Below are 143326 nucleotides of genomic sequence, written 5' to 3'. Positions count from 1 at the left end.
CGCAGCACACACCAGCACATGTGAGAACTGTGGAGAGGGTGTGAACCCGGTAGGAGTGCTGCACTGAGCTACCCTGCTGGGCCTCTGCTCCCACTGGCTAGCATGATCTAGGGCAGTCCAAGCCAGTCAGGGCTGTAACACCAGAGTAAGAGGAGGATGTCTGGGTTTTGCCACAACATCAGCTGGCAAGTGCTGGGTCTGCAGACAATCCTGTCAAACTAGACTGCAAAACCACCTGGAGAGTATAAGATCCATGACCGGGAGTGGGCCCAGTAGGGAAACTGGGCACCTCTCTGATGGGATACAGCTCCCACTGGTGAGCATGAGAATCAGGACTGGGAACGAGCCTGACTGGACAGGTGGTGGCACCCACTGGCATGAGTGTGAGCTGGATAGTGGGATCAGTTGGGATGAGCTAGGCTTTGACGTCCATTGATATGTATGAGAGTTAATGGGATGTGGGACAAACTAGACCAGTCTGCTGCAGATACTGCTAAGCACAGCAACCAGGGCTTGGGGTGGGCCTGGTGGGGGCTTTTGGGAGTCGCTCTGACTAGGCAGCATCTCCCACTGATGTATGGGAGGGCTGAGTGTGGTGGGCAGGGTTGGCTTGGTCGCAACATTCTTTGGTTGATGTAAGAGACAGGGCTGGAGTCAGAATTAACCCAGCAATTGCAACTACTGGTGTGTCCATGGGCTGATATGGGTGACAGACTGAGCCAGACCCTCGTACTGGCAAGCACACACGAGTCAGGTCTGGGATCACTTCAGATGAGTTTTCTTCGGGGTTTCCCCTAACTGAATCACTGGACTAGAGCTCCAAACATGGGGAAAATTGCAGGATTTGTGGTCTGACTGTGGAGTGCATGTATCAGAACTGAGCTTCCTCAGTGGCTTAGACAGAGCAGTGGACGGCATACTAGATGCACATGGAGGATATGGCAGTCTATTGGAGCTGGCAGAGGACATCTGGTACCATAGCAGAGGAAGAAGGGCAGAACAAATTGGTTAACTGTGCCAGCCAAGTGTTGACAGTGAATAACAGGGTGAATGGAGACTCTAAGGTGGAATATGTCAGCCAGTAGACCTTGGAAGGATTTCCTCATCCTCAGATTGGCGAGATCAACAGCATTTCAGTACTATTAAAACCGCTTAAGCAGAACCCTCAGAACATGCTCCACATTGGGCACCTTAGGATGGCATCGGGTGGCTGTTCCCCATCCCCAGGTAGAGAGGTGGTTGGGAGGCTGGGTCTCCCTTCTCCCCTTATCATCTCCCCTTTCCCCAGATACAGGAAGAAGAAAAAAAGTTGGAAACCATGGCCTTACCCACTTTCCCCTAATCCTAAACCCTCCCACACTAACTAACTATGTAAACATCATCAAAAATAAAACAAAACAAAAAAGTTTTTTTTTTTTTTAAATTACTTTTCTTGGAAAGTCAGATTTATAGAGAGAAGCAGAGACAGAGAAAAATCTTCCATCCACTGGTTCACTCCCCAAGTGGCTGAAGCTGAGCTGACCAGAAGTTAAGAGCCAGGAGCTTCTTCTGTGTTCCATGTGTAGGTGCAGGGTCCCAAGGCTTTGGGCCATCCTTGACTGCTTTCCCGGGCCATGGGTGGGAGCTGGATAGGAAGTGTAACAGCTGGGATACAAACTGGTGCCCACGTGGGTTCCTGACGCAAGCAAGGTGAGGACTTCAGCCACTAAGGTTTTATGCCAGGCCACAAAATAAAAAGTTTGTAATTTTGATTGCTTTACCAGTTTTTGTTGTTGTTGTACTTTCAGTGTCCTAAGAATGTATTGCCTCCCTCAGTATTTTTAAAATGAGATTTATTAGTTTATTTGAAAGTGTTACAGAAAATGAGAGCTTTCTTCTGTGGTTCACTCTCATATCGTCAAGGCTGGACTTGGAATTCTGAGTCTCCAGTGTGGGTGCCAGGGACCCAGGCATTTGGGTCGTCTTTTTGTTTCCTCAGTATGGCAGTGGGGAGCTGGATCACGGTGGAGCTGCGGCTCAAAGCAGCCACTCCCATGGGATACCGGCACTGCTGGCAGTGGTTCAACCTGATGTGCTGCAGCGGTGGCCTTGTCTAAATCTCAAGTTTACAAAATTTGTCTTCTCTCATTACTTGTAGGAATTTTTTAGTCTTGTATCTGGAGTTTAGATTTGTCATCCATTTTGAGTGAGAGTTTATGCAACGTTTTTTTGTTATTGTTGTTTAGTTCTGTTTGGCTGTGGATACCCAGATGTTCTGCCCTGTCTGTTGCACTCTGTTCTCCATTCACTTGCTGTTGAGCCTAAGTCAGAAATGAGTTGACCATCACTCTGTGGATCTATTTCTCGGGCTTATTGATCAGTGGGAACTACCTTTTTTTTTTTTTTTGCCAATCCCACATTGTCTCAATTACTATAGTTTATGATAAGCTTTAAAATTGGATAGTTTGAACCATTCAACTTTGTTTCTTCAGTTGTTTAGCTGTTCTGCTTCCTATGGCTTTTTATGTCAATTTTAGCCAGCCTGTCTTTATCCACAGTAATTCTGGTTTAGATTATGATTGGAACTTCATTAAATTTGTAGACTGTATGAGAGTCTTGACTGTGTTTCACCTCAATTCCTGCAGGCAGTATGTCTTTTCCTTTATTCAGGTCACCTTTGATTTCTTTCGTCAGTATTTTGTAATTTCCGTACGCTTGAGTATTTTGTGCTAGGGTAGCTGTTCTAAATGATTTTGTTCTTTCAATTTCTCTTTCCAGTTGTTGATTACCAACATATTGAAGTATGGCTGATTTCATGGTTTGTTGGCCTACAGCCCTGTTACCGTTCTCACGGTTGTTTGTGACTCTGCAAAGTTGACAACCGTCCTGACTATGAACAGCAAGTTTCTTTCCTCCTTTTGTGATGAGTATGCATTTTGCTAATTTTCCCTGCTTGATGACCCTCGCCAGGAAGTCCAGGGCAGTGCTGGACAGCAGCTGCAACTGTTGGCCTCTTTGCCTTGCTCCTGTTGTTAGCGAGGAAGTGTCTATCTCTTGCTGTTACATGTGGTCTTAGCTGTGCTTTTTCTTTTTTTAAATGCTCTATTATATCAAGATAAAGAAGTTCCTTCTCATTCCTAGTTTTCTGAGTTTTCGTTATAAATGAGAATTGTCACGTGTTCTGCATTTTTCAATTAGGCTATGCTCTTTTGCTTTTTTTCAGTCTGTCTTTACTATGGTGGATGTTATTGATGGGTTCTGAGTGTTGACCAACCTTGAATTCCTGGGATAACCCCTCAACTTGACCAGTATTTTTGGTATTCTTTTTGTGTTACCGGGTTTTATTTGCTCATAATATGTCGAAGCTGATCCCATCTGTGTTCATGAGGAATATTGGTCTGTGGTTTTCTTGGATTGTCTCAGGTTTTAGTATCAGAGTGGTGCACACTCAGAGTCAGCTATGACATTTTATACTTTCTTCTTTCTGAAAGAGATTGTATAGAATGTTTCTTAAATATTTAGTAGAATTCAATATTGAGACAAAATAGATTTCTAGTAAGAAGAACATTTTTATGATCAGGATAATAATATGGGAAACTTTCTGAAATATTGTTAAAAACTTAGAATGTATAGAAATTAATAATAGTATATTTACTTTCCAGTTCACATAATCATTGCCATGGGGATATTTTTCATTTTTTTTCTGCATATATACTTGTGTGTGTATGTTTTAATTTTGTACTGTATATACAAGTGTGCATTTTTGTAGTTGTTTTTGCTTGCACATTTCGTTTGGATCTTAGGTTTAAATTTAAGTGGAAGTCCATAATTAACAGTAGCACCTTGCCTTACCAGTAGCAAATTTATAAAATGCTGAGTTGGAAATCCAGTTATGGAGAAGCTTTGTTTTGGATCTGCACAAACTCGAATGAGTCTGGATGCACAAAGCAGTGCATTCGTTGTTTCCCCTGCAGAGGGTTTAGGTGGCATTTGGGAGTGTACACACAATTGTCATGGTTTAGAACTCTACTGCAGTTGGACCGAATTGGACTGAATTGAAGCTGTCCTGTTTGGTACAGAATTCAGTAGTTGTAGCTGAATCTAGTTCAATTCGAGATTTCTTGTGAGTATGAAATATACACTAGATTTCAAAGACTTAATATAAAAATGCAAAAATTATTGATCATATATTTAAATGAGATTTTAGATATTCTGCGTTAAGTGTAGTAACAGATATATTTGATTTCACCTGGGTTTGTTGGTATTTTTTAACATTTTCTTCTTTAGTGACTGCTGGAATATCTCAAAGTATGTGTGTGAGCCCCGTTATGTTCCTCTTGGACGGCACTGACCTGAAAACTCTCCAGGATCTCAGAATTCTTCAGAAAGTGAAGTTTTGGACCTAGGCTGCCACTTTATATTGCGTATCACAAACTCTTAAGGCAGGAAGTGTAGTGAGGATTCATATCAGATTGAAATCGGAACTTTGAAGCCATGAGAATGTAAATTTACATTTTAAGAATTTAAGTTTATTTGGATGTAATTTTGTTGTCTGTAATTAGAAATGCCTTGAACCAAGTCACATGAATTTGAGTCACATTTTCTCAGTAGGTTTGTAAGCCTGGAGATAGAGATCACAGTCTGCTTTCTTTTATTTTTAATTTATTTTGTAAGACAGAGTTACAGAGAAGGAGAGGCAGAGAGAGAGAAATCTTCCCACTGATTCAGTCCCCAAATAGCCACAATGGGCTGTAACAGCCAAGCCTGAGCCAAGCCGCAGCGAGAAGCTTCATGCTGGTCTCCCTCGTGACTCAGGAGTCCAGGCACGCAGGCCATCATCCTCTGCTACCTCATCAGGTGCGTTAGCAGGCAGCTGGGGTAGCCAGGACTGGAACCAGTACTCATGTGGGATGCCAGCATTGCAGGCGATTGCTTCACATACTAGACCCCAGCACAAGACCCCATGGTCTGCTTCTTGCAAGTTCCTGCTGGGTTTTCAACAAGACATCCCTAGTTGAAGTGAGGAAGTAAGGCCCCCCACCCTCTCCCCATCCCCTCCGCAGCAGGAATTTCTGGGCAGGACACTTATGACTATGCTGCTTGGTTAACATGTTGAAAAAATTTTGTCTTAGAAAAAGAATTTCATGTTGGTATGGTGTATTTTGGCTTCTCTGGAGAGGCAGAGCCAGTAGGGGAACAGTAGAGCCGTGAGAAGGAATTTACTAGGGAAATGAGCTCATTTGATGATTATGGAGGCCCATCTGCAGGCTGGAATTTGGGATGCTCCTAGCGTGGCTTAGAGTTCAGAGGCCTCAGAACCAGGGAAGCCTGTAGTGTGGTATGTCTTGGTTGGCTTGAGTGTCCTTGGTACAGGTCTCAGAGTCCAGGAGGTAGAAATTGTTGACCTCCAGTGTCCAGGGGGCAGAAGAAGGGCATCACATCTCTGGAAAAGAGCAAGAATCCCTCCGCACACCCCCCTTTCACTGCTCTTCCGTTTTGTTCCACCCAGTCCCCCATCCGATTGGGTGCTGCCTACCCACGTTGAGGACAGATCTTCTGCACTCCATTCATTGGCTCATGGGCATTTGACCTCTGGAGACCCTCACAGACACAGCTGGGGCAGGCCAATCATTTAACTCAAGCAAAATGCCCTGAATTTGCCTGTTTGAAACTGCAGATTGACAGGCTTGGTGCCCACTGGGGCAATGAGACTAAATAACACTTTACCAGCCATCTGAGCAGCCTAATCCAGCCATGTTGATCGCCAAGTCAGATCGAAGTTCTCTGAATATCACCAAAGGTTTTAATCATAGTGCTAAAGAAAAGAGCAATTCAGGAGATGGGGAAAAGTTCATGGCAGTACAAGGCATAGGGAATGTTAGAAGTAAATTAAGTCTTGAGCCTTGAATCAGTCAGAGCCCAAAACCCACACCAGTTGCACAAATGCAGAAGTTTCCATGATAAGAATTGCAATTCAGGTAAAAGGTAGTTAAGTACTGACAGCAATAACAGAGAACTCTGCGATGTTCAGTCTTGGCAGAGCCTTGACATTAAGCTAGACAAGGAAGGAATCCTGTGGTCTGATGATGGAGTTCAAGAGAAAAACACAGGGCAGGCAAGGTGGGTTTACAGGGAGAGATAATAAATTACCCACTGGATTTTCAGACATTGGGTATGGTGCGTTGGGAGTGTGGCCGGAATGTGAGGCTGGTGCTGAAGCTGGTCTGTGCTCTTGGCTCCTCAGGACATGAAGAATGAGCAGGAGGGTCCAGGAGAACCTGGTTTCAGTTAAGACAGGAGCAAGATTGGGCTGATTCACCGTGGAAGAAAGGCCAGTACTGTCCTAAGTGGACAGTAGAATCATGCAAGTTCCTTCCATCTCCGTGGAGCAGGGAACAGGGGAAGAGAAGCAGGTTCGGGTATGAGATGATCTTAATTTTGCTTTTTATTTTTTGACCTTTCTTTTTAGGGAGGAGCTCAGAAATCATCCTCAGAGGTGATCGTGATGATAGAGACCAGTAAATATATACAGTCAGAATAAAGAATAAGCCAAGAACTGATCCTGTGGAACAGTTGTATTTAAATGGCCATAGGAAAGTGTCCAGGTCATAGAGAGAAAAGAAGGGGGACAGTAGCACATCAAGCGGTTGGCAGGATTAAAGGAGAGATGAAGGTTTTTCTTCTTTCTTTTTTCTTGACAAGTGGGGCATTTTGTAGGTCATGGCACAGATCGAGTGCAAAGGAAGAGACTGAATACCAGGGCTCGGGGCAAGAAAGCTGTTTGAGATGCTGAAATAAGTTCTGGATGAAACAGTAAGGAAAAAAGGATATCAATGAGAGAAAGAGAAACAAAGGAACTGTGTCGCCTTTAGGTTCAACCTTATGAAATAGCTGTTTTTACCTTTAAAAAACGTATGTTAGCAGAGTTTAACCGTATCTTGTGGAAAAGAGGAGAGATGAAAAAGAAATCTGAACATGCACGGGGGCCTGGGTTACAGCTGAGGGAGTGTGGTTTCTCAGGTAGGGCTCTTTTACTGGCATGAGGTGAGGGCAAGACAGTGGAAAAGTCTGGGATGTGCAGAAGTGGCTGGAGTCAGGTGAAGGTGTGTTGGAATGTGTTGGTCTGCTGGATCCGGCAGAGAAGGCTTGAGAGGCCTGGGCTGCAGGTGGGATAGGAGGGAGAGGCCCGAGGCCTAGGGAAGGTGGGCATGAGTCTCTTCTGGTGAGTAAGTCAGCACTGGGCCTGAGACGGAGTGGTGATGGAGGAGGAAGTCTGGTGTTGAGAAGCCTGCCTCTGTCCGGGAGAAGGTGAGTGGGTCCTGAGCAAGCTCAGAGAATAGAGGGGAGAAGTGATTGTTTTGTGAACAGCTTTTAGTTGTTGAGTTTGAGTGGTCCCAGGCTAAGTAGTTCTTTTTTTGTGTGTACCATCTGTTAGAGTTCAGAGGGACGGCCCTAAGAAACAAATAGAAGCCAAAGGGCATTTAATTTTTATTGGTGAGTAATGTAACTATCTCATTCTTTCAAACCACTTCTCTTTTTATACCTGTTTCTTGATTATAATGATGAATGGACGCTAGATTTAATCTCTGATTAAGACCAGTTCTTTTCTTTTTTCCCCCCTACCCTTATCTGAAGTAATTTTTACCACCTTTGTAAAGACTGGGCATAATTATGTATGTCAAAGGAATGGGAGCAGGAGGACAGTTTAAAATTAATTAGCTTGGGGCCCGGCACGGTGGCGCAAGCGGTTAAGGTCCTCGCCTTGCACGCCCGGGATCCCATATGGGCGCCGGTTCTAATCCCGGCAGCCCCGCTTCCCTTCCAGCTCCCTGCTTGTGGCCTGGGAAAGCAGTCGAGGACGGCCCAAAGCTTTGGGACCCTGCACCCGCGTGGGAGACCTGGAAGAGGCTCCTGGCTTCGGATCGGCATAGCATCGGCCCGTTGCGCTCACTTGGGGAGTGAATCATCGGACGGAAGATCTTCCTCTCTGTCTCTCCTCTCTGTATATCCGCCTTTCCAATGAAAAAATAATAAAAATAAATCTTTAAAATTAATTAGCTCAATGATTTGAAAATCTGCTCTAAGTTGCTGTTATTTTCAGTATCTTAGAAGAAAAGAATCTGCTATTCAAGACTTTTTTTTTCTGTCTATAAATAAAAATGTTTTGAAATACTACATAGCACTGACTAGAGGGTATGGTGGGTACCTCTTCCTCTGTGTAGGAAGCAAAGACTGGAGAGCAAGAGCAGTCACACTGGACACAGATTTAGGACATGAGGAGGAATCTTATTAGCCCAGCTTAGTGACAGCAGCTCCGCCTACACTCCAGGAGCCACTGCACTGTGTGGCCGAAGTCAGGTTTTTAAGCAAGTGCCTATCCAATCAACTCAGGTAGTACATTACAGATCATCCAATGAACTAGCAGGCATAGACTGTGGTTAGCTATGCTCAAAACTGAGTTATGAAACTAAAATGGAGACACATCTGCCCACTGGTACTGGGGGGCTATCACCTGGTTACATCTCATCACGTGGCAAGCAATCAAAAATGCACAGCGCGTGGAAACTAACATGTGTTAAGAAGGTACTCAATTTTTTTGTGTTGAGGGATGTGCACACTCCAACAATTTGGTACAATTTTTTGTTTGTTTACTTAATAAACATGTAAAAGCTGAGCGTTAAAGGTAAATGAAAAATCTCATACTATTGACAACTATACATTGAAATGTGGGTGTGTTTCGTAACACTTAAATTATGTATTATTTTTGACTCAGTGATTCTTTTGGAAATCCATTATACCAGATAGATTATGGGTTCAGGTGTCAGACACAAAGAAGCATACTAATCATTGTCTGTAATGGTAAAAATTGAAAAAGGCTTAGAAGTGCTGTGAGGTCCAGTCCTGACAAGCAGAGTAATCAGATCTCCCAGTCCCCTCAGAGTGGGCCCAGTGTGTACCTGGCTGCCCTTTCAGAAGTGTCCTGGTTCGAATGACACTTTACAAATGGTTTACTGTGTTACGTATTTTCATCTCTCCTGGGGCAGTTGGTGCTCTGCACGCACAGGGAGCTGTGAACATCAGCACACTTGCATATAGCTAATGGTCTAGTACTGTCGATCTTGCTGTTTGCAACATACGTTTCTGAAAAGTGGTATGTATGAGATGCACAATCTTAGTTTCTTTTCGCCAGTTGCTTTATTTTTTAACAGATGTGTTCCTGTAGAAGACCAAATGCTTCTCTTTTAAATGATCATAAATGATTTTAGGAAATAATCAGAAATTGTTTAACAAGAATGAGCACCAAATGGCTTCTGCTTTTGTACGTCGTGAGCAGCATCCTTTCATGTGCCACCTGCGAGAAAAAGTATTTAAATGAACACTTAGCGTGTTTGTGATTCCTGAGTTTAAACAGGCAGTGTTGAGCTTATCTGTTCAGGAGAGAGTAGGTGGATAATACACAAATCATTTGTTCATCTTTAGAGTATGTAATTGGGCTTATGTTGAAACAGGGTAAAATCGCAACTTCTGAGTTCATCTAGAGAGGTCACGTGTGTGATTCTGGGGGTTTTAGGTTGCTTTCTAACTTCTGCTCGCTGGATCAGGGATGGTCACTGCTTTCTTTTTTTTTTAATCCCTGGGAGTATCCATTTAATAGAGGAATTTAAGTGCTAGACAAACCTCAGCTGCTGTAGTTAAGGGAGATAATTGGGAGCTGTGTTTTAAAGCTTGTTCACGGATTTCTAGGTAGCTGTTAAAATGAGAGCAAATGGTGGTACGTAACAGGTGACTTTGAACATCTTTGCTTAATTATGACTACTTTTTGGTGGCACTTTTACAGATCTACTGATGTTGTAGTAAGTGCAGCATTCGTTGGTGACAGGTTCATTGGAGATGTTAGTTATTTTATTTGTCACTCGTTACATAATGTGACTCCTGTACTTGATCCTTTTTAGCGTACATATTGTGTATGCATCATAAAATCAGTCATGAAGGTTTTTCACACATAAAAGAAATGAAAAGTGAAAATAATGACCATATCCTAAAATGCCCTGATAGTATCCATATTTCCAATTAAAGAAATGGCACAATTACTGCTTTAATTTTTTTTTAATTTGTGAATTCTTCATCTGTTGGTTCACTCCCCAAATGCTGGCTGTAACAGCCAGCGCTGGATCAGACTGAAGCCTGGAGCTTTCCCAGGTTCATTAGCAGGGATGCTATCGTGGAAGTGGAGCAGCTGGGACTCAAACCGATACACACAGGGATCCTGGTGTCACTGGTAGCGGCCTTACCCACTATGTCACCACGTTGGCCCCACCATGTTTGTATTCTGGAACTGTACTTTGGGATAGGGTTGCGGGCACAGACTCTCTATCTGAGGGTAAATGCGGGTATCCTTCCGCTGGGTGCTGTGCCTCTTCCTCTTGAGTGCATTCCCATAAGCCTGTTTTCTTATACTTTGCATACAGAATGTGTTAAACATTTGGAACCTTGCCAATTTGCTCGGTGAGAAATAGTTATCTGAATGTGTTTTTCATTTGAATTTTTCTTTATTGTGAGACTGAGCATCCTTTAAAAGCATTAAGGATCATTTGCATTTCATTTTAGTAATTCTGCCTCTGGGTGCGAATGTTGTGCAGCAGTGTGGAGAGTCTTATTTTCCTACCAGAAAGGCATTTACGATTGTCTGCGATTCTTCCAGAACGTGGTTGCATTGTGGATGCCTTAGGATTGCTGGCCTAACCTACTGATAATGTGAGGATTAGCGTCTTTCCTAGAATTTAGAGTTTACCCATCTTTTCTCCTTTCCCCCAAGGTTGTTTCACCTCCAAAGTGTATTAAGAGATTAAGAACGCAGTGAATGAATGCATTTGATGACTTAATATGAAACCTTCCCAATGTGAGATGAACAGCTTTTGAATTCAGTTTACTTGCATCCATAAATATACGGTTGTATAGAAGAATTCTAGAATCTGATCTACAGTCCTGGCGAGAATGGCAGGATTTTTCTGAAGCGTCTGTTCATTTTGTGTGGAGAGCTTGTGCACACACAGCATTCTTTGCAGAAAGTCATACAGGTATTACTAGGAGTGTTTGTGTTATTCTCTTTTGCATGTATTTAAGTTGCTAAATCACCTTTGTGATTTCATGAATAGTACTTCTGTTAGCAAGACTGCTGACAACAAACACTTTGAAGTAATTATCTATGTGCTGTTTTTTTTTCCATGTTCGAGAGTTATTGCATCTTTACTCAGAATTCTTTTGGCTGAACGTGGTAACAATTTCTAGACCTGTGGTGGAGTACTGGGATAACAATTTGCTTGTTTTCTATTTGTGGGAAGTAATTTATTAGTGATAGAATAACATGAGTTCTGTAGAACATAGTTGATCACTGAAGGCTAATGAAAAAGAAACTTTGGAATAAGCTGGGTGATTACTCTTACAAAGCCTGCTGTTCTTTTAAGATGTGGGCCTCTGAGTGTTCTCATTCTCTACTTCTCATATTTACTATCTGTTAGATTCGCCACTTGCCAAATGTTAGATTCGCCATTGGCCAAAATGTTAGATTCGCCGCTCGCCAGGGAAAGAATAACTCGGCCAAATATATGAAAAGAATTTAGATGGCCTTTATTTCAGGGAGCCATGGTCACGGGCTTCCCTTCCCTGTGCAGCAGAAAGAAGAGCGGAAGAGGCAGGGAAGGGGCTTTTTAAACTCTCCTCCACACGGAAGCCGAGATGGGGGGGGGGGTGCAGGTCGCTTCGACCCTTATTGGTGGGGGGATATGGGTCTGTGCCCCTCATTGGTGCAACGGTGGTCTCACTGCCTAACGGGCCTGCCAGAATTCTGCCATCTGTTCCGGGTTTGGTTGGAGGCAAACTCCGCCCTTCTCCAGTTACCATGGTAGCCATCACTATCTGTGTGTTTTGCTGAGTTCTATCAGGGTTCTCAGCTTATACCTGCACCATTTTTATTCATCCCAATCCACTTTGTTTCCTTCCCTATCTGCTTAGATCCCATAGACAACTCCTTGCTGGTATTTCCAACCCTGTCACTTGTGTCAGTGGTAACGCAGTGCCTAGGAAAATGTGGTTTGCAAAATTATTTGAGACTCAGGGACACATATCAGAGAGAACGAATTTCCATCCTTTGCTTCACTGCTCCGAATGCCCCCAATTGGTTTGTCCTGTAGGGCTAAGCAGGTGGGAATCCTGAGAACTCAAGTTAAGTCTTCCACATGAGTGGCAGATGCCCAGTTATCTAAGACAGCCCCACTACCTCTCAGGGTGTGCGTTAGCAGGTAGCTGGAGTTGGGAGCCAGAGATTGAACCTAAATACTCTGATGTTAGGTCCTCACCACCAGGCCAAATGCCTGCCCCCCAAAATTCAAGGTTAGTAGTCTCTTTTTCCTTCCTTTCTACTTTATAACGCTATGTTCTTGCATTCAGATATCTTTAAATACAGTCACCAGCCTCAGCTGGGCTCTCCATATAGCCTAGTAATCCCAATGTTCTTCGTAGTGTTCTCTGAGGTTCCTACCCTGCCTGTTTCAGGTGTTTGGCCCTCTGCACACACTGCACCGCTACCCCTGTTGCCAACAGGTGGGCTCATGTCACACTTCAGAGGCTCATCTCTGCATGCCAGGGGCCGTGGTTCCCCTAAGGAGCCCCAGCCTGCCCCTGATTGTCTCTTTCCTTCTTGTAGTAACAGCAGAGTATTCTTCCTTCAGTCCAGGTTAATCCTTCTGCCTGTCTTCTGATCTAAGAATTTTATGCTCAACACCCCACCTGTAGACATTGCTTTAGTTGCATCATACACATTTTTTGAAATGCTGTGTTTTCTTCGTTATTAAGCTCAAATTACTTCCCAGTTTTTCCTTGAATCTCTCTGTGGGTTATCGACGCATAGGTTGTTCAATTTCTGCATATTTTAATGTTTCCCCACCTACCTGTTGCTGATTTCCAGTTTAATTCCACTGTGTTATAAAACATTCTTAGTGGAATTTCAGCCTCGTCACATACACACAGGTGGTCACCCAGAGGCTCAAGGGTGACAAACTCTGGCACTCTGCTGGCAGCCCCTCCTCACCAGCGTCTGCCCTGTGAACAGTAGCCTCCGTGGCGTCCTTGGCTCTCAACTCTGCCATCTCAACTCTCTGAGGGTTAGGAGCCTTGTCTGGTTTCCCGTTTGTTTTTCTGAGGCCTAGACGTGATGGACAGGCTACCAATGGAAGAACTTTAGGACTTGCTTCATTCCCTTCCTTTCCCTTGAGAGGCGACAGTCCTGTCTGCCTGTCATCCAGTGACTGACAAAGCATTGTCCTATCATTTTGTCCAGTTTTACAGTTGTCTAAGGCCAGCACACATGCCATTCCTTTGGATGTATCCTGCTCCTTGCTGCTGCTGCCCCCTCACTTTCAGGTTCCCCAGCATGCTGCAGGCCTGTCCTGCTTGATTGGCTAATTGGCCTCTGTCTGCACCTGGGACACAGACTGCCTTGAGTCTCTCTACTGTTCCGTGATTGTGTGTGTGTGTGTGTGTGTGTGTGTGTGTGTGTGTGCACACATGCACACTGGGATTGCATTGATGTGTCTCTTCCACCCCAAGTGCTCTCAGGGCAGCTTCTCAGTAGCTTGTGGTCTTAAGTACTCTCTACCTAGCACCGCTGTGTGCCAGGCAAGATTCTGGCCGAAAGTGTATTGTGGGAATAGGGGTGGGTCAGGATAGAGCAAGAAACAATAAGCAGTGAGATACAAATATTTTCCTATGCATAGTAGATTGCTAGTACTTTTTTGGAAAGAGTTTAATACATAACTTTAAAGTTCCCTTCAAGTCTAGAGATCATTGCCATTGCTGTTACTGACTTAAACTCTCAAAGCTCAGCTCTCTGGAAAAGCAGTGTAGACTCATTGATGTCATGGCAGGGTTATTGTTCATAGCCTTTTCATCTGCTTAGCTCTCAGTTTACCTTAGCTCAACACAACTGTGTATTCAAGGGCTGTTAGCAACAGCAGTAGGAAGTGATCATTCATTTCAAAAATAGGAAAATAAAACTGTAAAATTGAATCACAGTGTGGTAGGATATTGTTCTTACTGAGGAAGGGTGCGTTGTGTTCATTGGTCTTCATCAAGATCAAGACTTCAATGCTAAAATTTTAAGAATTTCTCTTCACAGTAGAATATTTAGTAGACTATTTCAAATGCTTTTCTTAGAATGCCGTCACTCTATTGATTTCTAATCTGACATGAAAATGTGATGCTAGATTTGTTTTACAACTTCTGGGCACTCCAAAAAGGTTAAGAAAGTGGCCCATGTGCCGAGACTTCTGCTCGCAGGAGAGATGCAGTGGAGTTCCTGGTTTCAGCTTGACTCCATCCTGGTTGGCTGTCAGCAAGCATTTGGAGAGTGAACCAATGGACAGACCATCTCACTTTCCCTCCCTCTCCGTTAGTTTTTCAGTACTATTCATGACTAAGTGTGCTCAAACTCCAAAGTCACTGTGATATTCCCCAAGGTTGCCTGTAGCCAAGGCTCCAGAAAAGGTTTATTCATTGCATTTGCATGTGTGGTATTAGTTTCTTTTCATCTAGACTAGTCGTCTTAACTTTTGATTGTTTTTATCACATAGAATTTTTTTTTTAAGTTTGGAGTGGTTGTCTTACAGAATGTTTAACCTTCTGAAAAAGTGTCACTTTTCCATGCTTAGACTGAAGTTAGACATGCTGGGAAGGAATATCATACACTACTTAGTGTGCCCCTTTGGGACATAAAGTTAGCTCCTGCTCTGTAGTCCCTCTACCACGATGCTGGGCTAGATCTCTTAAACTAACTTGTTGGTGACTCCCACATCAGCCCATGGTGAACATGCGGTTCTCTGTAGCCCTGGTTAAGGAAGGAATTTGTGGCTGACACTTGGATTGTGTGACCATTCTTTCTCCCTGAGTATCCAGTAGCTAGTGAATCTGTTATTACTGCAACTTCGAATTACACGCTTCTGGAAACCTAGCTTCTGAGTGAGTAAGTGTTGAGAGCTGTTGGTGCTTCAGGTGCTTGGATTTTTACAGTTCACTTGGTAGACCATTGTTTTATATTTGACAGCCAGAAGAGAGCTTTGTTTTGATCCCACACACATCTGTCACAATTCATACTGATCTTTTACTTCCTACCGAATTAATGTAACCAAATTTTCCCTTTGGATAACGTCACTGTTTAAAAGCGTATTGATGAAGGATAACACGATCCAGTGCAGTGCTGTCTAACAGAAATAAAGAACAAGCCAAACAAGTAACTTAAAAGTTTCGAGATACCACACTGGTTAGAAGTAGGTAGAATTAGCTTTAGTACTATATTTTATGTAAATAATTATATTCAAAACATTTCAATAAATGCTCAGTGTAAAAATTATCACTGAGATATTCTATGGATATGAAATCCTCTGAAGTCTGCTGTATGTCTTATACTACATCTGGATTAGTTCTGCTTCACGTTCCTGGTGGCCATGTGTCACATGGTAAACGCACTGGGTGGTGTGGACCCAGCAGCTACATTTGGTTGTGAGCACAGGAACCAAGATTCATGGGCCTCAGATCTGCCTTCACCACCAGCCTTGTGACTCTGGGAAAATTACTCTGCTTGGGGTTTAAGTTTCTTATTAACAAATGGAGATAGCAATTTTTACCACTAGCTTTGGAGAACTGAAAGAGTTCATTTAGTTGGAGCACCTAAACAGTGTGTGGCACACAGTAAATTCCTGGTAAGAGGTTTTACATTGTGCCCTCTAATTCCTATTCCAGCCTGGAAGTGTCCTTGTGTTGGGTTAGGGCAGCTGGCACTATATCTTTGGTTCTTTGGCTTTGTTTTTAGGTATTTCTTTATGTATTTGAGAGGCAGTAGTAAAAAGAGAGCTCCTTTATGACCCACTGGCTTGTTCTCTGGGAGCCTACAGGGACTAGGGATGGACCAGGCAGACATCCGTGGCTCCCTCCAGGCTCCTGTATGTGAGCCATTACCTCCTGCCTCCTAGGGCAGTGGGAGAAAACTGGAGTTGATGGTGGAGCTCTACTTGAAGAGATGTGGACTTACCAGCCTGGGCCTTAGCCACCAGACTAAATGCCTGCCCAGGCTCTTTGAATCGTACTGTTGTTGCCCTCAGTTCCATTTAAAACTCTTCTATGGCAACTTCATAAACCGGTAAGATGTGAACTGTCTCTTCTAGGATAGTTTGAAGTTCAGATGTTCCCTCATTTACCATAATTCATTTAGATGCATGAGAAATTCAACACTCTGCAAATGGCAGTGAGCTAATGGAGCAACTGATATAATTTAGGAAAAGAGCCTACAAATGAGCTCAGAAGGTGGAAAGTTGTTGCAGTGTACTGGGTTGTGGCTTCTCCCTTCCATGGAAGGCTATGTCCTTGTAGCAGGAGGTGAAGACCAATAATGATGGAGTAGAAGCGATCCAGTTCAGAGTTATTTAGAGTGCATTCCAAATGAGCTTGACTTTCCATTTTTATATTAGGTCAGAATTACTCCAGATGATTGGAAGAGTTTAAACGAAGGAGATGTCCTACTTAAAGCTGGCTTGGCAGTTTGCTGTGATAAAACATTTGGCACTCACAATACTAGTACAGCACCATTGCTTACCAGAAAAGCAGAATCCTGCTTAACCATCAAAAGAAGTGTTGCTTGAAATCTTTTTATCATCTACCGAATCAGGAGAGAATTTGCTAAGATGGTGTTGCCGGAATGAGACATGCAAAGGACAGACTGTGAATCCCTCCCATCTAGACACAGATCAGCTTGACAGGGGTACAGTTGATGAAGGAGGGAATTTTAGACATAAAAAAATTAAATAGCATAGCAGAAATATGTTCAAAATTGATATTATTTCTGTATTCACTTTTCTGTAGTTGTTTTCCACTGTGACTTTTTGTCAGCGTGAGGAGAAAGAATGAAACTAAAGAAAAGGGAAACAATTTTATTATGAAGAGTGTTTGCTCAATGAATTCAGATATTTACCTGTTGGAGGGATGGTTGGGAATATAAGTGCTATAAATTAGAATATATCAAAACAAATTCTTTATGGAAGTTGAACGTTCCTGTAGAAATCTCCCTGAACAAGAATTTTAGACCTGAGGCCCATGTTGTGTCTCAGCAGGGTAGGCTGTTGTCTGCTGCACCATCACATGTCAGTGCTGGTTCGTGCCCCAGCCTCTTCATTTCTGACCCAGCTCCCTGTTGGTGTACCTAGGACAACACTCAAAGGTGATGCTTTGGGCCCCTGCCATCCAATGGGAGACCCAGATGGAGGTCTTGGCTTCCGGCTTTGACCTGTCCTACTCCTGGCCATTGTAGCTATTTGGGGAGTGAGCCAGCAGAGAGAAGATCCATCCTTTCCTCCCTTTCTCTCTCTCTTTCTCTCTCTGTCTCTCTCTCTCTGCAAGTCTTGCTTTCAAATAAATAAATAACCTTGACCCAGTTTTGATTAGAGGTCTGTATACTATAAAGGTTTTCAAAATTGTTCATCAGACAATTAAAATAAGCGTTATTAGTTAATTACTTATTGTCCCTAGGAAAGGGGTTCTGCAAAGTTGGAGAACAGGGAAGGTGCTGGGTGGGAGGTGGAGGCAGGCTTTGGACAGCCTGCGGAACAGGGAAGCTGAGCTCTGGAGCCCGGAGCATGGATGGTTGTGCAGCCGAGCAAAGAGGGAAATAGCTCTGAAATGTTGCCTGCTCCTAACTGATAACAGAAATGTTTGTAGTTAAACTTCTTGAATGTTTGATTATTGTAACTTTCTAATATCTTATCATGTTAGTTATGAATTGAGGACTTGAAGTGAGAGAGCCTGAACTATGCAGAGATCCTGAACACAAAAGGAATCGGGAAGGATGGCATGTGGGCTTTAGAGACTGGATCCTGCATGGGAGAGCTGGATTCTTTCAACAGAGGTCCCAGCTTCTAGAATAGTCTTCATAGGGTGAAGAACATCTGTAGGAGGCTAAAGTGCTTTACGTACGTAGATGTCTCAAACACTCGCAAATGTTGAACCTCTTAGGGCACAAAACAGATTTTATTTGATTGATTTTCAGACACTGTATGTTACTCAGTGTACAGTGGGTGCTCGTGGTTTGTCGGTAGTAATGGGGGGAAGGGAGCTACAACTGAAAGAGGTTCCCTGTGGATATTTTCCTTTCATAGGATGCAATGCTATCACGAGGTGTGAAGTATTCTATCAAAAAGCGAGGAACACTCTATCAAAAAGTGAGAGCTATTCTATTAAGAAGTGAGAAATTTGCAGAGACTTGGAAACGTAGAAGACACCAGAAAGCATCATTAAGCCTGTTTCAAATTAATTTGTCCAGTGACTCTGGTCACAGTCAGCTAAAATTAAGCAAACAAGTACGCGGGGAATAGGGATCCTGGTGAGAAGATGGTTTCCATGCAAAGGCAGCGAAGCAGTGTGTGTCTGATAAGGCTTCTGCTGGAGCGAGCCAAAGTAGTCAAGGAGGATTGCCATGATCTTAATAAGGTGCTCCCCATTCCCAGTAAACAGTTTTGTACCACCAAGCTGATTTTTTTTTTTGGTGAAATTATTTATGTACCTTTGGTAGTGTCACCCCTGCTACAACCTGCACTCGGCCTCGCTCCCTGTAATCAATGGCTGTCATGTGGTGTGCACTTGGCTGCCATCCTCCTTCTCAGACAATGCCTACAGTACACCTATACATTTGCACTCATCTGCGATGTTGTTTTCCCCAGACCTCCTTGTAGAGAAGCCAAAATAATGCTCACTTGTGTTTGACTGGATGGTATTCCACTGCAGGCAGCAAGCAGCAGAGTCAGTACATGCAAGTCATCTTGCCACTTGTCTTTATAAATGAAATTCTGTTGAAACACAGGCTTTTCTTTGTGCTGACTGGTTTCACCTTCTACATTTTTTAGCCTATTATTTGTGACACATTTTTTCATTCAATCCATTTTTTGTCTCTTTTTATTTTTTATTTTTCAATTTTTTTTATTTTAGATGATGCTCATAATTGACCAGGGTGGGAAGGATTGAGGGTCAGAGAAAGATGGTATGATCATTGTTTCCAAGTTTTTCATTTCTTCTTCCTGCATCTGGGAGGAAGGAGGAGATCAGGGGAGAAGCCACAACTAGTGTCCAAATAGCCCTAGCACTTGAGGATGTGGAGCAGCCACCCACTATCGAGCCAGGGTCCTGGAGTGTACACGCTGAGGGTTCTGCCCAGGTGGTTTCTATACTTTTGAAATGTTGTCGATCTCACCGATCCAAAGATGAAGGAACACTTTAATGTCCGTTGGCTGACAGTCTACCTTAGGGTCTCCTTTCACCCAGGTACATATTTGAGCTGGGATAGTTGTCCTATCTGTTTTGTTGTCCTTCCTCTGCTATGGTAACAGATGTCTTCTGGGGGCCCCAGTGGGCTGCCATATCCTCCATGTATATCTGGGCCAGCCGTCCACTACTCTGTCTTTTCCACTGAGGAGGACCAGTTCTCACAGGTGAGTCCAAGGACCTGAGGCTGGAGATGATAATATTTTTTAAGATTTTTTTTTAATTTGGAAAGGCAGATTTACAGAGAGAAGGAGAGACAGAAAGAGGAAGATCTTCCATCTGTTGGCTCACCCCCCAATATCTGCAGTGGCTGGGGCTGAGCCAATCCAAAGCCAGATTCTGGAGCTTCTTCTAGGTCTCCCATGCAGTGCAAGGTCCCAAGGCTTTGGGCCATCTGCTGTTGCTTTCCCAGGCCATAGTCAGGGAGCTGGATTGGAAGTGAAATAGCTAAGACAGAAACCAGCACCCACAAGGGATCTTGGTGCTTGCAAAGGGAGGATTTGCTAATTGAGCCATTGTGCCAAACCACCCCCCCCTTCTATGTAACTTTTCAATATTAATTTTATTTATTTTATTAGTTTATTACACAGTTCCATAAGCTCTGGGATTATCCTTTCCTCCCTCCCCAAGTCCTCACACCCCACTGATTTCCCTTTTGTCATTTTAGTAGCATAGTCCAATGTAACTTTTTAAAATCTTTTTAGAATTTTAAAAACTTGTTCGTCATTAATTCCTGGTATATAAATTGAAACTAATTGGGCTGGTGCTGGACTGGAACTTGCAATCTCATGGAAAGTGGGAAGATGCTTATTGTGTCAAAAAATTTGAAATCGATGCATAGGTTTTTCATAACATGTATTTTCCATAAACTTAAAACAGTGATTTGTTTGAAAGAGATACAGACAGATGTATCCAGTAATGGTTTCTTTCCTTTGTGACTATAGTGTCCAGGATGGTCCAGGCCAAAGCCAAAAGCTGAACACTCAGTGTGGGGAGCCCATGTATGTGGCTTCCTAGAAAGTGCGTTGGCAGGAGCCTGAACTCAGGAGTGGAACCAGGACCAAAACCCAGTCAATCCTCAGTGGGATGTGGGCCACTTCAGTCAGTGTCTGCCCCAACATGTACATTTTGAAGACCCTGTACCTAATTGGGTTTTAAATTATTTGCACCAAAATGAGTATCTTAATCCCATTCTGATGAACTTTGAAAAAGACTCATTTGTCTATTTTTGTGAAAGGATGACAGGGAGAGGGAGAGATCTTACATCTGCTGGTTCACTCTCCAGATATACCCACCCTACAACCATGGCTCAGCTCGGCTAAGCTGAACTCAGAGTTGTGCACTGCATCCTGGTCTCCCAAATAAAATAAAATAAAATACATACTTGGACAGCAACCCAAGTATTTTATACCATCACCTGATGCCTCCCAGATACATCAGCAGGAAAATGGGTTGGAAGCCACGGTGGGGTTCACAAGCGGTGGCTCAACCCACAGTGCCGTAACACCCTCCTTGCCCTCATGCGTGTCATTCTTGCTCATTACAGAGCAAGATACCCCTCCCTGAGCAAGAAGAACAGACAGCACTTCTGAGAGACACTAAAGGCTGAACGGAGAGGAAGACAGGGGGCAGCTGTGCTACTTGGTGATGCGAGAAGGCAGAGCTGTGGGGACTGAGAGTAAGGGAGAGGCTGCAACGGGTAGAGACCAAGTCCCACCGTGACTGACAAACAAGTCCACTTGAGAGCTGCTTTGATTTATTTTATTATCTATCTATCTATCTATCTATCTATCTATCTATCTATCTATTTATTTATTTATTACAGTCTTGACATAATTAGGGTAAAAAGGTTCAAGCACTACAGGAAGATGGGCAAGACAATTAGTTCCGTATTGTTTCTTTAATATATCTGATGTAAAAGGGGATTTTAAGGGAGAAGCCCCACCCAGTCTCCCACCCATTACAGGTCCCTGATGTGGGGCATGCTCCAAGGGTCTTGCTCAAGTGGATAGTTCAACAGTTCTGAATTGCTGCCACTCTCACCACTCCAAGCTCAACGAGGTCATTGGAGAATCCATTGATTGACATAGTCCATTATAGAGTCTCCGTTTACCCAGTATTTTCATTGCCAACATATAGCTGAGGTGGTTGTTTGACTTGTTCTGTCTTCTCTCTTTTCTTGGTTAGGGTCCTGAGTCCCGAAGCTCGACTGGGGGGCTCCCCAAAGAAACTTTGTCTGAGGTGGGCCCTGTGCTTGCTAGTACATACGAGAGCTGCTTCGATTTTTATACAAAAGACGTTGGAGGGGTTTTCGGTAGAGAATGTCTCGAGTTGCAGCCCTCCTACTAGTGTAGTAAATCACAAAGATGACAGGAAGTAGATATGTTTGCGAAATTTTGAAATACCTTAATTTCAAAGGCATTTATGAATTTACCAGTGAAAATTTTTTTCTCAAGTTTTTGCATCCACATACATTTTCATTCAACTTGGTTGATATAGATGAGTCATTTTAAAGTGAAATAAAACCAAAAGCAAGGCAGAATGTTAAATGGTAAAGCATTTAAATTGGTGTAACTTTTTAATATTTTTTTCCAAACAACAAGAATTTCTTAGGTTTTAAAATGTAATTATTTATACAATATATAATACAGTATTTTCAGTTGTTATTTTGCATGTTTGGACAATCAGTCTAACTCATTTGGTCTCTGTTAAGTTTCCAAGTTGCTTAAATTCAGGTTGTGCAATGGAGATTTGAAAGCTACATTGGAAGAGTAGAAACATTTCTCTTACTTTAACTATCATTCTTTACCTCCCATTTGCTTACATTTTAATCTGTCTCACTACAGCACCATTATCAGTACAACTTGACATTCTTGTAATAATAAAAATTCACTGCACGTTATGTTTAGTAATGTGTAAAACTCATTTTTAACAGTTTTGTGATTTGTAAAGTGAGTTTCGTGATTATCAAATGGGACTGAGTTGTGAAACTCTTTTCTGAGGTCTCCTCCGCAAAGAGTGCTTAGTTGGATGTAATCTGTTTATTGTCATCATTATTGGAAAACATTTTAAATAGTTGGATATCACCGTCCTCGCTCTGGCAGTGTGTTTTACATATATAGAGAACAGTCCAGTAGCTTGTTTTATAATTAGAATAATATCATCCTTAAGTTCACAATATGAACAAATTATAAATATATGGGTACATTTGAAACAGTTTTGGTTTATTGGTTGAGCAGTCAGGTTCCCTGACTATTGACATAAAATAAGTTGGATAGCAGCTTGAGTGTTTACTTGGGAAAGAAAGAAAGAGAAAGAGAGAGAGAGAAGGAGAGAAAGAGAGAAAGGAAGGAAGGAAGGAAGGAAGGAAGGAAGGGAGGAAGGAAGGAAGGGAGGAAAGAGAAGGTCTGAGTTGGGAATCTTTCTGTGGCTGAAAATAGAAAGTTTAGGGCAGATGTTTTCTCAAGAAAGAAAGAAAGGAAAGGGAAGGAAAGGAAAAACTAAGTTAGTCTCTCTTCTGTCCATGTCAGAATGAAGATGAAATGTGAACTGTGAAACCATAAAGGCACCAGGGTGGAACGAGGTGAAATCTTTTGAAATTGGAATAAAGAAGATTGTTCTCAAGAAAATGAAATAACTAATTTTAACGTAGTTTAAATTTTGTTGTAACAGAAATTACAAAGCCTCATGGTTGTGGCCAAAGATTGCCTGGGTATCCATAGGATGAGGAAGCCATGACAAGTGCGCTGTGAGCTTGTAGAGGGAGTAGACGGCAGTAGACATGAAAGCATGGTTAGCAGAAGCATTTCCATACCCTCTTTACTGTAGAAAATTTCACTTTACAGTAATTTTAGGACCTCACAAATCTCACTGTGTAAGATTTGAAACAAAACTTCTCTTAGCTACTGCCATCATGTATCATCTTGCTTCTCAGGAGAGGGCTTTTTCTTGGGTCAGGTTTTGATTTTCTGCTAACAGCTGGGCACTCGTAAGTGCGAGGACTGGCGTTAAGCATCTTTGCCTTAGAATGAGACCGTGTAGAGGTAATTTTTGCATCCGTCCTGCGCGTGTCTTGCGGAAGTGGTAGAGGAAAGCATTGCTCAGGGCTTTGGTCTTGTCTCCGTAGGAGCCGGCGTGCGGATGTTCACCCCATTTCATTTTCTCGTGGAGCCGGAGGACACGCTGTCTGTCAGAGGCTCTTCTGTCACACTGAACTGCTCTGCGTATTCTGAACCGCCTCCAAAAATCGAATGGAAAAAAGACGGAACGTTTTTGAACTTAGTGTCTGATGACCGACGCCAGCTTCTCCCGGACGGATCTTTATTTATAAGCAACGTGGTGCATTCCAAGCACAATAAACCCGATGAAGGTTACTACCAGTGTGTGGCCACTGTCGAGAGCCTCGGAACCATTGTCAGCAGGACAGCCAAGCTCACGGTAGCAGGTGAGTTTTGTGAAGTGATTGGTTTGCATTTTCAGGTTTTTAATGGGTAAATCTCTAAGAAAGCAGTATTTTCCTGAAATTTTCATGTAATGGTTAACAACAAACACACTTATGGATAGAAGTCAGTTAGACATTTACTATGCAAGTAGGGCAATGCCAGGGCCTGCTCAGTGCTTTATGGAATTAAACTGACACTTTTCCACTTGCCTGAAGCTTTAAGTTTTGTTCCTTTCTTTTGTTTGTTGTTGGTTTTTTTTCCGCCCCATTTTTTTTCTACTTGGAAATGGCAGAGAAAATCATACAGGAAAACCGAATCACTTTCATGGTGAACTTTTACTCTCTAGCCTGTTTAATATTTCCGTGTCAAACTTGGAGTAAAGCCAGAATCCTAGTTATTTTGTGCCCTAACCCAAGGAAATGACATTTAATTAGCTTTTTTTTTCTTACATCCAGAGAATATTTATTAAGATGGAGAGCAGGAAGTTATCAAGAGAGAAAGAGACTCGCTGTCAGAGCTTTCTTACTTGAATAATGATTGCAAGTATAAGAGGAGTGGGAGGTGGTTGGATTCCTCAGTGAGCCGTGTCTGTTTTGAAGCAGGCACCAGCACTTCTCAAATAATCTTGGTCTCTCTCTTGCTCTTTGTCAAGGGTCGTATTACACAAAACTGATGTTTCCGTACGTCCTGTATTTGTGCTTACAGTGGTAAAATGCAGACAGAGTCCACAAAATGGGGACCGAATCAATGTAAGCTGTTGTCTCTTCTCTCTTTCCCACTCCAGGGTTTGGTTTTGTTTCTTGCTCACTCCGTGGGATTATTTGTTCATTCATTCAGAATGAGGGCTCTTTTTCATCTTGGAACTGAATGTTCGAGGTTGAATTAGGTTAGGATGTCAACCCTCTATAATCATAGATCAAGGGTGGAATAATAAAAGAGGAGGAGAACCCTACATTTTAGCCATTTCCCTTTTCTCCTTTCCCCCCGCCCCTCCTTCCCTACTCTTTTGTTGTGGCCAGGCTTTCTTGCAACATGTTTCATAAACATATTAGCATCCTGATATCCTCTGCAGTGTCATTTTGGCCAGCTTCTGGTTACCATGCATGTTCTCCTGCTGTCTCTTGTCCGGGCCTCATTTGTAACTCCTTCCTCCCAGCTGCCTCCTGCACCGTTGTCGGGTCCAGTGAGCTGGGTTTCCTAATTTGTTTATACCTGATCCACAGCCTTCTTGCCACACTGGCTTTGTGCCTGTTTTTGCCCCTGATTCTTTCCTTCCTGCAGTGCAGTCTTTGCAGGCTGGTCCCAGGGCATCAAGTCAGTCTCTGAACTCTTAAATAGCAAGAATGCTTGTTGTGTGTGCACATCTCCACATCTTTTTAAGACACGTTGTTTGTTGTTTGTTTGACAAAAATGAAAAGAGAGATCTCCCATACACTAGTTTATTTCCTAAATGCCCACACTGGCCACGGCTGGACTGCACTCATACACAGCCAGGAATTCAATTGAGTTCTCCCATGAGGGGAGCAGAATTACAATTATTCAAACCACCCTTGTCCCTCCCAGGCCCTGCATTAGCAGGAAGCTTACGTCAGGAGCTGAAGCCTGGCATCATACCCAGTTCTTCTAATGTGGGACATGGGGGTCTTAACCAGCATTGTCACCACAAAGCCAAGTGCTAGCTCTGCCAGTTTCATACCTGAATGTTGCCCCTTTCCCTGCCCCATAGCCTCGTCATGACTCCAGCACTGACAGTACTGAGTGATTTGAGTTCCCTTTTTTCCTTTTCCCTACCCACTGACCCTGGCTCGTGGCTTCTCTATTAACTCTGTCCTCCTCTACTGATGTCTCAATCTTTTTCCTTAGCTCTCGTGTCCTCTAGGAAACACTTTTTTGGGTTCATCTAAATGTTGGTAGTTTCAGTACCAGGAGGAATACTGTATGCTTACTGCAGACACAGTTCCGTTCACTCTTAGTATCTGAGCTGAGGGATAAGTGGAAGCACTTCTTAGTAATTGCTTATTAAATTACATGCATGTTACAAGCAATTCCGTAATAAACTGCTTTTTGCAAATCGTCACTCTATAGAAAACATTGCTAGAAGTAGGGTTACTGGATCACAGGGTACCTTTTATTGTTTGTTTGTAGTGGGTTATCATCTCAAAATGTTAACCATAGGGTTACCATATCACCCACCAGTTCAGTCCAGGTGTCTTCCCCAAGGGAAGTGAAAAGATTTATGTGTAATTCTTCACACCCATATCATTCCTGAGCATTAGGAAATGGAGAGAACTTGGTTTCCATCAAGGGTGAAGTGGACAATTAAAATGTAATTTATTCTTATAATGGAATATTTTCAGCAATTAGATTAGGAAATAAAACCCTGATGCACGAATGTACTACAACACAGGTGAATTGCAAAAACATTAACCTAAGTTAACGAACCACTAGAAACTATGTGTCATATGGTCTTATTCTTACCAGTATCCTGTGTAGGCAAATTTATAGGGAAAGAAGGTAGATGGGTGGTTTTCTAGAACTAAGTACTGGGGGCTGGGAGCAGAGGGCGCAGGGTTGTGGGGTTGGAGAACAGGGAACAGGAGTCACTGCAAGTGAGAACAGGGTTTCTGCGGGCGTGACTAAAAGGTTCTGAAATTAGGTTCTAGCAGTGATAGTTGCATAGCTCTCTTCATACACTAAGAAGCCCATTGTAGGCTTACTGTCTTTTAGTCTCTTTGTCATTTACTGGGAATTTGGATGGTTGGTTGGTTTGAGAGACTGAGATGACTCCCATCTTCTTCACCTCCCCAGATACCTGCAGCGGCACAGGCTGGGCCATGCTGAAGCCAAGAGCTAGGAATTCAATCCTAGTCTCCCATGAGGTTGGCAAGGCCCCAAGTCCTGGAGCCATCCCATGCTGCCTCTCATTAGTAGAAAGCTTTAGTTGAGAACAGAACTGGAACCTGAACCCAGGCACTCTGACATGCAACACAGTTGTCCCAAGCCCTAAATTATGCAACTTTCATGGTGAACTTTATGGTACATGTATTATGGTAAAAGCTTCTGCAAAGCTTTTCTGGCTGTAAGCAGTAGACACTTGGTTCTAGCCAGCTCAGACAAGCAAAGAGAATGTTGAAAGAATGCTAAGTGGAAAGCTCCTAGGATTAAAGATGTTTTTTGCTTTTTTTTTTTTTTTTTTCATTTCTCCACAGCAGGTGTTTTTTCTTTTCTTTTTTTCTTTTTTTTTTTTTTACCTGCTGGTGAAAGAATGAGGGAGCTTCAGGACAAACCTCAGCAGTCTCCTCGTGTCAGCTCTGTGTCTCGCTGGTACTTGCTTCTGCCTAGCCCTTCTCCAAAAGCTGTGGGCAACTGGCACTGTCCTGTGAGCATGGGAGGCCCTGAGATGCCAGCTGTCAGCTCCTCCAACTGCTACCCTTGCTCAGAAACCTCTTGTTTGCCAGTTTCCCACATGCTGTTGTGGGCTTACATGTTTAAGAATTACTCAGAGTCATGAGACCTCAGCAGGGGAAAATTTTTTTACTTTTTAAAAATAGAAGTAGTTCTTGGTTTGTTTTATTAACATTCCCTCTGTTCCCCACACTTTGTCAGTGTTTGTCTTTGCTCATTCCTTCTGATTCTCTGGTTTCTTAAAAAGAGATATGTGGTTAATTGCAATATTTACTTCTTTGCTTCAGAAGTCTCTTTGAAATTAAAAAAAAAAAAGCAAAAATTTTGTAGCAAGACTAGAAAACCTGTGTGTTAATTATATTTGTAATTATTTCTCAGTAATTATTTGCTAGTCTTTAAAGAAGCATGCTGTCCCTTTATAAAGGTGGTTTTTAAAAAATTATTCTCTTTTTAATAGTTTTCACATAGTTGAGAGGGATGTATGGCCACCTGGGTCTCTGATTAGGGTAGGGAGCATGAGATATGGAGAAAGCTGGGTGGGGACAAATGTTTCAGGGTTTTTTTTGGTTGTTGTTGTTGTTCACAGTGGGGAAAGGGGAAGGGCTGTGCCTTGCTGTCAGCACCCAGACAGGGGCGTGGTCATTTGATAACATCTTAGAGACCCAGATGTGGGGAAGAGTGTTCCAAGCATGTTACTTGAGTGGTTTTGATAGTTGTGAGATATCATCAGCTTCATTATACCAGGGTCCAAGGTTGAAAAAAATCTTTCCAAGGTTTATTGGTTGACAAAGTCCACTTTAGCGCATCCACAGACTCAGGAACATGCTGCAAAGCTTGGCCAAGACAACTGTCCAACCTGCTTTGTGTTCTATCCTGTCACAAGGCAGTCCATATCTCATGCTGGCCTAGAGGAGTTGACTGTCATAGCCCTCATGTACATCTGCTTACGCTCTCCACTGCACAGACATAAGCAACCGAGGAGCCCACTCCTGATACGTGCACTCCAAGGTCAGACCACATCCTGTGATTTCTCCCTGTGGCTGGGGCCTGAGTCTAGCAGACTAGTTGGAGAGTCCCCCAAGAAACCTCACCTGGGTTTCTTGTGTGCACCAGCCAGCAGGTGCAGGATCAGGATTGATCTGTTATCATTCCCCAGCCAACACACATTCTGATTGATAAAGCTGCCCTAGTCAGTTCTGCCCCAGCCCCATATCTCACATGAAACAGTGGGTGCTTCAGCCCACGACAGACCCAGTCTTCATGCATACCAGCAACTGCAAGCGCTGTAGCCTAATTGGAACAATGCCCTGATAATCCCCACCAGGCCTGCTCCAAGCCCCAATTTTTATGTTTTCCAGCCTTTGCTGCGGCCAAGCCCAGCCCAGCCTGTATCTTATCCAGCTCTCATGCACATCCATTGGTTTTGCAGTTTACCTCAGACTGACCCACTTCCAGGCATGCCAATAGGTGCTGCGGCTTTGAACAGCCCAGCCTGTCCCCACCCCTGGTTCTTGTGCTCAACAACAATAAGTATGTCTGGGCCCGTCACAATAGCCTGGAGGCTAAAGTCCTCACCTTGAATGCACAGAGATCTTATATGGGCACCGGTTCTAATTCCGGCAGCCCCACTTCCCATCCAACTCCCTGCTTGTGGCCTGGGAAAGCAGTCAAAGACAGCCCAGTCAAAGCCTTGGGATCCTGTACCTACGTGGGAGGCCTGGAGGAAGTTCCTGTCTCCTGGCTCCAGATCAGCACAGCACCGGCCATTGCTATCACTTGGGGAGTGAATCATCAGACAGAAGGTCTTCCTCTCTGTCTCTCTCCTCTTATATTTCTGACTTTGCAATAAAAATAAATATATAAAAACAATTGGTACATCCTAGCAGAGGAATGCCCATAGTTCCCCTGCCAAGCATGTCCCTAGTACCAGATATTACACCTACCAGGGAATACTACAGTCCAGACTGAAATGGCTCACACCCAGTCATGGCACTCACAAGCTGGTGCTTTGGTCTAGCCCAGCTGGCCCACATTATTCTGACTCTCGTGCCAGCAGGTACAAAAGCCTATGCCATCCTGACCCACCCCCAGACCTGACCATTCCCAGACACACTCTCATGCTTACCAATAGAAGCAGCAGCCCAGCAAGAGGGTTCCTGAAGTTCCCCTCCAGGCCCTTTCCAGTAAGGGTTTGCCATGTGCCAGTTGGTCAGCAATAGCCAGCTCCCAGTCTTGGAGTAACCCACAGGTACTACAGCCTGACTAAGCCCTGCCTGCTCTAAGTCCCAGCTCTGGCTAGTAGATACAGCAGCCTAGCCCAGCTTGTCTGACCCCCAGCCTTCATATGAATTGGCAGGTGTTGTGGTCCAGCTAAGCCTAGCCTTCGCCCTCTCCTGGCTCTCACTTGTGCCAGTGTGTGCTGTGGATTGACCCTACCAGGTCTACCCCCAGACCCAGCTCACACATATGTCAAAGGTGCTGCGGCCCAGCCTAGACTAGTCTGCTCTGCTTCCAGCCCCAGCTCTATTTTTTTCCCCAGCACTGGTCTCACACTCACCAGCAAGAGTGCCTAGCAGGGGAATTCCTCAAGTTTCCCTACCAGGCCTACTCTCAGCAACTTATCTCACATGTGCTGGTGAATAGTAATCTGCTGCTACCCAGACTAACATGGCCAGCACCCAGCCCTGGCACTCACCAGTGAGTATTACAGCATAGCCCAACTGACCTACACCCATTCCAGCTCTCACTGACGGTGCTACAGCCTAGCCCAGGCCTGCCCACTCATGGACCTGGCTCTCGTGGGACCTGGCAGGTTCTGCCACCTAGCCTGGCCTGTCCCACACCCATTCTGGCTCTCATGATTGCCAGTGAGTGCTGGATCCACCCCCAGGCCAACCCACATGCATGTCAAATGTGCTGCAGCCTTTCCCAGAATGGTTTGCCTTCAACCCCGTGCTCACATTCACCATTGGGAGCTGCAGCCTAGCAGGGGTTGTCCCCAGAGTTCCCCATTCCCAACCCTGGGTCTTGTATGTGCTGATGGGTGGTTCAGCCCAGCCTAGCATGGCCCACCCACAATCTCAGCTCTTGCTTGCAGATGTTGCAACCTAGCTCAGTGGGGCTCAGTGGGGAATGGCCCATACCCTGTGTTGGCTCTCGTGTTTGCCAGTGAGCGATGAAGTCTGGCCTAGCCTGAACCGTTAAGAGTAAGAATAAGCATGGCCTGTCCTCAGATCTGACCCACACAAACATTGATAAATGCTTCAGAATTGCCTGACCTGACCCACCTCCAGCCCTGACTCTTTTACTCCCCAGCAGGAGCCATCCAGTTTTGACTGGCTAGTGTTAGCATCAATAGCAGATTCTTTTTAGATTTACTTCTTTTCAAATTCGATTACAGAAACAGAGGGAGGGACAGGGAGAGGTCTTCCATCCATTGCTTCACTCCCTAAATGGCCAAAACTGTTAGTGCTGGGGCAGGCTGAAACCAGGAGCTTAGTCTAGGTCTCCTACCTTCTGCTGCTTGTCCCAGGACATTAGCAAGGGCTGGATCTGAAGTGGAATGGCTGGCCAGCGAACCAATACCCATGGGGACTTTCCTTGATACACCACAGCCCCAACTTGAGCCACCAAGTAGAGCTTTTCTTTCTCCTGCAGGCTTTTGTTTCATTCACTCCAGGGCTTATACTGCATGAACACATTCTCCCCTCAGTCACAGGAACCTCCCTAAGTCTGACTTCCATGTCCTTTGTGCACACGGTGCCTTTCTATGTCATGAAGTACTCCAGGTTCATGTACTTTACTCCACTGCTACAGTCAGCATTCCTCCAAGAAGCCCCAGTTCCTTGTAGTGGGATGACGTTTAGGAATCAGTTGCTGATGGATACTGCAGTGGGCCTTCTGTGTGGACAGGGCCAGGCAGTCCAACCGTGTGCATGTGTAGAGGGTGTTTTACTTAATGTGTACTCAAAGGCTGCTGAGCGTATACACATCTCACACATACTCTTTAATCTACATGTGTTTACGTATCTTAAGTAAGACAGACGACTATGCTGACATCCTCATTCTGGACCCATGCCGTGGGATCTGTTCTGCCCTTCTCCTTTCCATGCATTCCTCCCTTTGAGGATTCTGACTACAGTCACCCTTGAGATACTCAGTCACTAGCCAGTTTCCCACCACCCCCTCTCTCTTCTGCCACACTTTGTGACTGTGTAGACTGACCTGCTCTTGACCCGTGTGATGTCACTGTAAAATAATGTCTAGTTGCATTTAATTTCTTCTCCTTTACTATCCAGGTCTTCCAAGATTTACCAGTCAACCAGAGCCCTCTTCTGTTTATGCTGGAAACAATGCGGTGCTGAATTGCGAAGTGAATGCAGATTTGGCCCCATTTGTGAGGTGGGAACAGAACAGACAGCCCCTTCTTCTGGATGACAGAGTCGTCAAGCTTCCGAGTGGGGCACTGGTCCTCAGCAACGTGACCGAGGGAGACGGAGGCCTTTACCGCTGCGTGATTGACAGTGGCGGGCCACCCAAGTACAGTGACGAGGCGGAACTGAAAGTTCTCCCAGGTATCAACTCAGCATCAGAACTGATGGGCTTGTCTGTTTGTGGGTGACATTGTTCTGGGAGGACTGTTTTAATGAACATATGTGGTATGACACGTTACTACCTGCATAAGGGATTTCTGTTTTTCATAGGGATAGAGTGAGAATATCCCAGAACTATCCATTCTGTATTGAACTTATTATTTTTTTATTGAACTTACTATTAAAAATTTCTCAAGGAAAGTATATGCAAAACCTAAGAATGTTCTTCACAAGGCAGTATTAATTTTGTCTTCTGTCCAGCTTCATTCTGCTGTTCTCCACTTTAGTATGTTCTGTAGTGAATGGTTTTATCCTGTAGGTGTTGGAAGCTCATAGGGGCGCCTCCTCGAGGGGGTAGCGGTGGGAACTTGATATGGCAGCTTTAGAGAGTTCTTGCATCTTGGCAGTGCTCCACTTTTTTGTCACTGCAAAACAGTCTCCTCCTTTCAGTGGTTGCTTTTGTCTTCTCATTCTGTCTGCCCCTGCTGGCCTTTGCTGTAATTGGTTTTGTATGTGAGAATACTTGGAAAAGTTCATGGAAGATGACGGAATTAAAATAAGGTATGGGGGGAAAAATGGCAGTGTCCACTGGCTCGATCCTGACTGCTTCGTACATGGCACAGGTTTCGTTTGTTCTCTACACCGTGGGCACTGTTCAAATGCGACTTCAGAATCTGATCGAGAAAAACAGGGTTAACTGTTGTGAGAGGGGCCGAGGTCACTCCAGAGACTGAAGCAGAAACCAGCACTGTCTTTTGCTACCGCAGTAAGGCAGAGGCAGGCCTGTCAGTCACCTCAATGTAGCCAACTGCAGATCTGTTTGTGTTAAGAGGCAGAGTAGATCACTATCATTCATAGTTTTGTGATTGGCTACAGAGATGAGACAGGTTAATGTTGGTCTTAGAAGCAAGTGACCATGCCATTGATGAGTTAGCTTTTAGCTTGGGCTGGTCACTTTTTGGTTTTCGCACTCACTAACCTCTTAGATAGTGTCCACTTGTTGCCACAACTACAGAACTGTCATTAATTGATTAGACAAGCTTACGGCAGTTCTGATTTTTTTTAAGATTTGTTTCATTTTTTTTGAAAGGCAAAGTTAGAGAAAGATAAGCAGGAAGAGAGAGGTCTTCATCCGCTGATTCGCTCCCTAGTTGGCCACAATAGCCAGGGCGGGCCAGGCTGAAGCAAGGGAGCTTCACCCACTTCTTGAGTGAGCATAGGGAGCTAAGCACTTGGGCCATCCTCTCCTGCCTTTCTAGGTGCATAAACCAAAGTGGAGCAGCCAGGACTAGAGCGGCATCCATATGGAGCATCGTCACTGCAGGCAGCAGCTTAACGCATTATGCCATAGGGCCAGCCCCTCTGCAACTTTTCCTGAGGGTATGGGGACAACAGTCACATTCTGCCTGAGAATTTTTTTTCTCAAAATTCAACACTAAGTTAATATGAACCTGTTAAGTGGACTCTGCTGCCCATGAGAGGCTAACCTTGTCCTGCGTCCACAGGGGCACAGCTCTGTCCAGTGAGCGGCAACTGTTCGTGTCTGAGTGAGACACACAGCTGTAGCAGCCGTGGACGGTTATTCCATTCAGTGGGTTACGCTCTGAAAGCACATGAGCTGTGTGAAACTCAGATTCTCAGAAACGCCTCAGGAGCACAGACCCTCCTTGGCGAGAGGAGGGTGCTCAGGACCTTGAGCTTGCTCAGTCTCTTCCACCATTTTGTGTGGAATGTAGTACCTTTGTAAGTGATGAGGATTCTTGCCAGATCTCATATAGCTGCCCAGAAAGTGTGCTCAAGGCAGGAGTGTCACGCATCCATCCATCTAAAGGGCACAGCGCTCTGCGCGTGGAAATGTTGGCTGATGTAAACTGGAATTTTCTTGTGACTTTTGCTTAAAGTATTTTGTTATATGAAACCAAGTGAGTACGATCAGCATTTCCTCCCAATCAGAGTGGTGACTTGTGCCTTTTACTGATTTTAATTTGTAGAGCCTGAGGTGCCGTCAGACTTGGTATTCCTGAAGCAGCCCTCCTCCTTGGTCAAAGCTGTGGGTCAGAGTGTGGTGCTGCCTTGTGTTGCTTCAGGACTTCCTGCTCCCGTCATCAGATGGGTGAAGAATGAGGAGACACTCGACACGGACAGGTAATGCCACCTGCTGGAGAGCAGCCTTGGCACCTTGGCCTTAGTCAAATCATACTTGAAACTGATGATGATTGACACTGGGTTATCTACTTAAACACATTATAATGTTCATATTATCATCCTTGAGATATACTGATATGCTATATATGACCAGGATGTTTATTAAAAAAAAAGAGAAAAAGTGCTTTCAAAGCACTGTGGGATACTTCCTTTGTTTCTTCACCCTGGATCTACAGCATGCTGGACCTGAGGCTTCAGAATCTGCTTCCCTGAATTGTCACAAGACCGGCTGAGTCTTCTTTTTCATCCTTATATGCATTTTGATGTTTTTTTTCCTCCTATATTGCTTATCTTCTTTTTGACTTGTAAAATCATACCAGCTCTCCACCAGGCTCAAAGTCTTTCTCTTCCATGAAAGCCTCCTCTGTTTACAGCAGGCGCCCTACAGTCCCTCCCTAATGGGTGCTTTGCTCAGCCGTGCTCTCATACTGGGTGGTGGTGTGGTGTGTGTTGTTTCCAAACGCAGGCCGTCTTGTGTGTCTTGGGTTGTTCCTGGCCTCCCCAACCTCCACCCACCTGGGACATGCCAAGAGTGCTTCTTTCTCCGCGTTGCCAGCTAGCCATCGGGACTACATCAGCCCCAGCTGAGGACCACTGTTCCAAAGCAGTGTTGTCCAGTAAAACTAGATCGTAAGCCACATACGCAGCTTAAATGTTTCAGGAGAAGTATGTGTGCACTACTGAGTGAAGTAGTGTGTCTTCATGTAATGAGGTATTAGCTAACAGGAAATCAGTTCCGTTAAAACAGTAGCAAAACAATAGCATATGTGGAAACTTCTGTGTCCTGCATGTACATTTACAATTGAGAGTTAAATAAAAAAGACTTTACTTCCTAACAGTAAAACTCAGTTTCTTAGTCATCCTGATCCCACTTCAACATTAATAGCCACACGTGGCTGATGGCTGCTGATTTGAACAAACTGTAGAGCAGAGAATCTTGATGTGTGCTGTTCAATAGCCATGATGTAGACAGTGACACCTGTGGCTGGGTGACAATTTCATTGACAGTAGGATGGTGCCACACACCAGCCCATTCCTCACATGTCCCTTAAAAAGATGGGATCAGGGGGGCCCGGCGCGGTGGCGCAAGTGGTTAAGTCCTCGCCTTGCACGCCCGGGATCCCATATGGGCGCCGGTTCTAATCCCGGCAGCCCCGCTTCCCTTCCAGCTCCCTGCCTGTGGCCTGGGAAAGCAGTCGAGGACGGCCCAAAGCTTTGGGACCCTGCACCCGCGTGGGAGACCCAGAAGAGGCTCCTGGCTTCGGATCGGCATAGTATCGACCCGTTGCGGCTCACTTGGGGAGTGAATCATCGGACGGAAGATCTTCCTCTCTGCCTCTCCTCTCTGTATATCCGCCTTTCCAATGAAAAAATAATAAAAATAAATCTTTAAAAAAAATAAAAAGATGGGATCAGGGCCCCTGCAGTTTCGTGGCAGGCTAATTCTGCTTTTGCAAGTGCTGGCATCCCATAGGGATGCTGGTTCATGTCCTGGCTGTTCCACTTTTGCTACAGCTCCCTGCTTATGGCCTGGGAAAGCTGCAGAGAATGGCTCAAGGCCTTGGGGTCCTGTACCCATGTGGGAGACACAAAAGAAGCTTGTGGCTCCTGGCTTTGGATTGGCTCTGCTCCAGCTGTTGTGGTCATTTGCGAAGTAAGCCAATACATGAAAGATCTCTATCTCTTCTTCTTTCTAAATCTGCCTTTCAAATAAAAGCTAGGTTACCACTCGCAGGATCACCTGATTTCTTCCTTAACACCCCTTCATTTGCTGGATTCCTTTACCCATGTTTTGCTTCCTTCTTCCTACTCTTCCCAGTTCTGTGTTGTGCAAACAATTTATAAAACTTGGGCCCGGGCGCAGTGGGTCAGTAGCTAAATCCTCACCTTATACACACCAGGATTCCACATGGGTGCCAGTTCATGTCCCGGCTCCTCCACTTTCCTGCTTGTAGCCTGGGAAAGCAGTAGAAGGTAGCCCAAAGCCTTGGGACCCTGCACCTATATGGGAGACCCAGAAGAAGCTCCTGGCTTCAGATTGGCTCAGCTCCAGCCATTGTGGCCATTTGGGGAGTGAGCCAGCAGATGGAAGATCTTTCTGTATCTCCTTCTCTCTGTAAATCTGCCTTTCCAAGGGGGGAAAAAAATCTTAAAAATTATAAGACAGACTTAAAGACTATATATTTTTTTTACTTTTAATTTTTACTTCCAGATTTTACTGGAAAGGCAGAGAGGTGAACAGAGAGAGGTCTCCCAACCACTGCTTCACTCCCCAAATGCCTGCAGCAGCTGGAGCAGGGTCAGGCTGAAGCCAGGAGGCAGGCACTCAGTGTGGATTTCCCACGTGGGTAGCAGAGGTCAAAGTACTTGAACAGTCACCTGCTGTCACCCAGGTGCACCATAGCGAGAAGCTGGAGTGTAAATGGAAGATCCAGGACTATCATCAGGCCCTCTGATGTCAAATGTGGGTGTCCCAAGCAGCAACTTAAGTGCTGTACCAAGGGCACTCCTCTTTCCGTCCCGCCCCTCTTCCGTGAACACACAGGGAATTTTTAAATGGAGGTTAAAAATCTCAAGCTCTTTGAGCAGAAATTTTAACTGGCTCAATGTTGGAACAAGTTCTTTATCAGACGTTAGAAACCAGAAACAGATTAAGAATTTGCAAATTGGATCATAAAACATTCTGGAGACACATCCATAAAAGCACAAAAAAATAACTTGATTTGTTCAGTAATTGCTCGAGGATTTCTTCAGAATTGTCGGCCACCGTTGTGGGTCCTGGGGATAGAGCAGTGAGCCAGGCAGGTCTTCCTGCAGAGCTTCCATTCTAGAGGAAAGAATGGGAGAACAGTCAGGCACCATGTGAGGCAGAAGGACAGTGTGCAGGCTCTGTGAAGGGGCATGGTTCATACAGAGCACCAGAGGCTGCCTGGGAGAGCCATTCTTTAAAGGCTGAGTGCCTGTTGGTTCTGAGCTCGTGGGAGAGGCGGAACCTGTCTTCCTGGAGCAGGGAGTTACTCATAGATACGTGTAGTTAAGTCAAACGTGGACATATGCTTGTTATTGAATTTTAACGGTGTCTCAGGAGACACTGAAGTTGAATAACCACTCTAGTCTACCTGCAGTGCTCTGGGCGCTGTGGTTCAGTGTTGCTGTCTCTGTCTCAGGATGCCTTAGCAAGGTGCTCAAGCAGGATGGGGTCAGTGCCATCCCACTTGTCCCCCTCTGGACCTGGCAGAGGGAAAGGAGTAGAAATGCTGCAGGGGAGGAGGGGGTAAAGAATACTGACAAAACAAAACCATAAAAATTTCTCCTGTGATCTAGATACTCAAATCCTTAACAAACTATTCAGTAGAACTCAGCACACTCTGAAAAGATGTGCATACCATGGCCAAGAGTGGGGTTGATTCCAGGGATGCAAGGTTAAGCGCTCCAAACTCAGTGGCTAAAATTCACAGTATTGACAAAGGAAGAAAGCATAGTAAAGGTGTCACTTCTCTTCACACTGACACTGGGTGAACTCGGTTCCTGTGAAAAGTCCGGTAAGACGTGTATGGCCTGCTCTGTCCTCATCTTTATTTTTGCTTATTTTCCTTTTTGTACCTTGCCACTGTGATCCTTTCCCCCATGGTGCCTTCGCAAGTGCCAGTCCTTTCTGAAATACCTTTGTTCACATTCATTAGCTAACTAGCTCCCATTCCTTCACAGATCTCACTCAAGAGTTAACTGGCAGGGAAAGGACTTGCCTGGCTCCTGATCCTCTGCAAGGTTCCCTGGGTGCCCCAGGACAATCTGTGGGATTGTCATCTCTGTGTCCGTCTTTCCAACTGAATCCTGCCACACAATAGTCGTGTTTGCTCTCCCTGCTCTGACCTTTGCTGCTTTGGCCGTAGGATGATGTCAGTAACTGGTTCTTCAGTGAACCAGTCTGTATCTTCCACATTCCAACTTTTTAAGAATTGGTACTTCTTACTCTGCTTTTACCTTGCCTACCTCCGTGGTTATTCTTTTTTATTCTGGATCGTTTCAGTAACTCTGAACCATGCTTTTACCTCAGGACTTGTTTTACCTCAGCCTTTACCTTTGGAAAAATAAAACAAAATAAAATCAAAAGTGAATAGGTCCCCTTGGCACTCCAAGTTCTTGCACACTGACCCCCAAGCTTAGTGGTAGTCACCTCTTCATGAAGCAACACTGAACTGAGTTGGGTCCCTCACTCATACGTACGTTTTCATATTGTTTCTGTTACCTGCATTTCTGAATTTTGGAGGACTTTAAAGGTTTGATTGTTGTCACTGCTAGCCGTGAACAAATTGATGTGAGTTCTGCCAAGCCAATGGACAGTCCCACTCCAGGCTGCTTTTAAAGAATGAAATCAATCCCATGGTGAAAAATCAACTACTGGCATCCTACTCTTGGGATTCCCAAACACCAGACATGGACGTATTATGAATGCTGTCAGTGTGATTACTAGGCATAAATGACCATTCTTTCACTTAAAAGATGCTATAGCAACTAGTGTTTCAAATTAGGCTCATCTGCTGGGTGTGGTAAGACTCCATTCCTGATTTCTCGTTTGTGAATGCTGTTTTCCAGTCCCAAGACTTGGTAGCGGTTCTGTGCCAGTGTCAAGTATAGGATTTTAATTTTTATGAATTTATCTCATTTTGTAAGGCACCAAACAAAACTCTTTCCCGTATTGATTTTTCTCCCAGTCGTTGTGCCTCGTCATCACATGGAGGTGGGATTTGGGACTGTAATTGAGACGTATCAGACAGGAAGGCCACTTGATCGAGTTGATCTTCTGGGGCACTGTTTCCCAGAGACATCACCAAGCTTGGTTCTGGTGTTCAGTTTTTTGTGTCTGGAAACTTAATCTTACTTGTCAGTCTCAGGAAGCTCAATTAGCCAGGCTTGCAGTGTACTGAAATTTAAGCCAGGATAGCACTTTATTTACTTAGAGACTGACTGGGTAGTTATTTTCTCTATGTTTTCTTCCACAAAGAATTATATATGAAAAGCCACATGTTAATCAGGACATTTTTTTGTTGAGCTTCAATATGAACTGCATATGTTATCAATAATGAGATTCGACAAACCCTAGCCTGTGAAATACAGTTTTAGACATAGAACTTCAATAATAATTATCTGCACTTGTACATTTATTATTGTGTCTGATGCTGTGTTTTGTATGCAGGTCATCAATGGAAGTGGCTTTAGTGTCAGCTTTAGTTTCCCTGAATTCGTTATATCCCTTTGTCAAATTCAACTAACTTTGTGCTTTTGATTTAGTTTGTAATTCTTACTAAAAAGTTTGGTTGGCATGTTATCTGCTCCTCCTTCCTCAGTGTTAGGGGATTATTTGTTTCCCTGTAAATAGACGTAGGTCACCATGTAGGGCTGGCCAGGGTTCCCCAGCATCCCGTTTGGCAGTAGGGTGACTCACACTGCATCCTGGCCCAGGAAGCTGCTCCCTGGTGATTGCCCGCCTCTCCCCTTCTCTTTCCTAGCCAGTCCACCATGGGAGCCTGAGCTGGCTCCATGACCCCGTGCCAGATCTGATGTTTTGCCCTCTTTGTTCTTCCTTCTGTTAGTAATCTCAGTGTGGCATAGCAGTGCTGAAGTGACTCTCAGCTTAATGCAGATGTCAGAAATATGCAATCTGTGAAGACAAACCTGGACAGAGTAGGGAGACAGGGACAGATTGGGAGATAACTAGCAGCGTCAGAGATAACTCATTGAGATGTTTGATTTGTGTTTGTGACATTTGTGGGTGCAAAGTAGGAGTGAAGCAAATTGAACTCTGATCATTTTATGTTAGTCCATCTATAGCCATAAAGATAATAATACTGCTGAAGTCTCTTTGGTGTGAATTTCTTGTATATTTTCTTACTACTGTAATGTATCCATATGTGTGTGTATATATATATATATATATATATATTTTTTTTTTTAACAGCTCCGAAAGACTTGTCCTCCTGGCAGGGGGTATCCTGGAGATCAGTGCTGTCACTGAGAGTGATGCTGGGACGTATTCCTGTGTTGCCGACAGTGGCAATGAGACAATTGAGGCCCAAGCAGAGCTCACCGTGCAAGGTATGTGGATGATTTCCTGTGCACCATCTGGGTTAGCTGTGGTTGAACCTGGATGGGCAGCACAGCGTCAGATGAGACAGCTTAGGTTCCCATTCTGAATCTTGAATTTCTTCCCCCTGTGACTGTCAGGAAATTGACATAGCTTCTCAGAATCTCATTTTATTCCTCCATGAAATAGAGTGCCTACCTCTTTGGGAGCATTGTGAGGATTCAAAAGAACTAATACTTGTAAAATTCCTGCATAGTGACCCTATTCCTTAGCATTGACCCTGACCTTAGCATTGTTGTCCCCTAATGTGGGTTGTACAGGTCACCCACAAGCGGCGGTGCGGGGCACCAAGGCTCTTAGTAAAGCTCAGGTCAGGGACTTGATGTTTTAATTCTCCCTGGTCAGCCAATGCTGTAGCTGCTGTGGAGATGACCGTTCCTCCTTTTTCTCCTCAGGTAGATCCCATAGAAGCATTACAAAGAGGAGTAGGAAAGAGTCACTTCGTGGGCTGATGTGCTTGGAAGGCGCAGTCAGTCCCCTTCTCCCCTCCAGGTGCTCTGACTTAGAAGTCACACAACATACTCTGTCTCTTCCCCCCCCCCCCGCCCCGCTGCTTGTTTGTTGGAAATATACCCACAGAGGAGGAGTCGTTGCTGTTTTTCCTTGTTTTGCTGCACTCCCATTTCTCTGCTTTGGATGAAACCCCTTAGGGCCGTCTGTCATTTAACAGAAATCCTCACACTGCTTGGATGCCCAGGTGTCTGCTGCCTTGGGGTGGTCACTGTCACTGCGCTCCACATTGCACTGTATTTGGTAAAAAAAAACTTAGCCATCTGTGCTTTGGAGTTGTTGGGACCACTGAGTTTTCTTTGTGCATGAAAACTTATCTCTCTGAGTGCCCATTTTGGGTTTCAGAGTGGAAAGTTGAATGGCCACATTCTTTTCTCCAGAGGAAACAAAAGAGCAAAATTGTTGGGGATTCCATCTTGGTGAGCACTAAGAATGCCATACTTCCTGCAGTGTCGTTGGGTAGACCGTACATTCTGTCACAGAGTTCATGTAACCATGATATCTGTTGAGCTTGGGAGTGTGGAGACTCCCGTTTCATTTGGCACCTTTGCCTTCCTTGATGGATTTTTGTTCTTTGTCTTTCATTTTAGTCCAAGTCTTGCCTCCCTCCCACCTTCCTCCCTCCATGCCTCCATCTCCTCTGCCTGTGTCATGTGGTGATTGCTGGGGTCCTCATGAGTCACAGAGCCCACCATGCTTGCCTGGTGACTGTTGTCCTCCCCGTGTTCATTCCCAAGCACATCTGTCCATGCAGTGATTATTTCCCACGCCTCGTTGTAGTGCTTCTGCTGGACCGACTTGAGGTTCAAACTAAAATACTCAGAGGACAGCAAAACCAGGTGGTTTTTTATAAAGACAATGATGTTGACAAGAGTGGTGTCTTAAGCAGAGCCTGCCAAAATACACTTTGCAGGCTGAAACTTGCTTACTGCTTGTTTGTGCACAGCCTGTTAGTTAAAAATTATGTATGTATATATCATTTTGTCATACAGTATTCTGTGATTCATTAGACTTTGATGAGATTCACTTGAAGTTTTATTGGCGCACAGCTGCAGCCATTCTTTGCTGTAGCAGCTATGGCTACTTTCCTGCTACCACAAGGGAGTTGAGTGGTGACAGAGACCACATGGCATGAAACTTATGTCCTATCCTGCACAAAGAAGCTTTGCCAGCTCCCATGTGACTCTGTAAAGACTTGCACAGATCACTTAGATAAATAAAGCTAAAAACAGGAGACAATGGCAAATGATGATTACCAAATATCAGAAAGAAAGCTGTCAGTTTCAGTTTTAAGTACAGATTAAAAACAGTGAGGTCCCACTGCACTCCAGAATGGCTACGGTTACAAAGGCTAACAGTACTAGCGTTGGTAGGATGAGGAAGACTGGCAACTCTGGTAGGAAGATAGAAATCACTTTAAAATAATGTTTGGCAGAATCTGTTAGAAGTACACAGAAGAAACGTCCCAAGATGTAGTGTTGTATTTCCAGGAATATGTTAACCACAAATGCATAGATGCATGCATCAAAAACCTGTGCAGTAATAATACTTGCCACCTGTGTTCATAGTAAATCAGAGCTGGGGATAATTGAGATGTCCATCAAAATTCCAGTATAGACTGGGTAAATAGTGTTCCAGTCGTACAAAGTTACATTATCAGCAATGAAAAGTATCTGACCACAGCTACATCCATGCATGTAACCCTGACAAGGGGCTTTGAATGAAGGAGCCAGCCACAAAAAACAACAGGTAAAATGGATGCACATTGTTGGAAGCCAGCACAGCAATCATTCTGGGGGGAGAACAGAGCAGAACAGGGACTGAATGTTGGGTAGCAGGCTTCCGTTGTATTCATGCTGGTATTAGCCTGGTGGAAGTTAGCACAGTCCAAGCCATGCTATTCCTGTGTGCCACGTGGCATTTTTATTATGTGCAGACAAGAGGCCATTGTGCATGAAAACATACTTGGAAAATTTTGTTTTGAACCTGATCCCAAATGAAAAATGGTATTCGGAGGAGTGTGAGAGGGCGGGCGGGGAGGGTAGTTCATGAGAACTAGCTGGAGATGTGTTTAAGCGCAGTTGTACCTGTCTGAGTTCTGTTGTTTTTAAAGAAATTATAGCTAAGGGAAATGCCATAGTGAGTGTTAATGTAGAAAAGGTCGTAAGTTCATTCTTCATCTGTTAAATATATCAAATTTATTGTCTTACTGTATTAACTCATGGGATTCCTACAACATGCTGTGACGTGAATTGGCCCATCATGAATTTCCTGTCATCTCAGATTGTTGATAACACTTAAAATGGGTCATGAGTTTTTTTTTTAAAGGGGATTTTTCCTTTTCTCTTAAAAAGTCACAGTAGTCTACAACACACATTTCCCCTCCCCCCCCAAAAAATTTTCCATTTATGCTTTTTGGAAGCATGCTGATGAGTTTTAAATTGGCCACACTCACCACTACTTGTATTATCTGCTCCCGTACGGATCTGCTGCTGAGATGTTGCACTTCCCCTCTCTCCTGAAGTTGCACCACTGTCCTGCAGGTCTCACTCTTGTACTCTTCTCTCCTCTCTAGCAACTTGGAGACACTGGTCTCCCTTTTTTCCTCCTCACTGTCAGGACTGATTTGATTTGGTTTTTAATAGTTGAGAGGGATGCACCCATGTGGGCGTCTGATTAGGGTAGGGAGAGTTAAGGCATGGAGGAAGGAGAGTGGAACAAGTGTTTCAGTTCTTTTTATTCTCCTGGTCTGCTCAGGGGGGTGGGGGAAGAGAACTGCCTCTTGCTGTCAAACTACATCCTCATCCAGGGATGGGGGGACAGTCATCTGCGAGAGACCCCAGTGTGGGGAAGAATGTTCCAAGGGTATTTCTTAAGTGGTTTTGATAGTTCTGAGTCGTCGTCAGCTTTGTTGCAACCGGGTTGAGAAAATATTTCCAAGGTCTATTGGCTGAGCAGGTGGACCTCAGCGTGTAGCCATAGACCCAGACATTTGCTGTAAAGCTTGACCCAGAGAGTGTCTAACCATCCTCTACTTTCCATCCTCTGATAAGGCACTCAACTTTCTCTGCTGGCCTAGATGGGGTGGCTGTCATGTCCCCCATGTGCGTCTGGGCATGCTGTCCACAGCACAGGCATCAGTAACTAAAGAGACCCAGACCCAATACTCACTTTCCAAGGTTGAACCACATATTTTGATATTCCCTGTGGCCAAGATTTGAGTCCAGTGTTCTCGCCGAGGAGTCCTCAAGAAAATTCGCCTGAGATGACCCTGGACACCCAACTTCCCATGTGGGCCAGCCAGTGTAGTATCAGGTTTGGTTCATTTCCTGCACCAGCCAGTGCACATACTGATGGATGCAGTTGCCTGGTTAGTTCTGCCCACAACCCCATCTCATGCAAACTGATTGGTGCTGTGGCCCAACCCAGTCCAGCCCAGCCCACCTTACCTTAGGCCCAGTCTTCACACACACCAGCAGAGTGCCACAGCCTAGTTGGGTCAACCAACCCCCAATAGCCCTCACTATACCCAACCTCAGCACTGTTTATTTTTATTTTTTCCTGTGTTGCCTTATGCTACAATCTAGCGCTGTCCATCTGGCATCCATCAGGCTTTTGTGCATAATCAATGGGTGCTGCGGATTAGCTCAACCCGCCTCACCACCATACCCAGCCCACACATTTGTTAGGGGTGCTGCTGCCTTCACCAACCTGTCCCATCCCCAGTCCTGGAACTAATGCTCACCAGAAGAAGCTACAACCCAGCAGGGGAGTGCCCACAGTTCTCCTACCAGGCCCATTCCCAGCAGATTTGATACATGCTGACAGGTGCTTTGACCCAGCCTGACATGGCCTGCCCACAGTCACAACTCTCACTGGCTGGTGTTTCAGCCTAGCCCATGTGGTCATGGCCCACACTCTGTGCTGGTTTTCATGCATGCAGCGGGTGCTGTGGCCTGGCCCAGCCAAGCCTGTCCTTAGACCTGGCTCATACAAGTACTGACAAGTACTGCAGCCTTGCCTTGCCTGACCTGACCCAGCCCACCCACAACCCTGGCTCTTGTGCTCCCCAGCAGAAACTGTAACCTAGCAGGGTGAGTTCACCAAGTCCTCCTACCAAGCAGGCCCGTTCTCAGCTCCAAAATTCATGTGTGCCAGAGGGTGCCCTGACCTTGCTTGGCATGGTCTACACACAGTCACAGCTTTTGCATGCACTGCTGCAGCCTGGCTCAGCCCAGCCTTCTTCCATTCCAGGTTCTGTGAGTGTCAGGTGAGTTCCACAATCCAGCCTGGGTTGGCCCATGGCCATCCCAGTTCTTGAGCAAACGGGCTGGTGCTGCAATCCTATAGGAGTAAGCCAACAAGTCTCGTACAGAATCTGCCCCCAGATCCAAATTCTCTTATGTTCTGGTAAGTGCAATGACTGAGCATGATACAGCCCATGTCCTACCCTGACACTTGCAAGCAGGTACTGTAGCCCAGGCCCATCAGGCATGCCCCCACAGCTCCAGGCTTCATGTGCACTAAGAGTGGTTAGGCTACTTAACCCAGTCCAGCCCAGGCATTGCATGCAGGCAGGTGCCTTGGTCTGACCCAGACATGCCCCTCCAGTTAACCCTTTCTAAACCACCCATTTCAGCTCCCTCGCCTACCTGCAAGCTCAGTGGCCCAGTCCATGGCAGAAGTCATTCCTCAAACATGTCCTCAGCTGCTCCCACTCCAACAAACCCCAAACTCCCTTACCTGGGCAACCTGCAGTCCCACTGCCTGGGAACTAGGATGAAGTGACCTAGCCTGGCATTCCCCACCTTCTCTACAGATCTTTAAAACATAATAATAGTTTACTGTGCTGGTACACTAGAACAGTTTATACAAATTTGGCATTAACCAGCCCAGAATACCCGCCAGGTATTAGCTGCTACTCTCCAGACAGTGTAACACTTGCCCAGGTACAAGTTAACCAAGGCGGCTGCCTACAGCTGAGGGGGTACATATTTTATGAATGATATTCTTGCTGTCCTTTTTAAATTTACTTTTATTTATTTGAAACAGTGACAGAAAGGAGACAGATATAGACAGAGATCTTCCACCTTCTGGTACACTCCCCAAATGTCTGCATCGTGTTGGACTGGGCCATGCTAAAGCCAGGAGCCAGAAGCTATCCAGGTTTCACATTTGAACTGCAGGAACCCAAGTGCTTGAGCCACCTCCTGTTGCCTCCCTGGGTGTGCATTAACAGGAAGCTGGAATGGGAAATGGACCTGGGACTTAAGTCCAGGCAGTTAAAACAGGATGCCTGAATTACAAGTGGCATCTTCATGGCTGCACCAAATGCCAGTCCTCTGGTTATATTCTTATGGTATAATATCAGTATTAACAATTTTCCAAAATTTCACTTTGTAACTTCACATTTTTTGCTTTCCTTTGTTGTAAACAAGCAAATTCTTCACAATTGTCTCTTAACCCTGTTTTGGGACCTGAGTCATTTTGAATTAGGTTTGCGGTTGTTAGATTTTTATTGCATCAGTGGTCATATTAAGTAGCTTTCAGGTAAATCCCCACATTTTTTTTAAAGATTTATTTTTATTATTTTTTATTGGAAAGGCAGATATACAGAGAGGAGAGACAGGAAGATCTTCCGTCCAATGGTTCACTCCCCAAGTGAGCGCAACGGCCGATGTTATGCCGATCCGAAGCCAGGAGCCTCTTCCGGGTCTCCCACGTGGGTGCAGGGTCCCAAAGCTTTGGGCCGTCCTTGACTGCTCTCCCGGGCAACAGGCAGGGAGCTGGAAGGGAAGCGGGGCTGCTGGGATTAGAACCGGCGCTCATATGGGATCCCAGGGCGTGCAAGGCGAGGACCTTAACCACTTGCACCACCACGCTGGGCCCTAAATCCCCACATTTTACAAGCTTGAAATAATTTCCTACTACTTGTGTAAATTTATTCTGAACCACAACCTTCATTCCCATGATAAGTAACCAACAGTCAGGTATTCTAGAAAAGACGAATATCCGTGTGAGATAACATGAAGTATGATATAAAATCAAACTTGGATCTATGTGGAATATAGATGCAGGATTCCTGACCATAAACATGCTGCAGGACGGAAGAGCCACCCACACACCTAAAGATATTCCTGTTGTGGTGCTTGTGGGTCAGGTGGACACAGCTAACAACGACTCTCCCATGATTCTTATCACCAAGATGACCCTCATCAGGAAGAGGGGAGTCTGTGTCACAGTCAGCAGCTCTAACTGATGAGTCAAGTACTGGAATTTCTACCAACCGCCACAGAGGGCTGCGAGTGTGTCAGGCTTTGGCATAGTGCGGTCCTGGCTGTTCTAGGTGTTGGGGAAGTGACCCAGTATATGGAATCTCTTATTGTCCCTCTGCCTTTCAAATAAAACGAAAATAAGTGCTAAAAGATGAGGAAAAGAATGTAGTTGATGGCAAGATGTGGTTTTTGGAGGTGTAACCCCGTTGCCTTAGTCTCCGGCTGTGTGATGCTGGCACATGAAAGTCACTTGAGTTACATTCTTATTTTTGAAATGGGGCCTGAAGTGCCCTTGCAGTGGCGGAGTTCTGGGAGGTCAGAGGGTACAGGGCCTGCGGGTTGTAGGCCTCAGCTACTGTCCCTGAGGCGCAGTGTTATCTTTTCTCTCTAACTGCTCTTGGTTCAGCTTTCTTTGATTTCGTTTTTTGCCTATTTATCAGGATTCTGCTTTATGCTTGAATCGTTTGAATTGACATCTTAGATGATTTTATTGATTTTGTACCATGCCTCTAGCCATCAGATCACCCCGGGCTCTGTGTTTTGTAGTCTTAAGCTAGGCCAGCCTCGCCCTGTTCCTCAGGCCATTCCAGCTTCTTAAACGACCCCCTAGGACAGGGTGTGCTGGACTCCTGCTTATCTGGGACATACATCAAACAGAACAGTAGCATATATTCTTTGTGACTTAAAAACCACTAGCTTTGCCACAGGGGAGCAAGGTCAGGCCTCCTCTTTCCAGAAAATGGTGAGAAGGTTTGGACCATCGCCATTGTTGACGTTGCTTCTCAGGTTGTCCACCTTGACCTCAGAATTTGAAGCCTCCTTTAATCAACCCTTTCTGGGCCCTCTAAGTCTGTAATTTTGCTCGAGTCTGTTACCTCTTTGAGCTTTATTGAGGACATAGCTTCCAAAAACTATCTGCTGTCTTTCTGTTATTGAACGGTTTTTATTGTACTTCCTGGGGTGCTTTCAGATTCACTAGCTCTGGTCAAGAGAGACAGGCCAGGAGGAATTTCAGTGATTTTCATTACACTGTAAGTTTCTTATATTAAATATACCAGGTCTCCTAAACTTCCCCTTCTCATCCTTTAGTTCCTTCCCTTGTTATCCAGTAAATATACATGAGATCAGGAAGAGGTTGGCAAGATAGCCTGGTGAAAAAAAAAATCGTCCAGAATAATTTTTTTTTTTTAATATTTCTTCCTCATCCCCTACTGTTGAGTGTTCGCTAAGGGCAGTTTCAAGTACACACAGTTTACTGTCCGAGTAGGGTCTTCCCTGTCAGTTGTCAGTAGGAATTCTCTCCCCTTACACCAAATACAGAACTGCATGCTGACACTCACTGTTGAAACGCCACAGGGGTCCTTGTAAAGACAACCGAAGGTGGTTGATTGTCCAGAGGAATCGCTCAGGCTGTTTCATGTCAGTGGTTTCCAGACTTTTAGGGTGCTTGAGAAGGTCAAGGAAACATGAGCGAGTTCACATTTGGAAGCCAGATACTTAAAAGGGACAAGCATGAAACTGCTTGGACAGAATCTGGTCAAGATGATAGTTGCCACATCCTTGTCCCTTTGTTCCTTGCTTTGATTTTTTTTTTCTCAGTGATTACCTTAAGAATGACAGCAAAGGTGTTTCTCAGATTGTGTTTATTTGGTGCCTACTGCAGGAGGCAGGAGAGAAAAGACAGCAGCACCAGAGAGAGAGATGACAAATAGGCCCAGCCCTCATCTCCAACGATGAGGTAGTGGTTGATGAGAGAAGTGACTTGGCACTTCCCACCCATGTAGAAGGCTGCACTGCCTGATGTCAGCTCTGCCCTAAAGACGCCATTCCCACCCAGCCTTCAGTGTGTGGACACGGCTGAAGGGAAAAAACGGCGCTTGATCTTTTAAACAGATAACATTATTCTTCTCCAAGTTGACTGTCATAGTCTGAACATTTAAAAAATATTCATGACAGGAATTTCAGTCCGTACGATCTAATTCGGCAGCGATCGTAAGCCCGCGTTGTTTCCATCTCCTGTGCAGGTGGAGTCTGACTCGTGTGAAGTTGGCTGGGTCTCCTGCGCTCTCTCCAGCCCCCCCCCCCCCCGCCCTTGGTCAAGAGCCTGACCTCTGCCTGCCATTTCTGTTCTGTCTCATTGCTGGGTTTTTTTTGTTTTTTGTTTTTTGTAGTAGTGTTTTCCAAGTTGTGTTTAAAAATCTTTATCCTAGTGATTTTCTGATATGAGTAATGCAAAGGTAGTAAAGATTGTTTTTCCCAAGTAAAAGACCTTTTCTAATTGTTTTCAGCAGTTTGGAATGTTAGAAGGTTTCCATCTAGCAAGACGAAAGAACTTGGCAGTAAGCACTCATCGCCTTGAGTCTTTAACTGATGTATCGCTATGATTGCTCTATCAGATACCCACTCAAATTTTTCTAAATCTATCTTAATTTCAAAGTAAGTTACAGATGTACCCAGATACATAATCCATTTGTGTTGTTAGCTAGGGTTTGATGTTTTGTTTGTAGTTTTTTTGAGAAATTCATATATATAGTAAAATGCACAAATCTTCATTCTTTTTTAAATGTTCGACTTCCTTTTTTTTTTTAAAGATTTATTTATTTATTGGAAAGTCAGATATACAGAGAGGAGGAGAGACAGAGAGGGAGAGCTTCCGTCCAATGATTCACTCCCCAAGTGAGCGCAACGGCCAGTGCTATGCCGATCTGAAGCCAGGAGCCAGGAACTTCTTCTGGGTATCCCACACGGGTGCAGGGTCCCAAAGCTTTGGGCCATCCTCAACTACTGCTTTCCCAGGCCACAAGCAGGGAGCTGGATGGGAAGTGGAGCTGCCGGGATTAGAACTGGCATCCATATGGGATCCCAGTGCATTCAAGGCGAGGACTTTAGCTGCTAGGCCACGCTGCCAGGCCCTGCACAAATCTTAATTGTACTGTTCCAATGTTTCAACAGTTGTGTGTCCCTCTACAGTCAAACCCTCCAGAAAACAGTATTGATACTGCTGTGCCAGATTTTTAGATCCCCAGAAAATCAGCGAGTCTAAAGTCATGCTAAGGCATGAAGGGCAGTTTATTCAGGTTAACCTTGGTGTCCCAGTCACCACCACTCCCAGCCCAGCAGGGCTGGAGGGGAGGGGCAGCTGCAGCCAAGGCTGCTACAGGAACAGCTGGGCAGAAAAAGAGCCAGAGAGAGCCCAGGTTGAACAGCATAGGGTTCTTATACATTTTAGCCTATTAATTATACAGTCATAATTTAGCAGGCTTCTATTGGTAGGTTTGAAGCAAGCAACTTTCAAAAGGTACGAATTGATGGGCTATTGGGTGGTGAATCTTATCAAGCACCAGGGACCTCCTTCCTGAGGAGTGGTCTGCCTACGGGACCTGCCGGGTGTCCTGCCTGTCAGGCCTGGAGTTCATACAGCCCCAGCGAAGCAATTAAGGCAGAAATCACAAAGGCAGAGAACACTTAAGTTCTTCAATACCATTGACAGATGCTCCCATTAAGCCCCCACTCAGGGGAAATTTTTTACTTTCAGACACACAGAATAGTATGTTACCAGGTGTCTGGGCACCCTGTGGCCCAACCAGGATGGATCCACTCAGCTGGATCTGATTACATTTACTTAGAAAATCTGATAATTAAATTTTTCCCTGCATTGACAAAATACCCTAACACCTGAAGAATTTTTATTTTCCATACTTGTAAGGTAAATTATTTGTGAACCTTTTTTCCTTCCTACAATTCAGCACCAGGAGAATATAACATGTAGAGTGTTTTCACACCAGGGCATGAAAGCGAGAAAATAATATATAAGCAAATTGTTGCTTTGGCTCCATTCGTTGTCACCAGCCTTTTCCACTGGGACCATACAGGTTGATTTATAGAGATCATATAATGGAATTGTACTTCACATGGAAATATACTTTGTATTTTTGAAACTTTAAAGAGATTTCTTAGATAAAATGCATGTTGTAGTACCTGATTTACTGCTGATAGTGGTCGTGATTAGTCTTCAAGTGGTATAGGTACTGAAGGTCCCTGAATTACATTTTCCCCTTATATTCTTTTCTTGGGTTGGTTGCCAAAAATAGTTGCTGCTGCATTTTGAAAAATTGGAGCAGTTAGAGTAGTGGAATTCTAAGCCATTTTGACTTGCCAAGAAATGTTCATTATAGTAGAAATAGTATCATGTAATTTTTATTTTAATCTCAAGACAGGTTTTGCGTTGTCACAGTTTACATTATGTCAATGTACCTGCCAAGTTTAAGAATTTTTGTGTTAGCAAAGTATTTTCACGTAGTACATCCTTTTAATGAAAATTGATTTCTCCAAGAACGCAAAGCATGCTTGAAAGCAAAGTCGAAATGAAAACCCCAGAAGACCCAATTCCTGGTTTTATTCTCTTCTTATAGTGTCATGTCAACTGGTTAGTATCTTCAGCTCTTAGAAACAAATTAACTTGTACGACAAATAAAAAGTGCATTGTTATACTGTGCAATTCTGCCTGTCACTGAAACCAGTGTCACAAAGCGAGGGCTGCCCATATCAGAAGAGGGTTGTTTGATCCCTTTTATAAAGCATCCATTTTCAGCCTGGACCAAGTGCCGAGAGTCTGTAGGGGGAATGTGTCATCACTGGCATTGTTTAGACACATTTTGAGAATAGGAGGTAGACCCACTTTACTTCAGTTTGGTTACTTTTCAAACCCTACACATACATGTGTCTGTAATGTGACAGATAATGTCGCCTTTCAGAACTGGGCACACTTACTGGGCTGCCCGTGGTGTGTTTGGCATGCCGCTTGGTCATCCATCTGAAAAACATAAAAACTCTGTCTTTTGATAAGCGGAAACTTATGTTGAACAGCAAATCTGAGGATGTGCTGAACGTCCCAGAATGAAATGTTCATTTTCAGCTACTATGTGGCCTTTTCAAAAGTACACACTTCAGTTTGCATTTGGAAAATGTATACAAAGATTTTTCTTTGCAAGGCCAACTTGGAGAATTTTCCTGAGTGTTAAGGAGCAAAAAATGGATATGCCAGTGGCAGTTTGAGAAACAGAGCATGTGTAAGATTAAGCTTTTCATCTTTGGAGAGGAGGAGTTAGGGAGTTCAAAAGCAGCTTAATGATGATCTGCTAATTTGATCAGATTATTGTTAAAAATCACATTGTGCAGCCATTCAAGGGTTTCTAATGAGATTATAAAACTACTCCTGTAGACTACAATACAAAAATAACCATTTTGTTGCCTTTTGTGATCTTTGATTTTATATTTAGCCCCACAAAATCAAACGGAAAAGTCGAAAGTTATGTTATAAGCTCACCACACGGAGATAATATCAGTAATTTATCCTTTTCGGACTGTTGTGTAAGCAAGTGTTTTCTGTTATTTGTCATGTTAGCATCTGCACATTTATTTTAGATATAGTGGCCTTATGGCACAGTCAGCAAGCTTTTTTTTTTTCTTCAAACTTTGTTTTAAAACAAACACTATATTTTTCAGGCTCCGTAGCCAGCTACTCAGTTCCTTCCTATGGCAGAAAAGCAGTTGTAGACTGTCTTAAACCAATGCACATAGCTACATACCAGGCAAGTTTTCTTTGTGGAAATAGAGCACGATTTGCTGTCCCCTCCTGCATACTGTTCCAGTGTGTGTGATTTCTTGCTGTTCTGCGTGTACATACACATTTATGGCACCCATTTCATTACCTTTTTGTGATCATCCCAAGGACTGTTGCTTCTAAAAGTAGAAGGTGTCCAGGGCTAGTGACTGACATATCTTGCTGAGTTCTGCTTCAGAAAAGTGGTAATACTTTAATGTACCCAGCATCCTCACTCTTAGGATCAAGATCAAGATTATAGTCTGTAAAGGCAATGGAAAATGACTGGTTTTATTTTGCTTTTTCACTTCACATTTGATGGAGAGGTATTAGTTAATATGTTTTCAGGTTTTTATATGCTTTAAAAAATGTTTTTAAGATTTATTTATTTATTTGAAATTTATAAAGAGAGAGAAAGCAAAAAAGAGAGAAAATCTTCCATCAGCTGCTTTACTCAGATGGTTGCAACAGCCCAGTCTGGCCAGGTTGAAGCCAGGAGCCGGGAGTTGCTTCTGCATGTTTTCACCAGGCCCTGAGCAGGGAAGTGCATTACAGCTGGAGCACAGTGGGACACCATCAGGGCAGCCCATTTGGGTTGCTGGCAGCCAGCCCAGGCAGCACCTTTACCCACTATGCCACAGCACTGGTTGCTGTTCTTTTTGCTTTAGTTTTAACTCTTCTTACTCGATGATTTTAGAGTTGTCTTTTATCACCTTGTAGAGTTTTGTTTTTTGATGTTTTCTGAATGTATCGGTTCTTAGGCACAGGAATTGCACGGAATTTATTGAGCTGCTTGGCCCAACTTTTTTAGCAACTCTTTTTGAGGTATAATTAAAATACACACAATTGGTATTATACACTGATATTTACAGGGTACCATTTAATGGGTTTTATATATGAATACACCCGAGGTTCACAATTAAGATAATTAACATATGTTTTTACTTCTAAAAGTTTTCTAAATTCCTCTGACCAATCTTCCCATCTACCTGTCGCCCTCCCTGCCTTGGGGTAGCCACTACATCTGCTTCCTGTCATTGATTAGTGTGCACTTTCTGGTATTTTATGTACTTGGGATGTCACAGTGTGTTCTCACCTAGAGTCTCTTGACAGAGAGAGCCTGACTTCTGTCAGATTGTGTATATGTTTTGGGGATTTATTGAGTTAAAAGGTGGAGACAGAAAGAGAATCTTCACTGCTGAAATAGACTCATTGGCTGAGGCTCCCTGTGGGTCTCCCATTGGCTGAGGCTCCCTGTGGGTCTCCCATTGGCTGGGTCTCCCATTGGCTGAGGCTCCCTATGGGTCTCCCATTGGCTGAGGCTCCCTGTGGGTCTCCCATTGGCTGGGTCTCCCATTGGCTGAGGCTCCCTATGGGTCTCCCATTGGCTGAGGCTCCCTGTGGGTCTCCCATTGGCTGGGTCTCCCATTGGCTGAGGCTCCCTGTGGGTCTCCCATTGGCTGGGTCTCCCATTGGCTGAGGCTCCCTGTGGGTCTCCCATTGGCTGAGGCTCCCTGTGGGTCTCCCATTGGCTGGGTCTCCCATTGGCTGAGGCTCCCTGTGGGTCTCCCATTGGCTGAGGCTCCCTTTGGAACTCCCATGTGTGTGAGTTACCCAAGGACTTGAGCTATCATACGTTGCTTTCCCAGGCACATTAGCAGGAAGCTGGTGAAAGTGGAGCAGGCAGGATTCAAACCAGCATTCCAATATGGGATGCCGTCAGATATAGATGCCCATGTCACATTAGCTCACAAGTAGAAGCAACCCTGGTATCTGATGAGAGAATAAATAAGCAAAATTTAGTGTATACATATGCTGTCAGGACATCGGACAAAGATTAATTTTATCTTAAAGCTCGAATTTATTAAAGGTTTTGCTGATTTTTTTCAAAGTCAGAAATAATGCATAGAGTTCGAATTTATTAAAGGTTTTGCTGATTTTTTTCAAAGTCAGAAATAATGCATAGAGTTCAGTTCTTCAAATTTAAGAGCTTTAGCCCCTATAACTTTGTTTGAGGAACACTACTTAAGAAAAAGTAAATTCTGTGATCACAGAGTGAATTTGCTGAGATGACAGTTTTAAGATTTTACATGATCACTAGCTGTTAAGACTGGGAACAGCTGTGAGTAGCTTTATCCAGACATGGTGGCATAAAGCACTGACTTCTTGAGCAGCGTGGCGGGCCTTGAGAAAGAATCTTATCAAGGACAGATCATTAATTCTCTGAATGATGCTGATTGATGGGGTTTTGAGACTCCGATCAACATTTATTGATGAGAATGCCCTGAGCACCCATTATGGTTTAGACCCTCATGAGTTTCCATGGTGAGTTAGGCAGTGATGGGCTAGGAAAGGGCAGGAGGAGGGGCTCTGGGTCAGGAAAAGCTTCTTGAGGGAAATGCTTTTAAAGGGAGATCTGCAAAATGGATTCTTGTGAGCCCAGTTGCGGCCAGGCAAGAAAAGAACAGTGTGATTGGAGCTGGGAGGTGTGGGAATAGCGGGAGAGAAACATGGTCTCTCAGGAGGGCAGCTCTGTCCCAGTGTCTCCTTGCCTCACACAGACTTTCCTAACGGCCTGGAGGGTGGGGGGTTGAAAAAAAATTTTTTTAAGAACCAGGATATACATTTGTGAATTATGGCAGAGATGCTTATAAAAAGAATAAAAATGAACAAAATTTATGTAACAAAATTAAGCTCTGCTTAAAGAGCTTAATAAGAATTTCAGTGCTGAAGAATTTCAGACCAAACAACAGAAATAACCAGCATTTCAGAGCTAATACCAATGATAACACTTATCTTCCACATCCCATAGTCATGGAGCGACCTTCAAGTGCTCTCTCTGTTCGAATTGAGTGGCAATTCCAGCATTATGTAACAGTGCAGAATCAAGTGGTGTTTTCCAATGAAAGAATTTTGCAAGTATAATGTGTCTTACTATTAAATTCTACTTGTACATTTAGCAATTAAAATTATCCCTCTGATGATAATGGCATAAGAGGGGATAGGAAGCTGTCAGCAAGGATTTGAAGCTTAATTATCTCTTGGTAACGGAATGCAGAATCTTCCATTACAACACTTATTTTCTTGTGGTAATTGACTCATTTGTTTCCCAGTTATCAATTTAACTTCCCCACCACAAACATCTGCTCTTACGTTGTGTGTAATTGGTGTGAACACTACAGCCGAGCTAGTGCCCAGAGAGCATTTTTAAGGGCATTATTTCGTGATTTGTGAGAGGGGAACATAAATGAACAGTGTGATATTTTTTTTTTCTAGTCAAAGTCTGTTTAAAAAAAAAAATCTGAAAATTGTATCAGTTTTACGTTTAAGAGAATTTTTCTGTGTCTCCCAGAATTAATTCCTGTGCCTTTGGGGGAATACCTTTGGTTCGTTTAGACTCTAGGAATATGTAGTTCTTGGAAAAGTAAGGCCACAGTAATTAGAATTCAGGCTTTGAAGGTAGAAGAATAGTTCAATGTGTAATTGTTTATCATCTGAAAATAAATTATGTGTTTGTGTTTGATTGTAACTTTTAAAGATAGAAATGTGTGGGGAATAGGATCCCCAGCAAAGTTTGTTTCAAGTTCTTGAGGGAAATGAGAGAATTCAGGATAGACATAAATAAAATTGCAGGAAGAAAGATTTATTTAAAAAAGAATAGATTTGGGCCCAGCATGTTGGCATAGAGGCTAAAATCATCACCTTGAAAGCACTGGGATCCTATATGGATGCCGGTTCTAATCCCAGCAGCTCCACTTCCCATCCAGCTCCCTGCTTGTGGCCTGGGAAGGCAGTCGAGGACAGCCCAAAGCCTTGGGAGCACTCGCATGGGAGACCTGAAAGAAGTTCCTGGCTCCTGGCTTCGGATTGGCACAGCACTGGCCGTTGTACTCACTTGGGGAGTGAATCATTGAATGGAAGATCTTCCTCTCTGACTCTCCTCTCTGTATATCCGCCTTTCCAATAAAAATAAAGTAAATCTTTTTTAAAAAAAAAAAAAACAGTAGATTCATGGGCCTACCACAGAGGCTCATGTCAACAAAATGTCATGTGGGAGAACTAGGACTTGGCTGTGGTTCCTAACAGCTGCTTACATTCAGTTGTTACTGAGGAGTATCCCAGAGTGAAAAGACAAAATTCCAACCAAGCGAGTTAGACGTTTGTCCATGACTTACAAATCAGGCAGTGTCTCATCTGTCTCAATCGTAAGCACCACACTGGGCCTGACTATCAGGTTGGTAAGGTGGCTTGAGCAGAGATGCCTCCACGGCATCCTATACAAGCAGGCTGCTTTGGATCATGCTGCTTTCCTTGTAGGGGGAGTTTCCAGGCAGAGGATTCCCCCTTATGTGACTAAAATGGGGTTCTTTGGGATTTGACTGCCATCTCTACAGGTTTCTTGGAAGGTCAGGAAACAACTTAGTTTTGTGGTCAGAGTGTGTTTTTGGGAGGAGGGAGTGGATAGAGTTGAATTTGTTGGCTTGGTCCAAATCAATTGTATTTAATACAGTCTAAGTAATCTGGTTGTGACTTGGGAAGACTCAGGATTGCAAATGCTAGAGCGTGTAAGAAAATTCACGTAAAAATGGAATTAAAGCATGAATTTATCTTGGTGCAAAAAATGTTCACAATGCATGCATAGCTTTTGCATAATACACATTTCCATAAACTTTTTGAAGACCCCTTGTTTGCATAGATTTTTAAAATGTACCAAAATAATCTCATCTTTTTTCTTTCCACAAATTTTTTCAGTACCCTCATAAATTTGTCTTCCCTTCTCTAAAATCTTTTGCATTTAAACTGAAAACTCCAAGTTGTGCTTGTTTGTTTTGAGACAGAATACTAAAACAAAGTAAGCCAAGTTTTGATTGATCTGAGGGATCTGTAAATACATATTGGGCCAAGTTTAAGAAGATAAAGGAATAAAAGAAGGGTATTTGTTCTGTCAGTATTGCCAGTATAGGCAAAATAATTGTGTGGCTTTGGCTGATGAATACAGTAATCAATGAAATCAGTTTTTAAAGATAATGCGTTCCTAACATTTGTTTCTATTATATATTTGTTATGTGGTTTTGTAACAATATGTACAAGTTTCAAATAAGTAAAATTTTCTTCTATTTATGATTAAAAACCATTGAAGTATGAAGAGCAGTCTGTTTTGCCTCTCGTTACTAACCTGGTTTTCTCTCTCTTTCAGCTCACCCTGAGTTCTTGAAGCGGCCTGCCAGTCTGTACGCTCGCGAGTCTATGGATATCGTGTTTGAGTGTGAGGTGACTGGGAAACCAGCTCCAACTGTAAAGTGGGTCAAAAATGGGGATATGGTGATCCCAAGTGACTACTTTAAGATTGTAGTAAGTATACTGCTTGTTTCTGAAACATTGAGATGCTCTGAAATACAATCACTGAGACACCAGTTATCATCTCTACCACCGTTTCTGTTCTGCAAGTGAAGACAGGACAGTCCATGTAGAATGTGCTCCCTGCAGTGGCTGACGGGAAGCATTTGGACAGCGTGTGGAAGACCTCATGGAGTCCAGCAGCAGGCCAGTCGTGCCCTGGCACTCCTTAGTACAGTGCTGTGAGCGCACACCCCACTTGTCTTTAGAGCTGTGTGGTCAGGAAGAAGAAATGATACACACACACACGCCCCGTAGTATGCAAAGGTGACCCTTTTGAAGAAGCCACATCAACTGAGAATGCAACCGAGTGTTCAGAACTCCATGTCCGGGTGGCCCGGACCCTTCAGATGACATAGCCCAGTGTCAGACGATTACTGACACAGCTGCGTCCTGTCGTATTGGGTCTGTCTGCCGAGATGATCATCGTTATCTCACATCCTCAAAGCCGAATTATCTCATCCTTATTAATGATAAGGATTAATGATATACTTAAGATCTCTATATGACTTGGCATTTCATAAAAAATGATTAAAAATAATTATTTCTGTCAGAAACATACTGTCTCATTACAGATTTGCCATCTGAGTTATTCGTTTTCATAGAAATGTTTTTTCTGCTTCTGAGATGCATAATCTTATGTCACAAAATAATTTACAAGCATTTAACAAGAGAAGACAGTCTGTCATGATTAAGTTGACATTCTTTATTGCTATGTGCATGCTGTTTTCTGTGTTTTAAAACCCTATTTTACATATGTAGCTATATTTGGCATTCATATAGGACTTCTTAGTTTAGGGAAAGCTCATATGTAAATGACTTCATTCAACTTATTAGAGTATAATCTGAAGAATGGTATTCCTTGCAATCTTAAGAAGATAATACCATAAATTCACAAATTCACAATGCTAAGTGACTTCTACTACAGTCACATAGTATTGCTTGCCAGATATTTTTCCAAGAGAAGCAACGAATCTGTGACTTTCCACAAGTTCTCATTGCTAATTACAAGATCTGCTGGCCTTGCCAGCCAAATAAAGCACTCATAAGTGCTTTAACATAAAATTGAATTAATGGGCACATGAGCAAATATTCTATGGTTGAGTCATAATGTTTTGAGGGGTTTTTTTTCCTTTCCTCCCCAAAAGAGAAAGGTATCCTTGAGAGTTTGAAACTAGTATTTATCAGCCGAATCATGGAACTTTATTTATGTTTTCTTCTCAGAAGGAACACAACCTTCAAGTGTTAGGTCTGGTGAAATCAGATGAAGGGTTCTATCAGTGCATTGCTGAGAACGATGTTGGGAACGCACAGGCTGGAGCCCAGCTCATCATCCTGGAACATGGTAAGGGGTGGAAGCCGCAGGACAGCAGCGGCTGACTCTGATGGAGGTGCTGGTGCCTGTCACCTCGGAGGGCCTCAGGATGGGTGCCTTACTTCCTCACTGAGAGAAGGAGACGAGCAGTCAAAAGTCATTTTTTTTTATCACTTAAGGCTGGTATTTAAAAAAAGCTGAACCAGTACATACTTTTAACATAGGTGAATGCTTTTCTGAATTCAGTCATCTTGGTCTCACAAATACATTTTTATCCTGCAAGGAAACAAACTGTAAGATTTATTTATGTACTTGGAAGGCATAGTTTAGAAAAGAGAGAGGGAGACAGAAGATCATCCATCTACTGGGCCTGTGCCAGGCTGAAGCTGGGAGCCTGAACCTCCATCTGGGCCTCCCCTGTGGGTGGCGGGGCTCCAAACACACAGAGCATCTTCTGCTGCTTTCCCAGGTGCATTAGCAGGAAACTGGACTGGCCTATGAGATGCCAACATCACAGGCAGATGCCACACCCAGAAAAACTTAGGATGGTATTTATTTTACATTGAATTTTTCTTCAGTTTTCTCTAAGTAAGTGTGAAGAGTCTTTTATAAGAAGTTCAGACAAGATTGAAAAGTATAAACCGGCTGTAGCATCAGAGTTAAATCAGGGGGAACCATATGTACTTCGAGCAGGAAAGCCTTATCGTGATGAGGTTTTAGCAGTAGTGATGGCATGGGGTCATCTGGGAGGAATCAAGGAGCTCCAAAGACTGAGTGGCGAGTAGAAGGCCTGGTGATAAGCCCTGATCTGAGAGCCCTTCCTAGAGCTGGAATCCATCCTTGTTGGAGTGAGTATGGCTATGCTTTGCTGGGCAGCACTGGAGTTGACGTGGTGCTTGACTATCATTCAGAATCCTTTCTCAGAGGTGCCAGGGAGAGTCTGTGGCAGAGAAGCATGTCCCCAGAGGTATTCTACTGTGACACTACCTGTAGGATTAGGTACTGGAAACTACTGAATGGCTATGGGAGCCTGCCCAGGTAGCATGCTTAAACCAGGCAGGCCTCACCTGGCTTCAGTTGTATCTCCACTGAAAAGTTTAGCATAGATATCTTCATTGGCTAAAGGAAAAATAGATGAGGGCCCAGCCCCGTCTTTGCAGAACACACAGTGAAATCTGAATTTGGAATCATGAGGAAATAGTATGTGGTACATTCTCCAAATCCAGCCACCTAGGGATGCTTGATAGGTATACACATGGATGTATGTATGTTTTTGGACCCTCTGTTTTCTTGTAGCAGCATACTATATATCATGAAGTATACATCTTAATGTATACTACACATCTCCATATCATCAAGTATAGTTTGACATCAGCCAGTGTTCATTGCTCGATAGTCATGTACATTTTGTTTTAAATGATTTCCTATTCATTAGCATCTCAGCTTTTTTTTTCATGTTGTAAGTAATTCTGTATTGGGCTGTTTTGAGAGGCAGAGGGAAAGACTTGGTCCTCTTCTTCTGATTCACTCTCAGCCGCCCACAGTGAATGGGGCCTTGCTAGGCGACAGTTTGGAACTAGGAGACCATTCATGGGTGGCAGCCCCTAACTACCTGAGCCAGCTCCCAAGAAGCTGGACTCAGAAATGAATCAGGGCTCAAGTCTAGATCCTCCGCCATGGGATCCAGGCATTTCCACCAGGCTTATCCACCAGGCCAGATGCCTGTCCCTTGAACTGTTTTGGTTGGTTATTTTCTCACGCAAAATTACTTTTAAAATGTTTGTTGGATTATGGTTTGTGTTGATTAGGTTGTCTCTTGAGTATATTATTAGTTTTAACAGCTAGAAGCATGTTTCATGATGAGCATTTCTCAAGGTATCATGACTAAGAAACCTCTTTACACCTCTGTGCTATTTTATCCCAGTCTGGTGTGGTCCAGATCAAATCCATCTGACAGACCAGGAAAGCAAATAGTGTGTTGAGGTTTCATGTGCTGTTTCAAAGAATAGGTGTCACTGGTGAATTCTACTATTAAAAAAGGTATAAGGTAGTAGCGTGCTTTTGCTCTTTGCATATTAGTGTGATTATATCCTTCCCTGTTTGTTAAAAGTGATTTCCATAAAACTTGTTACCTGCCTGGAAAAATGACTCAACAGAGTTAGTTGCCAGATAGGGTGCTTGGCTTGGTTTACATGGAACGCAGCGTAGAGACCTAAGTGATGCCTGTATGTGGAATCACTTTTATAAATCAAACTCTGACAGTGTAGGTGGTCGGCTGTTTCCACAGGTCCCCAAGCTCCTCCCGACTGCCTGCCCTCTGTAAACCCCAGCATGGTATAGCAGTTAGAATGTTTGGGTTTTGTGTCCTTCCTCTCTCTGAAAACCACTTCTTAGGAGCCGGCAGAAATTTTTAGTGACCCTTTGGGGAATACCTTAAGGATGCATGGATTTTTAAAATGGAAAGCATGTGTCATGTTATTCGTGTTTCCTGTTTTGCTGTTTAATTTGCAAGATAAATATTTATATGGAGAAACCAAAAGAAGGAATGCAACCGTTTATAAGACCTGACCCTCTGCCTCCCTGGAGTTTACAGTATAGTAACGGCTGTAAGAGATGTACACAACGTAGTACCAGTCAAGATTAGGGTTATTTTTGTGGAACTAATAATGCAGCCCATGATTCAGAAGACAGGAATTCTGTCTTTGTAACCTTGGCATTTTTTTTTTATATATAAGATCTGCCGTTTCCAATAAGAGTTAAAAGATAATGCTTCTAGATATTCATTAAAAAGATGGTCTTGATTAGCATGGAAACCACATGGAGAACCTGTCCCAGGGGGAACATGGGCTGTGATGGCAGGATGGGACGAACAGTGCCGTAGTAAGACAGCCCGGTGGTAAACTCAGGATTAATTAGGGAAAAGTAGAATGCACAATATTCTTCTCAGAAAGCACTTGTGCTGGAGATGAAGAGAATGAATCTTCATAAAGAATTATTAGTGATGGGTCTGATTTGCAGCTGTCCGCTGATTGGATAGTCAGAGTTGTTAAAGACCAAATATGGACAGGGTTGGACTACCTGGAGGTCTTGGTTACAGACACAGTTGTTTGCTAACCCTTTGCTCCACAGGTTATTCCAAGTCAAGTTAGGCAGCTCAGGAAACTAAAGAAGGCCATCTTGGTCTGAATGTGAGGGAGGAGGTCTGCCCTGCAGGAAGATGGTCACAGAGGCCTTTCTGTTTACGTGGATGCTTCTCCAGCCAGTGCAGGAGGAGCAGGACACCTTAATTATGAGCGTCTGGAGAGAGAGGGCAAAATGCCTCTGCTTCTAAGGGAGAAACCTTCTGACCCCTGAGACCCACTGTGGCTAGGAAAGGGTGGAAGAGAAAGTATTTTCTTCTGTGGAGATACAGAAAGTCAGTGTGGACCCCAGGATGCTACGCCATTACCAGGAGACGGGGAAGAACAGGAAATTGTAACATGTGCCCAACACACATACTAAGAGCCACATGAACTTACTGAAGACTGAAATTGGGTCATGACAGTGGAAAATCCCACCCGCCCTGTCTGTGGAACCTAGCAGCAAAGCTTCCTACTGATTAGAAGAGGTTGAGAAAGGATGGTAATCCCTGTGATATTGATATAGGTGGAGATGGAGAGGCAGGAAAGCAGGCAAAATAGAAAACATTGGACAGTGGAAGAAAACTACCCATTCAGTAATTTTGACACTCAGGAGAGCCTCAAATAAGCAAAAACAGTGAAGTCCATACCAAGCTCAGTTTCTTACTGGGTGGACTAGTTCCCCCACCACCACCTCCCCAGAATCCACCCACCCATCCGTGGCTTTACAGGATAGGTGTGGTGGTCTCCAGGTTAGCCCCACTGCTTTTGTGCATACCATGTTCAACACCCAGACTTCGGTTAACCAGCTCAGCAAAGCAGAGGCCTACCTGTGTGGAAAGAACAGGTGGCCGGACCCAGGTTAGCCTGTGTGACCTCTGTACAGAGGCAGCAGAAGCACATTCTTGGTAACTACATCGTCCACATCTCATTCTTTACGTAACTCTCTTCTAAAAATTTCTTGTAGGTGTTTAAGATTAAACAAAATCATGAACTGAAAAAATAAAAGAAAATTAACATGTCACCCAGCAGTCACACTCCCTGCCTTCGCCTGTATTTGCAAAAGCAGGTGACAGGGACCCACTGGCTTTCTCCAATGCAAAACAAAAGTGATTTATAATATAATACCAAAGATATAACGGAATAGCACAGATTGTATAAAGCTGGATTTATTTGAAAGTACTTAGGAAATTTCCACACAACACAGATCATATAACACTGTTTGAAATGACCATAGTTTGAAAAAGCTTGTTATAACTCTAGAGAAACCACGGAGCACAATGAAACCTTAAAAACTGCTCAGGTGAGTAATTGTGGGAGTTGAATAAGAGGGACAAAGGAAGAACAGCTGGTAAGATACACTAAGTTTAAATCTGTTCTTATCAATTACTACATTAAGTACCAATGCGTTTAAGGTAGAAGACAAGGATTTAAGTCATAGAATAGAAGGAATGTTCTTTGACCTCAGTGACATTAAAGTAGAAATTAGTAACAGCTATTTAGAAAACTTCCAGCTGTTTGGAAGTTAAGCACCCATTTAAATAACCCACTTTCCAAGGAAGTCATCTAGCAAATTACAAAACATTTTAAACTGAGTGATCATGAAAATACAGCTCATCAAAGTTTGTGGGGTGAAGCTGAAGTATTTCTTCTGAGACGGATTTTTGAAAACTAAGTAGAAATGGGCAAATTGAGTCTAAAACAACAAGAGGGAGCGTGGTCCTGAGCAGCAGTAACAAAAGGGAAAGTGGAGAAAATCAGTGAAATCAAGATCTGTGTCTTTAAGGAAATTGATACAATTGGAATGCTTTTAATCCTATCACAGAAGACGGAAACACAAGGGAAATCCAGCTTGGTGCCAGGAAGTGTGAGGAGGAGGACAGCAGAGCTGGTGTGTGCGTTTAACCCAGGAAGTTTTCAGCTCTGCTAGCATTTCAACCATGTAGTTAAGTCAGAGTTACCATAAGTGGTGTCTTTACTGCTCCATTTGAGCCATGGTACATGTTTTATAAGCAGGATCATGGACATAACAGACATAATGTATGGATTTGAGCATAAATCAATAAAAATATCTAGAACCCAGGCGTCAGTCCATGTCAGAAGCTCAGGGAAGAAACTGAAAAAGTAAATACCTGCTTTGGCTTTGCTAGATCTCAAGTCTCTTTAAGTGACATTTTGCTATGACTTAAGACAGTTGCATACTGTTGTCTTGTGCAAATGGTATTTCCTTGTTTGTATTCTGGCATTCTGTACACCTGGGAAAGCTGCAATCCCTTAATGTTCTCTGAAAATGTCATTGAATAACTCTGTGGGATTATTAAGTCTTGGTCATTGGAAACCCACCCTTAGATGTACTCTAGAAAATCCAAGTAGATACCACGATAGTATTTTGGTAAACTGTCAATATAGTTCCCACCTCCCCTCCACACCCCCTCTTAATGTTCAGAAAAAGGCGTTCTTAGTTCTGCCTTAAACTACTAGTATATTCTGTGGATTTACACTTCAGTACCGTATTTTACCTGAAGGCACCACCTTTTCCTTCTTAGTAAATCCAGTGATTTAGATTGTTTCTGATAAAATCTGTCCTATCATGGTTTTTGCTGCTGTTGCTTTTGTGTTCTGTCTTGTGTGCATCACTGTGGTGGCCTGAAAGAAGCTTGTGCAGCAGAAATAACCATTTCTGGATGTATGATCTCAAAAAATCTGAAATCAACATGTACTGGGAGGAGTTTACATAGTATATGGATTATTGGTGATTTGGAAAAAAATATATTTTGCGTCAGAATATAGAAAATTTACAAGAAAAAATGAAAGAGGATGAAAGAGTCTGTAGCTGTCTGCTTTCCTAAATGCAAAAAAAAAAAGATGTGATTTGAAAAATACTGTAACAAAATTAAAAAGGAGCCAAGCTAGAGAGGAGGTTCATCACAGAGAAGTGCAGTCTGCAAAACAGCAACACAGGCAAATGAAGATGATACAGTCAGTAATGTAGACGAGCAACGCACAGTAGGACCACAGACAATGGCTGTGGATCGGTCACAGAGAGGAAAAAAATCAATAAAATGTCTTTTGTCGATTAATGGGGATTTTATGTTTTTTGGTGAACATTGCTGCCTGGGGTGTGATTAGGTTTTTATCTTCCTCCCACTCTTGGTGAAAATGTCAGTTGTTAACGTCATTCACTAAAACCATTTTGACAATCACATCTTAAAAGAAACTGACTCAACCTCCACGAGTTGTTCTTTTGGGACTGTTTCCTGAACAAGAGTCAGAGATTTGGATAGATCAATATTAGTAACTTAAAAGAGAAAAAGTGGTAGGAATGATGAGAAAAAAATAATAGGAAATGACTTAAATGTCCGAAACAGAGGAAGTAGTTAAAATAATTATAGTACGTTAGGATGGAAACTTTATCAGGCTATTAAAAAATCAGCCTTTGAACATACTAACAGTATCAGGAAAATCTCTATAATACCCAGTAGAAAAGAAGGATACAAAGCTTGTATATACCTCTTCTAAACTTGAATTTAAAGTAATGGTTCTCATGCAGACATTCCCATACTAAACTATTAGCATTGTTTGCCTTCAGAGAGGGTCATTCCCTCAATGTTCTGAAGTAACCGAATATCCCTTTCCTGTAATCAGTAAAGGCCTCCCTCCTCCCTTTCCTTTGTGCCAACCTCACCTTATGTCAGTGCTGAAGTATAGAAAAGGCATCAGCTGTGACGCTGGTGACTTTTTGCCGATGATGTCATAGCTTCCAGAGGATTCCTTTCCCAGGAGCGTTGGGTTGTGTGTGTCATGACAGGACAGACGTTGCTGCACTTCATTGCTGCCTCTTGATTTGGTAGGACCAAGGCCGAGGTCTGACCCATTTTGAGTCCCTTTCCCTTTGTGTTCCTTTCTGTTGTGACTCTCCAAGGGGACAATATCGTTGTGGGTGAAGTAGCCTCTTTGGTTGTCCTCTAGTAGACCCATTGTTGTCTTAAAGGGCATGGTTTGGAGAAACATTGGCGTGGGAATATTTTTGGAGATGGGCAGACCAGGTTGAGGTTGACAGACCATGCCACACAGGCAAAATCCAGCCTACTCTCTGGATTTGTAAATATTGGGGAACACTACACATGTTCATTTACAAGTTGTCCATGTCCCATCTGTGGTCTTTTGCACCATAATAAAATAGTGATGAGCAATAATGGCAGAGATAAGCAATTTAAACAGTGTCCTCTGTGCCTGGAATATTTACTCTCTGGCCTTTTACCGATAGACAGATTTTCCAGCTCTTGACTGTATGATATATATACCTTTTAGCTCTGATGGTTTATGATTCCAAATTCTTTCTGATAAGTATAAGTCTGTTTATTTTAATGCTTAATAAATGAAAACAAGAGGAAAGACGGGGGGAGGGTGGTAAGAGTGTGAAGAATGCAATGGTGTTGAAGAAGCTGGATTGGAAGTGAAGTAGCTGGAACTTGAACTAGGAACTAGCACATGGGATGTGCGTGTCCTAAGCAGTGGTACAACTGTTGCACCATGGTGTCCATCCCAGATTTGATCTGTGAATAACAAGGAGAGAATGTGCCTGATGACTCCGAGGAGAGGCTGTTACAGGGAGAACCATTGGAAGAAGAAAGAAATCTATTACAATGGTGCTTCTCTTTATCTGCCCTGTATCCCAAACAAACAAAGCCAGTCAGTATTTTCATTCAAAAATAATCACTGAGTGTCTCTCTAAGAGGCCTTTTCCTGATGCTGTCCTCCTCCACCTCACAGTTGGCTGCAGATACTAATGTTCAACCTGCTGGCTGGCTACTGACCTGCTCAGGCAGGATTTGCAGCGCTTGCACTTGTGAGGCCACCTGCACAGCCTGATCACTAGTGACCACTTTTTGAACACTGAGTGACATTTTGCAGCTGTGGTCAGAATATGCAGAATGTTATATACAGCACTGTCAAAAACAGGATGTCTATCTACATTAAGAATTAGGATTTCAGTTTATTTCCAAACATCATTTCTTAAAACATCTAAAATATATAATTTTGGATATTTTATCAAATTCAAGTTTGGAATAGCAGTTCTTCTGATGTTTAGGTTTGGTCTTTTTAAATATTTGACTGTTGAACAGTCTCATCTGAAGGGCAGACAGACGCCCTTGTGCTGATCCACTCCCGACATGTCCCCAATAGCAGAGCTGGGCCAGGCTGAAGAAGGAACCCAGAACTCAGTCTAGTTCTCTCATAGAGATGGCACGGATGCACCTGCTGCCTCCCAGGGTGCACACCATCAGAAAGTTGGTGTTGGGAGCAGAGCCAGGGCTGAACTCCCCATCTCAAGGGCCAGATGCCTGCCCCAGAAAACAAGCAGGACTGGAAATTAATACTGCCTTATGTTTTATTCTAAAGTCCTTTCAGTTTTTATTATCGTCTATTGAATGATGGTTTAAAACAAGCATTGGCGTGTATATAAAAGTGGTGAGAGTTAAGGATCTTTTGTGTCCATTGCGTTTTTATGGCCTTTTCTTTCTGTCAGTTTGGATTTTAAAATAGATTCCAGAGTGGTTGTGTGAGACTGGGGTGTCAAAACAATCCCAAAGCCCTTTCCGTGTGTGTCCTTTGATGCCACATGTGATCACTGGCAGTGTTTCCGTTCCAGGAGGGAAGAGGGCTGGTGAAAAGGGAGTCGCGTGAACTTGTTTTCAGTAAAGGAAATTCACATTTCACCAACTCATTAGATGACTTCTAGGATATTATGGACATAGGAGATAAGATTACATAGTGAGCATCCTTTTTTTTTTTTCTTTGACAGAAACATTTGTAAAAAATTCCACACAGTGTCTGAGGTTAACACTGAATAATAGCAGTTTCGGAATGAGTGACTAACGACCTGGTGTGAGTAAACATTAGCTAGATGGCAGACATTGTCAATCATTAGTGGAATATTTTAAGTCTGCAGTGCTAGGATGAACAATAATTGGTACTGGTATTAAAGGATAAATTCTAATAAATTATTTTGTTTTTTTTGTGGCAGCAGTAATAGCTGTAGGAAAAAGTTATGTTTATGATATCTGATTCTTAATCATGAAATCTGCATCTAGGAACTTCATGGTGTTGGAAATACTCTGATGTCAGTGCCTGGGTTCTGGTTCATATCTCCTGGTTCCTTGCATTGCTGAATGATTGGATCAGGCCCTGAATTGATTCATTGATCTGTTAGGTCGTTTTATCATTGCAAATGCCCAGGGAGTGCAGTTGTTTGTGCATTCAATGCAAGATGTGTTTCAATGCTTTTGCAGGCAGATCAAGAGATTCCTAATGAATGATTTCATGTTACCAGCCATTGTAACATGTACAATGAAGCAGCCTTGTACTAACAGTTGAGATTGCTGGGTTCCCATCTCAGCCCCACTGTGTATGCAGTGGTTAACCTGAGTGTCAGTTTTTTTACCTGTGTGTCTAGACTCGTCCCTGTATGGCACACCTCTGAGGGGCAGATAAGGTAACATGTTTTCTAAGCTGGTCGTACTCCATGGCTGTGAGGCAATAGTAGTTTGAAAGAACCTACAAAGGCCGAGCACCCACTGCAATTCAGTAGGCAGCTATCAACTAGATGCAAGGAAGATGGTGTCTAAGTTGGCTGGTCCCCATGTAAGAGTGCCTGAGTTGAATGCCTGGCCCTGACCCCTCTTCTTAGTTTTCAGCCAGACCTTTCTTATACCACCTGCTTCCTGGAATACAACAGGTGATGGTTGAAGTCAGGGGTGGAGAATCTTTATCGACCAGAGGCCACTTGGATATTTATAACACTCATGAACCATACAGAGTCACTGACTTCAAAATTAGCCTGCTATAAACTTACTGAATTTTCTGTCCCGCCTGCAGTTGTCTTGGCATAACTAGACCAAATGATTCTGTGAGACATTCCTGAACCCTGACTTAAGTGACTGGGTCCCTGCTGCTAATGTGGGACACCTGCATTGTGTTCCCAGCCCCCCACTTTTAAAGATTTATTTTTATTATGTTTTTATTGGAAAGGCAGATATACAGAGAGGAGGAGAGACAGAGAGGAAAGATCTTCCATCCGATGATTCACTCCCCAAGTGAGCGCAACGGGCCGATACTATGCCGATCTGAAGCCAGGAGCCTCTTCTGGGTCTCCCACGCGGGTGCAGGCTCCCAAAGCTTTGGGCCGTCCTCGACTGCTTTCCCAGGCCACAGGCAGGGAGCTGGAAGGGAAGCGGGGCTGCCGGGATTAGAACCGGCGCCCATATGGGATCCCGGGTGTGCTAGGTGAGGACCTTAACCACTTGCGCCACTGCGCCGGGCCCACCAGCTCCCCACTTTTGCCCTGCCCAATCCTGGACATTATAGGTAGTGGGAGGAAAGTCAGCCCCTCTCTTTTCTGTCTTCCTACCTCTCAAGTATGACTATTATTATTTTAGAATAATGGTAAAACAAAAGTTGACTAGATGAAGCAAAATTTGAGGATTTTTTTTAAGATTTATTATATTTTTAACACCAACTCAGATATACAGAGAGTAGGAGAGAGAGAGGAAGATCTTCCGTCCGATGATTCATTCCCAAGCGACCGCATTTGCCAGTGTTGCGCTGATCCAAAGCCGGGAGCCAGGAACTTCTTCCAGGTCTCCCACACAGGTGCGGGGGTCCCAAGGCTTTGGGCCGTCTTTGACTGCTTTCTCAGGCCACAAGCAGGGAGCTGGCTGAGAAGTGGAGCTGCTGGGATTAGAACCAGCGCCCATATGGGATCCCGGCGCTTTCAAGGTGAGGACTTTAGCTACTAGGCCACCTTACCGGGCCCATGGATATTTTTTTAAATCCATAAAACATTCAGGTCAGTTATTTACATTTGCAAAACAAGAAAGTAATCTTTTATGACCAGATTGCAAGGAATCCAAAATGGTCTGGTTAAAACTAAGTTTGCACCAAAATAAACTAACACATGTTCATTGTCAAAAATAAGAATACATAGTGGAAATGAAAGCAAATTCATTTTTAACCCTTCACTCATCTTACTTTCTAGAGAAAGCTCTTGGTAACATCGTCTTTGTGTTTGCTTACTCAGTAGGTATTGGTATACCGCAGAAAATCAGTATCCTGTGCTGATTGGTGGGGTTGGAGCAGCAGGCCTTGCCCTCATCTGGCTTGGAGTTAGTGGATGGAGGATAAGCAAGTAAATGAACACACAGGATAATTATATCTGTGTGTTCACTTAAAGAGAAAGAGCGCTCTGGTAGAGATACTGCAGGAAGAGTGGGACTGACTTCAAATCGGGTACCCGGGCGTCTCTCTGAAGTGCCAGTGCTCAGGTTGAGACACACCAGCCTAAACCAGCCTGTGTGTGTGTGTGTGTGTCCTGCTCTTACACACACTTGCACACGTGGACTCTGCCTGCAAAAGAGAATCCTGCTTTTCTGCGGCTTTGTGTAGTGCGTGAGCATGTCAGCACTTAGAGATTTGACTTGATCTTGTTTTTACTTATTACTTATTTTGACAGGGTGACAGTGAAAGGGAAAGAGTTCCCATCTACTGGTTTACTCCCTAGTGTCCGTGGAGGCTTTCTAGGGGCAAGCGAGGCCAGGAACCAGGAACTCAATCCAGGCCTCCCCCGTGGGTGGCAGGAACCCAGCCACTTGAGCAGCCATCACTGCTGCCTCCCAGGCTCTGCTTAAAAGGAGCCTGGAGTCAGAGAGCTGGGAATCTAGCCCGGAGTATTTGGCATCTTTCTTGTAGATTTTTTTTTTTGTAACAATTATTTTCTCTTCTTGAAAGGTGAGTCATCGTACACATGCTAGATGTATTCATTAAAGCAATGAGAGCAATTTTATTTAACCATGTATTTTAGGAAGCACGTGAACTGTGTGAATAGAAATTCACCATTATCAGGCCACCCTGTGATGAGGTCTTAGCAGAGCTCATGTAAGCCACAGCCTACCTAGAATATACCCTGGAGAGCCAACCTGTGTTAACTTCAGCTGCAGACTTAAGTAACCTGCCCTAAATCTAGGTAGCATCCAGGTCAGGACCGACCGTTGGGTTTTCAGTTTCCACATACACTGTGCCACTTCAGCTTTAGTGTTTTCCATTCATGTTCTGTTAAGCTCAAGTTCGGTTTTTAAAAGTCAGTGTGGTCACATGTGCCGTTTTGCTAAGATGGACATGCAGCCACTGTGTCTGAAGCCATCTTGGTTGATATGCGTCATCCCTGCGTAATTACTTGCAAATGCCTGCCTTTTTCCTTCGTGATATCGGAGTGAGGGCAGCATATCCTGTGATCACCCCCAACTATTTGCAATTTTTCAAATCTGAAAGTTTCTGCACAGTGCCAGGGCAGAGGTTTAGGTCATGGATCCAATTAATTATAATGCAGACTGTCACAAATGCCAAAATGCTAGTGTGCTTCTAAGTGGGGAGGAATAGCTTCTTGTAGGTTTGGTAAATAAGGCTTCTTGAGGAAAGTGGCATATCTTCTGAGCCTAGGACAGGAAGATGGAAAAAGCCTGTCATTTCAGATGTCTAAACAAGGAGGACAAAAGTGCATTGCAGAATAGCAGGCAGCTCCGGTTACCAGTGCTAATGAGTAAGAGTTTGAGCTGATCATCTGGGGAGAGGGATATGGACCAGAAAGCCTTTCACAGCAAATAGAGGGTGGAACTTATAGAACCATTTGGAAATCTCGCTAGTCCTCAATACCTGAGGATACAAGTAGCACTTCTAGAAGACTAATGTTCTGTTGAGTGGTTCCGACAGGAATGTGTGGAACCTGTGGCGCCATGAGATGGGGCGTAGATGGCCCTTGGCTAAGTGGTGACAATAGAGAAACTTTGTGTTTATATCCTAAAGGCTTATGTTTGACAAACACATAGCAAGATTCGTGACTTACTTGAAGATTATTTAAGGGCAAGGGAAAAGATTGCAGTTTTCATGCTAAGTAGAAGTGGAGGGATCCTTTATGTAAATTTTAAATGTAACAGTTTGTAGTCTACTGAGATTAAGAAAGTTTGTTCCAGTTCCTGTTGAGTTGTACTATAATGAATAATCTGTTTTAGGATAATTTTAGAGAGGGACATATAATTGAAGTATGAATAGCTTAGTGTTGAACATCAGTTTCATCTTTGCCAGAAGTCATGAATTCTCACGCTGCAGCTTGTGAGGTCTAGGTAAGAATTTGGTGTCTGATAGTTTTTCATTTGTTTGGTTTTTGGTTTTTACTGTTTTGGAGTTTTTGGTTGTTTTTTATTTTATTATTTGGCAATTAAATGTGTGCCCTGCAGATGACATTCCTGTGCACAAAAAAAAAAAAAAAAGTGTTCAGAAGCTATCAAAACACAAGTTTAAGTGTGAGGCTATTATTTTGTTATGAAGAAAGAAACTATGATGCAGTGTTAAGACACCAGAAGGAGTCTAGGATTCTTTTAATTGGTGCTTATATTTAAAAGATGCTCAATTATACAATAATGTCATAGTTGGCAGAGTATCATTTGATTCTGAAAGATGTCACCGACAGGCTGGCTGCAAGTAGAGCTGATTTCCTGTAGCGTCGGTGCTGTGTGTGGACTTGTTCTCGTGTCATCATCGGCGCTGTGTGAGGACGTGATCTCATGTTGTCATAAGTGCTGTGTGTGGACTTGATCCTGTGTCGCTGTCAGTGCTGTGTGTGGACTTGATCCTGTGTCGCTCTCAGTGCTGTGTGTGGACCTGATCCTGTGTCACTGTCGGTGCTGTGTGTGAACCTGATCCTGTGTCACTCTCAGTGCTGTGTGTGGACTTGATCCTGTGTCGCTGTCAGTGCTGTGTGTGGACCTGGTCCTGTGTCGCTGTCAGTGCTGTGTGTGGACCTGATCCTGTGTCGCTGTCAGTGCTGTGTGTGGACTTGATCCTGTGTCGCTCTCAGTGCTGTGTGTGGACTTGATCCTGTGTCGCTGTCAGTGCTGTGTGTGGACTTGATCCTGTGTCGCTCTCAGTGCTGTGTGTAGACTTGATCCTGTGTCGCTGTCAGTGCTGTGTGTGGACCTGATCCTGTGTCGCTGTCGGTGCTGTGTGTGGACTTGATCCTGTGTCGCTGTCAGTGCTGTGTGTGGACTTGATCCTGTGTCACTGTCAGTGCTGTGTGTGGATCTGATCCTGTGTCACTGTCAGTGCTGTGTGTGGACCTGGTCCTGTGTCCCTGTCAGTGCTGTGTGTGGACCTGATCCTGTGTCGCTGTCGGTGCTGTGTGTGAACCTGATCCTGTGTCACTCTCAGTGCTGTGTGTGGACTTGATCCTGTGTCGCTGTCAGTGCTGTGTGTGGACCTGGTCCTGTGTCCCTGTCAGTGCTGTGTGTGGACCTGGTCCTGTGTCGCTGTCAGTGCTGTGTGTGGACCTGATCCTGTGTCACTCTCAGTGCTGTGTGTGGACTTGATCCTGTGTCGCTCTCAGTGCTGTGTGTGGACTTGATCCTGTGTCGCTGTCAGTGCTGTGTGTGGACCTGGTCCTGTGTCGCTCTCAGTGCTGTGTGTGGACTTGATCCTGTGTCGCTGTCAGTGCTGTGTGTGGACCTGGTCCTGTGTCGCTCTCAGTGCTGTGTGTGGACCTGATCCTGTGTCACTGTCAGTGCTGTGTGTGGACCTGGTCCTGTGTCCCTGTCAGTGCTGTGTGTGGACCTGATCCTGTGTCGCTGTCAGTGCTGCGTGTGGACCTGGTCCTGTGTCGCTCTCAGTGCTGTGTGTGGACTTGGTTGTGTGTTTCCATGCTGCATTGGTGTGCTCCTTTCATGCTACAGTAGTGTTTGCATTGGGACCGCGTCCTACTTCTGCATACTTCATGGAACCCCAGAAATGAGAAGCAGAATGTAGTTTGATTCACGTTTCAGAAAGTGTTTTTCTTTTGAGTTGTTGTACCCAAATTTTGAGATACCCAGAAATCATCAGGAGTCTGAAGTCGATGCAAATGCAGAAGGGCGGTTTATTTTGCCAGCCTAGGTTCCCAGCCATCACCCAGACCAGCAATACTGGGGAGTAGCAGCAGCAGCAGCAGCAGCAGCAGCAGCAGCAGCAGAGGCAGAAGAAGCAGGAGAAAAAGGGCCGAGGTTGGACAGCACAGGGTTTTTATGCATTTCAGGCCAATTCCACATAGTTCCATAATCATGATTGGTCAGTTTAACTGTTAACATTTAAAAAGAGCAAGTTGGCAGGCTTCTATTGCTGGGTTTGAAGCAAGCAACTTTCAGATGGTACAGACTGATGGGCTGTAGGGCAGTGAGCGAGTCTTCTCTAACACGAGTGGCCTCCTTGCTGAGCAGTGCTCCCGCCTGTGTGACCTGCCAGATGTCATGTAGACTGTCAGGCCTGGAGTTCACACTGCTCCCCAGCCAAGCCAGCAAGGCAGAAATCGCAATAGCAGAAAACACTCAGCGTCCTCAGAGTTAACTACACCAATGTTGTTCCTGTGTTTCAGCTTTGTGCATATGTTTTAAGAGCAACCCTTGTTTCTGCCAGTATTGGTCCAGTTTTCCCTTACAATGTCTATACATACTTGAGTGTGGTAGACTCACGTGTTACCAATGTGGGATTTTTTTTTTTTATTTGAATTCTGGTCTGGTGATTATTTTGCTACTCATGTTTTTGCAGTTCCTCTTCAGTCTTACTCTTATAAATCTGAGTAGTTGTATTGGATTTTAAAGTAGTTTTATTAAAGATCTTAGCAACTCTTCAAGTTCCATTGATTTTTACACAATCTAGGGAAATAAAACCAGCTGGAATTTGATCTGAATCCAAATTTTTAGAAAAAAATACTTATTTTGCTCTTTCAGCTGCTTCTTAGAAGACTGAGATTAAAGTCAATATCAATCACTGAACACATTGAGATAAAATCAGTGTTTCCTTTCTCTCGGCCTGACTGGGTAAAGAACAGAAATGCCCTGTATACCCTGGTTTCTTCCTCTGCTTTGCAGTGGTGGAACCTCCCCGTGACAGCAGCGTGAAGTTTAGGATAGAGGGGGAGAGGCGTGTTCCTTCCTGGCTCAACTGCTGATGGTGCTGCGTCACTGGCATCTGGCACACCTGTTTTAATGAGCGCTTTTGATGTCAGGAAAAAAGTCAGATGACTTCCCTAAAATGAAAGCCACACGAGAATGGGAGGAGTGTTTTGTGTTCATTTTATTTTATAATTTCCTTTGATTGTTTATTTGAGTGCTTTGTGTTAAACCAGCAGTTACTGGCAACGTAATCATCAGAACACACAGATAATAAAACTCCCAGGAAGAGTGTATTGCTGGGGCACCAAAGGAGCTGTCCTCCACCCTTCGAAGCTAGTCCGTAGAGTCAGAGTGCTCCCTCCACTTGCGACTTCTTTCACACAGCAGTGCATCCCTTGCCAGTCTCCTCGCCAGGTCAGCAAGCTGGGCCACTGGGCGCTTCAGGTGTTAAAACCTATGCTTTTAATCCCCAGAATCCCAAAACTTTTTAAAATGGTGTTTTCTTGTTTCATGGTATTCTGACATTTTAGATCTGATAGAAGTTTTCCCATTCTCTTTTTTTTTCTGAATATTGAATTATGTGGTACATTTTTGTATAGGCTGGGATTCTCCCCCAAACTCCCACCCCCATCAGATTTTTCCCATTTTGTTAGAATAGTGTAGTCCTTCATAAGGAATCATAATTCTGTCAGTCACTTATTTAAGTGTACGCCGACATTGTTGGTACAGACAATGTCAGACAGTCCAGCATCCCATTGTCTACACATGTCCAACAGTTTCATTGGGAATCCATCTTTCATCTGGATGCAGGCATGCATGTTACATTGTACCTCCACATCTGTATATGATAGACCCCAGTACTCCATCACTATACATTAGCATAAGTGAAAAGCCATGAAACAAGGTCAACAACCAGTATGAGTTAGAACAGCCACATCAACAACAACAAATTATAGCACCATGAAAAAAGAACACCACTGAATAACCAATACATGAGTGATGAAAAGGAAACACAGAAGTCTCTTGGGAAAAATGATGCCATCGTGTAATTAATGAGCACATGATGAATTCGACTAGAGAAAAGAGATTATTTAGAAGGAGCCAAACTGAAATAAAAACATCAAAACACATAGGATACAGCCAAAAAAGTGAACAATCAATCAAAAAAAACAGTATGAATTGGACTATTGGAGTTACACTTTCCATGATGGAGAAGAAAGTGTTTTGAAGAGATGAAACTAACAGAAAACATCAAAACCCGTGAGATATAGTTTCCGCTGATCTTTGTTGGTGAAATGTGTCTCTTCTAGACAACAAATAGATGGGTTTTATTTTTTAATCCAGTCTACTAATCTGTGACATTTGATTGAGCTTAAGCCATTTACATTCAGCATTAATACGTATGGGTGGTACTTTGGTCCTGTCATTTTAGTAATGGTTGTTCATTGTTTTAGTCTTCTGTTGTCATTTTCCTGGGATGTTCTTCCCATTTGCCTTTGGTTTTGGTAGGTGCTATTCCTCTTTGTCAAGAGAACATCTTTAAGTATCACTTGTAGGGCAGGTATGGAAGAGGCATATTCTTTTAACTTTTGTTTACTCTGGAAGAATTTTATTTCATTTTCAAAGACAAAAGAAAGCTTTGCTGGATATGTTATCCTAGGCCGACAATTTTTTTCTTTTAGAATCTGGAATATGCCACTCCATTCTCTTCTGCCTGTAGAGTTTCCTGTGAGAGATCTCCTGTGAGTTTAATTGGCATTCCTTTATATGTAATTGATTTTTTTCACATGCACATTTAAGGATCTTTTCCTTATGTTCGATTGAAGAGAGCTTGATCATCATGTGTCTTGGTGAAGATCGCTTTTGATCAGGCCTGTTGGGAGTTCTGTGCTCCTCCTATATGTTGTTTCCCAATTCTTTCTCTAGATGAGGGAAATTTTCCTTTATTATTTCATTAAGTATATTTGTAAAACCAGTTTCTCTTTCTGCACCTCCTGGGACTCCCATAAGTCTTATTTAGGCCTCTTACTAGTGGCCTAATATACTTTCAATTCTTGAATACTTTTTTTTTTAGCCTGATCTAGCTCTGCTTCCAGATTTTGTTTGCTTCCCCGTGATGACAGGAAATATCTTCCAATTCTGAGAGTCTTTCTTCTGCTTGCTTCATTCTGTTTTGTATTTTTAATTTGCTCTACTGTGTTCTTAATTTCTGGTATATCAGTCTTGATATGCTTTATTGCTGCTGTTGCTTATGTAAAATATTCCTTAAATTTTTTGAACTCTTGTATGTGCTTCTCATTGTTGATCAGAAGCTTTAAAATGAATTTTCTGAGTTTTTTGTCCCCCATTGTCTCGATGTCTTCCTCAGTGAACTCTGAGGTTGGCATAGGGTTTTGCTCCTTTGCAGGGGAGTCTTCAGTAATATTCATTGTGCCTTTGTGTCTTCTTTTACTCTTGGTCATTGTACTTCTGGTTAGCAGAGTCTTCTCCTTGGGGCAGGTTTCTAAGCTCTGTCACCCACAGGTCTACAATGTGATTTTACTTACTGTGGTTGGTACACAGCTCTTTGTTTGCAGCCACTTGTGCCACTCCTTCCAGCAAGTTCCAGGTCTGAGTTCTTATGTTAGATTTCCACAAAGAACTCTGTAGCCCCAACTCCTGGGTCACCAATCTCCACCTTTCATACCGTGCTGAGGCTGCACCGTTGTCTGTACAACCTTTCTCCCACTTCCAGTTGGAGCAGGTCCCAAGATTAGGAAGACACCAAGTGTCCTATATAGCTAGGTTGTTGGTGGTGTTGATCTTGCTGGAACCTGTTGAATATTAGGTGTGGGTGCCACATGGACCTGTTTTGACCCATACAATGCCACAGTCGGTATTATTTTCCTGCGGGACCAGTGCAATTCATGGAGCTCAGTGAGTTCCCGCAAGCTCAGCACATGCGCAGTACACTGTTGTCCCCTGCAGTCCTAAAATTATTGCCACACTGTGCAACATGGTGCCTGACATACCACTACGAGAGTTCTTGATCTGCTGGTTGTCATTTCTGAGGGCTACCCAGACCTGTCTTGGGTAGAACATGTAGAATGCCACGTTGCTGCAGTTCACTGCATCAGAAATGAGTTCACTTCCAGCTCAGTGTATGCTCAGTCCTTTCCCTTGCCTTTGCCTCTTTAAGCAAAATGGCGCCCAATTCAGCTTAGGGGGGCTGACTGGGCTGTGAAATCCACCCTGTTCTCGCACTGCCTGTCTGGGATCTGCTGCTCTGTCTCTGCTCCTGGTCAAATCAAACGGACCAGCAAGATGGATAGTTCTTTGTTTGGGTTCACCTCCCAAGATCCCAGTGCAAGTTCCTTCCCACCTGGTTGCTGGTGGAGTTCCAGCTGCTGGTGGAGTTCAGATTGCTGTTAGCTGAATGCCACTGGAGTATCAGTCACTGCAACACCACACTGTTGTGTTGTGTCTGTTGCTTTCCTGTGTCTGTCACTCTCCAGGTAGCCCTCTGCTGTTGTTCTTCCTCTCCTGTTTCATGGGATGTGTCCTCTCTGCTTCATCCCGATTAAATGTTTCTCCATCTGTTTACACGTGTCCTAACCCTATTCTGCCATCTTGATTCTCCAAGCCTTGGTTTTCTCTCCCATTTCCTTCTTGATTTTTCCTCCTTCTGGGGTGAGGTGAGGGTGTGTGTGTGTGTTGTGTTGTTTTGAGAGACAGATCAAGGCAATCTCCCACTCTTCGGATGTCCACAATACCTGGGGTTAGGCCAGGCTGAAGCTGGGAATTTGGAACTCTTGTTGGTGTCCCACATGGGAGGCAGGGGCCGTCACCTCTGCCTTCCCAGGGTGTGTCTTATCAGAAAGCTGGAGTCAGAAGCAGAGCATGTTCATGACTAGGCCAGATGCCCCCTTCCTGTTGGATTTTATACTTCTGTTTTATTTTTTAATTAAATTTTAGTTATGTGAAAGGCAAAGAGGACAGGTGAGACAAAGAAATGTTCTATTCATTGTTTACTCCCCAGATGGCCATAACAGCCAACTGTCAGCTAAGCCAAAGCCAGGAGATGTTAAGCTCCGTCTAGATGTTCCACTTGGCTGGAGGGGACCATCTGCTGGCCAGCTTCTGATGCCTTCCCTCTGCTAGGCCAGCTTCTGATGCCTTCCCTCTGCTAGGCCAGCTTCTGATGCCTTCCCTCTGCTAGGCCAGCTTCTGATGCCTTCGCTTGGCTGTTATCAGGGAGCTAGATCAGCTCGGGGCAGCCAGTCTTCTGACAGTCCTATGTGAGATGCTAGCATCACAAGTGGCTGCTTAACATGCTACACCACAACACTAACCTCTTGTCCTTCTCTTTCATCATGTTGATGCTCCATGGCCCAACTTTATTTTTTTTTTTAAGAAAGTTTCATTATTTTTTTATTGGAAAGGCGGATATACAGAGAGGAGAGACAGAGAGGAAGATCTTCCGTCCGATGATTCACTCCCCAAGTGAGCGCAATGGCCGATGCTATGCCGATCCGAAGCCAGGAGCCTCTTCCGGGTCTCCCACGCAGGTGCAGGTTCCCAAAGCCTTGGGTCCATGGCCCAACTTTAAATGTGTATTTGCCTTTGATTGTCCCTGTTTACCTGTGGTTGACCTATGAAAAGTCTGTTCTGAGTCTAAAAGTTTATTAAGGTTTTATGCCAAGAGTACAGCTGGAGCAAAAAATGGTTCAGGATGAGCCAAAGAGGTAGTATTCTCTAGATTAAGTACTCCCAAAGCGGTGTTTCATTTAATTACCTGGGCGTTTTCTCATGTCCTTTGTTCTATAGAACAACTCTGGTCTTGTTCTTTTCTGCTCATTTGAAGACTCTTTTTGTCCTGCCGTTTTTGCCTTCATATTTTCTGTGTTCCATTGTTGTTAGGAAACCAGTTTATGTTGTTTTTGTTAAGACTTTATTTTATTGAAAAGGCAGATTACTGAAAGAAGAGACAGAGTAGGCTTTCCATCTGCTGGTTTCCTCCTCAAATGGCTTCACCGGCCAGAGCTGAGACAAACAGAAGCCAGAAACTAGGAGCTTCTTCCAGGTCTCCCCTGTGGGTGCAGGGAGCCAAGGACTTGGGCCATCCTTTACTGTTTTCCCCGGCTATCCACAGGGAGCTGGATTGGAGGCAGAGCAGCCATTACATGAGCCAGTGCCTGTGTGGGATGCTGGCACTTTCAAGTAGAAGATTAACCTGTTGACGCACTGTACCATCCCCCAGTTTCTATCTTTTAAGGATTGAACATTATGCTCTTTAAGATCTCATCCTTTCGTGTTCAAGTAACTGTTTCCATAATGTCAAGATTTGGAGGAGGGGACAAGTGTTTGGTGAAGCAAAATGTTTCTGTGTGTGATCCCAAATCAGTGCCTGGTTGGAGTACCAGCTACTAAACTTCCTGCGCAGCCGCATGCTGGGAACCATGCCAATGGGTCAGGTACTTGTGTCCCTGCCACCCATGTGAGAGACTCTAATTGAGTTCCAAGGCTGCTGGCTTCAGCCTTATCCAGCGTGTGGAAGATCTCCATATGTCTTTCCTTTCTGTTACTCTGCCTTTGAAATAAAATTAAAATAAATAAAAACTTAACAGGGATTTTGAATGGGAGGTGAAAATCATGCCTCCTCTAGCTTCCATCCCACTCCCTTCTCAAAAATGAGCAGGATTCTTTTAAGAACACTAAGTTCATCATAGCTGATCACTTGTTCTGCCGGAAAACATGCTAAGTGCTTTCAGTATAGCCTCTCTTTTAGGTTTTACGTCAGCTCAGTAACGTAATACTTAGCACCTGCTCAGGATTACTCAGCTGGAGCTGGGATCTGAACAGGTGTAATTACGCTGTGCGTCCTGGAGACAAATAGCCTCTACCCTGACAAACTCAGTTCCTTCCTCTCCACTGTTACTTCACTGTATGTTGCTTTGCTGCATATGACACCGCCTTTTCCACCAGGATTCAGTCAGCACCCTTGTAGCATTATTTTCTTTTTGCTGTTTCCTCTAAATCAGTAGCATTGTATTTTAAATGTGGAAACAGTGGCACATTTTATTAGTTGGGGAGGGAGAAGAAGTATGTCTTTGCTTCTTGCTTGTGACCCTCCGTGAAATATGACTGCGTTGTTGAGAGGCACCAGCGGGAACAGCACGGTTGCAGCCTGGCCCCACGGTGACAACCACGTGTTTGTCAGTGCCTCCTTCATGGGATGGATAACTGTCATGAGCCAGCCCTGCGCAGCTCCTCTCTCACAATGTTTCATTTTTAATAAAGTGATGTGATTAATAGCCTCCTGTAATTGTTATTTCCCCTTGGGTGTGCATGCTTCCTTTCAGTATCTTTAATCTAAAAACAACCAGTTGTTTTATTGGACTCTAATTGATGTTTATGCTTCTCAAAGGATTGTTGTTGTTGTTATTGCTTTCTTTGAGCTATTTGTGATAGGACTGGCAGGGGTGAGGGGCGGGAAGGCTGATATGAACTGCTATGTTGGAGTCATGGAATGGGACCCTGTAGACAAACTTGGAGAATAAACAAGATCCTGGAACATTCATATGTAGTTACTAAACTATAATTCCAGAATGGGAAAAGCACAAGGGCCAATTCTGATTGGCATGCCTGTGGCAGTTCCAAGAGTAACTTGTCTCTGGTCCACTGTTAGTGCAAAGACCTTGCCTTACCGATACTGACATGCCGCAGGGCTGACACTAAGACCGCCTTCCGCTTTTAGGGTTGGGGGTGCGGGAATGTTGAAAAGCCGATGAGGAGAATAAGGAAACGCTACCGAAAAGCTGAGAAACTGAGCTGAGTTTCTGCAGGGACACAGTGCTCCACTTACTGTTAAGAGCTCTTGATTGTTGCCCTTGAAGCCTGGCCATTCCTTTATCCACCCTGGCTGTATTCAGAGAAACCACATGATTGAGTTGTTTTTTTTTTTTTCCAGCAGTAGAAGCATTTTTTGAGTTGTGATAGTTGAACATTTCCATATAAAGCAATCAGACGCAGTCAGAAAGGGTACAAAAGACTGGAATAACCAACAGTAGCTCCAAATAGAGATTCTCCCCAAGCACATACAGAGCAGCATCCAGGACAACAGACAATAGGATGGGACAGCAAGCAAGAACACTGAGGCCACAATCAGATATCCACAACAAGCCCACTCTTGGTCTGGGGCCATGTTCCCCCAGCTCTGAGCTTCTCGAGCCAGGCTCAGTCCAGTAGCAGCCACTGCGCGTGCAGGCATCCATCTGGGCCCTTTGCAAGTTGCTTCCATGGGACTCAGGGACCCAAGGAACTGACAAGCAAACAAGAATTACTGGCTACTGCCAGCACCTTGGGTGATCCAGTTTGTCTATGGTACAGGACTGCTTTGCTGGTACCTGGGAACCTTAGCTTGTGAGTGAGATCAGCTGTCATTCTATAGATGTTTTTAGTTCTTAGACTCTATCATAGGAATAGATTTAAAATCTTTGTCAGCTGTAGCATGTGAAGGACCTTTGAGACCTCTGCGGTGACTGCTCTTCCCACCCCACCCGACATGCGTCATGCTTTCTTATCCCTTGCATGTCTGCTGGAAGTGGGATATTTCCCAACATCTTTGCTGCCGAGACAGCTCTTGGGTCTGTTTTGCTTGTTTTTGTCGTGTTTTGTGTTGTTTTGTTTCACTTTGCAGGAGTCCGGGTTTGTTTCTCAGCACAGCCCCTGTGCTGCAGATTCAGGTTGAGCCAAGGGTTGGTCAAAAGTTATGTGTTCATATACCTCAAGCCATTAAGCCAACCAACTAAGACCTGGTGGATCTTAGCGCTTTGGGGAGGTACATTCAAATTTTGGGTTATTTTTCAGCTTGTCCTTGTTTGTGCTTTCTGCAAATCACTCATACTTACTCGTTTTACAAGTACGTACACACACACACACACACACACACACACACACACACACACACACACGATTCCTTTGGCCAGGGGCATTTTTGGTCCCTGGAGCATACCCATGGCTCCCACTTACTCTGGATGTGTGGAGGGTTATCAGGCCTTCTCACCACTCGCACCCAGGAAAAAATCTTGTTCCCCAGCAAGTCTACCACACGTCACTAGCCCTTCCTGTCCCCCACTTCCAGGTTGCCAGTATCACTGAAGATACTTTACATTACATGCCCACACTATCACAGCCACACAGCTTTTAAAACCCCCACGCTGGCCTGGGGGGCCAGCAGCAGACCAGGGCAGTGCCATGGAGTCTGTTTCCTGGAAATGCAGTCATTTCCATGAAAATGAGCCTCTGAGCTCATTGTGTGCCTTTGGTTGGTTTCCAGTCTTTGCTAATTTTTTTTTTCTGGCTTTGTATTTGCTTTTTGGAAGGAAGACGTATCCACAGCCTCAAACCTTCATGTCCAAAGTCCAGCATCCCAGCTGTTCCACCTTGCCTGTGATTGTAACGTGAGGCCTGTTTGGGCTCCCGTGGTCACACAGGTGTCTCAGCCATCTCAGCGGCTCAGCCCAGACGTGGGGCTGCAGCAGCAGAACTAAGCTAGGAAGGAACTCGGCGTCAGGGGGAGCTGTGTTGGGAGTGTGCCTTCCCCATGGATAATTCAAAATGTGTCTGTCATGATCCAGCTTTATTTACACTTTCACCCAGATAATTAGGCAACGCGTTTTCTTTGCAGATGGCGTGCCAACTTACAATGTAATGTGTATATACGGTGTATCTGTTGAAGAAGATTAAAATGCTGCCTTAGATGAGGTTCTAGAAACATCCATCTCTGTTGCAGTCACATTTCTTCCTGAATTTTCTGCTATTTTATAAATTAAATAAGTACATATTGATTGGTTGTTTATAGTCTACAGTGGCACCATGGGTGAATCTGTAATGAAACCTTGCATGTTTTGCCCCCAGGAGCAAAATGTGACTGACAGGGCCTGAATACAAGGGAGTGCGGCTGCTGCCAGAACAGCACAGATGAGTGCTGGAGGAGTTGGTGGGGCATTTGCGTGCCCCCCTCTGCCCTCCCTCTGTCACTGCCTTTCTGCTGGAGTACTGTGCTGTTTACCTGTTCAGGCTGTGACTAAAGCAGCGTGTTCCCGTGCACATTCCTTGTTTAATACTCATCTCATTCCTGTCAGCCTGGGACCTGGAGAGGGAGCGTCACTCTGTGTAGTGTGTAGACTAGGAGACACGGCAAAGACAGAGGGACTTGCCAGCCTGACTTTGGAGGAAGCAGCCGAGCCTTGTTTTGAACGTAGGCCTTTGTACTAGAAACCCTGGGCTCTTTCAGATATGCTTGTTGCCTCCCTGGTAGCAGACTGCTTCCTCTTCTTCCTGCAGTGTGGAAAGTCAGATCAGATTTGGAGCAGCTTAATGCACTTCTAGACAGACAGAAAAATAGCAAAGCAAGGTGGTGTGGGGGCGCCTCCTGGACCCGCCTCACTGGGAGGGTTTCTGACCACTTAGATCCCCAATTCCAACTGCTTGCTACACGTTTCTTCCATAGGTGCAAGGTAGTTAGCTTAGATGACTTCTGCATGTCCTTTCTGGTCTCCCACTATCACCTTTAATAGTCTCCTCCGTTAATGGTGCTTCCAACCACGCAGGCTCCTGAGCCTGAAGCTTCCAAGTTGTTGGTTCTTTCCTAACCTTCATCCCACCGTCTACTGCTGTCATTTCCACCCTGTCACCATAGAGTTACTGTGTGAATAAACAAAGGTACTGTGCAGGAAAATGCAGCTCTGGGGGCTGCGAGTGAGCAGGGCTTGTTTCCTCTGAGACACGGGCAGCAAGCTCCAGGTCGCAGAGGCCTTTCAGGTGGAACGGTTTTATGCTCCTGACCTTTGTTCTAGAGACGTGTGTACTTTGCACCTGGATTGAAACTTAAGAATCTGACATTTCAGTAGCAGCCGGTTCTCAGCAACATCACTTGGACAGGGTGGGGAGAGGGGCTGGGAGGGAATAAGTAACAGCTCATGACCATAAGCAGCACAGCCAGGGCTGGAGCCGGAGTTGACAGCGTCCTGGCGGCTGCAGCCAGAGGCCCCCCGAGGGTTTTGGTACCTTTTGTTAGCAGTGAGCTAGGGCAAGTGCCGGAGGGCTTCTGTATGTCAGTCACTTCCCAGTGGGAGAGAGGGACAGTGCCGGTTTCCTAGAGCTGCTCTGAGGATCAGACGATGCCAAGAGATTACGGGCCTGGTGAAAAAAAAACAGTTGGGAAATATCCACTGTTGGCCTACTCTCCCCTTGCCCACCCTCTCGGACCCTGCAGGTGGACCTTCTCTTGCTGTGTCCAGGTGGGAAAATCAGTGACATCCGGCACAGTCAGACCACAACGCTTGAAGATTTTCTTGCACTCTATTTAGACATTTCCAGCAAATTGTTGCCATACCACTTCATTCAGCGTAGGTTCTGCAGTTTTCATCTTGCTCTCTTGTTCCTGCCAGTCTTCCCCGTTAAGGTTAGGACACAGTGTTCTAACAAATTCCTGGAGTCTAAAGTGGTGAGATTAGGAGTGGGAGTTCGGCCTCGTATTCAAGGTGCTGATGGAGACGTCACCTTGGTATCGCTTCTCGGCCTTTTGGTGAAGATCAAGTGAGATGTCACCTTCCTGCTAATGCAGACCTGGGGAAGCAGCAGTTGAGCAGCTCCAGTGAGTTAGAGCCTCTTCCACCCCACCTGTGTAGACGGGAATGGACCTTCTGGCCCCTGGCTCTAGCCCAGCCAGTCCCAGCCGTGGCAGGCATCTGGGGAGTGAACCACTCTGAGGTTCTCTGCACTTCTCTAATAGCAAAAAATTAAGTTTATGAACAATCAAAAGTGTGAGATGAAACAGGTTTTTCTGACCATCATGTGAATTCTGGTTCATTGTGAGGAATGTAATACATTTTGAAAATCAGCTGTCCCACGGTGGGTGGGTTTTACTTTGGGAGGTCAGGTTAAACTGGGCTGGGGGCCGTTACTTGACACAGTGGTTGAAGTTCCACTCAGGATGCCCACAGCCCCGTGTCCAGTGTGACTCAGCTTTCTGCTAGCACACATCCCGGGAGGCAGTGGTTGATGGCTCAAGAATCTCCCACCCATGTGGGAAACAGAGTTCTGGGCTCCTGCCTGGCCAAGTGCAAATTGATACAGGCATTTTGGAAATGAGCCTGTAGATGGAAGATCTCCTCTCTCTCCAACCACTGCCTCTCTTTGTACCTTTCAAATAAAAAATAATTTGTCAGAAGTTACCTGGAGCTACGGGTGTCTAGCTTTACAACAGACACTGAGCCATCAGAACCCTCAGCGTGGGGCTGTGTGACCTCCCATGAGGTTCCTGAGGTCTGCAGATCATTTTCCCATGCTCTTCAGAGAGGGTTGTAACAGATAGACCTGTTAATGCTGTGGCTTTAGAATCCTGGATTTGGGATTTTACACTGTCCAAGTTCAGTGCACTGACAAGAAGGGGAAGGTAGTATGACTTCGCAACACGAAGGTATTGCCAGATAGAGAGAGAGGGTTTCCTGTAAAGATGAAAGCTGAAGATGTGGTCTCAGACCGTGAGGTCATCGCCCTGAATCTCTGCTGACTGCCAGGGGACTTGTCCAAACCACACAGAAGTGCAAGACTAGCAGAGAGCATTGCTGTCTCGTATATGCCAGTTATAGATGCAGAGTTGGACAGATAGCACTGCTTTCAAAACTCAGAAAGTGGCCTGGGAACTGCCGTGTCCTGTGAGATGTTTCATTCTCACCCGTCACCTCCTTGCCCATGGCCATTGTAGTGACCAGAAAGCCCGCTTGCTCTACAGCCATGTGTCTTGAATAGTCCCTGTTAGTGCCAGTAGTGACCTTTGCATGTTAGCCTTCAGTTTAATGACCTTTTTTATGTTCATTCATCTTATTTTGTTTCCCATCGTGGTTTTGTTTATTTCTTTTTTTGTGTTTTGTTTTTTCTGTTCTCTTTTAAAAAAAAAAAAACGTCGTGGTTTGCCCTTCATGTTCCCCAATGTTTGCACATGACAAGATGTTGCCATCCCAACATTACCTCCCACTTCACTGACCAGTGCCACTACTGACCATCTAGCACCAGCTACAACGGGACCACTGCCCTCAGCTCCTCGGGATGTCGTGGCCTCCCTGGTCTCGACCCGCTTCATCAAGCTAACGTGGCGGACGCCCGCATCAGACCCTCAAGGAGACAGCCTCACCTACTCTGTGTTCTACACCAAGGAAGGGACTGCCAGGTAAGTAGCCGTGTGCCTGAGCTCGGGTGGCTGCACCGTGATCACCCCTCCACCATACCTCCAGCCAGGCGCTGTGCCTGGGGTCGGATGGCCGCACCAGGGGTCCCCTCCACCACACCTCCAGCCAGGTGCTGTCTGCCTGGGGTCGGGTGCCTGCACCTTGGTCAGCCCTCCATCGCACCTCCAGCCAGGCGCTGTGTGCCTGAGCTCGGGTTCCTGCACCTTGGGCACCCCTCCACCACACCTCCTGCCAGGCGCTGTGTGCCTGGGGTCGGATGGCCCACCAGGGTCCCTCCATCACACCTCCAGCCAGGTGCTGTGTGCCTGAGTTCAGGTGGCTGTACCTTGGTCATCCCTCCACCACACCTCCAGCCAGGCGCTGTGCCTGGGGTCGGATGGCCACACCAGGGGCCCCCTCAATTGCACCTCCAGCCAGGCTCTGTGCCTGGGGTCGGATGGCCGCACCAGGGGTCCCCTCCATCGCACCTCCAGCCAGGCGCTGTGTGCCTGGGGTCAGGTACCTGCACCTCGGTCACCCCTCCATCGCACCTCCAGCCAGGCACTGTGTGCCTGGGGTTGTTGGATGGCTGCACCAGGGGTCCCCTCCATCGCACCTCCAGCCAGGCGCTGTGTGCCTGGGGTTGTTGGATGGCTGCACCAGGGGTCCCCTCCATCACACCTCCAGCCAGGCGCTGTGTGCCTGGGGTCAGGTACCTGCACCTCGGTCACCCCTCCATCGCACCTCCAGCCAGGCACTGTGTGCCTGGGGTTGTTGGATGGCCACACCAGGGATCCCCTCCATCGCACCTCCAGCCAGGCGCTGGAGGCTCACAGCCTCTGTGTGCTGTAGCATCTGTCCCAGTTCCCAGTGCTAAAATGTGGCCATTGAACTGTGTCCCTGCTGCTGACTGCCACTCATTAAAGATAGTCACTGCAGACTGATATCTTACCTCTCTGGGATAGCTTGAGTGGAACCAGGGCCACTTTCCACTCCTCAGTTGGACCAATTTGTCTAAGTGATCGCAGCAAGCAAGCATCTGCCTGCCTGTCAAGTATCGTGGGCTGCTGAGCTCGAGGAAGTCTCCTTGATGGTGCAGGAGAGGTTGAGGGCAGGATTTGAATGTGGAATTTCACATCCAAGTTCCTCTCCATCTCCCTTCTCCGGCACTGACGGACTATCCAGGCTGCCCCACACTTGATGTGTCCTACCTCACTGATGTAAAATGACAGCCTTGTTCCTGCCGTCGTGGCCTTTGGTCCCAGTCTCCTCGGGCACTTCCCCTAGTCCGTTTCTCTGCTGAAACCGAGCTGCGTTCTACCCTGTTGGCCCAGTTTAAGCCTCATGAAGCCCTTTGCCCGCCTTTCCCAGTACTCTCATCGGGCAGTGTGCACCTGAACACTGCCCTGGAGATTTGGAGCTTTACCAAGATAAGGAAGTGTGGTTCTGTTCACAAAAAGATGCAGTACTTGCCTCGCAAGCAGCACACACAGAAGTGTTGGTTTCAGGGCGTCTCCCAGGGACTTTGAGATCTCACCACAGGCCTTGGAATCCACAGGGGATGGTGGAAAACCTTGAGCCATTCCTGCACACCACAGGCTGCTTGCCCATGCTTCTGCCCTGGTGGTGCCTTCCACCCAAACACGTTCCCTCACCGGCGGCTGTGTCTGTCTTCTTGTGTGCCACTTTCACATGACATTTATCAAGCTCTCCCTGGATGCTTCCCCCCTAGCCATATCACCAGCCCACCATGGTGTGTCACAGCCAGGTTTTTGTCAAATGTTGAGCAAACTCTGCAGACCTGCTGACATGACTGGCCAGCTCACAAACAGGCCTGGTGGGAGTGTTTCCAGGGCAGATGCTGCCAAGCAGATTTGACTGTTAAAACAATCAGGAACTCACTGCTGTCGCATCACCCAACAGTGCTAACTGGGCCCTTGTTGGGCTTGGGGGTGGTTTGTTTGCTTGATTTGGGTTTTTTTTTTTTTTGAGCTTATTTATTTTTTTTTTCTCAGAGCTCACCAGCCTCTGAATGCCCCTTTTACCAGCTCACTGCTGTGTCTGCCCTTTTCGGATGAGTATGTCCGACACGGGTACCAGAGGAGCCTGGCATTCGGCAGTATGGAGGAAGTGTCTGCTACGGAAATGAGCTAATTTCATTCAGCGGAGAAATAATCAATATTTGAGAAGTCATTTTGAGCTAACTTTCCATTTGGTTTAAAGAAATAGAGATTATATCTGTCTTACCTTGTAATAACAGCAAATTAGAACTACTTAGTAGGTAAATATTTTTAGGATCTGTAAACAGATGGAAACGTGGAAATTATTTTTAACATTGGGGAAATGCCTTTCAAAGGCAGATAGGATGTGCGGAAGCTGTGACAGGAAAGGCTGACAGAACTGACCGTGTTACGGTGTATAATTCCATGCGGTAAGCATCATCAACAAAATGAACATACCGAATGGCAAACTGGCAGGAGATTTTTGTAGCATTTCTAGAGGGTTATATTCATCCCCAGTTGCAATAAGGAGCTCCCGCTGTTGCTGAGTATAACACTCTCCCGGGACACAGACTCAGACAGCAGTTAGTCCACATACGTTGGTGAAAAGCCCATTGCAGTTACAAACCATTTCCACCATCACAGGCAACCTTCAAAGCACAAAATGAAGTTACCTTTTTTTTTTTTTTCACCTATACTGCTGCCAGTTTTATGTTGATGATGTCCAATGTCAAGTGAGTTGAAGGCTGAAAAAAGAATCTGGTCTGGGTTTTGAGCAGCAGAGTGTATTCGAATCATTTTTAAAGGTGACTTGGCAGAATTTTTAAATTCTGTGTTGCACGTAGCATTCAGTACAGCAATAACGCTTCTAGGTGTCTGGCTTACACAGATATGAAAAGCAGGAGGACAACACAAAACAGTCCTGTTATAAGAAAAGGAAATGATACATGTCCAGTGAGAGGAGGGGCACGTAAGTGCCTACAACACTGAGTTCTGAGCCAGCCGCAGCCCCTGATCCTGCAGGGGGGTGTTGGGCCACGTCTGATGGCATCTCAGGTCAGAGTGTAGGGGCTGCTCGCTGGCATCTGGTAGGTAGAGGCCAGGGTGCCGGTGGGCATGCTGCAGTGTACCGGGCAGCCCCCTGATGGCAAAGAACTGTCCTGCCCAGTGTCTCGTCAGTGCCCGGGCTGAGGAGCCCTGGCAGGGGGCGCATCTGCTAAGATCCCACATTAACGTACTTCACAGGCAGGTCTCAGAGTAGGACAGATTTGGAGGAAGAGTGGAGGCTTTTGGTCTAACCCCAGTAGAAAGGATGCTTTATCAGTAAAGTTGGAATTGCAAGAAATGTAGGAGTTAAACTGGCAGAGAAAGTGGACCAGCCAAATGCCAGGGAAGACTGTGGCTCCACCTGTGGGTCTGGCGTGAGACGGGTGGGAAGGCAAGGAGGCTGGCCTGGTTGGCCCAGAGTTTGAGCTGGCAATTAGCAAGGGATCAGAGTGAAGTGGAAGCTTGGAGCGAGTTGTTGTTGGAATGCCCCATAAGAATTTGAGCGCAAGCAGGTAAGGAATGGGGGCCAGTTTTACATGTTTTACATTCCTGAGTGGGTGTATGCCAGGTAACTCAACTGTATTAGCAGTACCTGGGAGCATAACCCACAGCCAGCGGGAAGGCGCAGCGGGGTAGTGATGCTGATGTGGAGCTGTGGTGATTGATGGCCTGGGTGGTGGTCAGTGACCAGGAGGAGTGGGTGGCACACATTTAGTGACTTCTTTCCTGTGTAATTTCTAAACGGAGACAGTGAAGGAGTTATACAGACCTCTTTGCAGAGGTCTGTCCCAGGACTATTTGACAAGCAGGACTTATTTATCCTTTCTAAACTTAAATCTTCCTGTCTTAAGGAACAGGAAATGTGTTAACTTTCCCGATTTATACTAAGAAATTGATGTGGGCGTCTGTGCCTCTGCTGCTTTTGGCCATTTTCTGCAGTCCCTGCATCTAAGAGCTCAGCCAGCAGATGGCGCTCTGTGTCCTGGTTTGTCATTCTGTCCAGTAGCTGAATTGCCTATTCCCCCCCACCCCGGCAACCCCTTCCTCTGACTTTTCTGCTCTGTGATTCTCATGCTGCAAAAGGAAAATTACCCTTACTTGAAAACAGCAGCCCTTTCCGGGTGTTAGCTGTAAAACACAGGAATCAGAGACAGATTTGCCCATCTAGTCCAGAAGTTGGCACACCAGGCAGAGTGGGCCAGAACACAGCTGTTACTTTGGTGGCCCAGGAGCTCAGAATAGCTTTTAATCAGAGTAGCTGCCTGGTACCCCCCTTTGTGTCCCCTTATCCTCTCTGTATTCACTATCAGGCCCTTTAGGAAAAGGTCTGCTCCCTACATTTCTTTCTTTCACATCAGTAACTTGCCACAAACCCCTGGCAAGCTGGAAGCCCTTCCAGTACAAGAACTGCCCCCCACCGAGTCCGAGTCCTGCAGTGTCTAGTGCAGAGTGCACCTTTCTAGACCCTTGGTCATCGCCTCCCAGCACATCGACTTGCACTTGTGTTTTCCCTGGCACCCTGGCTCTTGTCCCAGCGTTAGGTTTTTATTTGTTTTCCAGTTTATTTATTTGGCACAAGCTTGATTCTGAGAGTTCTGACCACTCTAGGGTCAGAAGCCTCTCGGTTGCTGAGTGTCCCATCCTTGAGAAAACCAGGCTCCGTGGCTGAGTTCTTAGCACTGTGGTCCCTCCGCAGAAATTCATTTCAGGTTTTGCCATCTCATTGCTCCTGGCCTTTCCTTTTCACGTAGGAACAGGTTTTCTTTCTTTCAGTGTGTGTTTGATGCTGCTCCCGCAGCCCAGCAGAGCACATCTGCAGTATGTAGACACATGCCTGAGACACTGTGGTGTAAGCTAAAAGCATCCCTGTGGGCAGGAGCTTGAGGAAACCCTCCGGTGCAGGATGAGCAGAAGGCAGTGAGTCTGCAGCACGCCACGGAGTGATCATCATGGCGATCACGAGTGTGCAAGCCAAGCAGCAGAAAACCGCAGGGTGCGAGAGACCGGCCAAATCCTGCGGGTCAGGGGTTTTAAGATAACGAACTCCAGAAAAGCAGAAAAATACCTATCTCGGAAATGCAGGGTGTTCACGGGCGTTAAGACACGTGGCGGGTGGTCGTGGAGACCTCAGCAGATTTTCATCAGCAGTCCCAAGGCAAGTCATTGATGGTTTCCGAGTTAAGAACCTTCATTGCAGAGATAAGGTCTTCCAGAATCATTTCTTCAGCACAACGGTTTGGGGCCTGTGTGTTTGTCAAGATAATGGCAGCTCTTTCTTGCCTTAAATGGCAATTCTAAAAGCCAACAGTTTGACACGAATTCCTTCGTAGCATTTGTTGAAAACCCTTTGTAATAGAATCCAGTTTTCATTACATGCACAGTACAATGAGTGTCGCTGTGGGCCGCCATCAGACACACAAGCACCCAAAACCAAACCTGGCGCTCCTTTTCCCATGCTGTCTCCTGATCCCAGGCCGTTGGACTTGTTTGTGATCGGACACACTGCCTTTCAAACCACTTTGGAATTCATTCAGAAATAAAAACCAGTGTCATTGCCAGCTTAGGATTAACGGAAAGGTTTAATGTTTTTCTTCACCAAAAAAAGGTGTTAACTTCTAAGCTTTGTATTCAGAATCTCTTACCCGAAGTGTATGCAGCCTTCCTTGTTATTGTCTATGAAAATCAGGCCGTGCCTGAAACCACTTCTTGTCAGTTTCCCCAAGAACCGCTCCCTGAGGCTCTGTGTGGTTGAGGCCACTGTCCCCGAGGGAGTGAAGCGGAGGGCATCCCGCTGTTCTCCGAGCGTCAGCTCAGGTGGGCAGCATTGCGAGCATGAAGCGAGACCTCGGGGACCCGTCCAAAAAGCGTAGCCTCGCTCTTCCGTCTGGTGCATGGTTCTACCCCCAAAAGTTTCGTGACCTTTTTTGGTGTGGAATGGGGAAGAAAACAAAAAGTGCCCATTCTGAATTTACTCCTAATTGATTCCCCTTTTCTTTCCAAATCCTGTGTCCAAAGAGAACGTGTTGAAAATACGAGTCGCCCGGGAGAAATGCAAGTGACCATTCAGAACCTAATGCCGGCAACTGTGTACATCTTCAGAGTCACGGCTCAAAATAAGCACGGCTCTGGCGAGAGCTCGTCTCCGCTGCGGGTAGAAACGCAGCCGGAAGGTAGGTCCTCCACCGCCTGGTGGCCCGCCACACGGGAGCCTGGGAGAGGCTCTGCCCCTGTGCCCGGCAGCCTGCACAGCACAGCCGCTCCGCATGCGGGACCTCGGGAGCACGGGACAAGCAGGCTCTGTGTCAGGCGGTCACTGACCGGGACGGACCGTCCATGTGCTCCCGTTAACGCTCCTTTGAGACTTAGCTCGCGTACGTTCTAGGCTCTTCCCCCTGAGCGTAAGACTGTAGTCCCCTGATTTTAAAATGCACCATCACTTTGTTCCTTCAGTTATGATTATGTGTGGTATCTGCTTGCATCTATATGCTTATTTTGTGGCAGAGACAAGGCCTTTGCCATCTTTACGCTTGCTGTCATGTCTGACGCAGTGCCTCGCTCGCGACATAGGGGCTACTTTCCTTTATCTTCCTACTGGACTTTTCAGGCCTTTGGTCTCTTGTGCTAGTTAGATTTAGTCCCTTTTTCTAGTTAGATTCCTAAGATTATCTGTGACTGAGAGCAGTTTCAGCTTGATTTAGTTTGTGAAAGTCTTAGCTAAGTTTTCATTGTGAACTATGAGCCTGAAATGGTAAGAAGCAATCAGATCATAATGCTGCTCTCCCCACTTGAGGCTTTATTCTGAACTTGCCTTCATCTTTTCTTTCCTTTTTTTTCCCCCTCCCAAGATTTATTTGAAAGAGTGACAGAAGTCTGCAGTCTGCTGGTTCTTTCCCCACATGATCGCAACCACCAGGCCTGGACCAGGCTGAAGCCAAGAGCTTCACTCAAGGTCTCCCATGCACATGTCAGGGCCCAAGACCTTTTGGGCCATCTGCTGCTGCTTTCCGCAGGCCTTTCCCAGGGAGTTAGATCAGAAGCCAGGGAGCCAGGACGCTGTGTGTGGGATGCGAGTGTAGCAGGCAGCAGCTTTCCCTGTTCACACCACAATGCCAGCATCTCAACTCGCCTTCTGTTAACACTAGCCAGTTTTTCCTTAGAGCTTTGTCCCATCTCTACATACTAGGGTTTTTTTATTTCCTCACATACTGTTAATTGCACTCATTTTTCTGTGTTAACCACCCTGTAGTAATGGAGGTGTTACTTCAGGCAAAGAGCATGTGAGATACAGAAGTGGAAGCTGCTGGGCAGGGAGCAAAGCCAGTGAAATGACCTGCATGTGGAGCCCTGCCTTTACTGGTAGACAGGAGCCAGGAAGCCATGGCGCTTCCCCTCCTAATACAGCAGTGTGTGTCAGGTCCCTTCCGTGCCAGGTCCTACACGAGATTCCAGAGGACAGGGAGAGCCTTCTGGGCTGAACGGGCACGATAGGAGATGAGCAGTCAGGAACCAAGCCTGAAGGAGTCAGGAAAGACCGTGTGCTTAGCACAGTGTGAGGATGTTGAAGGTCGCAGTTCTGCGCGTTCAGACAGGTGCAGGAGTTCTGCACTGGATTTCCAGCTCGATGGCCGTCATTAGGTCTGATGTTCAGTTAGCACACAGAGACATGCCGGGACACAGCACAGAGCCATGCCAGTGAGGATGGGAGCGCCAAACGCGGAGGTCGTCACGAAGCATTAGGGTTGGAGCAAGTGCTCTTGGGGAAGCCCCCGCCCCACTCCCAGATATAGATCAGACAGGGCACATGCAGGGTGCGTCACAAGGAAGATGTGTGACCCCAGGCAGGGGTCCCATTGCAGGCGCTGAGCCGTCTGAAAGCGCGTGAGAACAGAGGTACGTGTGCATCCGCAGCCTTCCCTCAGAAAGACAGAGCCTGTAGCCCTCGTTGCCCTCTCCGAGCTTGTGAGTCAGACCGGTGAGCGCCACCTGGGTAGGAGCCTCCGGAAGATTGAGATAAGAGAGCCATGAAGCAGAATGGGTTCATTGAATGTCTACCCCAGGCTAGTGGCTGTGGCACGTTATCAGGGTGGAGCACCTGATGCAGAAGACAAGGGGCTTGGAACTGCAGGGACAGGCGAGTGAGGACAGTGATGTTACATGCTGGCAGCCCAGCCGTTTGTTAAAAGAATCGTGGTGGGAGGGAGGAATGTTCTGATGAGAATCTTAAGGATGGAGGGACAGGGTCACATGTTTTGGCAAAAGGGGAGTAGTTACTGGAGAGAGGTTTGCGTTTTGTATAGAGCTGCTGAGCTTGTATGGGGGAGGCACAGATGTTGGAGTCGGCTTTGGAAAATATTTCACATATTTAGCTTCATAAACCAACTTAAAACGCTTTCCACCTAACACCACCATGCAGCTGAAATATAAAGAGTTCATCAGGACACTCTTTTAGGCCAATAATTTATATCTTGAAAGCAACTTCAAGAGAATTTTGGGACTGTTAGAGGGACGTTTTCAGTGGCGGCAAAAGTGACAAATCCCACCTTCCAGACCACACGGAATTTCCCCTTAGCATCAAGTGAGTAACAGGCTTTGTGACTAAAGCAAGCCAACAGTTCTTACAGTAACCTTATTCAGGTTTCTCTACTGGCATAGCAGAACAGTGTCGCTGTTAAGAAAGCCGCTTTGTTTAATCTTTTGTAAAGTTATTTTTTTCCTTTCCCAGCTCTTAGCTCTAATGAGTAGCTATTTAAAAAAAAAAAAAAAAAAAACAGTGCTAGTGCCAGAGAAATTGTTTTCAAATACAAACAACATCTGTCAAAGTGCAGGACGCAGGCAGCTGCCCAGGGGTTCTGTATATACTGGCGCTGAGACCCATCAGTCAAACAGGAGTGTACACGAAGGGGGAAGTGTGTGAACTGTTGGGGGACTTAGAACTGCCTTAGATAGTCAGCTGGGGATGCTGTGATCTTGTCCCGCTGGTCTTTGGGAACACATGTTTTAGAGTCACGACACGCTCAAGCTCTGACCCCTGTGAGGTGCCTACACCGCTCGGGGAAGGGACCCGAACTCGAAGCCTCGACTGTAAGTGGGGCTGGTACCAGCAGGAAGACTGAATGAGAAAACACGCTTACGGCCGCCCTGCTTGGCCAGGCGTTCAGTACAGGGTCGCTGCTTCTGACGTTGTTTGCTGCTCCTTCACCTAGTCTTGTTCCTTTTTCCCCTCCCTCTGTGTGTGTGTGTGTTCAAATGCAGACCTCATTGCATTCCGCCCTGGCAGGACGTCTCCAGTAACTGGAGGAAACCCGGAGTCCTAGAGGTTCGTCCGCATCGGGCTCCGGTGCCCCCTGCTCAGTATGCCCTGTGCTCATCTCCACTTAACACCAGCTCAGCTTTCACAGGTCCTTCCTGTCTCCTCGCCGCCTCACAAACTGCACTCATTTCTGCTTGGTTTCTGAGGAAACCGTTCCCAGCTCCAGGAAGTCTCCTCAATGCTGCTTTTCTCTACCCAGCCCTTCCCAAGGCGCGGTTATGTACTGCCTTCCTTCGGTTAACACTTAGTGTCGCTGCAGCTGCGCGTATCTGACTCTCTCCTGAGGCTGGGAGTGTGCCATGTGGGCCAAGCGTCCCTGGGCCCCCTGCAGGATCCGGCCAAAGCAGGCTGAAGGTGGTTGCCTTTATTTTTGCTGCATAGCCCCCACTCTACAGTAAAAGTTTTATAAACCACAAGAAGAATCCTGTGTTTCCCTTATTTTGAATACATTGAAGCTACAATTTTTGGTTTTTGCTTTGGGTCACGAGAAGGAAAATGCATTTATATATCACCCTTGAAGCTGCTGCAGTCCGATCAGGTCATGCCCTAAATCTGAACTATTTTTAAAATACAGCCACTAAGATGGGGTTGCCAAGAATGGTTATTATTGATGAGTTGGTCATTTTCAGTGATTTTTTTCCCTCTCAAAATTGTTCTTCTTTGCAGTCCAGCTCCCCGGCCCAGCACCTAACATCCGTGCATACACAACGTCCCCCACCTCCATCACTGTCACGTGGGAGACACCAGTGTCTGGCAACGGAGACATTCAGAACTACAAGTTGTACTACATGGAAAAGGGAAGCGACAAGGAGCAGGTAGAGCTGACTGTTCACAGGGAGAGCAGAGTTAAGGCGTGCTTTCTAAAACTTGGAAACCTGAGGGGCGGGAACCGGTCACACGGGACACAGGAAGGTGACAAAGTCTACTTGTTTGTACCAAGATTTGTTCTGTATTTGTTACCAGCCAGAATCACTAAGCATCAAATAGTATCTCTCGGAAAGTGGTCACTGGTTCTGATCAGTGTGAGAGGAATGGAAACCTGCTCCATAGCAATAGGATATGTAGAGTGGCTGCTTTGTCATGTAGCATTTCTTTTGCCCAAGTTGTGTACATCTGTAATATTTTATCCCTTTCAAGGACGTTGATGTTTCGAGTCACTCCTACACCATGAACGGGTTGAAAAAATACACCGAGTACACATTCCGCGTGGTGGCCTACAATAAGCACGGTCCGGGAGTGTCCACGGAAGATGTCGCCATCCGAACGCTGTCAGACGGTGAGTCTGCAGAATGTCACACAGGGCACCCAGGTCCCAGCTCTGCACCTCTGTGTAGTGTGATCTCACACAAGCCATTTATTATTTCTGAGTGTGTTTCTCTCCATGTGCAGTCCAAGTAATACCGGTGTGGTTGTGAAAACTCGGTGAGGATGTGTAGAATGCACAGAACCTGGTATTCTGCTGGCTCTGATGTTTCTGCTTTTAGCAGGGACTGTGCATGTCAGATTCACTGGGCGTTCCCAGCACAGAGGACTGCAGGTCTGTGAAAGGTTAGCCTTCCTCTGCTTGCTGGTTTTATGCCACGTTGGGCTTTTTAATTCCTTAGTATCTCGTGTGACAGTTGGAGTTCTTGCCTGGGACTGACCTGAGTCACATGTGTGTGCCCGTGACCCAGAGCAGCGTTTTTCGAACCGCAAGCTGCCAAAGAGATTAAGGTAGTCAGGAGCAGCATTTTTAGATTAGAACAGAAATATCAAGGGTCAATACCCTTTGAAGTTGCGTATCAGCATCTTACTGGAAATGTCTGAAACCGTGTCTGTGGAAGCCCTTATGTCTGCAAGTATATGTGCTATGGAAACTACAGTTTGACTGCCTCAAGGAACTGGTTAAAGTTAGCAACCCACACAGCAGGGCAGGCTGACTGCCAACACGCACTTCCTCCTGAGGTGAGGCGTGGATGGAGACACTGCTGGGAATGCTGAATTTGAAGCAGATCGTGCTGAAAACAGCCATGTCTAGATTGAGATAAGTTCTGTTCCCCCACCCTCTCCCTCCCCACTCCACAGTTAATAGCTGAGGAGTCATTGTGGACTCTAGATTAAAGAAGAATGAAGACACATACAAAAGAACAAAATATATGTGATTATTAACTGGGTCTTGGATCTGCAGATGAAGCACATCCATAAAAGACGCTGTTGGCCCAATAACTACTGTTACTGTGAATAATATTAGGGAATGTTAAAAAGTCACTGTATTGTTGGGTGTATCAGGTGGAGTTTTGCATTTAGCGTCCTGAATGGCGTCATTGGAGAGTATCCCTGTGCTGGGACACACAGGTGCTCTGCAGGGTTTAGGAGTACAGTCTCGTGATGTCCACAGTTGTCTCATTAACTCAGAAACTTTGTGTAGATAGAGAACTCCATGTGTGTGCATTCATAATACAATAAAGCAGAATATAATTGGTAGATGCAGGGAAAGAATAGATACAGTGTTCACCCTACTATTTTTCATTCTCCCCTGTGGACTTGACATTTTTCTTCAAGAGTAAAACATTGGGGAGAAGGAAGTATAGTTTGACACGAGGAAGTTGGTCATGATTTGGGGGAGGGCATGTGTGCCTACATATGAATGTGCCATTACAGGGTCAGCGTTCAGGACTCAGTGACAGTGGGAACAGGATGCTGCCTCACAAGGTGGCTGAGGGCAGGGCGGCTGGGACAGTGGCACTGCCCAGTGTGGCAGACCCAGGGCAGCTGGGGTGAGGGCAGAGGCACCTGCTAGGGCCAACTCTGTCCCAGACGCATTCTCTGCCTCAGCAGCGTTCGTGCAGTTGAATGCTCAGTTCACCTGGTCACCATGTGTCGTAAAGGAAGTAAAGGTTTGTTGGTGGAGTGAGATAGGAGGCTGGAGTCAGCGTTGTGCGGGTAGAGATGTACCCAGCAAGGCTTATCGAAATGTTCTTTGCTGGCAGCCACCACTATGAAGGGAGATGTTGGAAGGTGTGGAGCCATAAAGGTTGAGATTCCTGTGTTATGTTTTCATATGTGAGGAACTAAAAACTGTGCAGTGGTTTGTTTAGCCAACAATTCCAGACTTCTGCTTCTAAGCGGGTGTTCCCTGGTGCATAGCTGCCTTGTGAAGCCAGATGGGACGTAAAACAGAAGCTGCTGCTTCCATACCTCTGCGAGGCTCCGTGTGGAGCCCCTGATGTGTATATGACTCATCTTCTTTCATCATGTCATAGTGTTTGGTAGATTCAGTTCCAGAAAACGTGCGAATGCAGTCCAGAATGGGGGGTGCTATCTCTAGACATACACGGAATATTCTCAGGGTTTAGAAAACATGAATGTCTACAGCTAGAGATCAGAGCCACTCCACATGGCCGCACCCCATCTACACAGCAGACCCGGCTTCCTCATCAGCACTGGGAACATGTGTTTGTATCAAGTGCCACAATGGGTCATGTAAAACCTTTTTCTCTCTCTTTTTGCCTTCCAGTCCCCAGTGCCGCTCCTCAGAATCTGTCCTTAGAAGTGAGAAATTCCAAGGTAAAACTTGCCAGTGCCATTGTTCCTTTTTTACTGCTGGGAACCATGGAGCCCTGGGAGCTTCCAGCAGGGGAGGTGGTGGCGTAAGAAAGCATCAGAAGAGACAGAGGCCCCTGGCGTCACAGTCGCCCGCATGAACTCAATCATGGGCTTGTACAGGAAAAAGATGGCGTAGAGACTGTGCTCACCAGCGAGCACTCTGGAGTTCAGACCTGGGCAGGTTGAAGTCACTGTGACAGCACGGTCCCTGTGTGTGTGTCAATGAGAGGCAGACACGCCCAGGTGCTCGTGTCCGCCCCAGCTCCCTACATGCTGCCAGGTCTGCCCGTTAGAGGTTTTGTGTGGACGACTGACTGAGACACTCGGTGCTTTTGGAAAGCCCCCCTGGAGAAACAGCCCGCTGTTGCTTGGTGATCCTCTTCTCTGAGAGTTGAGACAGAAGCTGTTCATACTGGAACACAGGGACCAATCTTTGTCCCTCACGGTAGCCTGCTGCCTAGTCCATATTTTCCTTCTAGAAACTTCTGCCCAGCATTTTAATTCTGACAGAACCTCCAGGAGATCACGGGTCCAGAGTGTGCTGCTCTAATAGTCTTTCCCCCAGTTGATCACCTTGGGTTTTAAAATCAAAGTGACTTCTGAGTAATTAGTAAACGACTGAAAGCAAGTGCCCTGCCACCTCTGCCTTTCTCTTCACACGCAGATCAGATCATGATGCAGTAAGCGGTGAGGACCGACTTTCCGGAACGTTCACTCTTTTCCCCGTAACCTTATCTTTCCCAGAGTATCCTGGTTCACTGGCAGCCCCCTCCCCCCGCCACGCAAAATGGGCTGATTTCTGGCTACAAGATTCGCTATCGAAAAGCCTCCAGAAAGAGTGATGTCACGGAGATCCTGGCCGCGGGGACGCAGCTGTCCCAACTGGTTGAAGGTAGGATGGGATCTTTGTCTGCACCGAGTTGCACTAGTCCAACGATGGCTCGGGAACAGGGCCTCACACACAGATGAAATGTCAGGCATTTTGAATGGCTCAGCCTGCTGCTGACTCGATAAAAGTTAGTGGAAACCACTTGTCTCGGAGTGGTAAGATGACGTGGTTCTTACTGCCTCAGCAGGGAAGCCCACCTGGGCTGCAGCTGAGCGTCTCGTTCATGGTCACTGACCACAAGGGCTTCAAAGTCAGATTCTGGTTATACTCCACAGTCACATAAATACCATTTTCCCAGCTATGAAGCTTCCGTTTTGAATATTTGATGGTGGAGGTTGATTATACACCAGGCCCTGTTCTTACTGCCAACTTAATAAAATTCAGTCTCTGTCCACGAGGAGACAACTCATGCTCCCGGGGAAACATCAGATTTGTAAGCAAAATGTAAGTCTTAAGGTAAAGATAACTTTGTTTTTAAAAAAAATCTTGCATTTAAGTCCTACCTAGCGCCATAGGTTTCCTGAGCTTTTGTTAGTGTGTGCTGGCTCCGAGTATAAAATGGCGAGGGAAAACAGAGCCTTGTTGTCTAGGAGCTTGAGAAATACCCAGGGACTGTGGATTACCAAGCTCCTGTACTGAACCATAGTTTCGGTGGTGAAGTGTTAGCACTGTCTTTACAGCACGCATCGTCAGCTACACGGAGAGGAGCTCTCCGCCCCTGTGCACACACCTTTGTACTCGCTCACTGCCCCATACACCTGACATCTCAAAGGCCAGGGCTGGAGACTGCATTGTCAGGGTCTCCTAGGACTCAGTGGAGATGTGCGCCACTCGTCCAGTTATACACACAGGTGCAGCTCACCTGCACCTTCTGCTTCTGTGCGTGCAGAGGCACTGCAGGGGATCAACCTGCTTGGACCCAGCCTTTTTGCTGCTTGCTTTCTTGTAGGCAGACAGGTTCCTGTTCCTGGTGGACCTGTGGAAACAGAACCTACTGTCTCCCCGCCCCCCCCCATGCCAGGTGACAGGGCTAGCTCACTAAGCCAGGGAATATTTTGCCTCCTTGTCAAGTTACATTCTCATCATCCCTTTCATTGAACTTCCTAAACTCTGCTGTTTATCAAAGTCCCCAGCGTTTGAATTTAGGGCTGTTGAATAATTTTCAGTACCTTTGCAAGACCTACCACAGTGTCTGATATTTAAGTGCTCTGTCTCAAAATGGATGCCTGGATGTGTAGATCACTGGCCGCTCCGCTGACCATTGCCAGGCCCAGTAGGAAGTACTCACATATGTGGATCTTATTTCATTTTTCGTCTTTTAAAGCTTGCGCGACAGAAAGATTTGGGGTGCTTTCCTCTTTTGCTTACTGTGAATACTAATTGGCCAATGAGACACGCATTTCTAGGCTGTATTTGATGTATGAAACTCTGCATGGTCATGGGCCCGCTCAGCAGCGGTAGCCTGGCAGTGCACCTTTGTGCTTCTCTGGGTTTGGGTATGGCGGAGACAGCCTGACTTTGTTGCTCTGTTAGAGCCCTTTGATTATCTCTGGCCTTTAATGGCCTTGACTTCCTTTGTAACAAAATGAAGAGAGTGGGTTAAGTGATCCCTGAAGCACCTTCAGGCTCTAAAACAAAGTCTATAGCCCCCCTGCTTTGGGCATGGCGCTTCTCCCCAGGGCTGGCTGGCTGGCTGGCATTCAGCCCTTGCTGTAAAACCAGGAGCCACTGAGCGCTGTATTCCTCTTGTGCGTGCGACATGTCAGCTCCAGCTGAAGCCTCACCAAGCCACGGACTGAGTTAGCAGATAAGATGCTTATGCTTTCCTGAGTGATTTATCTTCTGTTTTTCCAAAGTTCTTGTCTTCAGCTTGTCTGTTTTGTCCTCTGGGTGTCAGGTCTTGATCGGGGGACCGAGTACAACTTCCGAGTGGCTGCTCTAACCGTCAATGGCACGGGCCCGGCGACCGACTGGCTGTCGGCTGAGACCTTTGAAAGTGACCTGGATGGTAAGAAGGGTGGAAGCGTGTTTATTCAGAGAGTGAGTACACATAGGTGTGTGCATGTAGCACCTTTGTCAGTGACAGGTGCCAGAGTGCTGCTTCTGTCTCAGTTTACAGATTGTTAAAGGACAGTCATGGTTTATGCCTTGAAATAACGCGTGTGAAGAGACTGTAAACTGTCACCTTTTTAAGCCTCTTAGTTTGCTACCAATTGAATCCATTAAAGGTCTAAAATTTCATGTTTTTTGACTTATCCTGTTACTCAGTGGAATAACTGTTGGGTATTGTTGCTGTGAATGATGTTTGATCACCTGTTCATTGCAGGCTTCTGATTACTCTGTGTTACGTCCTTCTCTTTTCACCTGCCAAAGTTTGGGAGTAGAACATGGAACTGAGAGGAATGAACAACTATTGAATGACTGTTTTTATGCAGTGGGCAGAGGTTCAAAGTAATATTGCAGCGTCTTGTATTAAGGACTCTGTGGGATGATTCTCTTCTTAGAAGACAATGAAAGCATCAACTCTGTTCCCCTGTATGGAAAGATTTCTCTTTAAACTCTAGGACAAGAGATTGAACACTATTCCCCCATCAGTGGTGAAATAGTCTAAGGGATTGTAGATCTCAATTTGCTCTTCTACTTTCCAGAAACTCGTGTCCCAGATGTGCCAAGCTCGCTTCATGTCCGTCCCCTGGTCACTAGCATTGTCGTGAGCTGGACACCCCCTGAGAATCAGAACATTGTGGTCAGAGGTTATGCCATCGGCTACGGCATCGGCAGCCCTCACGCCCAGACCATCAAGGTGGACTATAAACAACGCTATTATACCATTGAAAATCTCGGTACGTTTGCCAACAGAGGAAGTAATCGTGTGGGGGTGATTTCCCAATATTACTGTTGTATAATAACCTTACAGGAAAAAAATCATACAAGAATAGTACGAAGAAGTCGTTATGCTCTTGATGCACATTTCTCAAAGGCTGACATTTAACCACATTTGCTCTGTTGTTCTTCGTGTGTGTGTGTTTCTCAACCCTGACTTACTTGATATTGAGTTGTAGGCGTGGTGATCCCCCTGTTGGTACTTCAATGTACAACTCCTACAAACAGCATCTTTCTAACACAACCACCGCTGTCAAATCAAAAGGATAAACGTAAGACTCTGAACATTTTAGATCTATCTTGCCAAATTTTTCACTAATATCCTTTAGGATGAAAGGAAAATACTATTTTCTGGATGAAATCACGTGACACGTTGAGTTATCTCATTAGTTTTCCTTAGTAAGAAACACTTCCTCCGTGTTTTCCTTGACTTTCTCAATTAAAGCGTCTTTAAGAACAGACCATTCGTATGTTGTCAAAGTCCCTCGGTTCAGACTTGTCTGCTGCTTCCTCATCACATTCAGGTTATACATCCCTGGGAGGAGTAGCAAGGATGTGCTGGGTTCCTGCCAGGGTGTCACAACAAAAAGCACACTGTGGCCTGTTGACCATGATGTTAGCTTGAACCTCTTGGTCCAGACAGATGTTTCCCCCACCGTAGAGTTATCTGTTCCTTTGTAAGAGGTATCTTGTGAAAGAGATACCTTGAGTCTTGATAAATATCCTGTTGTTTGTCATATTTTTACTATTGCAGTTTTAACGTTTAAAGCTGTTACTATGATGTTTCCCTCATTCAACATCTATTAGACTTCCTTAGCAAGGAAAAACTTTTAGAGAATGGCCAGTGGGAGACTCTGTAACTGTCCTCCTGTCCGTGTAACATCACCTGTCTGTCTTCAGAACTTTCCTTTTTGTAGCACAGTAAGGCACCCCAGCTCCATCTGATATTTTCTAAACCTCAGGCCTGCTCCAAGGAACCTTGGTTTATTTTATGAAAAATGGTGGTTTTAAAAACTTTTGATTTGTTTTCATATTTTTTGAAAGGCAATCAGACAGAGATTCCCCATCTACTGGTTCACTGCCCAGGTGCCCACAACAGCCAGGATAAGCCAGCCAAAGCCAAGATCGTGATACTCAGCTGAGGTCTTGGGTGTGTGTGGCAGGGACACGAGGGCTTGAGCCTCCCAGGATACACCTCAGCAAGAAGCAGATCAGTATCCAACCAGACACTCCCAGATTAAGTGCTGTGTTAACACACACCTCAGAAGTGGGGTTTAAAAACAGATATCTGAACACTGTACATGGTTGTTTCTGGTGTAGAGGATCTCAAGCAGTCTACAAAAAGCCTACTAAATTATAAATGAGCTTAGCTAGGTTGCAAGATACAGATCTAGTATGTAACATCAATTACATCTCCATTCGCTGACAGTAAGCAGTTAAAAATATGAATTAAAATAAGAATGCAAGTTACAGTATCATCAAAAATATGAAATGCCAATGAATAAATCTGTGAACATGTACAAGATCTGTGCACCAAAAACTGGGAAAATCGTTGCTGAGAGAAGTTAAAGAGAGCTTGAGCAAGTTCCATGTTATTTCTTGACTAGAGGACAGATTCTAGCCAGCCCGTGCAATCACAAGTAAAATCTCCATGGTTTGTTTTTGTTTTTGTTTTTTTAATAAACTCGAAAATGTGTTTGAAAGGAGAAAAGAAACTAGAGTCACCAAAAAAAGGTTTAAAAAGAATAATTGATAGAGGACTCACACCCCCTGATGTCATGGCTTCTGAAACTATAGGAATTGAGACGATGTGGTGGTATTAAAGATAGTAGATATAGAACAATAGGAGTCCAGAAATAGACCTGTGCACCCATAATCTATTTTTGCCAGAGATACTGAGATAATTCAGTGAAGAAAGGATGGCCTCTTTCACAAAAGGTGAGGGTATTATTAGAAATCTCTTTGAAAAGAAAGGAAACTTGACTGATTTTTTAAGTTTATCTAGTTGAAAGACCAAGTAACAGAGATGAAGACAGAAGGAGAATTTCCCATCTTCTAGTTTCCTTTCCCAACGCCTAAACAGCTGAACCTGGGCCAGCTGTTTAATTTTTTAATTAAATACAAATTAAAGCCATAGTGAAATACCGTGGTATTCCCACTGTAACTGCTAAAGATGAATAGAGCAACAATAGCAAAGATAGCAAGGACACAGAACTGGACCCCTCAGACTTTTGTGGGGATGTCTGATGTTTGTAATTAGTGAGGAAGACGGTCTAAATGAAGAAGACGGCCTAAAAGTTCCCTGCAAAGTTGAGCGTGCAACTCAGCAGTCCAGCTCATAGATGTGTAACCAAGAGAAATGAAAACGCCCACCCATGTGAACACGTCGGCATGGATGTTTATGCTGATGCTGTAGTAGCCCCAAAGGAGGAATCTGAGCCTATTTCTGTCCATAGGAAAGCAGGAGCTCTATAGAACGGAGCACTGATCCGTGGTGAAAAAAAAAAAAAAAAAGGCCATTGATACACAGAACAAAATGAACCTCATAGACACTTGGGCAAAAGCAGTTAGGAGAGCGTGTGCTGTGTTACCTGTTTTCATGGACACACAGCACAGGCCGACTTGCCTTTGGTGACAAAGCCACAGGAGTGTTGCATGGAGCTGGGAACGATAGAATTTGATTTGGAGGGCACGGGGGACCACTTGGAATATTGATAATGTCCTTCATCGTGATCTTGGAGGTTATGATACAGGTATATGTGTTTGTCAGAACTTAATCATGTACTGCAGTGAGTCAATACTTTATGGAAAATACGCCTCGGTTGATCCTCAAGAGAGAATTTCAGCAGTGTTACTGTTTTGTAGTAGAAAGTGAATTTAAGTTAGCTGTAATTACTTTTAGATTATCATCCTAGATCTTTTCTTCAAAAGACTTCTCTTCATTCAGAATACTCTCTGGAAAAAATTTTCTTGGAATCATTGCTTTATGAGCATCTTTCCTAGGAAGAATTTCAAGTGTCTAACAGATGACTTGCCCTGCATGGTTTCTCATAGAAGTGAAGCTGCAGTTTCAGTCCGCATTGATAAACAACGGAGCCATGCTCTGAGAGGCAGCAGCACTACCATCCCCAGGGAACAGTCATGTCCGTCAGTCATTGCAGAGCAGGGCAACGCTTTGCTGGTAGGATGCAAACGTTGCTTGTGACCAGTTCCCTCTGCCAGGCTACCAGAGAAAGTCCTTGGCATTGTCCACAGGACATGGCCCTTGCCCTGCAGAGGTCTTCTGTACAATAGAAGAAAGGTAAAATACAAATAACAATGGGATGAGTTGGAATACATTCAGAGAAGAGAGGGCTGGCGAGACACAGTGAAAAAGTCAGGGAGGAAACTCACCCAGGGCTTCCAAGATCAACTCGGAGTAGTCTGAAACGCAGAGGTGACAGGAAGCAGCACTTACGCTGACTCTGTGAGGAAGGAGGGCATGTGAAACATTCCAAAGGAAAGTCATTTCAGAGTGAACAGATTGGCCTGGGTCACTCCCTGGGACACCTGCCTCCTGCCTCTGAGGGCCTGAGTCTTCCAAGCTTGCTTCCTGCTGCTGCTCACCATCATAGGCAACAGATGAAGGCTCAAGTCGCTGTGGCCCTAGTGTCTCATGGGAGGCCCAGGTGGAGTTTCTTCTCCTGACTTCAGCATAGCCTGCCCCAGCCCCAGCTCCAGCCCAGCCCCACCTCCACCTATCATGGGCGCTTGGAATGAACTAGCAAATGGAAGACCTGTGTCTGTCTCTCTTCATCTGTGCCTGTCGCTCTTACAAATAAATGAAGACACATACTCTGTCAAGTGAGAGACAAGTCAGAGGTGAAGTACAGCGTCTGCCTACAGAATATATATGCCTTATCCATTTGGTCCCAGGCCTGTCGTTTAGCCAGCAGCTGTTTAATGAGCAGAGAATCAGATGGGTATGGGTTGCAATTCTTAGGGCTAATGTACTTTAAGAATGACTTTATGTTATTTAATGTACTTCAAGTTGTTCACATTGCCAAGGAAGGGGGAAGGAGTTGTTACAGACTGTGTGACCCAGGGGACCAATGCAGGGTGGAGTCAGGTCTTTCAGCTGAACGATCCTGTGCAGGTGAGGAGAACAGACGTGTGCCCTGCATGGGCAGCAGCAGAGGAACAAAGCACAAGGTGCTGAACGGTGACCAAGAAACAGTGTAGGGGCCAGTCAGAGGCTCAGAGACAGTAGGCTGCGTACACAGGACATTGACACGGTCATCCGTCCTGAGGGAACGGGAGGGAAGAAGGTTTCTCACCTGGGTGGCAGGATTGGCAGGAATGCCGTGTGCTGAAAACCAAGGGTGCTTTGGTTTGCACCAAATGAGGAGAGAAAGAAAGAGAAGAGGGAAAGATTTGAGGGGAAGGCACACGTGAAGTACAGCACAGATGTCCAGTGCTCAGGAGGAAGCTGTGAACGAGGTGAGAGCTTGCAGGGTTGTGTGTGTGAACGTGTTCCTCAGAGCTGAGGGGACCAAAGCAGGGGGCTTGGGGCTGGGTCCTTGCGAGTCGCCTCTGCCCCGTCTCTCAAACATCTCCACCATGCTGCCCAGACTACCTTGTGTTCCAGTCAGCCGATAGGTCCCACTGCTTCTGTTGGTCCTCAGTTCTGACGTGGGAGCTCCAGGCACCTCTCTGGTTCGCTAGTAGTAGTACCTGGAGGCAAGCAGGCCTCCCAGCAAAGCAGCTCTTGTAAGCTGTTTCCCAGTCTGCCCAGCACTGCCAGAAGCAAATGACATAAGTCAGCTCACCCGGGAACGCTTGCAAGGACCCCAGTCTTCATTTCTGAGGTCTGGACTTCATGTACCCTGAATCCCCTCACCTGGCTGAGGCGTGTGATGGGTTAGTGACTTCAGCAGTCAGAGCGGACTCCCTTCCCCTCCCTGAGGCGGCCCTTCCCTAGGAGTCCACCCAGCAGGGTTTCACTAATTCTCGGAGGCAGTCAGTGCCTCTCCATCTTGTGCCTCAGCCTCACCTCCATGCGAATTCAATCCCGGGACGCTCCTTATCCTGCTGAGCAGGCAGTGTGACAGCTGAAGGTCAGGCACTGCTGGGTTGGGAGGCCCCGTGAGTTTATGGACACTCAGCACTTCCTGAGTCAGCAGCTTCCTTCCCTCCACTTGCCTCCTTTAGAAGGGAGAGGGTTGGTTTGCCTCCAGCACAGGAGGGACCCCTCCCTCTCAGTCATGCCCTGCACTGTGCCCTGAGTGCCACCAAACCCCGCGGAGGCCAGGAAGGGCCCATGCTCAGCCAGTCTCCTTGCCTCATCTTCCCACTCCCCAGGGCAACCCTACCTATAGGATTTTAAACGTTTCTCTTAAATTCCTCTGCAGCTAAGATGATGCGTAGTCACCCCCCAAATGTAGAAAATTCCACAATATTCAAGTTCTGAAAGTGTTTTTGTGTTTTCTCTCTCCGCCAGATCCCAACTCCCACTACGTGATTACGCTGAAAGCCTTTAACCACGTGGGCGAAGGCATCCCTCTGTATGAGAGCGCCGTGACCAGGCCCCACACAGGTACAGCAGTCTCTCTGTCACTGCCCTCTGCCTGGCAGCAGAAGGCCATGTCCGTGGAGGTCAAGGCTGCGGGCCAGCAGTGGGAAAGTGGGCCAGCATCAGGGAAAGGTCCTGCTTTGCCATTTGGAAGATGCTGATCCCATCTCGGGAGCCATTGTGCGTTGGCAGGCGCATAGGTTTTCAGTGTGTGTTAGGATCTAGAAAGGGTACTTGGGAGAGGATCGGTAGTAACCTCCTATCTTCCGAGCCATGTGCGTTATCACCAAAGTCAATCAGAATACGCAAGGCCCTGCGTGTGTCCCGGGCCATGTTAATGAGTGGATGCAGAGGGAACGGTTGGAGCAGCGTGGAGCAGATGTGCTATCTGTCTGATCAGTGACACACTTAACCTGAGACCTGTGAAAACAGTTTTACAGTTAACACACGTTTAATGTGACGTTCCTAGACGTCTATGAAATAGCTGGTTCTGATCGCAGAAAGTTTGTGGAAATAAATAATATCACAGTGTAAAGTTCTGCAGAGAGTGCTAGGAGACTCAGGGCAGATCAGAGCCACCGCCTTCCGTTTGTGTCCCGGAAATCTGGATGCGCAGTCTTCCAGGTGCTTGGTATGGCAGTGTAGATGTGGTGAGGCTGTGTCTAAGATAACTCTGTTCCACTGCCTGGAAGCTTCTGCTCAGACCTGTGCTGCCGCCTCGTCCCGGGGGTTCTGTCTGCTGCTCCTGTGTGCTCAGAATTTGTTTAGAAACAGCATTAGTATTCCAGAAAGAAAAAAAAAAAAGAAACAAGGTCAAAAAGAGAATATTTAAATAAGTAGTCTGCTACCTTCTTAAATTAGCTTGTAATAGGAGGAAAAGCAATTTGAAGTGATTTTCTTTCATCCACCTTAAAAATAGCCTGCTGTTAGGAATGTTCCAAAAAAAAAAAAAAAATGTTCCTAAGTCGTGGAACCCCGCCATCTTGCCCAAGAGCTGATCCTTACAGAAAAATGTTTCCCCATTATTCCAGTGATTTCTGCCCCAACGGTGTGTTTTCTGTAGCCGATCGGCAGGTGTTCCGACAGCCTTGGAACAAAGCCATGGATTCGAGCCTGGGGCGCTTCTTTCATTTCTTGTCCTCGCTGAGCAGGAAGTACACAGAGACTATCACTTGAGCTTGACAGTTCTCCATGAACAAAACCTGTACCGTTTCAGGTTACAAGTTAGAAGGACTAGTGCCTGTCACCATGTGGTAAAGCCTGAATTTAGTCAGCCTCTGTGCACTTTGGAAGGCCTAGGGACACCTAGCTATGCTGCCCCGGGCCACTGACCCTTGGTGCTTCTGTGCTCATTGTGACCCTATGGGCCAGTGTCAGAGAAGTACCTGAGTTCAGGAAACCTGTGCCACTCGTCCTGTCCAGGTGAGTCCCATCCTTCATGGGCAGCAGCTCACCTGGCTTGAGAATGGGTAGTGCCCAGCACTTCCTTCTGTTAGCCTGAGACCCAGGACACACAGATAGGAAGCCCTCTTACCCCTGGTACCAGGTTGGGACTCAGCCGTAAGAGAGAGATCCTAAGCCTTCAGTGGTGGGCACTAACAGGTGGGCTCCCAGAACTTGAGCCACACTTGCCGAAGTCCCACGACAGACCAGGAGCTTTCTATGCTTTTTCAGAAATGACAGCCTTAATGTAGAAGCAACTTTTGTCTTTCCATGATCCTTTGGGGAGAGGAGGTAGGATCTTTAAGTTCTTTTTAGGAGAGTTCAAGTGTGAGTAATCCCGTATAATCACTGGATTATCACACTTCCGTATGGCACGGTAGATGGAGAATGTGACTAATTACTCTCCTCTCAGTGTTTTCCTGGAAATTTTCCCTGAGAGAGCACAAGTGGAAATTCGCTTTCATGTGAACAATGTTTATCAATTAACTCTGGATTTTCTCTCTTTTTCTCCATTTCTCACCTTTCATTCCATTATATTACCCCTGCATTTCCCTTTTACGTTTGTTTTCATTAAAATGCCACTTCCTTTTTTAAATTCCCCTCTACCCAGACACTTCTGAGGTTGATTTATTTGTTATTAATGCTCCATACACCCCAGTGCCAGATCCCACCCCCATGATGCCACCCGTGGGAGTTCAGGCTTCCATCCTGAGTCACGACACCATCAGGGTCACCTGGGCCGACAACTCGCTGCCCAAACACCAGAAGATCACAGACTCCCGCTACTACACGATCCGGTGGAAAACCAACATCCCAGCCAACACCAAGTATAAGGTACTTACGCATCCCTTCTGGTGAAGAAAGTGAATCACCAATGCCCTCTCATCTTAAATCCCTGGATTTCATGGGGTCGTTGTTTTTTTTTCCCCTCCAGAATGCAAATGCAACAACCCTGAGTTACTTGGTAACTGGTTTAAAGCCAAATACTCTCTATGAATTCTCTGTGATGGTGACCAAAGGTCGAAGGTCAAGTACGTGGAGTATGACAGCCCACGGAACCACTTTTGAGTTGGGTAAGTGTTCCCGATCATGGCTCCTCTTCCTCACAAGATCAGAAAGGCAGGGCAGGCTGCAAGTGTGGTGGTGCATTCCAAGTCACATGACCAAGGGAGGACCTGAGTGTGTGCGTGAAAATGGGTGTGATTACAGGACAGCATGAGCCACTGCCTTGGGAGCGCTGTGGTGGCTGCTGTTGTTTCAGTCCCTGTTCACAAACACAAGCAGAAGGAGTCTTGAGTGCAGCCCCAGGTCAGCCAGAGGTACCCACTGTGTGGCCGTGAGCAGATCTCCCACCCACTCTGATCTCAGCTTTTTCCTCTCTAACCAAGGGGAATAATCCCTGCCTTTCGTGCTCCGTAGAGTTCTGTGAGCAGCTGAGAGAGCGCAGAGTAAGCTGTTGGCTCAGGCATGTGTAAGGGATTAACATGAAGCCAGACTGCTGGTCCACTGAGACAGTGATGAAGTGACTGTCGGCGACCAAACAGTTGTCACTTCCATACCTGCTAGAGCTACCTTGCAGCTTCCCTAAGAAACAGCAAGTGACTTTTCAGCTCTTCCACTGACATCTGGGATTTCTATTTGTGAGTAGACATGAGAGGGAAATTAAAACGAGAGCAGCTACTAGGGTTGCATAGCCCCATGGCTGTGTGCCTACTTCTAAACCCATCCTTCTGCCTCCTCTGGGACATTCCTCGCTTGGGCAATCTCTGTGTAGCCTTGCCTCCTGTTTCCCTGTCTTGTGTATGAGTAACGAAGACGTGGAACTCTGCACTCTCCCGCACGAGAAGTTGAACAGACTTGAATGTGCTTTTCTTGCTGGTATTTTAAGAATGACTCTTGCTTTCCTCCTAGCCCATTAGCTGACACATGAGGTTGTATTTCCTATTAGGATGTTTGCGTTTGGTGAGGCTTCCTTGCAGTGTTGAGCAGAACAGGGACATTTTGAGAATGTACTTGATCCTCTCAGCCTTAACGTGGAAATCACCAGAAGCGCACCACTGTTCTGATCTCATTGGGTTTTCTGTCATACGACCAAGCTTTACTTTACAGTGATAGCGTCAATACTTGGCAGTATGTTTTGGTTTTCAGGGGGTTGTTGGGACACCTTAAACTACTTAGAACACACACATGCTGTTTCAGAGTGTCTGATTCAAGTCCCAGCTCCTCCACTTCCAGTTCAGCATCCTCAACCTACACACCTGGAAGGCAGCAGGTGCCTGACCTGAATCCCTGAATCCCTGAATCCCTGCCACCCACAGGAAAGACCCAAATGAGATTCCAGGATCAACCCTGTCTATTGCAGGCATTTAGGAAGTAAACTAATCATGGGATGAAAGATTCTCTCTCCCTCCCTCCCTCCTTCCCTCTCTCCCCCAACCATCCTGTTACTCTTCCTTTCAAAAGTAAGCCTCTAAAAAAAAATAATGATAATGGGCCTGGCGCATGTAGCCTAGCAGCTAAAGTCCTTGCCTTGCATGCACCAGGATCACATATGGGCGTCAGTTCATGTCCCAGTGGCCCGTTTCCCATCCAGCTCCCTGCTTGTTGCCTGGGAAAGCAGTTGAGGACGGCCTGAAGCCTTGGGACCCTGCACCCATGTGGGAGACCCACAAGAGGCTCCAGGTTCCTGGCTTCAGATAAGCACAGCTCCACCCATTGTGGCCACTTGGGGGAGTGAGTCAGTGGACGGAAGCTCTTTTTCTCTGTCTCCTTGTCTCTGAATATCGTGACTTTCCAATAAAAATACATTTTAAAAAATAAGAGTCAGGGCCCGGTGACGTGGCCTAGTGGCTAAAGTCCTCACCTTGAATGCACTGGGATCCCATATGGGCACCGGTTTTAATCCCAGCAGCTCCACTTCCCATCCAACTCCCTGCTTGTGGCCTGGGAAAGCAGTCGAGGACGGCCCAAGGCCTTGGGACCCTGCACCCGTGTGGGATACCCGGAAGAAGTTCCTGGATCCTGGCTTTGGATTGGCATAGCATCGGCCATTGTGCTCACTTGGGGAGTGAATCATCAGACAGAAGATCTTCCTCTCTGTCTCTCCTCCTCTCTGTATATCTGACTTTCCAATAAATAAATAAGTCTTTAAAATAATAATAATAATGATGATGATGATAATAAGTCCTATTTGGCTGAGAGAGCCAACCATAAATGGGAGGAAAAACTACTACTTTGCACTTGGAAGTGTTCTAGCCAGATCATGCCCCCTAGTTCTTGTGTCCTGGTGTGTGATCAGGGTAGTGGTTGCTGCCCCTCAGCCAAGGAGGCACCGTCGGTACCAGGCCTGCCTAACCACATGCCCTGACGCCCAGCCCAACCACCAGTCTGTGTCCTTAGAGTGATTTTTTTTTTGACTTTGTGTTAAGCATGTGTGAACACATGCTTGATACAAAATCAGGGAGCTGATTTTAAACCACCTGAGTCCTCTGAGGCAAGAGGCTTCCTCTTCTACCCCTTTGTTGTAGCTTGCAGATGGAAAGGGTGAGGAAATGGTGAATTGAGTGGCAGTGGACAGGGATTGCTGAAAGTGTTGTTGTTTTGTAGTTCCTACTTCCCCACCGAAGGACGTGACAGTCGTGAGTAAGGAGGGAAAACCTAGAACCATAATTGTGAACTGGCAGCCTCCTTCTGAGGCCAACGGCAAAATTACAGGTGAGAGATCCTGGTATGGATGTCGCTCAGTGCCCTGTTCCCACCCGGCAGAAGCATTCCAGGAGAGCATGGTACTGTTGGGAGCTGTGGGAACTGAAGGCCGACTCAGTCATTCTGCAAGCAGTGTGGGTTGCGACCGGCATCAGGATTGGAGCAGGGATGTGTGCCCTTTGCCCACAGCAGGCATGAGCACAGCCGCCTGCTGGTGGTTCCAGCTTGTACCACCTGTGGGGCTGATGCCAATGGGATGCACCAGACAGCTTTGGCTCCCATGGGACTTGACAGATGAGTTTATTTTCCCTAGGCAAAACATTCTTTCTTGGCCCAAATGACCAGCCCTGGGGTCATATCCCTATGCTGTCTTCTTCAGCCTAATAGGCAACAAGTACACACATGGATTCTACTGTTTGACCCTAAATCTAGTGATTCTTCAAAAGTTTTCAAAAACCACATTAGATTTTTAATTCCTTGGTCCCCTGCTTTAGGATTCCATGTCCCCATGTCCTTATCAGAAAAGTAAAAGGTGGGAAATGGCCAAAGCCCCTGGAGGGAGCTGGGATTTTTCCTGGGACTAAAGAGGACCTCCCACAGTGAAGAAGACACTGGCCTGCCTGGCACATCACAGCCGGGCCATTCTCGGAGCCCAGCTCCCCTCCGTGTTGGAGTCCCTCTGTGTGGATGGGGTGGCTTCAGGAAGTGACGAGTTCCCTAGCAGTGTCCTGCTTTGAGCTTCTGTGAGAACCCCTTTCCATAGACATGGGCCTCCTCCTGTAAAATAATCACAGGTCATGTGGTCTGGGCTAGACTCCAGAAGCCTTACCTTTCAGAACCGGTGGTGGAATGACATGCTCAGGAGGTGGGCTTCCTGCCTCTGCGGAGGGGAGGGATTGCCCCCTGATGAGAATGTCAGGGCATCCCCCACCCAAGTCTGAGGAGCCTGCCCTGCTGCTGCTGTCCTGGGAACTCACTTTGGTGAGTGCTAGCACAGCAGGGTGGCCATTGTTGATTTTCAAAACCAGTAATTTACACTTATGTAATCTTAGACCCTAGAGGGTACCTGATTCCAGCATCCTGCTGCGATATGTAAATGACGTGTTAGACACACTCAGACTCACTCATTGCAAGAAGAAAACCAGAAATGAGGTGTTGTCCTGTTCACTCTTCTATACAGGTTACATCATCTATTACAGCACGGATGTGAATGCCGAGATACACGACTGGGTCATTGAACCTGTCGTGGGAAACAGGCTGACTCACCAGATCCAGGAGCTGACTCTAGACACACCGTACTACTTCAAGATCCAGGCCCGCAACTCCAAGGGCATGGGACCCATGTCTGAAGCCGTCCAGTTCAGGACACCCAAAGGTAACACCCAGGCTGTGGCTCTTCCAAGTCTCCAGTAAGGGCTGCTCTGATACAGGTCAGCTCTGCAAACAGAAACCATGGAAGACATGCAAGTCCCTCAGAGGAACATGTGAGCCACCACGTGCAGATGGACCCTACCCACTGCTGACCGCCAGCACTCCCCAGGTTGCAGCCTGGCCGTGTCCTACAAAAGGGTCCTTTGGCTATCGGCCACATGCAGCAGATGAACCACAGCGGTCAGCCAGATGTGGCTGTCCTGGCTGCCATGCAGGGTGACCAGCACACTACGGTGATGGGTGTCCCCCTCTCGACACATGCAGGTTCTTGACCCAGAAGACCGATGTGTGTACATCTGTAGAAAGAAAGAGGTTGAAAAACTCCAGATGAAAAAAAAAAAAAATGAAGATAAAATTTTAATTCACCAAGCGACCTTAGGCCAGTAAAATTCAGTTGGGAGCTGAAACTCTGGAAACACAGAAACCCTAATTTCTTTTCTGTTAGCATTAAAAGCAAGAGTTGGTTTGTTTGAAAGTGTTGGGGGTTTAAATTTTTTTCCTTTGAATATTCTGCTGTCCCACCTTCAAGCTTGTGATCCTTGCTCTTGTTTTTTCTTCCCTGTGCTTGGCCTGTTAGCGGACTCCTCTGATAAAATGCCCAATGACCAAGGTAAATGAGTAGACGGCCTCTCTTTCCTTTTCTCTCTTTTGTGACCTAGTCTTAGCTTTTTATGCCTTTTTTTTTTTTAATTATTCGTGAAAACAATGCCATGTTTTTAAAAAACCCCATGTATTTGTTGGCCCAAAATGGAGTCAGGTCCATTTTTGTGGCACTTGGGGTATGAGGAAAGCCGGTGAGTTCCTTGGGAGCCTGCAGCCTGCGGGAAGCAGCGTTGATGAGGGTCGGGTTGTCCTCACGTCCTGTGACAGTGGTACACGTTGAGTAGAGACGAGGGCAGTCTTCTTACTGTCCCTGGATGAAGAGTTGTAATCAGACCATGTGAACTCCCCATCTTCCTCTCCCTCTACAAACCTGCCCTGCATCTGTCTACGCTGTGTGACTTCCCATGGCTATCTGGAACCAATGTAATTTTTGGTGTTTTTATCACCAGAAGCTTAATTCAGAGCAGCTCATTTTCCATTTCTTCCCTTCAATATCCATATACTAGGTTGTTATAAAAGAGTATAAAAATTATTTAAAATGGAATTTTGGGCAGCATGGAACTCGGTGTCACCGATCTTGAAGCCCTCCATCCGTGCGTGACCTGTTCCCTGGGGCAACTACAGTCAGGGCAGCTTTCCTTCATGAAGCTGGTGTTCACCGAGAAGGAACACCAGGAATAGATATGACGCTTGCTCTCATGGATTCAGACAGTGTTGGGAATGCAGCACCTTGGGGTGTTGTCCGAGGGCAAGAAGTCAGAACTTGAGCTGTTGAGTTTGTATTCAGTGAGTCATTACAAATGTACATGTATGAATATCCCAGCACTCCATTGGTGTGTCACAGAACCTGAGTGTGCTCACCGTTCTCTCACCAGCAAGTATCACTCTTGGGTAAACCCCAAGGTTTGAGTTGCTGGTTAGGATTGCTGGTATGAGGTCCCTCCTTGGGGTTTGGTGCTTACAGTTTATAATACAGGAATGCAAAGCAGCCCGTGTACAGTGTGTGTTCTCTATGACTTGTTCACACAGTACACTCCCGTGAGTAGATTGACTCAAGTGTAGATTGTCTGATAGCACCACACCCTTCAATGCCAAGAGCCTCACAAGTGCTTCCATCTTGGCCGCTGGACCTCATCACACTGAAATGCCAGTGAGAAGTCAACTTTAGCTAAGTCCCTGGGGAGAGGCATTGGCTCCAGTGTGGTCAGTGGAAAGGTTGGACTCTCTGACATAACTTCCAGAAGGGACCCTGCAGGATACATCATGCTCTTTTCCTCTGTCCAGGGTGGGGGTGGGTATTCACCCCTGGATACTCACCATCATGTGCGCTGGACACTGCCTGTGCATAAGGCAGTATTCAAGACATGCTATGCTATTGTTTCCATGTAAGACCCACAACAGTTTCATGAGGAAGATGCAATTATTATCCCTGTTTGACCAGGGAAACTGAGCCCCAAAGGATTGCTTAAGTCCCTTGCCCTTGGACAGATGGACGTAGGTGCTGGAGCCGGTCCTCACCTGCAGTTCAAACACTGCAGGCTAATCATGCTGGGCAGTTTTTACATTGCAATTCTTTCAGGCGTCTTTTCAAGACAAATACTGTACTGCTTTCTGGGTGCCAGGCTTGGGATATGTTTACTTTGTTGGGAAAGAGTTCCTTGTATTTGCTTCATCCAAGAAGTTCTTTGTATAAATGTGGAAAAGTTCAAGAGCAGAATGGAAGAGCAGGTGTTTGTCCTCACGATTCAGATGCCCAGGTCTCACGTCTCAAGTGCCTGGGTTCGATACCTCCCTCTAGTCCTTGAGTTCCAATTCCTGCTCGTGCACGCCCTGGGAGGCAGTGGTAATAATTCAGTGCCTGCCCTCCACTACCCAGGCAAAAGATCTGTGGCCTGCTGAGTTTCTCCCGGCTTCAGTCTCAGCACAGCCTCAGCCTCTGCAGTCATGCAGGAAGTGAACAGCGTATGAGTGAGCATACCTATAGTCACTCTGTCCCAACTCGAAACAAATAAAATAAAAAACAACCAAAAACAACAAATGTTGGCAAGTATTGAGGGCTGCTTCAGGGTGACCCTAAGACTGAACAAGATCAGCAGGCCTACTCAGCAGAGTGGGCGACGGTGCGCTCTGGGAACCACCGGAGGGAGGCCCGTTTCCCCCTTTGGCTGTTTGCTGGCTGAGCAGGTACCAAGAGCCTGGGTTGCACCTCCACTCAGAGCAACTCCCTATTGCAGAGGCACCTGGAGCATGGTGGGTGGCACCTGCAGGCCAGAGCAGCCAGGCTGGGTTCCTTGGAAGGGAGCCATTCCTGAGTGCAGACATTCACCTGCCTGGTGCCCTTAAACCCTTTCTCCAGCAAAGCGACTTCTGCCCCACAGTCTCCTAGCAGGCCTTCAGGCTTCCTGGGCTGTGTTGTCACCCCAGAACAGCTAAGTGGCAGAGCCATGGTGCAAGCCATCAGCCCTTCAGATCCCTCACTGCGCAGAAGGTATGCCTCCCTCGCTTCCCGTCCCTTGTGTACTGCTCCATTTTCTCAAAGGCAGAGTAGACTGTGCGTGCTTTCAGGTGAAGAATGCACGGAGCTGGCAGTACACTGCTCACCTGTTGTCCTCTGCTTCAGCCTCAGGGTCTGCAGGAAAAGGAAGCCGGCTGCCGGACCTGGGATCCGACTACAAACCTCCAATGAGCGGTAAAGGCCTTCTCTTGGCTTTTTTTGTCCTCCTGGGGATGTGAGACAGTTTGGCTGAAACCTGTGTGTGTGATGTCTGCCAGCATGTTGACCTGTTTCCTTTTGTTCAGTACATCTACCATTAAGTGTTTTCTGGCACATTTGCTGAGTTTCCAGGAACCCATTCATTAAGGCTCCGTAAATAAAACTGGTTTCCCCAAATATACCTAGGCTAAGATGAGGTTAGCTCCCTGCAGATCATGATTCTTGTCCCCTACTGCCTCCAGAAAAGAGTTAGCGTTTTGTTTTCAAAAATAAACCAAGTGGCATTCACCATCGCACGAAACAAGCCAGGAAAATACTTGGGAATCTTCAGGGTCTCCCAGCACTGCTCAACATTTTGTTTTTTCAGTTTGGAGATTCTAGGACATTCTTTCCAGTGTCCTAGCCATCGTAAGAGTTGGCTTCTTCCAGACTGGTAAGGACCCCACCTTCTCTAAGGACACCGTCATTGGTAGGCTTTATTCTGCACAAAGTCACATTGGATGCTCGTGTCCCAGAGACAGAAAGGAGGGGAGCCACAAAGGTGGAACAGAGCCAATCTGTGACAAATTGAGACCAGTGCTGAGTGAGTGAGTGTCACCATGAGTGACAGGGCAACTTCTCCTCAATGAAGAATGAGTGGGAGGCTGAGAGCACGAAGCTTGGAAGGAGTGCCTGTGGAAAGCTGAGAACGAGCCTGGCCATGGTGACCTCGATAGCCTGAGAAGGAAGCTTTTGTCCAGCTCCAGTGTCAAGAATCTAGGACAGTTGTGTAAAAACTTGCCACCCTCTACAGCAAGCGGTGCCTGGTGTGCCACGTTCCCTGCACCCCTGGTTCAGCACCGCTGATGACTGCTCAACTGTCCTGAAACGGGACACCAGGACCAGCTCTGATTTTAGCGAAGGTTACTGTGTGCAGCTGAGGTTTCTTGCTGCAAACCTTGTTCTCAGAACTAGAGAGAAAAGCAATTGAACCAAAGAAGAGTAAGCCCTTAAACCCTTCTAAATCAGCTCCAGCTTCAGCACAGGGTAGCCTGTAAGATGGGTGCGTCAGCGTTGGAGGACAGCTGATCCAACCCCAGGCCACGGGCTGCTGCAGTGAACATGATTTGGCTCAGCTGGCCCATGTGTGGGAGTCATTTGAGTCTTTCAGGAACATAGACACCCAGCCCAGCCTTCCTGACAGGAGCCACCTCCCCAGTGCCAGCTGGTCACACAGTTCAAGTCACCACCATGTCGTATAGCTGCAGTGGGCATTTAGGAAAGACACCACATGTTTGTGGCAGAGTTTACCATGTTTTATGTTAGCAACATGTGTGACTTAAATAATGAGAAGTAAATGATGAGGAGAGCATAAGTCCCTGATTTAAAAAAAAAAAAAACTGTATCTCAACTTCTCAACTCATTAGTTAATAATCTATGCCTTTATTGTTTGTTCCGCCCCCAGCATGCACATCTTTGCTATCCACCACTGCACCCATCGCACCTAGAGAGGTGGTTGGTCCCAAGTACCACTTAGTGAGCTCCTGCAAGTTAGCACACGTGGTCAGGCCTCCTCTGCCTTGCAGCTGAGTGAGGCAATTACCTCTATGTATTCATGAGAACAGATTGTATTTCTCAAGTGATTCTTTTCTATATATAATCTCAGACACCCGCATATTGCGGAAAACCATGCCTCGCTTCATGAATGTACATTTTAATAATGGTTCTGAGTCACGTGGGCGCCAATGGGGCAGAGCCCTTTGTCCACATCTGACATTCTTTGGTCATCCCTGGCCATTAGGCACCTCACCCACCCTCGTCCCCAAGCACACACTCAGGACAGACTCAGCTCTAGTCTGCTGCCTGTACTGTCATGCTAAGACCAGGCCCAGGGAGGAGCGACACAGAGGCCCTGCTCTTGGCAGACCCTCCTGCTGCCACTCTATCTGTTCTCCATGCTCACTGTGTCCCGTTCTCCCCGTGCAGGCAGCAACAGCCCTCACGGGAGCCCCACGTCCCCACTGGACAGCAACGTGCTGCTGGTGCTCATCGTCTCCGTGGGCGTCATCACCATCGTGGCCGTCGTCATCATTGCCGTCTTCTGCACCCGGAGAACCACCTCTCACCAGAAGAAGTAAGGACTCGGGTGTCTGTGTGACTTCCATCTTAGCAGTGGCACAGAGCTGAAGCGTGCAGGACGTGAGAAGCAGTTTTATGTGTCGTCAGTGGCCTCTCTGTGGGCCTGGCTCCCTCAGAAACAGTTCCAAAGGGACCTCGTACCAGGTCAAAGCTAGAGGTTGGGGAAGCGAGGCAGAGGTGGTCAAGGCCTTGCATCCTCACCCAGAGGTCTGTAGGGACAAGGAGAAGGGTATGGTCAGAGGACTGAGGTGATAGAAAGCAGAAACTGATGGCAGCAAGAGAAACGGAGCTTTTGCCAGCACCCGCTGTCACACTGATGCGGTAGGTGGGGTTCACATAGCTCGTCCGCAACTCAAAGAGCCAGGCAGAGAAGATTTGCAGCTAGGAGAGCAGAGGAGGCCCCTATGCCACCGTGAGCCTGACATGTACCAGGCAGAAGTGGTCCCGGTGCCATTGTGAGCCTGACAGGTCCATGGCTGAGGTGGCCCCTGTGCCACTGTGAACCTGAGGGTACAGAGTGCCCAGATTCCAATCTCCCTCCACTCCCAGTCCCAGCTTCCTGCTGGTGTGCATCCTAGGAGACAACAAATATTGTGTGTAATATTTGGGTTTTTGCCACCCATGTGAGAGACCTGGACTGAGTTTCCAGCTCCTGGATTTAGCCTTGGCTCAACCCTTGCTGTTATAGGCATCTGGGGAGTCAACCAGGGAATGGAGTGTCTCTCTGTCTCTGTCTCTCTCTCTCTTCCCGCCCCCAAGTAAATGAAGTAAAAAATTAAGTATGTATGTATTTTTTAAGCTTTATTTTTACTGGAAAGGTAGATAAGATTTCCAGAGAGAAGGACAGAGAGAAAGATCTTCTATCCGCTGGTTCACTCTCCAAATGGCTGCAATGGCCAGAGCTGAGCCAATCTGAAGCCAGGAACTAGGAGCCTCCTCTGGGTCTCCCACACAGGTTACAAGGTCCCAAGGTTTTAGGCCGTCCTCGACTGCTTTCCCTGGCCACAAGCAGGGAGCTAGATGGGAAGTGGAGCAGCCAGGACATGAACTGGCACTCATATGGAATTCTAGAGGATGCAAGATGAGGGTTTAGCCATTAAACCATCATAATGGGCCCAAAATTTGAATATAATTTTAAGGAAGTGGTCCCAAGTAGGGGTGGGATCATGTTATTGAACAAGAAAGATTATCAGTATAACAGTCTTCCAAAGAGATCAAATGGCTGAAGTCTCCTGGAATATCAAAGTTTGTGGCTCAAGTGCTGCAAGAACAGATAGCAAGTCCTTTCTGATATGCGCCTGTGTTTGGTGCAATGCTTCCCACTGCCAAGTGTGAGAGAGTCCCTGACCTTGAGTCTCATTCGGCTCACAGATCTCATTTGACCTGCAGACCCAGGTCAGAGCTTATATCTGTCCTGACCAGCAAAACATAATGAAGAGGGAGATTTCCAAGTTACTCCTAAAAGCAGAAACACGATGTGACTAGTAAAGGCAACTTGAGCTAAAATATCAAAAAAAAAAAAAAAAAAAAAGTTGAGGAGAGAAATTCACATCTTTGAGCTTTACGGTCCATTCAAACTTTGGTCCACACCAAGCAAGGATACCATGTGTTGGCTAGTGATGGATTTATTGTCAGTGTACAGGGCAGATGTAAGAGACTCTAATTGCTGCTTGAAATGACTTCTTATTTTCTTGTGTTATGTTATGGTTGAAATATTTCTTCCGTTTATTAGATAGGTTGATTTGGATGGCAGAGCAGCTGAGTGAGAGGGAGAGACAGAAATCTTCATCCACGAATTCACTCCCCAAATGCCTGCCCCAGCCCTGTGTTAGCCGCATGAGTGACAGAAGCCCAAGCCCTTGACCATCCTCTACTGCCTGCCATTTGCATTAGCAAGTGCTGGAGAAGTTAGGAGTAGACCAGGCACTCCCTGCTTGGATCTCTCTGTTGTATCAATAAGAGCTTTTTGGTTTCTTGATAAAGGGGATTGTTTCATGTCATCTGACACTCCCGATTTGCTTTTCAGTGCTGAAAATTTCTCTGAAAAACCTCAAGGACTACGGTTTTTCTGCTCTAGAACTTCTCTGGCCAGCTTGTTTGCTTGCCATTTCACATTTGTCCATCTTGGTGAATTTAACTCTCTATCTGGTTTTAGAAATCTCTCAATATTTTAATTTTTAAAAAGAATTGAGGGCCTGGCATGATAGCATCGTGGTTAAAGTCCTTGCCTTGTACGCGCCAGGATCCCATATGGCTACCGGTTCTAATCCTGAGCAGCCCTGCTTCCCATCCAGCTCCCTGCTTGTGGCCTGGGAAAGCAGTCGAGGACAGCCCAAAGCCTTGGGACCCTGCACCTGTGTGGGAGACCCTGGCTCCTGGCTTCGGATTGGCTCAGCTCCAGCCATTGCAGCCACTTGGGAAGTGAACCATCAGACAGAAGATCTTCCTCTCTGTCTCTCCTCCTCTCTGTATGTCTGCCTTTTCAATAAAAATAAATAATTTTTTTTTTAAAAAAAGAATCGAAAAACCAAAGTAACAGAATTTCCTTAGTGTTTAGAAAGCTTTTCAAATTCAAAATAGATTTTTAAAATGAAGTGCTGAGCCTTTAGGAAGATGAGTTGGGAAGAACCTCTCTACTCCACATTTCAGTCTACAGGTGGTACAAATTTGGGTAGCTCTGTTCAGATCACTGTGAAGGGGCAGTGACACAGATGCCCATCCCCTCATGCTGGAGCATCTGAGCCCCAGCTCCTGACTGCAGCTTCCTCACGGGCTGAGACCTTGGGAAGCAGTGGTGATGGCTTAAGTGACTGCACCCCTGCCATCTGGGTGGGGACCTGGACTGAGTTTCTGACTCCCAACTTTAGCCTGGTGCGCACACACACACACATACACACATACAGTATCAGGCTTCTTCACAAACATGCAGTATCAGGAGACACACACACACACACACACACACACACAGTATCAGGCTTCTTCACACACATGCAGTATCAGGAGACACAAACACACACACACACACACACACACACACACACACACTCACACTCACACTCACTCACTCAAACTTCTGCCCTAAAGAATCTTGGCCTCAGAATCGGTAGAGCGTGGGTTTACTCTGCTGCCTGCTGCCAGTGACAGGATCACAGACTAGCTGAGCTGGCTGGAGGGGAGATCTGTTCTTGCTTGCGGTCTGGAGATACAGGACCTAGCAGACACATCTGTGGTGGCTTGTTGCTGGCTGAGCCCCAAGGCAGCAGAGGACGTTGCATAGGGACCATCTGTATCGCTTCCCATCCTGTCCTGAAAATATTCTTTCTGTCTCTCTGTCTTTGGCACAAAGGACAAGCAGGAGAGTGCCGGAGTTATTCTAGGCCAAAGGTGGGAGCTAGGAACTCAGTCCCATTCTCCCATGTGACAGGAGCCCAGTTACTTGAGCCATCACCTGCTTCCTCCCAAAGCATGCTTTTGCAGGAGGCAGAAATCAAAAGGGTAGGTACTTGGACAGTAGGTAAACCCTGCCGAATGTCCACCTGGGCACAGTTTATTGGTTTGGATTTTTGTTTGTTTTTTCCCTGAGTACTTTGAATTTCCAGCTGCAAGACTCCCACATTCAAAGAGTTGACTACTTGGTTATACTCAGCTTGTTGGCCTCCTTGCTGCCCACTCAAGCAACGGTCTAGGCACTTTACCTCCCCTTTCACCGGGATGGCTTCTGCTGAGCTCACAGGTGACCTCCATACTGCTGGAGCCAAAGGCCACGTTCATTCCTTCCCCCGGGTCTCCCATCAGTGTGAACAGAGCCAGCCCTATGCTGCTTTCTAAAGCATTCTCTTCTCTCACATCCCGGGCTCATGCGTTGCCTTTCACAGCCCCTGCTGCCCTCCCAGTCTCAGACACGGACATTTGTGGCCTGTCCTCCCCCTGTGCTTGGCCTTCCGCTAGCCATCGTCCAGCATCTCCTGTACGTCTGTCTCCAGCCACAGCCTGTCCTGCTGAGTGTCAGACTGTGCACCCCGTGGCCTCTCCCACATCTCTTGAATATTTTAGGAGCACTTCGAACTCCAAATGTCCAAAACCAAGACTCTTAGCTTCTTGGACAAACTTATCTCTGCCCCACTCTTGCCAGAATTAGAGAGTAGCTTAAATCAAAAACCTTGCTTTTTCTTTCACCCCCACACCCCACTCTGCATCCAATGATTCTCCTAGTTCTGTCATGTCTACCCCTTCTTCCATCTCCACCACCCTACAACCCATCGGTCCTGGTTGATTTACCACCATGGCATTCTAGTTCTTTGCCCTGTCATACACTTTTTAAATATATTTCATTCATTTATTTGAAAGAGTTAGAGAAAAGGATAAATACAGCTAGAGATTTTCCATCCCTGGTTTATTTCCCAAATGGCTGCAATGGTTAGGGCTGGGCCAGGCCAAAGCCAGAAGCCTGGAACTCCCATGGGGTCACAGGAGCCCGAAGCACTTAGGCTGTCTTTCACTGCACTCTCAGGTGCATTAGCTGGGAGTTGGACTGCAAGTAGAATAGCCAAAACTCAAACCAGCACCCCAGGGGGCAGCTTAACCAGCCACACCATAATGTGGGCCCCTGCTGGGCACTTTGGATCCAGAGCTGGCCACCTTACTCTCCTGCCTGCATCTGTCCCACGGCTTCTCATTGTGCACAAGGAAATACCAGCTGCTGGCATTATTCCAGAGCCCTGTCTGCCCTGGCCTCTGACCCGCTCCCCACATTATCTCCCACAGTATCCTCTGGGTTCACCCTGCCTCACCTCACCGCCACAAGTCCCCATGTCGCACCAGGCTGTTGGCTCTGTGTTTCTTAACGCTTTGACTAGAGCCAGTCCTGCCACTTGGAGCATGCTCCATGTCTTCTTTAGGTCCTGGCTGAAATAGCACTGCTTCTTCTAGACCTTTCCTGTCCATCTTTGAGAGGTATCTGAACACACAACTGGTGACCATGAAGCTCATCATTCAGTGTCTTCTACATCAAACAATAGCCTAACATACTTGGTGAGTGGGTGAATAGCAGGTGCTGCCATCGCCCCCGACTGCCCAGCTGAGGTCCTGGTTAGGTCACCTAGAAGTCAAATTCCTCCTCTCTCCTGGCCCCTCCTCCTCCTCAAGCCCCAAGCGATACCTCGGCCCCAGAGCTATGTTCCCACTAAATTCACCTTCTCTCTGCTAATGTGGGGAACTTCCTCAGGAACCTTGGAGTCACAGAGCTGTGTTTGGATGTACCCTGGCGCAGGCTCCTCACATGAGGCGGGCAGAGGAGAGCTTGTGTGCTCTTTCCAGAAGGGAATTTCTTGTCTGCCATTTCTGGTTTTGGGTGGGTGGGTGTGTTTTCTACCTTTGCTTTGAGCTCCTTCCAGCAAGGCAGTTTTACTTCATTGACCCTTTTTGACCAAGGTGTTCAGAAAAGTTAAGTCAAAAAGGAAAAATCTTGGGTCCGGCATGGTAGCCTAGCAGCTAAAGTCCTTGCCTTGCACACGTAGGAATCCCATATAGGGGCTGGTTCTAATCCCAGCCACCCCACTCCCCATCCAGCTCCCTGCTTGTAACCTGGGAAGGCAATCAAGGATGGCCCAAAGCCTTGGGACCCTGCACCCACATGGGAGACCTGGAAAATGCTCCGGGCTCCTGGCTTCTTATCAGCTCAGCTCCAGCCATTGTGGCCACTTGGGGAGTGAATCAGTGGACAGAAGATCTTCCTCTTTGTCTCTCCTCCTCTCTGTATATCTGAATCTCCAATAAAAATAAATAAATCTTTTTAAAAAAAATATTTTAAAAAGGAAAAAAATCTCTTCCTCTCATTCCCAGGAAACGCGCCGCCTGCAAGTCAGTGAATGGCTCCCACAAGTACAAAGGGAACTCGAAGGACGTGAAGCCCCCAGACCTGTGGATCCATCACGAGAGGCTAGAGCTGAAGCCCATCGCCAAGTCTCCAGACCCCAACCCCATCATGACGGACACCCCGATCCCTCGCCACTCTCAAGACACCACCCCCGTGGGCACCTCCTCGGACGGCAGCACCCACCAGAGGCGGAATTCCTACAGAGGTAGTGTTCTAAGGGCGGACCCGCTCCCCCAGGAGCACTGGGTCACCCCAGTCAGAGGTCATGTCTCTCATCAGGCCTCAGCCTAGCACAGCTCACATCTGTGCGTTTCCCTCCGTCCCTGTTGCTGGGCCCCTGCTGTTGTGTATTGCCGAGAATGCTCTTGATTTGGGCATCCCCGCCTTCAGACATTGTGCTGAGGTGTGGTATGGGTAGCCTGCGTCGTCCTCATCGTGGTGTTTGTGGGTCCAGAGTCCCCCAGGAGAGGCTGTAGCTGAGCTGCGGAGTGGCTGACCTCCGTATTTCCTGTCTTAGGACATGAATCAGAAGACAGCATGTCTACACTGGCTGGCAGGCGGGGCATGAGACCGAAAATGATGATGCCCTTTGATTCTCAGCCACCCCAGCGTAAGTACGAGCTTCACTCTGACCCGGAGTGCCATCTTCCCACCATGCTGGGAAGCAGCTGGGAATGATCCCTGGGACTCTGCTGGGTCCCAGTACAGTTGCTGTGTTTTGCATTGGTGTTCTCGTTCAGTGGCTGATAAGAGGAAAGCCCATTTCCCCAGTCTCAATCCAGGGCCCGGTGTCCCTGGAAGAGGGGGCTGAGGGACACAGGTGTCCAGTCCCATGAGGTCAGCAGCATGGAATCCTCAAAACAACATGCACCGGCTCTCACTGACCCAGGCATCATTTTGACAAACATGCAAATTACTGAGCTCCCTGTCATAGTCCAAGTCCAAAATGAGTTAACTAACTAGAAACCAAAAAGCCCTGGGACAAACCTGTTGTTTTTCATCCACTACTGTGTCACTGCCACTGCGTCTCCATCGACAGAGGAAGATGTTTAAATGGCCAGGATGTCCTAGTCATGGGGAAGGCACAAGAGCGTCCTGTGCTTGGGAAAGTCCTCTTGTGCCCCTTTTGGGGGTGCCTCCCAGCATGTGGGTGTCTCCTATGCCCCCCCACATACACATAGATACGTAATATGTAATCCACACAAACAGACACATAAGCCACACACACCCACCCCCTACTCACAAACACACAACCAAGCAGGTGCCAAGCTACAAAGCTCAGCTTGTGGAGTGAAGCCCTGTGTATTAACAGGTGCTTTCTGTGTAACTGGCTTGCATGGGGGATCTGTGAAGTGAGAAAGGCCTTGGCCCAGAGCCACAAGTGCAGGAGTGAGGTAATCCACCCCAGTTGCTTTGCATTTGTGATAAAACGGGAGCTTCGCTGCTTGATTTTTTTTTGTTGTTGTTGGTGGTTTTGTTTTTGTTTTGATACGGCTTCAATTCCTGCCTCAATTTACTTGTTTTTGAATTGTGTAGAATTTGACTTCTCTCCAGTTCCAAATTGATTACTTTCAAATATGTTAAGAAAAAAAGGTGTTATACTAGTTTATCTTATTCTTTTTTTGTGTGTGTGGTGATAATGGAGACGAACTTCACAAGTCTGTGACATAATTTCATTTGCACCTTGGCAGGTGGATGAGGAGTAAAATTTTTTAACCCAAAATCTGAGACCTGGTACCCAGATAATGCTTATGGTCTTTAGATTTTGTGGGCAATTGCCCCTGGGTCTGCGCCTGCTGCTGTGTGCCAGCTAGGCTTTGAGACGTCCTTTCCAAAACCCAGAAAATCCAGGAGCCCCTGTGTTCTGGGTCCTGGTAGGACACTGGAACGTGGCACCCAGCATGCACTCGCCCTGGTCTGGGATGGCTGAGGAAGAGCTTGTGGGCCTCAGGTGAGGTGCCCCAAGGGTCATGTTCAGAGTCCATTAATAACTGCTGTGTCCTCCTGGGTGGGCAGGCTGATGTTTTCGTTTTCTGTTCAGTTATTCAGAAAGACTGAAAATGTAAAAAGAGTTAGTTTTATTTTCCATACCTAGCACACTTTGAAACTGCTTCCTGGGTAAAATGCAGGAAAGGCTTTCTCCCTCTGTCCAGCCTGGATTTTGAAAAATGCTGGTTCTGAAGCACTGCCTGTGGCAAACCCCCAACTTTCCGCAGAACAATTGTAGGTGCCCCAAGGACCCAGGGGCCATTCTCCCCAGCCATGGGCCAGCTGAGGCCTGTGGCATCAGAGCTGTGGCCTGTTTTGCTCATCGAGCCCTGGACAGATGAGTCCTAGATGAACTGACTGTCTTCCTGCGTTGCACATGGCCAGGGCAGGAAGGCAGGACAGCCATTTTCCAGACTGGGATTTCCCTTCACGCAGTGCTGTTGGCAGGTGTCCCTGGAGACGGGCATCCGGGGGCGGCACAGGACTCAGGGAGTCATAGCATAAGGCTTGCAGAGAACTTGCTCAAAGACGCTCCCCCATGTTCCTGGTGAGGCTGGCCTGTTTACCTGTCTGGGGAGTTTAAATCCTCGGTCTCGACAGCAGCCCCAGGATGCTGGGCTTCTGATTTTGCTTGCATCCCTGGGATGAACAGTGGCGCCTCATGGGGGCTCTTCATGTTTCCAGAAAGCTGCATGTAGAATTACTGTATGGAAATATGGATTCTACAGTGAATTGAACCACTCCACTTTTTTTTTTTTTTTTGAGAGAGAGGTATCCTGTCCCCTGGTTTACTCCCCAGATGTCCACAACAGCAAACAGAACTCCTGGATCTCCCACATAGGTGGCAGGGGTACAGCTACTTGAGCCATCCTTACCTGCTGCCCCCAGGGTGCACATCAGCAGAAGGCCGAGATGGAGAGTCCGTCCTAGGCACTCCAGCATGGAATGCGGGTATCCCAAACAGTGACCTCGCTGCTGGGCCAGATGCCTGCCCCAATCCATTTAAAAATGCAACTGGGCGTGGCTGAGTCCCAGACAGAAAGGAGTGAGAGTAGTTCATGTTTTTTCAGTACTAGGTTGGGGCTTGTTTGTCTTCCTTGGAGATATGAAACCCGATTTAAACAGCTACTGAATTATTTGGCCATAATAAGTACCCATAGCATGACTCTTTCAGCAAAAAAAAAGGTTGACTGGACTAGGAATCATGTTCCCTAGGCCAGGGTGTGATGGAGGAAGGGGGAAGTACTTATATCGCTTGAACAACACAAAGCCATTATGTGTTTGTTTATGGGTTTATATTCAAGCAGCTATTGTTGATAACTCAGGTAATCTGTGTTTATAATAGGAAAATTGCAAATATAGATAAGTCAAAAGAAAAACAATCTTCTAATCCTGATTGCTGTTCCAGCAGAATAATGTTAACGTTTTTGAAAACGTGCGTGGTCCTGTGACCTTTTTTTTTCCCAGCACACATGTAGACATATGCATAGGGCGGGCGGGCGGCGGGGCTGTTCATGTTTTTTGTTTTCTAAAACCAACATAAAACTGGTGGCTGCTTGTTCGGCTCCAGCAACCAGCACAGCCGTGGTTGGACGGTGGGAGGGGGAGGTGCAGCTTTGCTGTTAAACTGTGAATTGTGTGTGTCTGTGCAAGTGTGTTAAGCCTCTCTCTGTCTTGTGTTCATTCACAGCTGTGATTAGTGCCCATCCCATCCATTCCCTCGATAACCCTCACCATCATTTCCACTCCAGCAGCCTCGCTTCTCCAGCCCGCAGCCATCTCTACCACCCGGGCAGCCCATGGCCCGTGGGCACGTCCATGTCCCTTTCAGACAGGGCCAATTCCACAGGTGAGAGATGAGGGTCGAGCCAGGTGGCAACGCCTTCCACAGGAGTTGGCAAGTGGACGTGGGAAGGGCCTGCCCGCCTTAGAAGAGGGGTCTGGAACTTTGCTCACTGTGACTGATTGATCATGCATTGATGTGTCCGCCCGCCCAAGTCTGCTTTTGTAAAATCCACAGCTTTTTCCTCCCAGAGTGGAGTGCTCAGTGCAGATGCCACGCTAGTGGACGGCGGTAGTGAACCCCTTCAGCACCTCCTGTCTCATGAGACTGCATCTTGATGAACTTACTGTATCTCCAGCAACTTGATTTCTTCCAGTCCTCCAACATAAAAGGAAAACTTGCCCTGGGGTGATTTTCAGGCACCAACAGTGGTGACCTGTGCCCTGTAGGTGCCCTGGCAGTGGGAGGAGTCATTAGGAAGGCCGTTGGGCACAAGTCCCATCTACCGTGGGAAGAGCAGAGGGTGTGAGACCTGCAGCCACAGGGAGCTGGTGCACATGGCTGACTGTGGTTGCTTGTGCACCAGAATTAGGAAGAGCACGCACAGATAGGAAGTCAGTATTTAAAGAAGCTGGAGGCACTTACAGCCCATTGCTCATGTTAGAAAACAGTATTGTCACAGTCTAACGACGTGGGGGGATGGGAGTGGGTGGGAGGGTCAGGGGACAGTAAGTAGAATCAATGTGTTTGATCAACATTAGTTGAAAATGTATCCACATTCTGGCGTTGAGTCACTGAAAACTGCCAAGAGGCAGTTATTCTGTCACCCTAGGGCTAGATTTTGGGATTCTGGGAAATGAAAGAATCTCAGATGAGTTCCATTTGTTTTTAAGATTTATTTATTTTTATTGTAAAATCAGATACACAGAGAGGAGAGACAGAGGAAGATCTTCCGTCCATTGATCCACTCCCCAAGTGGCCACGATGGCTGGGGCTGCACCAATCCAAAGCCAGGAGCCTCTTCCAGGTCTCCCATGCAGGTGCAGGGTCCCAAGGCTTTGGGCCATCCTTGACTGCTTTCCCAGGCCACAAGCAGGGAGCTGGATGGGAAGTGGAGCTGCCGGGACACGAACTGGCACCCATATGGGATCTCGGCACATGCAAGGCAAGGACTAAAGTCACTAGGCTACCACACCAGGCCCAAGTTCCATTTTTAAAAACCTCAAAAACTATGCTAGAGGTTTACATTACTGGTAACATCCCCCTCGTTAAATTAATTAGCTAATTTCTTTCTTTTTCTTTTTAGTGTCTATATCTCATCTACTTATAAGACAGGGAGAGAAAAGTTTTCCATCTGCTAGGTCATTCCACAAATGCCAGCAACAGCCAGAGCTGGGCCAGGCCAAAGCCAGGAGCCAGGAACTCCATCCAGTCTCCCATACGGGTGACAGGGGCCCAGTACTTGGCCATCATCCATTGCCTCCAGGCACATTAGCAGGAAGCTGTATGAGAAGTGGAGTCACTGGAACTTAAAGAGCCGGCGCTCAGATATTGGGATACAGGAGTCTCAGGGGCAACTCAACCTGCTGTATCACAATGCCTACCGGTTGTTTCTCCATTTTTAAGGCTGAGCAGTCCCCTCGCATGGTGGGTAGCCAGCTTTTCTGAGTGGATCAGTGTCTCCTTTCAGCTCCCCATGGCTGGGCTGGGGTGAAAGAGAGCACCCACCAAGTCCTTGCCCACACAGTCTGATGTTCATGGATATCCCCTCTCCTACACAAAGAGCAGAGGAGGGGAAAGTTCATGGTTTATGATGTAAAAAGACTTCCTCTTTAGTGACTAGAGGGGGTTAAAGAAGGTAAATCTTCAAGGATAGACTGACTAAAGAGCCATGTTTGAAAGGGTAGGGCAAGGGTCTGGATCTAGCCCTAAGTTTCTGCTGTGGTGTTTCCCAAGTCCTTGTGACGTGGAGCTGCCAGGGTGGCCCCTTCCTTGAGGGCATCAACTGTGTTGTCCCTGCCTGGTCAGGAGGAGCCCTTCCCAGGGGGTATGCACTTGGCCAGTGAAGCGTAAATGTCTTCACTCTCAAGAGGTCAGTCAGCAAACAGACCAAGTTGCTGAGTAGACCAGTGGTGGTGGCCAGCGCCGGAAGTCCCCTCACAGAGAGTGCCACATGCTGGATGCCCTCAGCAGCTGTGCCACCCACACGCCCTGCTCTGCAGCTGCTGGCCTGGGCTCTGGCTTGTGAAGGCAGTCCCTCCCCACTTAGTTCACCTTTCCGGCCATCTCCCAGGCCTTCAGGTGTTTACACTCAAGATGAAGGCAGATGAGGCAGCCCAGGTAGGCAGTGCCCAACACTAACCTTGCATTCCTACCATTACTGGCTGAATGATCAGCACTCGAGCCACCTTTTGTTGCTCACTGACCCAGAATCACAAGGACCAACAGCAGGTCCCTACCCATAGTGAAGGATTTAGCAAGCCTGAGAAGTAGGGTCATCAGAAACAGCATCTTGAGACAGCTGGAAGTGATGGGCCTACTTGGCCTAGCATAGCCAGCCACCCTTGGGAAGGGCAGAAGGCCTCATCCCAGGGACACAGCCTCCAGCAGAGGAAGTGGCCCTCAAAGCCAGCATGGCTGTCTCGGGCATGAAGATGTGGAAGGAGGCAAACACCTGCACAACACCTAGAACCTTCCAGCCCCACTGCTGGGCTACCCGCAGGGTGGAGACATTAGAGTGCAGCAGCCAGTGTCCACAGAGGCCTCCTCTTTCCTCCTGGCTAGCGTGCTGCCTCTGCCCACAACATGCAAGGTAGCACTGAGCATGGACAAACCACTGAGCTGCCAGTGACTCCGAGCCTGTGCACAGGAGCCTGCGTGTCCCAGCACAGGTTCCGTCCACTGTTTCCATGGGAGTGGGCAGACTGCCTCTCCTCCTAGGCTGCCCTGAGGACCGCAGGAGCTGAGACGCTAAAGTTTGAGCTGCATCAGTCGTGCTGCACTGCACACTGCGCTTAATTCACGGCCCCGTTGGGTCCTCGGGCGATTAGGTTACATTTTCAGTTTCATAGACACAGTGAAGATATGGAGACTCAGAGATGTGATTTTGCCAAATCTACCCACTAGTTTGCCAGCATTGGAGCCAGGTCTGTCCGATGCCAAGGCCAGAGCTTTTCTCACTCTACCATTCTGCCCTCCGACTATTCTGACCTCTCATAGTCTGAGGTCATGTTCTCCCTGAGTCTCCCTGCTCCGAGTTAATCTACCCTGTCTTTTTGGTCTGTTTGCTTGTTTTTTAATTTTTTTTTAAGATTTATTTATTCTTATTAGAAAGACAAATTTACAGAGAGAAGGATCTTCCAGCTTCTGGTCCGCTCCCCAAATGGCCACAATGGCCAGAGCTGAGCCAGTCTGAAACCAGGAGCCTCTTCTGGGTCTCCCATGTGTTTTCAGGGTCCCAATGCTTTGAGCCGTCCTCTACTGCTTTCCCAAACCCCAGACAGGAAGCTGGATCGGAAGTAGAGCATCAGGAATATGAACCAGCACCCGTATGGGATGTCAGTGGTTTAACGGAGGAGATTAGCCAGTTGAGCCATTACACCCCGATCTGCCCCTTTATTTCTCTGTACCCAAGTATCCTGAGCTGTATGCAGACTTACTGTCCCTGCTGTATAAGGAGGCCATACGCTGTTCCCAGAGCAGCCGCAGGGCCCGTAGCACTGCCCTGTGTTGCAGTTCCCACCAGGCCTTGATGGCAGAGCTGGTTCCTGTCAGGTCCCCAGCCCCTGGTGACCAGATGTGGTTATCCATGCGAGACTGGTCTCTAAGCTTTTCAGTTAGGAGTGAGAATATATATTTTTTTGCATTCTCATTCATATTTTAGCAGACTGTAGTAGTCTGAAGATCTTTGTACTTGTTCTGCAGTAAGCACTAAGCAAAACTTAAAATCAGGTGAGAACACGGGAGCAGCTGGGTGAGGACAGAACTGGGACTCTGAGATTGGTCCATTCTTAGCCCTGGCCACGGTGCCTGTCCACGCGCCCCTGTGCTGACTGAGCTGACTCGGGCCCCTAGCAATAGCCAGCCCTACCTCCATGAGGTGTAGAAAAACGCTGACTTTGGCCCCTTCTGCTGCAGAGTCTGTGCGCAACACGCCCAGCACCGACACCATGCCAGCCTCCTCGTCCCAGACGTGCTGTGCCGACCACCAGGATCCAGAAGGTGCCACTAGCTCCTCCTACTTGGCCAGTTCTCAAGAGGAGGACTCAGGCCAGGGCCTTCCCACAGCCCACGTCCGCCCTTCGCACCCACTGAAGAGCTTCGCGGTGCCAGCAGTTCCACCTCCAGGGCCCCCCACCTATGACCCCGCATTGCCAAGCACACCGTTACTGTCTCAGCAAGGTGAGTGATGGAAGGCCCCACGCCAGTGAGTCACAGAGTGGCATTGCCCTGCACCAGAGTAGTGTGGGCTCCTGGCACACAGAAGGGAAGACTTGCCTGGGAGCAGGGGCAGCATCAGAGTGTCCATGCAGGATTCTTAACAGGTGGACTGCAGGGTCTGCAGGAGGGTTCCAGATCTATGCCATCACCCACCTACCCACGCCGTGCGGCTCCTGCAGGCTAGAAAGGGGCCACGAAGGCCAACACCTGGACCCAGGTCAGGGGACACCCAAAGTAACCTCATCCGGGGCGAGGCACTTCCCTGTGGCGGGGCAGGCTCTCGCCCAGGTCCAGGCAGCCCCAGCCTCGTGGTACTTTTATTGTCCTCCTCTCTGTGATGGTCTCCTACTGATGGTTTGCCTCAGAGCCAGTCAGTGGTCTTCAGACTGCGGTCCCAGGGGCTCCAAGATGTAAAAACACAAATGAGCTTCTCCCATGAGTCTGATGGCCATTGAAGCTAAACCTGAAACCGGGAAGAGAAACTAGCTTACACAGGGATCATTGAAAAAAGGAAAAAAAAATTAATCTTTCTAGATTTTGTTTTTCTTTTTAGGAGGCACAGACAGACATGGAAAGATCCACTGTCCACTACTTCATTCATCAAATGCCCTCAACAGCCAGGGCTGTGCCAGGGCCAAGTGCTAAGAACTCAGTCCAAGTGGCAAATGCCCAAGTCCTTGCACCATTGCCACTGCCTGCCAATGTCTGCAGGGTCAGTGAGCCAGTGCGGAGTAGGGGAAGAGTGGACCGAGGCGTCCCCTGTGACCTCTGTAAATGATTGTAGATATTCTTTGACATGACACTGAACTCCTAGAGTTCGTTTCCTGAAGGTCTTCTTGTTTTGTGCAATCTAAAAACATAAACATGAACCATGTCCACTGGGTCCCTCTCCATGTTGATTACGGAACACTGAAATGTCTCATATTAATCATTTGGAAGATATTGGAGCAGCTGGCATGGCACAACAGGCTAAGCTGCTGTGTACATCACAGGTGTCCTATGATGGGGTGTTGTTTCAAATCCCAACTGCCTCACTTCTGGTCCTGCTCCCTGCTGATCCACCTAGAAAAGCAGTGGGCTCCTGCCACCCACATGGAAGACTCAGATAGAGCTCCTGGCTCCTGGCTTCAACCTGACCCAGCTTCCATACCCTCCATGAAAGGACAAGTAACATCCTTAATGTTCTTAGAAAAGGTGCTCAGAGCTCCCAAGACATACAGCCAGGGGTCGCAGGAGCTCCACACTCCCAGAAGCACAGGAAGCCTGAGCCATCAGTCCTTCCACACTGCACCCTACACCCTGGCCTCATGAACGTCCTCCTGGCTCAGGAACTGTTGAGAGCAGAACAACTGCTCTCTGAGTGCATGCCCCTCAACTCAAAGGAGCCAGCCTCTGGACGTGGGGTGCCTCCCTGAGGTCTGGCTGGGGAGGACGAGGCCACACGGCTGACCATGCCCTTCCCTCTGCTCACTCCCCCAGCTCTGAACCACCATCTTCACGCAGTGAAGACAGCCTCCATCGGGACTCTGGGAAGGAGCCGGCCTCCTATGCCCGTGATTGTTCCCAGTGCCCCCGAAGTGCAGGAGACCACCAGGATGCTGGAAGACTCCGAGAGTGTAAGTACCCCCGGGCCACCCCCACGTGTGAAGCCCAAACCCTCCCCTCCACACCTGTAACCCAGGAACTGTGCCCAGAAACCCATCCTGCTGTGCTTTAATTTAGCGCCATGGACCAGCCAGCAGCCCACCCTGCCTGTTTGTCCTCAGTCTGGCCCTCTTTCACCCAGTCTGAACCCATCCACCTCTTCTTCCACCCCCAGGGCACCTTGTGGCTCTTCCTTAAGCAGGAGGCTAGAGGACAGGGTGGCGGGGCAGAGGTCACAGGCACTCCCTGCCCTTTCCCTCTCACGTCCCAGGTAACACATCTGTCTCCACATTCCCAGCAAAGGATTCTGTGGAGGAAAGCTCAGGGCACAGTTGCCAGAGACTCCCCAGCAGTGCCAGCACCAGCATGGACCTGCAAGAGCAACAGGGACATCTTGCTCAGGAGGATGTTGTGACCCCAGGGAGTGTGTTGGGCGAAAAGGATTGTGCAATGTCAGAAATGAGTCTTAGTGACATGGGTATATCCTGTATCCCCATGGTCCAGTCACCTGGGGAAGCCCACTGGGCACTCCGGCCTCCCTCCTGGAGGACAACTCCTCAGAGCGTGCCCAATCACTCTGCTCTCTCATCCACAGAGCTACGAACCAGATGAGCTGACCAAAGAGATGGCCCACCTGGAGGGACTGATGAAGGACCTGAATGCCATCACGACTGCCTGACAGCCCTCCTCAGGCTGGGGCTCGAAGCCGGAGTCAGAGAGGTCGTGGACTTAGCCTGGAGTAAGGACTTGTACAGAGCACGAGGGGACAGCACTTGAGTACGCAGCCTCTGCCCCACACTCTCGGGGGCCGGTCCCACGCCTGGCCACTGCCTTCCCCTGGTCAGCCTGGAGGAAGCCTTCCCTCTGCCTGCTGATACCAGCAGGACTGGGCACCATGGGCCAAAATTCTGCATCCAGGGAAAAGGCGACAAGCTTTGTGGTCGGGCTGCATCTTGGTGCTGCAACCACGTCACCCGTGTGGAGTATAGACATTGGCGTTGATGTATGATTTTTATTTTATTTTACCTTCAAGAAGAGAGAAGTGATCCACAAACCCAAGGACATCCGTGGAGTTCTCTGCAAGTGGTTGGCGTTTGACGGCTTGTTCCAGTTCCATAGGGAAGTCATTGACCATGGGGTTGTTCCAGGGGTTGGCTTGTTTTCTGGTTATTTTTTTAAACTGAGTCAGTGCATCCTCCATCAGCTGTTCCCCCATCCCTTGGAGGGGCACACATGTTGCATTACTGTTGGTAAGCTGTTTTATTATTTTTTTATCCTAATTATTATTAAAGGCCTGCCTTCCTCCTCCAACACTGTGAGGCCGTAGAGCTATCGAGCGAAAGGTAACTCCCAAGAAGGCTTGTTCTTTACTTCTGTGCAGTTTCATGATGAGGGTGGGGTGGGATGGGAGGGGCAGAGGCAGCGAGGTGCCAGGTGTCCACCACCGTGCCATCTCCCGGGGGCCCACAGAGGACAGGTCCTGACTGACCTTCCTGGCTAGTCACTGCGTTGCCAAGCGCAGTCTTGTTTCCATCTGGTTTAAAGTCCTTCCATGCAATAAGTGGCTCGAGGTTTAACCAGCTTTGGAGCGAAGCGCAAAGGAGACCCTTTTTTGCTGCCTCCACGTGTTCCCCTGTAGGAAAGCTGAAGGCCGAGGAAAGAGCCACCCTGCCTCTCCGGGCTGGCCCCACAGCAGCACCCCTCAGGAGCACGAGCAAGGCCGTGGAGGGGAGGGCTCCCACACCCTTGAGAGCCTTGTTCTTCATGCAGGCAGCCAGGACGGGGCAGCAGGCGGCTCCACGCCAGCACTCTGCTGAGCCCCTCAGCTCCCAGTCCCTGCCTTCAAGGACATCCCTCAGGAGGCTTGCCTGGCCTCCAGCACATCCCGGGGGTCTCATCATGCCTTCACTTTTCTGCAAGAGGCACTCTGTGTTCATTATTTCAAGGCAATGAGGTGCGATGCCAGCCTCCTGCTTGCACGGCCTCCCACCCCAGCGTCCCAGGGTCCCAGGGTGGCACCCCGAAGCTCCTGGAGACCCTGTGTGATGCAGGTCACCCTGGAACTAAAGACAGCCAGTCCAGGGCAGGGTGGGGGCTGCATCCCTGACACCCATCTCACCTCTGCCCGAAGACAACACTCAGTATTTAGGGCGTTCCCTCCCGTGACCCCTGTCACTGTGTTACCTCAGGGCCTCGGTACCTGGATACTGCCGCAGAATTGGGGTGGGGACGGGGAACCTATTTTTAAAAAAAACTGTTCAAAGTTGGGGATTTTTTTTAAAAAAAAAAGAAAACTAAGAAAAAGGAAATCTATTCTGTACGGCACCTTTTCATGATTGAATACATTTTCTTACATTTTCCTGTGACTTTTGGAACTGAACCATCGCGTGTCTTGTGCTGTCCCAGCTGAGCTGCCTCAGCTGCCCCCTCGGGGACATGGGGTCTTGCCTTGCTGCTTGTCGGAGGGGCCGTGGGGGGACGGGAGGCGGTTTGCTGGGACACATTTCTATACACACTTATTTGGCCTTTTCTGTAGTTGATGCTGTAAACTCTATGGCTTTTAAAAAATTTTTTTCTCATGTTTTTATTTAGTATTGGAAACCCAATACACTTTTTTAATCCAATCAAGCTGTGGACTGGTCAGAGTCATTTTCCTTTCTTCCAACCTTTGGTCTCTCCGGGTGATGCCCACCCCACCATGGCCCCGGCACACTAAGTTGAGGAATTCCAAGGAAGAAGTTAAGAGGGGTCTCAGGTGAATCTGACTGACCCTCCTCCCTCACCACCATGCCAAGGAATAGCCCCAGTGTCCCATCATTGCCAGGAAGGAGCAACCCAAGGAATCCGGACCATGCCTGACAGCACAGTGCAGCAGCGTCCCTGCTCCCCAGGCCCCTGACACTGCTGCAGGGGTCTGCAAGCCAGGTGTGCCGCCCTCCTCTGTAGAAGATACCCCCAGGTGGCCTTGACCTCTGCAGCTGCAGATCCTGCCCACACGTGCATGCGCTTTGTACGATGAGGCTGCCATGCTCTCTGCTGCAGGACAGGAAAATCGAAGTGTCCCCCCACCCCCGTGGCAGCAGGAAGAAGGCCAAACCCCAGGGCTGGTGCAGCCTTGTGCCCAGCACAGAGGCCAGTGCTGCCCCTCCACGTCCCTAGGTGGAGCCCTCAGCTCATTTCTCAGCCTCTGCTGAGTTCTGCCTTCACTCTCCCTCCCCTCCTTGCCCCTACTCCCCAGGCTGGGGTCTATGGGCTCCAGGACAAGGTAGCATCTTTCAGTGCCCAGAGTTGCAGCTTGTCTCCTGGATGAATGGAGGAAATGTGCCCCTTTCCCAAGGACAGGTGCCTCTAGCTAGCAGAAGACATCCCATTCCCCAGCGAGTCCCCCCTTCATGTGACAGTGCCCACCGTCAGCCCACTCTGAAGGATGGTCCCTGGTCACAGCTCATCTGCCAGATGGTCACAGAATTGTAAGAAACACCAACACCACAATAGCCGCTGTGACACCAGAAACGAAGGCCAGGGCAGTCCCTCAGTGACAGAAGGGGAAGCAGATGCCTGCCACGGAGGGTCGCATGGGTTGACAGAAGCCACCGGAGGGCAGGAAGTGATGACCATGAGGGCAACAGGGGTTGGGCCAGCAGGGAGCTGGGAGGCCACCCTTGCACACAGAAGCCTGGGAAACAGCGGCTGAGGGAAGTGGTCCTGTGCCTTGTCCGTCACTGTAGGGAAATCCAGAACATGTGGCAGGTGTCAGTTCCAGGACCCTTTGCGCAAGTAAGGGCTTGGTGGGGTTTGAACATTGTAAAGGGGCTGAGGGTCAGTCTCGGGAAGGGGTACAGGGCATGCTTACTGCTCTGTTGAGAAGTGTCAGGAATGCCTGAAATCATGCTGATGGTGGGACAGGGGCTGACATTACCACCAGGATGGTGAGAGGAGGGAGGCGGCCAATGGGGGAAGCCCCTGGTAGAGGGGTTGGGCTTGCTGGAGGACGCCCCTCCCACCCACAGGAACACTGGCAGCCCCTGGAGTCTGCACAGGTGGGGAGAGTATATTCCAAGCACATGCACATAGCTGCCAGGCAGCTGCCCCTGGCCAACAGGTCTCCTCCCCAGTGGACATCTGGTAGCTGCTGTCCATTTCCTCCTTCAGTGACACCATACAGTGCTCGGCCAGGGTCCCTAGAGTAGACTCCTGTGGCTGAAGTGTCCTGCTGCTTAGCGTCCTGGCCGTAGCCCCTCTCCTGTCCGTAGGAGTCCAGGGCGTCCCCATCATGCTTAGCCCTTCCTGCGGGCAGTGGGAGCCCAGCAGTGACCAGAGTCTGACCTCAGATGTTCATTCAGACTGTAGCGCTCTGTGTTGCTGCCTCTGCCTCAGATCCCACCTCCCACCCCCCGCCCCTGCTGCCATCACCATTGCTGTGCTGGCAAGTGCCACTTCCTCTCTAAGGACCAGGCTTGGAAAAGTGCAAAGAAAATGCCCATTAGAGAAAACCAACAACAGAAAACTTACATGGATTCTAAAGTCTGTAAGTTTGCCTTTTGCCTGTATTTTTCCATGAATTCCACAACCTATTTCTGCCTCTTCTGCACTATGACCTCCCTACGGACAAGGCAGCAGGCTGGCTGGGGCCCAGCACCCTGCAGAGCATCACTCACACCTGCGTGGTGGGATGTGGCTGAGCCTAAGTCCCTCTTTTCAGAGCAGCGCCCTCTGAAAAGCTCTATGGGGCCAGGGTAGGGGACTGCAGGGATGTACTCAGAAGCTACCTCGTGTGGTTTAGTGTTCCAGAAGGACAGATCCCAGCGCCCCGCCTCCCCCAGGCCAGGCCTGTTTTTAGTCTCCTGTGGTCAGATCAAGTGTGGGATCCCAGCAGAGCCAAGTCAAACATGAAGTCTGTTGTGCTCCCCAGGATCCCTGGCCTATGCTAGGTGAGAACCTGCAGCTGCCGTGACTGGGGCAAAGGAGCTGCTTTCCATCAACTCAAAGCTCACTGGGTATGACCATGACAGAGCCCTGTCCCCTCCCTCAGAGAAGGCTGACATCTTAAGGGATGTCAGAAAAAGCATTGGAAGAACATTCTAGGCTAATGCCCAAGGGTGGGAAGACTGTAGCTGATGCCAAAGAGAGCTTGAGGTAGGAAGTGGGTGAGTGGGGACAAAGGACACTCAGCCCATTCGGAAACTCCCCTGCTCCCCCAGAAGCCAGGAGTCAGTCCTGGTTTCCATGAGTTTTCCTAAAAAAAAAATTTTTTTAAGGCAAATTTACAGAGAAGGCAATACAAAGAACTGTCTACTTGACTCACGCCCCAAGTAGCCACAATGACCAAATCGGAACTGATCCAAAGCCAGGAGCCAGGATATTCCTCTAGGTCTCCATGTAGATACAGGATCCCAAGACTCTGGACCATCCTCTACTGCTTTCCCAGGCCACAAGCAGGGAGCTGGATGGGAAGTGGGGCTGCCGGGGTATGAACAGGCATCCATGTGGGATCCTGACTTGTGCAAGGTGAGGATTTAGCTACTAGGCTATCACACCAGGCCTGGTTCCATGAGTTTTCTTGAGGGCCTCCTCTGTGTGCTGGTTCCCCAGGGAAGCAAGATGAGGAGTATAGAAAGCCCCCCCCCCCACGGGGGCCCCCAACAGCCCTGTGTGGAAGTGCCAGAAGGAGCCACTGAAGGTGACGCCAGGGTCCGCCAACCGAAGGAAACAGCTCTGCTTGATCAGATCAGAACAGAAGAAGTGAAGACATTGGATTAACCAGCACATAAATGCTTTCAAAAGACTTGCTC

The 143326-nt window shown here is 46.5% G+C and overlaps 1 protein-coding gene across 3 annotated transcripts; it reads left to right on the top strand.

Annotated features, from left to right (window-relative positions):
• Positions 1-23457: 23457 nt before the first annotated feature.
• Positions 23458-138872, top strand: NEO1 (neogenin 1). 3 transcript variants are annotated; one of them, XM_040969307.1, is made up of 28 exons: positions 23458-23779; positions 31481-31756; positions 33766-33919; positions 39939-40075; positions 57709-57863; positions 59133-59253; positions 87368-87527; positions 93588-93742; positions 97549-97697; positions 98020-98158; positions 100379-100428; positions 101212-101359; positions 103254-103364; positions 104005-104199; positions 109719-109814; positions 111844-112067; positions 112168-112306; positions 114840-114947; positions 116119-116313; positions 116947-116979; positions 119593-119661; positions 121651-121798; positions 127645-127883; positions 128196-128288; positions 131358-131516; positions 135588-135851; positions 137370-137506; positions 138130-138872. In XM_040969307.1, the coding sequence occupies exons 1-28, from the start codon at positions 23476-23478 to the stop codon at positions 138211-138213; spliced, it is 4242 nt and encodes a 1413-aa protein (XP_040825241.1). In that variant the 5' UTR covers positions 23458-23475; the 3' UTR covers positions 138214-138872. The 3 variants fall into 3 exon arrangements, with proteins under 3 accessions (XP_040825241.1, XP_040825242.1, XP_040825243.1); XM_040969308.1 differs by lacking the exon at positions 116947-116979; XM_040969309.1 differs by lacking the exon at positions 131358-131516.
• The last annotated feature ends 4454 nt before the right edge of the window (positions 138873-143326 follow it).

The sequence above is a fragment of the Ochotona curzoniae genome, unplaced genomic scaffold (assembly GCF_017591425.1).
Source record: "Ochotona curzoniae isolate NIBS_2020 unplaced genomic scaffold, NIBS_Ocur_1.0 scaffold_4701, whole genome shotgun sequence".
NCBI classification, from domain to species: Eukaryota; Metazoa; Chordata; class Mammalia; order Lagomorpha; family Ochotonidae; genus Ochotona; species Ochotona curzoniae.
Note: the sequence above shows the minus strand (reverse complement) of the source record. Positions and strands in the feature narration are given on the sequence as shown.

Coding starts and splice junctions, on each gene's coding strand:
- NEO1 (XM_040969307.1), top strand. CDS start 23,476: ATGTTCACCCCATTTCATTTTCTCGTGGAGCCGGAGGACACGCTGTCT. Junction 97,698..98,019: donor AGGGAAGCGACAAGGAGCAG/GTAGAGCTGACT, acceptor ATCCCTTTCAAG/GACGTTGATGTTTCGAGTCA. Junction 116,314..116,946: donor CCAGTTCAGGACACCCAAAG/GTAACACCCAGG, acceptor TTGGCCTGTTAG/CGGACTCCTCTGATAAAATG.